The sequence below is a fragment of the Podarcis vaucheri genome (assembly GCF_965113315.1).
Source record: "Podarcis vaucheri genome assembly, chromosome: 1".
Lineage (NCBI taxonomy): Eukaryota > Metazoa > Chordata > Lepidosauria > Squamata > Lacertidae > Podarcis > Podarcis vaucheri.
This window is the reverse complement of record NC_138759.1, coordinates 25,623,862-25,758,684: the sequence shown is the minus strand read 5'-3', so window position 1 is coordinate 25,758,684 and position 134,823 is coordinate 25,623,862. Positions and strand designations below refer to the sequence as shown.

Below are 134,823 nucleotides of genomic sequence, written 5' to 3'. Positions count from 1 at the left end.
GATCAATCAGTAACTAAACTGGGTTCCACACAGTCACAAAAACAAATTAACCAAATAAGCCGCAAAAACAAAAACGCAAAATGAACAGCAAAAACAAAAGCGCCAAACTTAATCCGTTCCAGAAGTCCGTTTGACACCACACTGAGAGATACTATTGATATAAACTCAGCCACCCTCGCAGTTACTTCTGGGTTAATGCCAGACAGATAGAATCCAATATTTTCATTGTGCCATGATGTCAGATTATCCGAAAAAGGGGATAGCACGTGTTTGCGTAGCTGGTTGTACAATGAACAGCAGAAAAGAAGATGTTCTACAGTGTCGGGCACATTCAAAAAACATCCGCAATGTCTATTGTTTCTGGGGATGTTTAAATATCTGCCCTTGCCAAAACTGAGGGGGAAATGTTCAGCCGGGCTAGCATAAAGGCCCTGTGTTAGATTGGAATTATTAATTTTGAAATATAAGTGACCCTTTATCTGTTGCATTTAAACCATAGAACTTGGGGGAAACTTCTCCATAAAAGTAACAGAAATCTTTTGCTTTAGCATATGAACAGCAAAAAAAAAAGAAAGCGTAGTCCATCAAAAGCCTGGCAGGGAGAGGGTAAGTTTTTACTTGACATACACACAAAAAAAATACCAGTGAAGGCATGAGGCAGACCTCACTAGGGAGAGCACTCCACAAGCAAAGAGCTGGGAAATGAAAAGCTCTTCTTCCTTGTCCTCATCCTCTGAGCCTCCCTCAAAGGACCTACATGAAGAAGGACCTACAGTGGTGCCCCGCAAGACGAATGCCTCGCAATACAAAAAACTCGCTAGACGAAAGATTTTTCCGTTCCCGATTTGCCTCGCAAGACGAATTTCCCCTATGGGCTTGCTTCGCAAGACGAAAACGTCTCGCGACTTTTTTTCTTTGACTAAAAACAAAGACATGTTTTGTTTATAAAGTTAATTTATTTTCCCTTAAATTTTTGAACTGCTCTTTACAGTATGTGTGACTTTAAACAGCAGTTAATAAACTGTTGTTGTACCAAATTTGGCTTTGTTTGGACTTTTTTTGACCATAGGAACGTATTAATTGATTTTCAATGCATTCCTATGGGATTTCGTGCTTCGCAAGACGAAAAATTCGCTAGATGACAAAAATTGCGGAACGAATTAATTTCGTCTTGCGGGGCACCACTGTACATGATTTACATATGATCTTGTATGTGGAATTCATGAACTGTTACACAGACCTTTTCTGCCTTTTCATTGCCAAGGACTTTCTGTTGGTAAAATGTACACTAGTGAGTCCTGCCCATCCCTGTCTCTCTCTCTCATTGACTCATGTTCTCTCACAGACGTAGGTACACCCACAAACTGACACACTCACCCACAGTGAGAGAACAAATTTCATGAGGTAAACTGTGAGGTAACAATTTGCAGTCAACATGGTGCTGAAACTAGAAACCTAAATGAAATGATTTGCCTCTAGCAGGCAGGAGCTCAAGATCTATAAAAATGATGGGTAGGTAGATAAACACAATCCAATAATAGCAGCCATCCCAAAACCAAACAAGGCAAGCTCATTTTTGCTGTTCTGCTGCCTGAGGCAATAGCCACAGATCATTTACAACCATGCTTTTCTGTAGAGAATTTGAATATTTTATGCAGCACCATTTATTTATTTATTTTAAAAAAGAGCTGTATGTTGTCTAGATTACTTTCCCCCAGGCAGTAAAAATATTTATTTCCTATCTAGGTGACTCTCTCTTTCTTTCTTTCTTTCTTTCTTTCTTTCTTTCTTTCTTTCTTTCTTTCTTTCTTTCTTTCTCTCTCCCTTCCTTCCTTCCTTCCTTCCTTCCTTTCTTTCTTCCTTTCTTTCGTCTGGAAGTTTTTCATGACATCTAGAAAGCTTTTGCTGGTAGTTTCCACTGAAGAATAGTACTAGTATTCTCTTCGCTGCCTACATAGGCAGAGAATAGAGACAAATAATCAGGTTGTGTTTTTTTTGTTGTTGTTTGAGGGAGTAGAACACAGCAATATGTCTCCTGTTTGCATTCTGCTACAGCTAGGAAAGTGACGGGGAATGCAATGCAAAGTGTGGGATAAATGACTGATTGGCAGGAACCTTTCCAGGGATGAGCAAGGGATTCCAGGGATGGGTTTTTTTTATTTCACATGTTTCCAATCTTAAGTTCAGTTCTCCACATTGGTTTGCAGTGGGGGGGGATTAAAGTCCTCATGAAAATTCAGCAGGATTTTAGTGCTGATTCCTCCTAATAGACACATTTTCCCAAAACAATTTATCCTAATTTATGCACTTTTGTAAAGCCATATTGTAAGGCATGTTTTATGTCCTTTCCACTAATACATGCATTTATTTACCCTAGTAAAAATCTGTATATTTGTGCACATTATGTGGCTGGCAAACTGCATTGCAAAGTTCAGAGAAGTGTGTATTTTGAAGGATGGCCATGTTTCGGTTCAAATACTGTTCTAGAAAGTGCTAATTAGGTAAATTCACATTTAAATGCAAAATGAATCAAATTGCTTCTCCCATCCCAACCTCCATGCAAGCAACTCAGGTTGAATGCTCATTGGCGTATAACCTGCCCACAAAGACATCATAACACTTGCTTATTGAAGAGAAGAAATCACAAAACTGATACGTATGTCTTATGCAAGCAAATCAGAATGAATGCTCAAGAAACAGATAATTTGGAGAGGACCAGTTATGCTTCTAGCTTTCTTGTTTGCATCACTGAGTTGGAGTAACAAATTAGAAAGCAATACTGTGTGCCTATTGCTGCCACTCTGGCTCTGCCATGAACAAGAGAGGAGCACGAGGTGACTAAAGTGGACAGAAGGCTAGATGGTGGTCATTGAGCTACAATGAAGGCATAGGCAGCCTCAGATGTGGTTCATAGGGATGGTGAAGAAATTAGATTCAGTTCGTATTTAAAGGCAAATCTATCAAATTTGCACTTTTTGAAACAGTATGAGAACTGAAGCATAGGCATTCATCAAAATTTGCACGTATCTGAATTTTGCAATGCCCTTCTCCAACAAAAAATCATATATTAGGGAGAAGTATGGATAAAAATCAATATATTAATGAAATAAACTACAAAAATGCATTGTATTATACAAATGTGTTTGCAAAAATGTGCACATCATTAAAAACTGCATGATTATTTATAGGAGAAATCCACACTAAACTACTGAAGAATTTTCATGAGGATTTATTTTAAAGAAATTCGCAAATTGCTGAAGAAATGTGGAGACATGAATTTAAGATTGGGAAAATGAGAAACTGAAACAACTGAAATTGGCACATTCTTCCACCCCTTTTCCATCCCACAGCTCCATCCTTGAACACCTTGCTGCTGTCATCTCTGCCCACCTGTATCTGCCACCTAAGGCAACCATGCCACTCTGCCACTTATCAGACGCCATTCTATTAAGCCATGCTCCTTTACATAAACTTGGCTGGGTTCTTTGGTAGTAAGGCTCTCCTTGGGAGAATCTTCCAGAGATCTGGGAATTAAATATGATCAGGTTAAAACAAAGGCGCAATTGATAAGTCATGTGCATGCTTTCAATTTTCTTGTTTGTGTATCACTTTCTCTTTACTTTCTGCTGTCTGTACCTTTCTAGACTGCATCACCTTCAAGGTTAGAACATTATCTCCCTCAGCACATACGCAACCTTCTCCTTGTGAACTTTTACCGCTAAACAAATTGTTTTGTAACGACGATAGGCTGGGTCTTGTGATTTTGAGAAAACAGTATGGTTTAGGTGGTTTCTTCTTTTACATCAAATTTTGTTTTGAAATAGAGTTGAAAATACAGCTAACAAATATGAAGAAAAGAGTATAATAACACCACAAGCTTCTTAGCAGCTTAAGAAAAGGAATTCTTCCATTGCGTTGCAGTGACTCATACATTAGCAAGATTCTAAACACTCCCAGGCCTGCCTTGGATGGGGTCAGTCTAGTTGATTTCTTGCAAAGAGAAAATGAGGTCTATAAGCCCTTCTGTCCTGCTTGTGGGCTTCTGTTATCTGAGCTTGCTTGTCTTAGGGTATTTGCATGCTACCCCATAACATAAAGTGTACTAGCGTGGTTTACAATAAATAAGTATAAAAACAACTTGAATACAAAGGGTGATAAGCAACTACCTATTGAAGTTAAAGGATCTACCTTAGACATGTATGTTAATTTCAGTGGGTCTCCTCTGAGTAAAACTTAGGCCCCCATTTGCATTATGTATTTAAAATGCCACTTTGTCATGAATCTTAGGAACTGTAGTTTGTTAAGGGCACTGAGAGTTGTTGTTGTTGTTGTTTAGTCGTTTAGTCGTGTCCGACTCTTCATGACCCCATGGACCAGAGCACGCCAGGCACTCCTGTCTTCCACTGCCTCCCGCAGTTTGGTCAAACTCATGCTGGTAGCTTCAAGAACACTGTCCAACCATCTCGTCCTCTGTCGTCCATTTCTCCTTGTGCCCTCCATCATTCCCAACATCAGGGTCTTTTCCAGGGAGTCTTCTCTTCTCATGAGGTGGCCAACGTATTGGAGCCTCACCTTCAGGATCTGTCCTTCCAGTGAGCACTCAGGGCTGATTTCCTTAAGAATGGATAGGTTTGATCTTCTTGCAGTCCATGGGACTCTCAAGAGTCTCCTCCAGCACCATCATGCAAAAGCATCAGTTCTTCGGCAATCAGCCTTCTTTATGGTCCAGCTCTCACTCCCATACATCACTACTGGGAAAACCATAGCTTTTACTATATGGACCTTTGTTGGCAAGGTGATGTCTCTGCTTTTTAAGATGCTGTCTAGGTTTGTCATTGCTTTTCTCCCAAGAAGCAGGCGTCTTTTAATTTCGTGGCTGCTGTCACCATCTGCAGTGATCATGGAGCCCAAGAAAGTAAAATCTCTCACTGCCTCCATTTCTTCCCCATCTATTTTCCAGGAGGTGATGGGACTGAGAGTTGTTAGGCGACTCCAATTACTCTTGCAGAACTACAGTTCCCAAAAGTCCCTGGGAAGAGGCTTGATTGTTAAACTGCTCTGAGGGAGCAGGACTGGAGCAAACACGATCACACACAAATTAATACCAAGTGCCATTAAGCATATAGGTAAAACAAACGGGTTTTTATGTGGCAGCTGAAAGCTAGAAGAATGGATGCCCAATAAATAGGAATGTGGAGGCATTTCCATCGCTGTAATTCTACCATAGAAAAGAATGTCTTGTCAGTAGCCAGCCTCTGTTTCTTCCTCATAGTATATGCAGCAAGTGGCCAATACCATGGTAATATAAACCCCCTTGTCCAACATTCAGGTCTTTTATTGTTTTTGGCAGGCTGTCAGTTTTCCTGGACAAACAAGCACTCAGCAAAAACTGAACAGGGCAGATGGCTTTTACTTTGCTGGATGACAAAGGTATGAAATAAAAACAGCAGCGTTTTCTCAGAGCTTCTCATTAAAAGGTCACTCGTAACTGTTAAATGCTCGTTCAGGAAGCGAACGCAAATGTACCCAAGTGCCTGGCAGGAATGGCCAATTCTAACATTGCATTCACAAGAGTGCAATAGCAGGTCATTCCCATAATCAGAACCAATGAAAGCGGTGAACGTCCTATGTGGGCGTCTGGAGGCGGTTGGATGATGGATGGCAGTCAATGGATCGGGGTTGAATCCCAACAAGACAGAGTACATGGGGGTACAAGGGTTGGGCAGTTGTGGGGGACTCCTGAATGAGGTAACTGTGTCCCTAAAAGACCAGGTGTGCAGCCTCAGTGTCATCTTGGACTCATGGCTGTCCATGGAGGCACAGGTCAATTCTGTGTCCAGGGCAGCTGTCTACCAGTTCCATCCTGTACCCTTCACCAGCCGTGAGGGGAAGGAGGTGCCGCCACTGTCCCAGCCCTGAAGGCTCAGCCTGGGAGCGGTTTGGTGAGTGAAAGAACCTGTTGTGGGGGTGCCTGGTTGCACCCCCTCACACCCTTTCAAAAGTCTGCACCCGGGGCCACAGCCCCCCGGGGCCTCCCCACACTACATCCCTGAATGTCACTAAGGCATTTGGAGCCTGTTGCACAGGGTTCCTTGGGTACGCATGAGTGATAGTGCTGGCTCACGATTGTGAAGCACTGCCTATGTTTCCTTTGGGTTTGTGCCCCCTTTATTTGGAGATGGGGAGATGAGTTATCAGCAGCTCACTACATAGCTAGCCTGGACTTCCCTACTAACATCCCCACAGGAGATGCGGGTGGATGGAATTAGATCATAGCTGTCAATGTTTCCCTTTTTAAAAGGGAAATTCCCTTATTCCAAATAGGATTCCTCGCAAGAAAAGGGAAAAGTTGACAGCTATAAATTACAGTAGATTCTGTAGTGTAAAACAAAATGGCTTTGGCTGAGGGAATTTTGGTTCAACCAGAGCTTCTACAATACACCCAGTTCTCTGGCATTCAGTTGGATTCAAAATGATACCGTACTTAATGTGAACAGCGCTACTCATGAGCACATTGTGACTGATATATGTGCCATTAATCTTTATTATTCTGCCTGAATGTTGCACCAAAGTGTTTCCGCCACCCCCATAATGGTTCTGGAGTAATAATTTACATTATCAAGTGCAGACTTAATACATGTTTGATGTACACTTCAAAAAAATGGGTGAATCAGTGCTACTTCTGCCCTTGATTTCAGGAGTCAAGAGTGTTCCCCCCGCCCATACCTTGTCTCTGGAATTATATCATTTAGTTTTAAAGAAAAGTTGTAAAAGGAAGTCGATGAGGGCAGAGATGCATATCTTAGGAAGAATTTGCAAAAAAAAGTGGCAATCATTTGAATACTTTTGAGAATATCAGTCTGTTTCCCAGTTGCTTTGATGCAAACCCAGTTTCTCATTTTAGAGACTTTAAAAAAAAAGTCAAATGGTAGTTGGGAATGAACAGCTAGTTGCTATAGCAACTACCTTTACTTCTTTGAATGCTTTTAATTTTTAGCAACGGACAAAGAAAGCTCATCTTTCCTTTCAGGAAGTAATTTGATCCTGAGTATAGTATCAGATTCTTTAGATTAGATGTATTTCTAGTATAAATTGAGTTCTTCACAGTAAACCGGGGAAAATATTAACCATTTGCTTACTCCTTAGAGTCCTTGTAAAAATAGGCCTGGGGGAAGGGGGTTCAAATCTTGGCTCAGTAATACATTGACTGGTGACTTTCTTTCAGCCATTACCTCATAAAAGAGAGGGGCTTTAGAGCATCCACCTTGCATGCAAGGTCCCAGGTTCAATCCCTGGAATCTCCAGGATGGAAAGCTGCTGCCAGTCCGTGTAGACACTATTGAGCTAGATGGAGCAGTGGTCTGGCTCATGGTAAGGCAGCTTCCCACAATAATGTTTATTATTTATTTCATTGCATTTATGAATGTAAACTGATTAACAGGGGGAAAAATACCAACAAGAAAAACACCCACATAAAATCCATTTCTGATCCAATGGAGATGAAGGTGGAGATTTATTTTAAAAAAAAATTGTTGGAAGGTGGAGATTTATTTTTTTTTTAAAAAAAAAACTTTAAAGTCTTGTTGGAAGAGAAAGCAACTTATTCAGTTGTAAGTTTGTAGTGCCCAATGGGACTAGCTCTCTATTAGGTGGGTTTAGGAATGCAAATGAAAAAATGAGTTTGTACTTCATGGCCAAGTGTTTAAGAGTGGACACTTTGCCGTTGCAAACTGTTGCGTGCAGAGAAGGGAGGGCAAGCTAGGATATGATTTGGTGTGTCCCTGCTGCAGATATTAAATTGCACTCCCTGCTGAAAAGTTCTGATGTGTGCAGGGATAGCATTTTACAAGCTAGGCCAATAAATGCTTAATTCAAATGAATTAGCTGCAAATCACTGAGGGCTAGTTTGTTACATACTGCATCCAATCCAAAACTGCCTTTCATGTGAGTAGACTAGAACAGAAGGAGTCACATATTTACTCTAATCTTCATAATTAGATTGATTTAGGAGATCAAAAATTATCCCCTTGAGAAAGCCAAACAGTATAATGAAATTAAGAATATGGCAGTCTTTCCCAAATAACTCATAAAGAACAATTGCTAAAAAGCATACAACAAGCAACCTGTTCATTACCACTTCTTGGTTTTGCCATATTTGTATACAGGAGATGCTCAATATTTGTTTTCATTATCAGCTATACCACCCAAAGCATGTATTGTGCTGGCAGAGGGTCCTTGCACAATATCCAAACCTGTTGCATGTGCTTGCTTGATTTTCAATTGGACAAGTTTGATTTTTACAATGTCACTTACTCCACTCCAAAGCCCTCCATGATTGCCCCCCCTTACCTCTCTGGCCTAATACATCCCTGCTCCTGGTATTTGTTACTCCAGCCCCTCCAGCCTCCACCACCTGAAGGCCTCCTGCTCTCTCCAAAGGCACTGCACTTTCCTCTAGGCTAGCTTGTATGCTCAGACCTATCTCCCAGAACACGTCTATGATGCCACCTCCCTTACTTCCTTCATTTTTTCTATAATGATATTTATTGAAAAAAGATTTTTTAAAATTACAAAGAAAAAAAGACAAAATTACAGAGAAAAAAGACAAAAACATAAAAAATAAAAAATAAAACCATCATTTTCAAATTCTCCACTTTCATTACCTTCTTTCCATGACCACCTCCTCCTCCCATCTCTTGTATCTTGATTAATAATTGTCACAGCAAATCCTTTCCATAATTCATAATATTCTGTCATTACATTACCTTGCTCTATTTTCATCTTATCTTATAAAAAACCTTAAAACTTAAAACTTAAATCTTATTTTTACCAGCTTCTCATAACCATTACCTTTTTACCTAGTTCTTTAAACATTCTTACAAGAGCCAAGTAATTTCATTTCAACATTTTTGCAACGTTCATAAAACATTTCTGATGATAAAAAGAGAGAATAAAAATAATCCAATCTTCTTCCAGCGTCCCCTCCCCCCGGTCCCGGGATTGTCAGTCCTTTTTATCCCATTAGTCTGGCACATTAACCTGGTGATCTTATATCCGAGGCCTTCAAATCTCTTCCATGTCCCTTCCGCAGTTCTTCTTCATATTTTCCTTTCACTCGTGGGAACTCCAGCTTGGTAGTGTTTTTGACCCTTTTCAACAAATCAGCCCCTTTCTCATAGTCCAGACTAGACTCCATGTGGTATTTTAAAACATGTTTCAAATTCCCTCCAAAACTGGAAGTCCCAACAGCTCCAAACCTCTGATGGCCCATTGCCAGATTCGGAAAATCCAAACATCCCTGCATAGGGGGGGTCAGTCCAACCCCCCATTTCCAGCCAAACTTTGTCTTTCCAAATCTGGTTTTTTCCAAGTTCATTTGTCAAATCCAAAGGCTCATTTTCCAAAAGGGCCAAAAGTCCCTCCATCCCTGGTGCCCAAGATTCAGCAAGGTCCTCTTCTTTCAGTTGTTCTGTCATGGCACGCTCCTGTTTTGGTTCCTGGGTGGGCTCCATATAGTTTCCCACTACCTGTTCAAAGGTTCTGGCCGCATTAGTCATAAAATCCGTCTTCTGACTCAACTGATCCAATAGGGCATTTATTTTACAGAAAGCACCCAACAGTGCTTCTGAAGGCATTGTCCTACAAGGTCACAAATCCTTTCCCACAGTTGTAATTAGTAACAGCTGCAAGTTCCCAGGATTTAGTTACAATTTCACAGTTCCCCTCTAGGGGAAAAAACTTCTGGTTGTTCTTTTCCTTGAAAACAATAGCAACAAAGTTTCTTTTTTAAGATATTTTGCCCATATTTGTTCTTTTAAAAGATGAAAGGAAACAATGGAGTCACAATGTTTCTCTTCTTTTAACTATCTGTCAAAGCATTTATTTCTGGTCAATGAGCTTCAAACATCAAATCTGACACCCCGCTCCAGGGTCAGGACAGTGGAGAATTACTTTGCTTTAGCTTCACTTCTGCAGGTTTAAACGGCTCAGGAAAAAGTCCCCCTTCTTCTCCTGCTACCGAAGGGGGGTTCAGCGATTTTAAATGATGAAAGTCAATCCTTTAAAAGTGATTTTTAAGGCTCTAGTTTGTGTTGTCTTTCCTTTGTTCTGACTACAAGGAAACGGAAGGGTGACTTCCTGTTTAAACCTTCCCGTTTCAGTACCAAATTAGGGTTAATTTTAAAGTCCAAATTCCTTTTTATTTCGCCAGTTCTTATTTGAAGTCCAAATATTTAATGTTCCAGTACTCACGGTTGGTTATTTTAGATGCCAAATTGTCCCAGGAAAAAGGCAGCATTCTCCGGCAACGGCTATGCGGCTTCGCTCCACAGAAAAAGCAATTAACTCACAGCACCGTGCCACTTTCCCCTCTTCACTTCGGAGCCCGTTTATGGGTTCCTTTGTGGGTTGGGGGGGCGCTAAGGGTGCCCGCCGAGTCCCATGGTCACAGGCTTCATCCACCTGTGATTTCCAAAAGGGTCCCCGCTACGCCGCAGCGGAAAAGACCTGTTTCATGCGGAGCTAGTCCCTCCAGTTCAGAGGGAGTCCGCCATTGCCGGTGGCGCCACCCCGGAAGTCCCTTACTTCCTTCAAATCCTTCCTTAAATCCCTGCTTTTCCATGAATCCCTCCTTTGCCACAACCCCTAGATCCATGCAATGCTCTACCTAAGCCTACAATGAAGCAGCTGCCACTGCCAACTCAGTGCTGCCACCCTGCCCTGCTCCAACCCCACTGAGCAGCAATACCAACAGCGTCAAGAAGGTGATGGAGCAGCAGTGCCCCACACAGCCTCATACTATCTCAGTACATAGATGTGGTCCATGAGATGAAAAAGGTTCCCCTGCCCTGTTATAAATCATGGGGGGGGGGGGTCCGGTGGTCCTCCAGATGCTTTTGGGCTGCAACAACCATTAGCCTCAGTAAGCAGAGCTCAAGAACATCTAGAGCGACCCAGCTTTCCCACCTCATACCATTGATTCCCCACACCTCTCAGTCCTTCTGTGGCCCTTTTTTCCCCAGATAATTACAAAAAAGCCTGCCATTCTTTGTGGCCAAGGACTGTCTCTCAGCGGTGTTCCAAAGCTATACAAAAGCAATGACAAACCTAGACAGCATCTTAAAAAAGCAAGCAGAGACATCACCTTGCTGACAAAGGTCCGTATAGTTAAAGCTATGGTTTTCCCAGTAGTGATGAATGGAAGTGAGAGCTAGACCATAAAGAAGGCTGATCGCCGAATAATTGATGCTTTTAAATTATGGTGCTGGAGGAGATTCTTGAGAGTCCCATGGACTGCAAGAAGATCAGACCTATCCATGCTGAAGGAAATCAGCCCTAAGTGCTCACTGGAAGGACAGATCCTGAAGCTGAGGCTCCAGTACTTTGGCCACCTCATGAGAAGAGAAGACTCCCTGGAAAAGACCCTGATGATGGGAAAGATGGAGGGCACAAGGAGAAGGGGACGACAGAGGATGAGATGGCTGGACAGTGCTCTCGAAGCTACCAGCATGCATTTGACCAAACTGCGGGAGGCAGTGGAAGACAGGAGTGCCTGGCGTGCTCTGGTCCATGGGGTCACGAAGAGTCGGACACAACTAAATGACTAAACAACAACAGTTGTTTTCCTATACTGCCCTTCCTCAAAAAAGATCTCAGGGTTGTGCACAAGACAGAATAAAATATACACAAAATCAAACAACAATGCAGCTCTGAATTAAAACCAAAACCAGGACATCGTCCTCGACCAAATGCCTGCATGAAGAGCGGTTTTTTAGTTGTCTTTTGAAGATAATTAGTGAGGAGACTGTTGAGTCTCCAAAGGAATGGACTTCCACAACCAGAGTGTCAATGTCTCTTTACACCAAGCCATGCTCACCAATGGGCCCATTAGAAGGAAGCTTGAGCATCAACTAGTCCAGTGTTCTGATCAACAGTGCAGATTGCAACCACAGCATACCTAGCATCTGGCGACCTAGCTTCTACTTAAAGGCACCCTGCGAAAGAGAGTCCATGATCTTCTGAAGCAGTCTGCACTTTTCAAACAGCTCTTACCATTAGGACATTTCTCCCAGTATACAGCTGAAATCTGCTTCTTGCTACCCACTAGTTCTGGTCCCGCCCTCTTCAGCAACCATAGGGGCTCTATTTTTTGAAGGTAGCAACACACATTTCAGGTCCTCTACAGATGTTCTTACAACAAAGTCATTGACTAAAACAAACATTTGGTTTCTAGCCCTCCAGAATTTCAAATTCAAGCAGCATAGTTAGGGCATGGAGTTTTCAGAACTCAGCATGAATGCTCAGGTTGATCTCATATACAGCAGTGGTTGTTGCCACTGAATAATCATTTGCTGATCTTTAGCAATGTGCAGATTAGCGTCGGGCACTTCATCTTGCCATTGTGGCTACTTGCACCTCTGTCAAAATAACAGGAAGGTACATAAGTGGATGAATGTGCCCGTCATTGAATGCATATGTTTAATGTGTACAAGATGATGTGGCCTAGGATTAATTCATGAAAATCAATACATTCTCATTGATTTTACTGTGGGTGCCTGATTGCCTGGATCTAGGCATACTGTGTTTAAAGATGCTTGGTCTGTTAAGGTTTTAGAAGTTTTTGTACAGAAGTGCTATTCATGGGTTCTTAAGCTGTCATTAATTACCAGAATATTTCTTCCTTGTCTGCTTCAGAGAATTGTAAAGTGCAAGAAATCTCTTATTTGAAATTTGTTGGAAAGTGGTATCAAACGTTTGCCTGCAGATTCTCAAGTGGTTTCACTTAGATTATTACCCAGATCTGCGGGCAAAATGGTCTTTGAAAATCAGAGACAAGTAAAACCCACAATGTGTGTGCTTCTTCATAAATTGAATTTCATTATGTTGTTTAAAGCTAGTATGGGTAAGGTACCACGGACAGCTACAAGCTGTTTTCCTTGTTCACAGTAGCAAAAATAAAAATAAAATTAAGTTTCTGGACTGTGAGAGCCAGAGACACATTGTCTTCATATACAAACACAAAATATCTATCATGAAATTTTAACCATGCCATTAGCTTTCATTTCATATTAATCACCCACTTATAATGCTGCATTTTGTTCACGCAGCCACTCCAAAAGCATTTCCTGCATAATATGATATTTCTAACGGTTTTAACAGATGTATCAGTCCTGTGATGCCCATTAACATTTTCAGTGGCAAAGGATGTCACATTTGATGACAGGTGAAGACTATTTAAACAGCTGAGAAGAGAGCATTGGTGAAGCACTATTCGCGTATTCAAAGCAAGGACAAACACACAGGCATGTACAATCACACAGCCGCATATTAGCTCAGCAGCGTGGAATGGTGATTTACCTCAACAAGAGAACTTTTTTTCCTTTTGGTTTTTGAGTGTACTTGACATAATACTGCAATTTAATAATGCTTGACAAAAATAGTCAAAGCATTCCCAGACAGACTAAATGATATTTAGGTACGAGTTCAACCACAGGGGTTTTGTTCCGGTCCAAAGAGTGGTGTTTCTTTGCTGTGAGCTGCTGAAGACATTGTGTGGCCTTTAGACCGTTTGCAATACTTTCAGTCACCATTTCCCAGTAGTCTGCTCATGGGTCCAGTCTTAAGGCTCTTTATGCTGGTTTACCAAGAGCAACGTTGGGTGACTGTACACAAGAATGGGAAGCATGGGTTCCTCCTGCATCCTGTCAGCCTTTGCATTCCCCTGAACCTTACAACAACATGGCTTGTGCGCCTCCTAGATAGGAACAATGTGAAGGTTGTATTTCTAATGGGCAGAGGAACAGCACCATCCCCTTCCAAGTCACCATCGGAGAGAGGGGGCTATGCCTCAGCCCTTTCAAGAATAAAGAATGAGGTTGGAGAGATGGAGTCCTGGCAGCATGTCGCATGGCTGGCCATTGACATGGGAGGAGCTGAGAGCCATTTGAGAACGTTTTTTCACCTGAGGGGCCACATTCCCTTCTAAGCAACCTTCTGATGGCCACATGCATGTGGTGGATGGGACCAGAAGCATAAAACTCAGAGCAATGAATGCCAATTTCATATTTTCACAGTAGTTTCTACACACACAGCTCTATCTTCCATCTGGGAAGCATTATCAGAGTTCAATCAAGTAGGGTGCAGAGCAGGGCTGGTGTGGTGTGTTGCCTGGGGAGAGTCCTGTAAGCCATATAGAGAAGCTTAAGATTCCCTTCCATGCCTCAGTATGAAGCAAAGAAGCATCCCACTCATCCACCTTGGGTTTAGAGATATAAGCTAGTCTCCTCCAAGCAATAATCGTTTCATTCTTCCTGACTAAATCTTTAGGAAGAATGTCCTGAGCACATGACCTGTTGGGCTGTAGGCTGCCCTGGAAGATGGTGGACTCATTAGAGATTTTTAAGGAGTGGCTGCATGACCACCTTTCAGGGATGTTGCAGCAGATTGAACTAAGTAGATGACTTCTCAGATCCCTTCCAATTATTTGACATCTGAAATCAAGGTGGAGTTGGCAGGCAGTGAAGACAAAGGGGCTATGAATTCAGGGGGGCAAATTTATTTTTAGAAGCAACTTTTTCTCTTTTGCACTACAGTGGTACCTCTGGTTACAAACTTAATTTGTTCCGGAGGTCCATTCTTAACCGGAAACCGTTCTTAACCTGAGGTACCACTTTAACTAATGGGGGCCTCCCACTGCCGCCGCCGCGCAATTTCTGTTCTCATCCTGGGGCAAAGTTCTTAACCCAAGGTACTACTTCCAGGTTAGCGGAGTCTGTAACCTGAAATGTTTGTCACCTGAGGTGTTTGTAACCCAAGGTATGACTGTGTGTGATACAGCATGAAAAAGATAATACTCATGATGACTTTTCTTTCTAACAAGGAATGGCAGCCATTATTTATTGGAAGTTAACTCCTCAGTTGATACCTCAGAAAGACACTGGTTGAGATTTTGATGATATACATATTTATAGCTAATCAGTCATTTCTTTGGTTAAATTTACCAACCCACCCATCCACCCCAAATTTGCTTTTTATCGCCTCAATGGGAACAAATAATTTAAGGACCATTACACACACACGCAAGATAGCTTTTAAAAATCTGTTCCAACAATGTATTAGAGAAGCAGCATACTATTATCTCTTCTGTCACTTTAAAAGTATAATCTATTGATTACATATGTGAGTCTTTTAACTCAAAGATGGAATCCAGAAAATATCTCAGCTTCACTGTTCCCCTGTGCCCCCATCGGGCTATTCATTATCTGATAGCCTGTCTATACCAGCATGACACTCCATTAAAGCACTGCAGAGAAACGACATCATTATTGAAGGAATAATAGTGCCTGAAGAATAGCAGGAATTTAGGGCGGACATGGAGGCTGAAAAACTGCAGGACCACCAACTATCAATCATAGACAATTGATTGCTACACTGAGTAGTCTTCAGAATTATTGTGCAAGGAAACAGGGGTGGAAGGGTGGTTGTCTTGAGCAAGAAGGGTTCTTTAAAAACACTGGAAATCTGCACAGTTGCAACTTGGTTTGCTTTGGGTATTCTCTTTCTGATTAAGGCTTTGGAGCAAAATAGCCTAGGAAACGTATCTTAGCAATACCTAAAGATCAATAGCAATGATGGCTCAGGTATTGCATCTTCCAAAAATATATGGATGCCAGCTACTTCTTTTGACCACCTCTGATGTAAATGGTTGTTCAAAAGTCAGTGGATGCTGGAAGATTGTTGAGAAATCATTTCCAATGTTTATGGTTGGAAGACTGGCTCATTAAAATAAAAAGTCTCGGAAGTAAAATAACGAGAAGATGGAAGATCCACAACAGAAATTAGAAGTGAAATTGGCATGGCAAAAATGGCGTTCTATTAGATTAAATGCCTGCAGGCAGGAGGAAATAGTTTACAGCTGAAAAAAGACCCTTTTTGTGAAAACAGTGACTCTGAGTACAATTCTGTATAAATGGGAGCCATGAAAGACATGGAGGAAATGAATGGAAACTTTTGAAACATGGTGATGGAGAATAATGTGTAAAAGTGAACTGGATGAAAATATTAGGCAGGGTTGGGAAAGTGCTGCAAGGTATGGAAAAGGCATCATAAAATATATGGTGCAACATAGACACTTCTGCATAATCCATGAATGATGGAGAAGGGGTCTGAAGGAAGGGCAAACAAGAGCAAAGTCTAGGTCGACCATCCACTGCCTTGCAAATCCCCCTAAGTAGCAGATGGTGGGTTGGGGCAGTAGGACCTACCTGACCCCTGGCAGTGAAGCCACCGCTGCCTTGACCAGCAGAGAGAGTGGAATGGACTAAGCAGCCGGGAGGTTGATGTTGTGCAGGCACAGTGAGCCAGGAACCCCAGCCAGTAATCTGGCTGCTGCAATTTGGACCAATGGAAGTTTCCAAGTCATTTCCAAGGGCAGCCCCTCATAGTAATCCAATCTGAAAGTCATTAGAATGAAACGGAATGAGGCACAAGTGTTTCCCCACTTAGGTGCATGTTCAACTCGTGCACAACCACGCATATTGCCAGTGCCAGGAAATAATAAAATAAATCAATTTAAACCACAAGAAAGGCACGAAAAGGGCAAAAACATCCCAAAAAGAGCAGGAAAAGCCAGGTGCAGGCGCAAATGAATCTGACCCACAGCCAAGCACTTCAAGGTACCAGTCCACCCTCCTTGTCATTATTTCCACGTCATCCTCCGGTGATGAGGAAGAGTGAGAGCCCCAATTGCATCCATTTATGCCAGTCTGGTAATAGATGGTGTTTCCCACAATACGTGATTTCATGTATACCCATGGTACCTGAGAACCAGGGATGCCAGTTCCTGGGAGACAAGCCCTTTTGTGCTGCCTCCCAATATTTTGGGGCAAGGCCCTCCCATTGTTCAAAAAGCGCAGAAGCAAAGTGCGGAGCAGACCACGGCATGCCTCCAGTTGCCAGTCCCTTCTCCTTCTCCTACTGCTGCAGAGGGGAAGGAAGGTTGAAGCAGCCTCTCACCAGTGGTGACACCCAGAGGAGGCAGAGGAGGAGTCTCTGGCCATTGAAGCCACATAGCCTCCGCATTTGGCTCCACCCCAACTCCTCCCAATATCCTGACATCATGCGAACAACATTGGCCCCGCCAATTGCCCTCGCTAGCTGCCACCTCTGCTGGGAACATTTGTATAAACAGGCAGGGCTGTGCACCCTGGACCTCGGATGATAGGCTGCTGCCCTGTTGCCTAAAGTAAGAGTCAGCTTTTGTACATGAAATGGGAGGGTCACCATTTTGTCCTTCAACTCAGGCAACAAAAATTTTAGTTTGCATTACAAGTAAATGATTAAACATGAGCATCTGAGAATTCTAGTATTGGAACTAATCTGACAGCCCCTGGAAATTCAATTTTTCTCTCCCAGAAAATTTCCACAGAGCCACATTTTGCATAATGATTTCCAATGAACTCCAGTGTTCTACTAGGAAAAACCTTTTTTTAAAAAAAGTACAAGTTTAACCTCACAGAAAACTGGATTTCATTGAAGACCTCACACACATACATGTGACTGATCTGCAGGTCAAAATTAAGAAAACCTTAGTAAGAAAGAGCTGTGCATGGATAGGTTTTAATCAAATCTAACCTGGCAAAACCTTGGCTTTCTGGCACTATCCTTCAAGAAATATGGTGACATTAAAAAAAAAAAAAAGTTTAAGGAAATAAAAGATGCCTTTGATTTTACTTCAAGAGCACATCCTGCATGGAGCTTTGCCCTGGATAGAGTATTTTCATTCAGATCATTTGATCATAGCAAGCCAATTGGACAGGACAGGAAAGCAACCTTAGCTGGATACTAGGATGCGTGCTGAAAGTCTGAGATTAAATCCCTGGCATTGGTAGCAATGGGGGGCAGGACACTTTCTGAGGCCTTGGAGCACTAACACCAGCCAGTGTGCTGGACTAGATTGGTCAAACATTTTAGTATCATATAAGGCAGCTGCCCATGACTCCTAGATCTGACAACAAGAAGACCGCCTGTGATATTTGCAAGGGAAGCAGAGTGCCCAATCTAATTATATTTAATATACAGTTTGTTGTCTAACTAATGACCCAGACACAGTGCATTTCCGGGAGATTAATGATCAGCTCAGACTCCTTGATGACCCAAAGGAACATTAATCCCTAGTAAATATCCTACTCCTTGGTTATTATTAACGTACTAAACAGAGATTAAGTATTAAGGCCAATTGTCCTACTGACATGCCTTGATTTCTTTAAAAGATTTCTCCTCTTGAAACCAGGTATTTGGCTAGAGCTGGCTTCATTTAACCGCATTGGGCCATGGATGATATTTTATTCACAATGAGCCTCCAGATTGATGTATGCAAAAGCGTTACAGAACTGGTAAGAGCATGGTAAGAGCATGAAACTCTTAATCTCAAGAGTCATGGCTTAACCCAACAGTAGGAGGCGTGTTTGCCTGTTTTGCTTGCAGAAAGACAATGTTCCTAATAAAAGCAGACCACCAAATAGCTATTTATTATTTTGTTTCATTTAAAGTATATATAGCTTATCTTCAGGTGAACATCACAAGTGATGAATTTAAGATTATTACAGTAGTAAATAAATTGGAAAATTAGAATTTTCTCTAGAGGGATATTGGTAATAGATGATAATTTGTTGTATAATGCAGTAGAAAAGAGTTTGAAGAAAAGCACTGTGGAGGTGGGGTGGAAGAAACAATGTAACTATTTTTACAATGTAAAAGCTGATTTACAAAAAATAAAAAATTATATTGGAAAATTTGGATTTCGTGATGCTGTTCTCCAACCAAGCAAGGCGTGCAATGATGCATATAGCATGGGAAAGTGTGCATAAACTTAGTTTTTAAAAATAATTTTATTTTGCAAATTGCAGTACAAATAAAGAACACCCATAACAAAACAATTGCCTATCTCTCATGTGCTCTAAAAGTAAACGATTGAGGGGAAAGTGATAAGCATTAGACTCAGATAAGGATATGTCAGTGAAAATATATTATATAAAAAATTGCATACATTGGTGGAAATAGCAATAAAATGCATTGCATTAGAGGAAACCTCTTGCAAAATATGTTCATTATCAGCCAAAGCAGGATATAAAATTGTGTTTATTAGGAGAAACTCACCCTCCAAAGAAATTTTCATGAGGAGATACATAAATATAGATGTGAAGATAGAGATATCAAGCTGCTACAGAAATGTGGAGAACTGAATTTAAAGTGAGGAGAATGAAAACGTGAGGTAACTTAAATTGACAGATTCATCCATTCCCTAGCTGTGACTGCTTGTTCTTTTGCTCGGCTCAGGGGAAAATGATCGTGCAGAAGGCCCTATGGGGACCGTGGGGTGAGGGGGAAGGACCACCCCTGGGAGCTGGATGGTGGCAGCTCATTAAACTGTTTCTTTCTTCTCTGTTCAAGCAGTATTTCTAAAAGAATTGCAAGTAAATGTTGCCATGGGACATTCTGCAGAACCGAGGAGGATGACTGAAGCCAAACCGTTTAGGCACTTTGGGGGAAAGCAGTATACAAATCCATTAATACACCGATTATGCACTGATCCACAATTTAGGGGCTGCCACAGAGAATGCCCTCTCTCAGACTACCAGCACCACTCAACTTCCCTGAGCTTCTGAGGGCAGCCAAATAATCAAGAGGCCCTCTCTGCCATTCTTAGGACCCGAGAAATTTCCAGGCGGTCTTTCAGTCCAGAAACAACCAGCAACCAAGAAACACAAGTAATAAATATCTGGCCTTGTCAGTCTCCTCATTTTCTCTATGCAAATATTATACGTTGAATCTCAGCTTATTCTATACACAGAATATCTTTTTATTTATTTTTATTTTTTAATGTTTTCCGGTGACTAAGATACGTCACTGTAATTTTGGTTTAGAAGCTCTTCAGGCAAAAAGATTTTTTTAAAAAAAAAATCCAAACTCTACCCTCGAACACATTGCAGTGATGGATATGTTTGTGGTCTCAAATTATGGCTGCAATCCTAAATACTATGCTCTTTCACTGCCTGAGGTAATTGCCATGTATAGCAAACAGCAGGACCTTGCTATTTTTCAATTTGTACATGCCATGAATGCAGTACTGAGAAGATATATGTTGTGTGGAGTTGTTTGCCTCAGGAAGCACGGTGATTATAATATACATATTATTGTCCAGGCAGCTGTGCTCTCTTTAATCACTTTCCAGTTGTGGTTTGCCCCCGAGTATCCTGGGAACTGTAGTTTGTTAAGGGTGCCGAGCACTATTAAGAGACCATTTATTCACCTCACAGCTACATTTCCCAGAGTTCCCTAGGAATGGGGCTTGGTTGTTAAACCATTCTGACCACTATAGCTCTTTGTGGAGAAGGCGATTCTCTGAGTAACTCTCACCACTCTTAACGAACTTCAGTTCCAAGAATTCCTTTAGGGGAAGCCACAATTGTTTAATGTGGCATGATGCTGCTTTGCATGTATCGTGCAGATAGAATTTCCTCGTTTGAAGCTTTCCTCATTAAGGATAATATTTATTTATTTATTCATTCATTCATACATACATACATACATACCCCTCCAATCTGGCTGTGTTTCCCCAGCCACTCTGGGCAGCTTCGAATAAAATATTAAAAATACAATAAAACATCAGACATTAAAAACTTCCCTAAACAGGGAACAAATGGGCCTGAGAACAAAATGCTGCAGTCTGGAGTCCTGCTGTTATTTTCCATTCCATCCCCCTTCTCACCAACCTTCACCCTTCCACAAACAATCAGTCATCTATTGAGCACCTTCAGTCTTCATTGAACTGTTTTTGAAGTTGTCTCCCTCACTCCCTATTGGTTTTGTTCTTCTGCAGACCTTTGGGTCCTAGCCAAGCCTCTCCTCCTTTCCTTTCCTTTTTAAATCAATTTTACTTATTTTTCTTGATCGCTGATGGATTCTGGGGCCATGGCAGGTCCCTTGTCTGGTGCACAGGTATTGCATGCCTTTGGGCCTAGTCATGGTTTAGGGACCACATAAACCACGGTTTCCCAAACTTGGATCTCCAGCTGTTTTTGGACTACAGTTCCCACCATCCCTGACCACTAGTCCTGCTAGGTAGGGATGATGGGAGTTGTAGTCTAAAATCAGCTGGATACCTAAGTTTAGGAAACTCTGACTTTCCCAAAATGCTGCTGCAATCCTCAGGCATGAAGGGGCAGAGCTTTTCAGTGGCTGCACATAAGAGCAGTAGTGTTGACACAACCAATGCAGCTGGGAATTCAACCTGGGTAATCTCTTCTCCTTACACTTTCAGTTCCCCTAGAGAAAGAAGATTCGTGATGGTGTGGTTGAAACTGTCATAACCATGTGAGAAGCAAATTTGCACAAAAAGCTTCCCACATAGAATGGTGCCCACACAGTTACGTGTTTAAATGGCTTCCATGTCCCTATTCTAATTTGGAGTGTGTGTGTGTGTGTGTGTGTGTGTGAAGTGCTACTGAAAGGATAAATGGTTAAAATGCACCAATGCAGCAGTTTATTAATGGCTACCAAGAACAATAAAAGGATTCTGTTCTTCCTTCTTAAGTGTTTCCCCCACCCCACCCCACCCCCATTGGAAGATCTCACACATTATTACAAATGTAATTGTACTAACGTTCCTCTTCAGACAAAGGGGGGTAGGGAATCCATTTAAGATTTCCCAAATGGAGTTACTCTGTTCCTACTCCTAGGCATTTCCATATAGCAGCAGCAAGAAACAGGAAGCAGGAAGCCATTTGTGACTGCCTGGCAGACAGGAAGCCTTTGCTGTTCCATCTCCTTTCCCTGTGGAAGTCTTCTGTCTCTTCTTTTTCACCCAGGGGGAGCAGACAGCCCCTGGATATTCCAGACAGCTGGAAGGAGAAAAGCTGAGAGGAACTAATGTAATTGCTAATGAGGTTTTTGTGAGGAAGCTTTCTTGCTTCAGATACTAAAAGGGGAGAAGCTTCTTGTGTACTTTTGTTTTCTTTTATGATTTTTTTATATATCCAAAGGAAATGGTTAATTTATTTATCTTATACACAAGTGGCCAGTGTGAGGGATGAAGATCCAGCAGTCGGCTTGGGGGGGGGGGTCGGATAACTTTTCTCCAATGAAAATAGGGACACCCTAAGGAAAAGTGGGACATTCCAGGATCAAGTCAGAAACCGGGATGACTTCTCTAAATCAGGGATGTCCCTGGGAAGTAAGGGCACTGCTTTAGGTGCCAGATGAAAACGTTCATCTTCAACCAGGCCTTTGTCTGATTAATATCTTTTACCTCTTGTAAACGAGTTTTTTGGATTGTGGGGGAGGGGGTTTGGTGTTATGTTTTGTTCTTTTATTCATCATGTATTTTGTGCTTTTATATTGTATTTTTTATGTTGTGAACTGCCCTGCATCAGTGATGAAGGGCAGGATACAAATTTAAAGGATGATGATGGTGGTGGTGGTGATTGGATCAATCTTTATCCTCAGATTGCTTTACTTGAAGTTTCTGCAACTCTAAATTGTCACTATGGACTGAAAACCAATCTGGACACAGATGATGTAATGCACATTGAACTCAATATTTGGCCAGATCCTGTTTTCTTTCATGTGAACAATTGGCATTCACTACTGCTGGCATCACGCATGCAAAGCATGAAGTCAATCTGTCCTATGAATGGATAAAAAGAAGTTTCATTTATGGGGGGTAGAACAACATTATATTTGCACCCAAACTGTCAAGATGGCATTGTTTTCAAATGGATTCCGATCCATGGATCTATAGTGGCAACTGGTATTGTTTAATTCAAAAAAGGGAAGGGGAAGAGTGGTGTTAAGTAGCTCAAAAGAAAGGGCTGTCATGAGAAGACTTTCGCTCCTACATCTGCAGAGTGATTAATCATGATGCAGAAGGGCCAATGGAAAGTTTCTGATTTATGGCCCTGCTGCTCAGTTTCACATAGTCAATGTTCAGCTCAATTTCAAACTCAGGAAATAAACACAGTTTAATGTAATCTGAGGGCACAGCAATCGTATTAAAGGCAAACCGGGAGGGAATGTGTTGGTAAAACCCCAAATGATTTTGCTTTTTAACAGCATGTATTTGTAGAATGATGGTTGGAGAAGCATGTGAAAGTGGTGATGTGAAGATTTCACCCCTTCACTTCCAGTGAGAACGCTCCTGATTTAGTGCCACCATAAATTCTGAAGGAATAGAAGGAAGGTGCCTGCTTTCAAAGTCCCCTTTTATTTGTTGTTTCACAGAGGCTAATAATGGAACATGCTCAGGGCTGGGAACATCCATCAAAGGGGCTATAAATCTGTCAGGGGAAATGCACAGAAACTTCTCTCAAATGGGCATCTCTCAAAGCTGATTCAGTTGTGCTCAAACTTTCAAAGGAAAGGAAAGTCTGTGATGGCTAAAATCCAAGAGGAAATTTGTTTGGAAAAGGCCTGAATGGGAGCCATTGGAAGTGGCCATTCAGAGTTTGGGGGCAAAATGTCACCAGTACACTGATGATAGGTAGCTCTGTTTTTCCATTACAACTGAGTCAAAAGAGACTGACTGTGGTCTGGAACATTGTCTTGATTGCTGCAATGCACTCTGTGTGGAGCTACACTTGCACCTGGTTGGGTAGCTCCAGCTTGTTCAAAATGCTTCTAGACTACAGGTGGAGACAGGCTACCACCAGCACCCTAACACCTGTGCTTAAAAACTTTCACAGGTTGCCCATATGTTAATGGGCCTGGTTCAAGGTTATTGTGTTAATTTACAACATGGATACCATAAGAACCACCTGATCCCTTATAGCCCAGCCAAGTCACAGAGATTCAGAGGAGTCTCTGTTAGTGGTGCTCCATGGTTCAGATGCTTGTAACTACCAGAAGCCATGCATTCAGGCAAACAAGGCCATATTTGGAGTATTTAAAGTTGATTGATGTGGGGGCAGGCATTCATAAAAGGGATCTACTTTCCTCCCTGCAAACATTTGTTCATGAATTATGAGTACAATAGCAAAATAAATGCCCCAGCTAATATGCCAATTTACTTCAACATCCCTCCCCAAAATCACAAGGATTGGAGAGTCCTGCTAAATAATTCCTTCTGATTTCCAGCCTCACCTGTCAATAACAATGACATTCTCCTTCCCACTTCACCCTCTCCATTCTACTGTTTGCTCCCCCACAAACTTCACCCCCCCACACACACATATTCCTTAATAGAGTAAGCTAAGAGACATTAATTTTCTTAATAAATACCCTCCAACTATCCCAATAGGGATACCCCATTTTTTCCTATGAGAGCACAGCACCCAAAAACATGTGTTTTGGGGGTGCCATGATCTCTTTTGGAGCCGTGATCTCACACAGCACCCCCAAACACACATTTTTGGGTGCTGTGTGAGATCATGCCTTCCCCAAAAAAGCATGTCTTTTGAGGCCACAATTTCACAAGGCTCACATGACAAGTGCATCCCAGGTTTTCACCTCAACATGTAACTGCAGACAGGGGGTTGCAAGTATGTCTTTTTAAAAAGTTCCACATACATACCTGTTACATCCAATCTGCCCTATCAAAACCATCTTTGTTAGAAATTCCAGGAAAGACTTCTGCTTGACACCCGGAAGAGCTACTGGAATTCAAAATAGGCTGTGCTGAGCTGCATGGACCATTGTCCTGACTCACTATGGACACCTGATAGAATCAGTTTAAAATATATGCCCAATAATGCTGAGAAGACTGGAAGTAACCAGCAAGCTATTCTTAGTGTATTCTGGTCCAATTAAATCATCTAATTTAAGTAGTTAAATTGGCAGCATGAAAGTGTGGTGGTAGAAGGAGGGTCATTAATTTTCCAGAATAAAATTTCCTTCAGCAGTCTCAGCTACAGAGAGGAGGAATAATGATGTGTGTTTAGAGTAGCAAATCAGATCTGGTTATAAGCAATGCATGAAATCTGCTGCATTGCTAATGGCTCCTGCTTTCTGTCTGCCTCTCCCTAAGAAAGACGAATTATGTTGATCAAGACCTTGTAGAAGCAACAGGAAATAGGCTGGAGAAGTGTATTGCGAACTTCAGAGAAGTTTCAATTCACATTTAGCTTCAGAAAGTGCAAATAGGGTATAACTTTAAATGCAAACAGGATCAAATTTCTCCTCCCATGCCTCGGCCCAGTTCTCAGTGACTGTCAGTCAGTGGGTTGAGACAGATGAAAAGGGGGGAATTGCGGATTGACCCCTTGGGGAGCCAATACAGGGGCATGAACATGAACCCCTGGCATGTGTTTGTGGTAGTCACCCTTAACAAGAGAAGGCAGAGGTGGACCAGAACAAGAGTCTGGGTTCTGAGTAAAAGAGAGGACCTGGATGCAAGGGAATAACTCTGCTAAGTGGAATAACTACCATTTTATCTCTCCCATTGAAAGGGGCAGGAGAGATCTCAAACTTCTCTGTGGTGGGACAGAGCAGTGGCATTTGGGTGGCGGAAACAATAACAAAAGCATCATGTGCCTGGGTCAGAGGGGACAGGTAGAGGAAGTTTAGGGGGTTTGGGGAGGGAGAAATATGGAGTGGGGTGGAAAGTAATAATCAGCATAGGAGAAGGGAAGATACTTGATGTCTGTCACCCCTGCACAGTCATCCCTAAATGGAGATTTGGGTAACCATGCTGATGTGCCCTTCTATCTGGTGGTTAAATAATGCCAGCTCAATCCACAATAAAGCAAATCCCATCCATGATTTGATCATAGATTTCCCGACAGGGACAGAGACAGGGCCCCACAGCTTGTCCACCCAAGTTTGGGTCACGCACACAAGGTCAACCACCTCATCCATGCACATTCCTAAAACTTGGGTGGGCAAGCCAAGGGGCCTTGCCTTTATTCAACTTTGCCCATCTCAGCAGGTTGGCATGACAGGGAGGGATGTTACAGTCATCCAAAAAGTTCCATCACTCACACCAGGAAACTAAGCCTTTTGGGACTTTGGTGTGAGAGTTGGTATTTTATTTACAAAATTTATATTCCACCCTTCTTCCCAAAGTGTGTTGCAGAGACAGGACAGAGAGAGAGAAAGGAGAGAGAGAGAAAGAGAGCATGATGTAGCAGAGGTTCCTACTGTTTCTTCTACTTTCTGCTCACATTGCTCCTTTGCTTGGAGAAGGCAGGTGAACAAGAAGGAACTGAAAAAAGGGTGAGCCCTACAGAGCCAGGAGTCTCCAGGCCCTCTACTAAGAGTAGGTCTCAGCAGCTGCCCAACAATACCAACCCCTCCTGCTGGACCTGCTGGAAACACAGTCCTGGTGGCAAAACATAAGGCACTGCCTGGAGGCTGCCTGCAGGAGGTCTTGGCTTGCAGCATAAACATATGGTGCCATACAATGTGAAGGAATATGAGTCACCACTGAATAACCACAAGCAGCTCCAACTTGTATCAGAGGATTCTGACTTCAAAGAGAACTCCCACACCACCCTTTGGAGAAATTTTATGTAACTTGTGTCATTCAGGGATGACTACGCCTCTTTTATTGTTATTATTTCTATGGCTGCATTTTCACCCATAAGAACCTAAGAAGAGCCTGTTGGATCAGGACCAAGGCACAAGAGCAACTCTCCCCTCCTGCCATTTCTAGCAACCGGTATACTGCTGTCAACCATGGAGGCAGAGCATAGCCATAGCCATCATGACTGATAACCTTATTGTCCACATATTTGTCTAATCCCACCCTTCCTATGAGTTCTGGGTACCATAGTTTGCCCCAATAGCCTGTGATGTAGGTTAGGCCAAGGGTCAAGCTACATAGGATGGGCCACGGTATACAGGGTGGGGATGAGCCTTTCCTCTGATGCTACAATCCTGACAAAGATGAACAAAACATAAAACTTTTTCCTATGCCAACTAGAACCTTGGTGTAAGAACTCAGGATCTCATTCCCTGTCTTCAAAGGATGAGGTTGCTACCAGTCAATGTAGACAATATCAAACTAGATGGACCAATAGTCTGGTTCTGTATGAGGCAGCTTCTGATGTTCCTTCATATATTCCCATGAGACAGAATTTCCCGCAGAGTCAGCTGCAGATGCCCCGCACTTTGGCAGATGATGCAGATTGTGTGGCCCTCCTCTGGTTCCATGGACTCCAATCCCATGGAGCCCCCATGAAACCACGTTTCCCTTACACTCAGTAGCCACTGAAGCAAGTACACCACTTTAACTGAGGAAGCATCTCTCACCAGAAGTGGAGCAAGACTTTCAGACAGAAGTGCTGCTTTTATTTGTTTTGTTTTCTTTTAAGGCTCAGTCAAGAGATTGCCCATTGCTCAACATTTGAATCTTGTTCCAATGAATCCCCAGCTTGGGTGTCTTGCAGAGCTGTCCATGGTGCTACCTGCAGCCTGAGTTTGCTAAAGAGTGGCCTTTGCTCTGCTTAGCTTCTCTTGACTCTGCATCGATTAACCCTGAACTCTTGCCAGGACAACCACCTCCCTCCCTCTGCTTCGGTTCAAAGGCTCACACTGCTGTGGCCATTCCTGGAACAGAACTCCTGGCGGTGGGAAGTAATTTTCATTGAGACTGACGCCCAGGAGGAAAGGGGTTAAATCCTCCCTCCCCACATGACACAGTTCCAGTCCTGATAATGGGTCCCTGGTGCTGCAAACCACTGAATTTAAGACAGTCTCGCAAGTACAATGGGAGGCCTTTAGCAATGGAAGATAGTGGCTGTCCAGAGAGATGAATTTGAATCCTTCTGGGCCAGCATTCCCTCCACAACACTAGATCTCAAAACACAAGGAGACACGGGATAAAGAAATAAGCAGATAAGAAGAGCCTACTGGATCAGCCTAATGTCTCATCTAGTTCAGCATCCTGTTCTCACAGTGACCAGCCAGGTGTGTGGGGGAAATCAGGGAGCAGAATATGAGCACAATAGCACTCCCCTCCCACGGTTTCCAGCAGCTGGTATTTGGAAGTACTGCTGCCTCCAATTGTGGCCATAGAGCAGGCACGTCCAACAGGTAGATCGTGATCTACCAGTAGGTCACTGGACATCTGTGGTAGATCACTGGTAGATCACTGGCTCCCCCCAAAGAAGCTCAACAACTTTGGTTCCCCTAAAAAAAGCTCAGCAACTTTGACCTGAACCCCCCCAAAATGGGGTAGATCATTGCCAGTTTTTAACTCTGTGAGTAGATTGCAGTCTCTTGGGAGTTGGCCACCCCTGCCATAGAGCATATTCATCATGGCTGGTAGCCACTGATCACTCTCTTCTTCATGAAATATTAGCCACAACATGCTAACAGTGTTGACTGCAGAACTAATGCAAAAGATGAATGGAATATCCAACTACAAAAGATTTAGAAGAAGACTAAACAACAGGAAGAATGGTTGTAATCCTCCAGAAGGTCTTTGTTGCAGTTTTACTCATCTTTGGAAGACATTACATTATTCAAAACAAAACAAAACACAGTTGCAGCAGAACTTTTTGAGATGGCAAGAGGTGTATTTGGCTTATTACCCAGCTAATGATATTGATTAGAGAATCCTCATGTTCTAAAAATAGCTTTCTAGAGCACTGTGAAATTATATGGAAACCAGCAAGTCAAAATGGTATGAGAAGCTGTAGAAAGTTTTTCCGCAAGAGGACCGAGTTGTTGTTGTTATTATTATTATCAATTTAGAGAGGGAGCCACACTGAAAATATTGGCCCCCATATTGCTACTGAGAAAGCCAACCCCAGCCCTCACTCCAAATCCTCAATTTCATTCAGTCAAAACAGACTTCCAGTTCATGGCTTTGGGTTTTAAGAAATCTCAATATTTACCCAAGTCACAAACTTCACAGTAGTGAGAACCTTTATCTCCAACGAGTCCAAATGAGTTATTCAAAAATTCCAGCCCTTAAGCTGTTCTTGCCCACCTTTCAAACTGAAATTAATGTTCCCGATCCAACTGGAATTATGGACTAGTCATGTATAACACATAGTGGCTTCCAAGTATGGGTGCACATTCTTATTCTGCTCAGAAGGTACATTTAGCCATCTCAGTAGGATTTGGGTGGACATTATGTCAAAGGTAGTTTCCATGTCTGGATCTCCCTTGGCAGAGTGGGGCAGGGAGATTTTCTGCATGATCTTGGAAGCTGTGGGCCTGGCCTTGGAAGTTGTTAAGGCAGAGGTGAGTAAACAGTGGCCCCAGGCTAGAGATGGTCCTGGGACCTCCACATCTGGTCTGCAGGTTCCTGCCTCACCCTACCCCCAGCCACTACAATTAGACTTCAAAACGGTTTTCTATAGTTAACATGTGATTATTTTCCACCTTAATTTGCATTTGGGATCATCTAATGTGAATATCTTAAGCCTCAGAATCCATCTAAAGGACTACAATTATTTTTTGTCATTTACACAGTGGCATATCTACATATATCAATTAACAATTTTCTCAGATCCGCAGGGAAGAAACCAGATGTTTTTTGAACTAGAGAAAGGGAAATACTAACACCTTATCAAAGCCTGGCAATAAAAAAAGAGAAATGATGGGAAAGCATGAAACAAACATTTAAAACCACATCAATTCAAAAGTAATTAATTTCTTCCAAACATGACACCCATAATCATTCCTTAGAGATTTTGGTTGTTTAAACCTATGAGGCCATCCGACCCTTAAAAAGCGGGATGAGGGAACCTGTGGCTCTCCAGATATTGTTGGATTGCAACTCTCATCAGCCTCCATCAGCATGGCTAATGGCCAAGAATGGTGGGAGTTGTAACACAACAACATCTAGAGAGCCAGTTTCTCCAACACATTTGGTATTGCTATAGGACAGCTCATAAACATAAACAGCTCAGCTATTTTAGGAAGGATACCCTGTATACTTTGTAGCTCATTGAAACCACACAGAGGGTTGCACTTAATCCCTCAGGGTCTGAGCCAATTGCTAATTGACAGAGGTGTGTGCATCCTATCTCATCATCATCCATTGTTCCCTTGCAGTTGAAATAATAAACTACATCAATAATAATAATAATAACAGTCCCTTTAGTTAGATGTTACTTTCAGCCACTCCCATCATTCATGTAAGACATCAATCTGCACCAGCGGCATCATTTATGAGTGTGAAGCTGATGGGTCTCAGAGAAGTTCTAAGGCGCATCTTCCAGATTCTCAAGTTGATTGCTCTCATTGTTGTAGAAAGGGGCCAACTGTAACTTGAAAACTGTCATGAAGAGAAGTCAGCTTGCTCACCTGCCTTGACAATGCTGCTTTCAGTGTAGTTTAACCTAAGCAGATCTAAAAGGCTGAAATCCTAGGGACTTCACTTGCCATTTGAATTTAGAAAAGTAGGATGACTAAGCGTGTTGTAGAATCAGGCTTCACAAAACCAATACTGAGTTCAACAGTTGTTTATATTTCAGACAGCCCTGGGTTTGTTTTTACTTTTCGTGTCAGGCCCTGCACCAGGAGGAATAGAGTCTGAAGACTCATGCAGCTAAGCAGATGTGTAGGGCTGATCTGAAATTGTCCAGTTTGAGAGAACTGATAGAAGAGAGCATTTCGGTCCATTATCAGGAGGCCCAAAATTCAGGGTGAGTTGGAAACGCATCGCCTGCCTCTGGCAATCCTTTGGTAGCAGCCACTGTTTCTTCCCAAATCCCCCAGGAGTGACGCTACATAATTATGCAGTGTCACTCCCTTTCTTTGAAGATATTTTTTTATTTTTAAAAAATGGTCACCAACTCACAGCCACCATAAGGAACAGCCTAATTTTGTCACGCTGTCACTAAAATTTGCCACTGCCACACACAAAAAGAACTGAGCCAAAAGTTATATTAGCAGCACTAGTGGAAATGAAATCAATCAATAAACAGAGTCAGTGGGCAATTTCAATTTGCATTCTCATCCACTAGATAATGCATGTAAATAGGCAATGGCTGGGCATTCCCCACTCAGAAAGAAGTGGCAGGTTTCTGCGGGAGCAGGCCATTTTGTAGTCCCTCTGCTCCTGGGATGAATGGATTCTCCAATTATATTCAATGCAAAGAAGAAATACCTGCCTCCCAGCAGAGGCTGGCTGAAAGATGGCAAGGCCAGAGCAGCAGACACTTGGGGCATCCTTGATGATGAACATTTTGGGCTCACTAAAGCCTTTGATATTTAATTAATTCTCACCTAGCAGCACTAGCATCCCCCAGTGCACACTCTCCTTGTAAGAGAAAGCTAGTAGTGAAGTAACATTTAACAGCTGGCATTTTAAAGAGGGTGTTTTTGTTAAACTTTTTTTTTGCATATCTGATGTTCAAAGAATGAAAGTCTGAAGGATCAGGCCTTTAAAACATCAGATCTGTGCGATTAGAGCTCTTAAGTCTAGCCACTATTTCCCTCTCAAGGTTATCACAGAAACTGCATGTCTTAAGAGAATGTAATTCCCAGTATCTGATCATAAAGTGAAGGGCAACCGAATGAGCAAGCTTTCAGGGCTGTCTTGGTTCAACAAATCCATAGACTGCAAGGGTGGGAAGAGTTGTTTTTCTAGCCTTTTTTCAGTTTCTGAAGCAACATCTTTCATGATAAAGGTCACGCAAGGCTTTTAATCTATGAATTTATCCAGCATTGATCTTTGTCACTGCTTCAATAGCCTCCTAGACCAGCTGACTCCAGGGCAGCCTTTGAGAAAAATGTCAGCCACAGGTAAGTTTCTCACAGCCTCTCCTCATGCTCTGGACACTCCCACCCCAAGTTTTGCATCTGGTCCCAACTCCCCAGCACCTCTTTTCATTATGCACTTTAATCACATCCTTATGATCAAGCTACACAGCATTCAAGGTGTCTCTTAAAAAAAAGTCTCACAAGGGGAATCAGGTTTGGTATTGTGGGTGTACAAAGCTCCCCAATTGTCTCAGTGACCACCACCTCCCCACATTTGCTACAGGAGCAAATTCCCGGTAACAACTTCACTGGTGAGGGGTGTGTGTTCAAAAGCCCAGTGCACGGTCAATTAAGGTTACCAGATTTTTTTCAAAGAATCCGGGGACACTTTTTTTAAAAAAAGAGAAAAAAAAGGTTTTGTTGTTGATATTATTATTATTATTAAATTAAGAAATAATCTCTTCTGTGATCTACTCTGTCACATGGCCTTCCTCTGAGCCCTGGCCTGCTCTCTTGGGAGTGCTAGCGCCGGGGAGTAGATTTGGGTCGGGCCTGGGCTCAGCCACGTGTCCTTGCCCTCCTGGTGCTCCCCTACCTCTCCTTCTCAGCAATGGCGGCAGTGGCACAGCAAGGTCGGGGCTCCTCTTTTTTCCCTCCTTCCTCTTTCTCTCTTCCTTCTCCTTCTCCTCTCCTCCTTCTCCCTGCATCAGCTCCAGGGTTTTCCTGGCCCCGGAGTGTCGCTGGGCAGTCGGCCGGGCGCTCTCACTCCCAGCTCAATTTGGGTCACGGGGGGGGGTGTCCAGCAGTTTCCCCCAGTTGACGCGCCAGGCGTCCCTGGTTCCCCCTCAGCAGTGGCGGTGGCAGTCTCAGCAGCCTGGAGCCAGCCTGGTAGCGCGGTTGGCTCTGGCTGGCTTCAGGAGTTGCTCGCTGCCGTGGTGCCCGCCATTTTGCCTCACCAGAAGTCCCATATGATGTGTCTTGTGCCGTTGAACCAATCACACAACATTCTTTCCCTACTAATAAATCTACAACACTTTAACTATAAATCCGGGGACATTAAATGAAATCCGGGGACATTCCGGGGACGGATTTTGTCCGGGGACAAATTTGTAAATCCTGGGACTGTCCCTGGGAGACGGGGACATCCGGTAACCATATTGTAGATTGGGCCCACCCCGTGCTTTCCCTAGAATGTCAAGGCATGATTACAGAAACTATTCCTGGTTATATTATCTTCATAAACTAAGTTTGGGTGGATTGTACGGAAGGAGGGAGGTGTAGTGTGTTGCACTCGGCTTGGTGGGATTTGAAGAACCACAGCTGTTGGTGACAGTCTTTGAAGGCTATGCAAAAAATTCATAGATGATATGCAAGTTTGCACATGTAATCCAACCCACCTTTCATTTCAACGCCTTTCCCCTCACTCTATTTCTTATGCAAGCAAACACACCAAAATTGCATTAATTAATTTTCTCACATCCTCTTTCTTTGTTTTGAGGTCTGAAGCTATTTGTGCTCTCCATATGCAATCATCAAAGACATGGCAATGGGTATAAAATGTGTAGTAATAATTATCTTGTTTGTTGTTGGCTTTGAAACCAAAAGATGATTTGCTTAGGTTCTGAGGAAGGGAGGAAAAGAAACTAAAATGAATGAGAAAGAAAAGTAACACTTACAGGAGGATAGTCCACAAAGCATGTGATTTAACAGTTGCACAATATGATGTTATTAATGGCACTTAAAGCTATAAGCACTTAAAAATTTTGATCATATTTTTTATCATCGCCTTCATCATCCACATGGAATTTTGGGAAGTTGTCTGTCTCTCATACCTAAACCCTAACCACCAATAGGGACACAGAGCCCTGAGTTTTGAAATTTGCCCTGCCCCATGACTTTACATTGTATATGCACTTATGCCTACTGTTTTAAAAAATTCAACTTCTGCTACAGAGAAGAGCAAAATGTTTGACATCATGCAAAGGCTTCGCTCTCCGTCTTCATTGTATTACAGCATTACAACTGGAGCTCCGTCAGTAATACAAAGTGTGGATGCAAACATTTTAAAACAAGGGGCTCACTGTTTAACTGAACCAAGCGCTAGGTTATTCCTCGCTTAAACAATGCAGATCCTGAAATTTTGAAGGTTCTCCAGTGTATGATTATCAGTTTGTCACAGGGATTTCTTCCAAGGGCAGGGAAAAACACCCATACCCACCCACACCCCAATTTCCCGCTTTTAAAATTTCCATTTGTTATGTGCTGTTTTTGTGTGTTTTCTTTTCTTTTTTCGGGGGGGGGGGGGATATCCTGCTGTTATCTTCATCAGTGTTTCAGCAGTGTCCAGGCAACTTCCTTGTGCATGGGCATTTATTTATTTATTTATTTTTGGATTACTGAAGCTAATTCATCCATTTTTGTATGTGTGTGTGTATATATATATATATTTGAAATACAAAATGGGCGAACAATCATATTTGGATCCTATGCCAAATCATAAACTGCCTTATTTTAAAGTTATTTTGCCTTTCCATATATATAAAAAAAGGATTCAGCAGTGACAGAAGCAAGGAACTTGTCATCCATTGAAAAAGCAGAAGCCTTCTTTCCTCACTTCCCGAAATGCTCTTCTAAGCGGTCTGTCTTTGCTCCCAAACATTCCCGCTCTGTTATTTGCCTTTCCAGCTGTATTACCCTGGTGTTTGGATGTTCCTCCACGGCAAGCACATGTAGGCTGTCATTGTCCATATTCCAGCTGCGGACGCCATTTCCCAGTGTGATTTCTTTTGGCAGAGCAGACTTCGGTTGTTATGGCACAGTGAAATATCCCAGGATGTTATGGAACCAGACTGAATTAGAAGTCTGTATAAGGCACATGTCTTCTTGATACATATATCCCTCTGTATATATATCTTGTACGTATATAAAAGACTAACATTGGTTCGTGAGAGTCAAGGGTCATTGTTTTTGTTTGTTTTCACATTTAATTCCTGTCTTCAAGTAATGCTTTGTTTTCGTGTTCCCTTTCTTTGGTTTCTCTGGGGATCATCCCGTTCTCGAGGCCCATGTGCTGCTCAATGCAGTCGGTGAGAACAGCAGTGCTGGAATGTTCCGAGTGACACCCTTTCTCGGAATCTTCCTCCTTCTTCTCCTCGTCCAAGGAGTAGTTCCGGAAGGTCTCATAGATTTTGCGCACGTCTTCCGGGATGCTCTTCTTCAGGTCTTTGTTTTTCCTCTTGGTCAGCTTGGAGGAAGAGCCGAACTTGTTGATGATGTTGTCCTCGGAGGCCCCCTGCCCATGCTTGCTCAACTGTTCCGTCCCTTTAAGGCGCAGGTTGTTAGGCCTGTTGTTGATGCTTTCCTGAGATGAAGCCTTGAAGTGGCCACTGTCCAAGGCAGCAAAGACGCAGCGTTTCTCCGGAGAGAGCATATCCAGCGAGTGGGCTCTCTGGTCCAGCCCCAGCCGCCTGCGCTCCATGCTCCGAATCGTCGCTGCTCTCTGGAGCTTGTCGTGGATTTCCACGCTCAGACGCCGCCGCGTTTCCCTGAACTCCGCAGTCACGTTGGCTTTCCATTCAGCCGCGTGGGCTTTTATTTCACCAACCTGTGAAAAAAGACAAGAACAAAGAGCTGAAAAAAATCATAGTATTGTTTTTTTTAAGGGTGGGTTGTTGTTGTTGTTTGGTACTTAGAAACTCCTGCAAGTATAGATCAAATGGGGCAGGGAGGGGAAGCGACGCTAGTTAGAATTATTCACTTGGTTTCCAAATAGCTCTTGTCTACTTCCTACTATATTACATTCATGCCATTTAAAGCCACACGGGAGGCGATGCTGGCCAAATGTCTTCTTTCACACAAGCTATTCAAGGCATAAGAGCTCCCTTTGAGACCAGTTGTGGCAAAGCTGGAACATTCAACTTCCTACAAAATACACCATTTTGACATACAACGCCAAGCTTAAATAACAAATTGAGATCATTCACAAGGGGCCAGGCTTTTGTGTGTGGTTCCCACCCCCCACACCATGAGGTGGATTTCCAGGAAACCAGAAATTCTCTGCCTTGTGTTAATAAGTATGCACCCACCCTTCTGTTTCCCCCATGACGTTAGCTTTGATCATCAAAGTACTTTCAGATTCAATCAATCCCTGGTCCCGTTTCTTTCACCCTATAGGATCAATACCGCAGCTCTATAAAGTGCCACCAGAAAGAATGTTAAAAGGAATTTAAATAGAGGTGCTTCTTTTCTGTGTCCCAACCAGTGGCGGAGCAGCGAACATTTGGGGCGTGGCTCGCGTACATCCCAGGGGGCGTGGTGTGTGTCTCGGGGGGGTGCGCATCTCAGGGGGCATAGCACATGTCTCAGGGGGCATGGCGCACGCCAGGGTGCACAGCAAGCATCCCGGGCCATGCACGGTGAGCACTGAGCATCCTGGGGGTGGGGACAGCCATAATGTCACCCCCCCCAGATGGCACCCAGGGAACCACCCCCACACCACCCCTTTGTCCGCCAGTGGTTCCAACTATGACTGAGGCTAGACTAGGTGAGACCCTTCTATGAGATGACACCTAAACTTTGGGATTCTCTTCCAAGGAAGGCCTGGCAGGCTCCCTCTCTATTTGCCCTACCTTGTTTTGTCTTAGATAGACTTAGAATTTGCCTGCTTAGCAATTTCTAACACATAATCTGGTTGTTTTTAATGCATTCCATCTGTGCTATGAGTGTCTTTGTTTTATCAATGCTTTTGTTAAGATATTATATCTATCATCACAGGGCATGATCTGAAAGCACTACCACTTTGCTGAAGCTAAGGAGGCCTGGATCTGGTTGGTGCTTGAATGGGCATCCACCACATGTATGCCGACCTGGATTCGATGATGGAAGAAATGCAGGATATAAGAGCAACATCATGGAAGAGGTGTTTCTTTGACCAAGCTGAAACTGTCAAGCTCCCTTGTTATTTTTGCTCTTGCCAGGAGGTGTACGGTCGCTAATGCAATCTTGCTATATTTATAGCACTGAAATTGTTGTGGGTTTTGTGTATGTGGTTATATTTGCCATTATGCCATTTTTTTATTATGTTATTATGAAATTGTTCTAACAACGGTAGAGTTTGAGATGCCTTCCCACTTTCTTTGATGTAAGCCACTTTGAGCCTGATTCTTTTTGTGGAAAAGCAGCATACAAATAAAATTGTGATGGTGATAAGAGTATTGATGATGGCATCCATCTGTCTCAAGAGGCAATGGAGTGTGCCTCTAGAGGTGAACTCAAACCACTGCGTTTGCAGCACCAAAGCGACCTTCCGGGAGCACAAGCCTCAGTAGAGTGGATGAAGGTCCTGGGCTGCCCCAAACGATAAGACCTTCCTCTCAGTCTTGCTTATGCAGGCCAAAGGGAATGCCATCCAACCTTCCCCCCCCCCCCTTTATCCTGTAGCCAGTGTGGTGTAGTGGTTAAGAGCGGTAGTCTCGTAATCTGGGGAACCGGGTTCGCATCTCCGCTCCTCCGCATGCAGCTGCTGGGTGGCCTTGGGCCAGTCACACTTCTTTGAAGTCTCTCAGCCCCACTCACCTCACAGAGTGTTTGTTGGGAGGGAGGAAGGGAAAGGAGAATGTTAGCCGCTTTGAGACTCCTGAAGGGGAGTGAAAGGCGGGATATCAAATCCAAACTCTTCTTCTTCTTCTTCTTCTGTATCTGGCCTCCTTATTTACTTCTTATAAGCTGTTTCCTTTATGAATAATTATTAAGATTTTTCTAATTATAACTTAAATATCCACAAGGAAGTCTTTTATCTGGTTGTTTGTATTGCTGTATGCTATGCTTATTGTATGTTATGTTCACGTTTAATGAGGGTGGATTTCTGTATTGGGGGGTTTATGTTATGTTGTAAATAAAATTTCCAATAACAATTGAAAATTGAAAACAAGATGCCATCCAACCATCTTAGGGACTCTACTCCAGATTTGGGTAGGACTTACACTTCAGTCTTTTCTTCTCCGTGATAAAGGTAAAAACAAAACAAAAATGTTTTGTTTAATATTTTATACAAACCATTTAGAACACTTTTTTTTTAACAGTGGAAGGTGGGGTACAAGTCTTCTAAAACAGACTTAATGAACTCATAAGGGCAAATCAAAGCCAAACTGGCAAAGGAAAACCCGCCAGGGTCAATCATTTGCCTGTAGTTACCTCCTCTTTAGTCTTCTTCGAAATAACTCGCAACCAATCTCCAATCATACTGAGGACAGCAGCAAAGTATGCAAGGCCCACAAGGATCCAGAACCATACTAAGGGCTTATACCACTCCCGGTAAGGAATTTCGGCATTTCCACCTGAGGTGGGGGGAAAAAACAGACAAAAGCAAAGTGTTTGGTTTCACCCAGGAATTTAAATGCAGAAATATCAAAGGGTGAAACCATGTTTTGTCACTGTTAAGTTAACAGCCCACCTTTTATATATATTTTTGCAACGAGATTCCTGCATTGCAGGGGGTTGGACTAGATGCCCTTTGGGTCCCTTCTAACTCTAATATTCTATAAGCATTGCAAATGACTATTTACAAAGTAATAGCTTGTCACAGTGTGCAAATTGCTGCTTGATAAATTTACATTGTCCTGTGAAGGTTCGATGAGTTCTTAACCATACCTGATGCAGGATGGCAGACTTACAGTAATAATATCCAAAGTAGTCTTATTCAGAAATACACCCAGTTCAGTTCTGAAACTTTTGCTTTAGGAACGAAGCCTTCAATTGGTATGGTAGTGGCTCCTTTTTTGAGTCAACAGTGTTACTGAAACTGGACCTTCAACCACTCATTTCCTGAAACAATTTCCTCCATGCCAATGGCTTTAAAACAGCAGAACGAATCTGTCCTTTAAAATCAGGCTGTAATAACTTCTGTCCCAGCAGCCAGCACTCTGAGGGATTGGAATATCAAATTAAATTGTTGCAAATCCGTAACTAAAATTGGAACTTTCATTTGTTTATTTCCTCTTTTCTTGTTCATAACTTTTTAAAACAATAATGATCATATTAGAGCAAGCTCTGTTTCAAACTAATTGGGGTGGCAACTGGCAACCACATGCCAGGTCATTATGCAAGGGTTTTTTTCTCCTTCAAAGTTTAAAGTTCAGGAATGCAAATGTTGAATCCAAGTTTAGAGTTTGAAATGTTTTTGCTGTATTCCAAGGCAGATTTCAAACATAATCAACTTGCAGTGCTGAAGTGCAACTTTCTATGCCTATTCAGAAGCCCTACTAACATTATAGTGAATGTTTATTAGATCGCACCCTAAATTTCCCCTTTTCCATGTGGCTAAATATTGACAGATTGGCGAAGACCCACTTGAGATCAATGATGCAGTTAGGTAATTTTTAGGGACCACGGCTCAATGGTAGAGCATCTTCTCTGCATGCAGAAGGTCCCCAGTTCTATCCCTGGCATCTCCAGATAGATCTGAGTCAGATTCTTCAGACTCCTACCTGAAACCCTGGAGAGCTACTGCCAGTCAGTGTAGACAGTGTAGAGCTCAATGAGCCAATGGTCTGACTCAGTATAAGGCAGATTCCTATGTTCCTAAGCCTGGACTTAAATAGCCTTATGGAGCTCAGTCCTCACACCACAATATACAGTATACAATATATTTGTATTACCTTACTTCAAAACGAAGCAATTTCCTGCAGCCCCCCTGTTCATTCAGGGCCCTTGGCTTCTGCCTTGGCAGCACCACTGCCCAATAACATTTATGTATGTAGATGCGTCCCCCTCCCCTGTAATATGGTTCAGTCCATACCTCTCTCTCACCCCCCGCCCCCCGAGCATTTCCACTCTTGCAGGCTGTTAGCAATCTGATCCATTTCAATGAAGCCTTAAAGTGCATTCTGCCCAGCCTGTCTAGGAACGGGCTTGCAATGATTGAAGACTCATATAAAAACCAAAGCATACAATTGCTGGCAGGGATCCAAATATTGTTTTCTCTCAACGTACGCTATACGTGCTGCCATCGCTTTATGCCTTTCCCAGTATAACAAAGGGCAAGCGGTTGTGCTCTTCGTTGCTACGCGGCGGCGAGGTTATTCTGATCACATGTGCCCCGGTGGGGATTTGCCATAAAGCAAGATAACGGCCATCTAAGCACAGAGTTAAGGAGGGAGCGTGGCAGAGGTGCTGCTTCATCCTGTGCTATTTTCTTTGTCCATCAACCGGTGCCACCTCAATCTATCAACAGTTACAGTTCCAAACACAAACAAATTACCGTATTTTTCGCTCTATAGGATGCACATTTTCCCCTCCAAAAATTAAGGGGAAATGTGTGTGCGTCCTATACAGCGAATACAGGCTCCTTGGCTTCAGTGATAGCAACACGAAGCCTCCAAAGCGCAGAGGGAGCGCTCCCTCTGTGCTCCTTGGCTTCGCGTTGCTTTCGCTGAAGCCTTTGGAGTGCAGCGCGAGTTCCCGCTGCGCTCCGCAGGCTTCAGGTTCCTTTTGCTGAAGCCAGGAGAGCAAGACTCTCCTGGCTTCAGCAGAGAGGGAGAGCTGCGCAGTGCCCCTTCAGCCAAGCGGGAGGAGAAATGGAAGGGGCTCCGTTTCTCCTGCCGCTTCACTGAAGGGGCACTGAGCAGAGAGGGGGAGAATTTTTTTTCTTGTTGTCCCCCTCTAAAACAAGGTGCGTCCTATGGTTCGGTGCGTCCTATAGGGGGGGAAATACAGTGGTAAGCACAGAGAGAGCCATTTTGGTGTAAATCAATCAACGTCCACTAATCTGTGTCTCTGTGGTAATGTGTCATTTATATTTTACAAACAGCTCTTTCAAGATCAAAGGGGAGATAGCCTGACAGGCTGTCAATACAGAGCAATGGGAAGGTCCAGGCAACTGACGTGTTATTGGATGGCAATTGCTATTAGCACACAGTGGTGCATTGAAGGAACTTGTCACACGGCAATTCTTCTCAAGAGTTAGTTTCCTGAAAAAAAGCTGCCAACAGGAAGAAAGCTCCTAGCTGATAGCATTCAACATGTTATTGGATTGGTGATGGATGATCTGGATCTGCCCAGCGCCCTAAGATTCACTACTGGCTCCATCCTTACAAATTCCGTATTCTGTTCCATTCATAAATCTCAGAAGAAACCATCAAGACCGGCTACACTGATAATATAGGTAAACATGGATAAACTCAGTTCTATTCAAGTTTTTTGGGTAAACATTCCAGGGGCCAATAACTAGATCTCTGCTCTTATCACCTCTCCCTCAATCAGCTCCCCACCCCAGAGAGAGAGAGAGAGAGAGAGAGAGAGAGAGAGAGAGAGACTGCATGCACACACATTTCGCTTCTCCAAGGGATCTGAGTAAATAGCGTTGAATGAGGAAGTGGAGAAAGTATCATCCTCACTCAGTTCTATGGGTGTGGTATTCAACACTAGCTGTACTCAGAGAAGGCCCTCTGAAGTTAATGAGCAAGGTTAACTTAGGTTCATTAATTTTAATTGGTCTACTACTGTGAGTGGGGCTTGGTTGAATACAACCCTATGTGCTTTTCGGATATGAGAAAGCTAACCAATTTTATCACCTCATCACCAAGGGAGCAGCAAGGGGTGTGGGCCCAGAGGTTCTGTGGATACTGGAGCAGACCTACAGGGCATCACTGTCCCCTTGGGCACCATGTTGCCAATCCCTGGAATATAGGACTGCAACCTAATGTACCCAGAATTTAGTGCATTTCATAGAAGGCAAAATGATCAATTGCCTACATCCTTTCATTTTAACACAGGGCTTCATCTTCATTTCAAAGCACTTGTTAAACACTGATAATATTGATACAACTGAAACCAGCAACATTGGAAGAAGACGAGATAAAAAGAGCCATTTCACAATGATTCCCTGCTGTATATCCTTCATTCATTGCCTTCTTGAGAAAGCACACTGAAATGAATGGAATTTGTGGCAGCAATGACTGGTGGATTGCAACCAGAGATAGTAATATAATAAGAAGAGCTTGTCTGGATGAGATCAAATGCCCACCTTGTCCCTCGTTTGGCATCAAGTAATGGCCAACCAGAAGGCTGCAAGAAACCCACAATTAAGGCACGAAGGTAATACCTCCCCCTACTGTTGCCTCCTCCTGCCAACTGATATGAAGCACGTTATGTTAAGAGATTCTACAGAAAAACATGGAGTCAAAGCATCTTCTCTTCATCATGGCAACGGGGGGGGGGGACACAGACACATTCCCTCTTCTCTTTGACCTCCAGTCCAAAATGGTACATTTGCTTTTTGGTAATTGACAGGAACAGATATTTATGGCTCCGAATTGCAGTGTTCTCATCCCAGCAAGTACATAACATCTGCACTACACACCTCATTAGTCTTTCACTTCCAATGTCAGGTTTCTATAATGGAATGGATCCAGCGCCAAGAATTCTATTAAAGATAGAGAACATAATTCTGCAAGCTAGTGCTTAAGAAGCTGTTGTCCATTTGCTTTGATGTGTGTGTGTATCCCTTTTTTCAAAGACTGTAAAACAGCTTTTTGGACAGCTGTCATTTATACTTCTGATCTTACTTCCACTTTTGAATTTAAGTGTTTCTAAAAAATTGATGTCCTCAGGAAGGTTGTTTTTATTAGGAAGAAATATGTGTGAAATAGAAAAACTGCGTTCACTTTTATGCATGGTTTGGATGCTGCTGATTCCCAGCAGGGGATACCACACACACTACTGTTTTGTCAAATGACTTGCAGCTGTTCACTCATTTCTTCAGCAGGACATCTGCATTCTGGAAAGTTCCCTTTTCCAGATAATTTCCTTTCTTCCCCTACTAACCACTGCACCTCTTTTCTCTACCCCAAGACAAAACAAAGAAACAAAGAAATGATTCCCTTTCCCCTCCAGGTTCCAATCAAACTGAAGATGCACGGATGGGTTGGGCTATACATGCACCATCCTTTTAAAATGCTAAAATCCTACCAAACATGGGGAGACTTAATCTATTCCCTCTCCCTCTCCTCCTGGTGGGATTTAAGTTTAGACTTTTCTTTTGAAACTGGTTCTGTTTGTGCAGCCCTAACTACTGAATCAGGAAACAGAGCTATTGTTAGGCGCTTGGGAGATTTGCATCTGGGGCGCAGACTGAAGGGCCCAGGCATTGTACTCCTCGTGCCAAATAGGCAGCTTGTGGGCTGAAGGAGTTTGTCCTGGTGTTTTCTGTACTGAAACACCACCATTATAATGGCCAGAAAGGTTACTGGTAACCTGAGGAACCAATGAAGGCTAGGATTGCCATATTTCAAAAAGCGAAAATCCAGCTTTTTTTGCTCAGCCTTGGAATCTGCCCACTAGCCCATCCATGACCATATCACTTCCCTCTGGCCCTTGACTCTTGTTTGCGTGATCCAGCATATGACCTCCAACCTGATTACCCTCAATTGGATTGCATTACAGTTAAATTTAAGGGGAAGGAATCAATACAAAATCTGCAAAGTACTGTCTATTTCCAAACACCAGTGGCAGAGTAGAACTTCTTCCCCCAGAATGTACCACCAAGCCAAATTACATGCCTCACCTGCCACAAAATCACCAAAGCCAACTGTGGTCAGAGTGACAACCACAAAGTAAAAGGAGTCCAGAACTGACCAGTCTTCAATATATTTGAAACTGACTGCAGGAATAGTGACGAAGACGATGCAACCGGCCAGGATGAAGAGGATGGTTGAAATCACCCGGATCTTGGTCTGACTCACTTGTTTCTTCTGCAAAAGAAAACGAAATGGAATCAAAACTTTATTTGTGATTGTTAATGCACTGCTTCCTGAAACCAAGAGAAAATGAATAATTTGCCTGGGAGCACTTCAAAGCAGTCTACAGAAAGATAAGGCAATAAAAATCAAGTACTGGTAAATTTTATGGCATTGCAATTTAATGCCGAATGTACAAATGCAACACAGGCCTGTGGCCCAGAATACTCCTTTTTAAAATAAAATAAAAAATTATTAAAAGTTTAAAGATTACAGATAGAAGTAAAAAAAGATAAAAAGTAAACAATACAAATCAATACATTACAATACATAAAAAGCAAAAGAAAAAAGCAAAAGACACAATACATCAAAACAAAAACAAAAGCAAAAACAATTAAAAACACATCCAATATTTCCATATCTTTGTCTTTCATTAACTTGTTTCATCGACCTCCTCACACCTCCCTTTTTTGTATTCTAGTTATTAATTATTTCAGCAAATCCTTTCCATCTTTCACTGTTTTCTGTCATTTAATTGTCTTGATTTATTTTAACCTTATCTTACCATTAAAACCCTAAAACTTATTTGAACTTAACTCCTTATAACGTTTCTACTAAAGCCATGTAATTTCATTCCAACATTTTTCTAACACTCATTAATTTTACAATATTTCTCTAAATAAATTTTAAACTTTTTTCCAATCTTCTTTCATCGTCTCTTCTCCCTGGTCTCGGATTCTGTCAGTCCTTTCTATCAATTCCATATGGTCCATCAACCTGGTGATCTTCTGTCCGAGGCTCTTAACTCTTTTCCATGTCCCTTCTGCAGATCTTCTTCATATTTATACATGCACTTAACTTTATCTTCTGCTGGTCTTGTTCTTAATTTCCTTCCTTTGGCGCTGAGGAGTAGATCTTGGGGAAACTCCAACCTAACAATGTCTTTATTCCTTCTCGACAGGTCAGCCCATTCTCCATAGTCAAAACTAAAGTCCATAAGATATTTCAGAGCGTGTTTCAAAATCCCTCCGAAGCTACAAGCCCCCACAACTCCAATCTCCCCCTGACCCAAATCCAGATCCCAAAAGCCAGAGCATCCCTGCATAAGGGGATCTAACCAACTTTCCTTCTCCAATCCAAGCAGGACTCCATCCCTCCAAATCTGGCTTTCTCTAAATTCAATCGTAGAAGGCAACAGCTTATATTCATCAAATTGCCTCTGAACGGCTGAGGCTCTCTCCACTTGTATTACTTGAGGTTCAACAACAGCTTTCTCCCTCGTCTTCTCCACAACTTGCCATGTCAAAGTGGATTCCTGAATCGATTCCTGAGAAATTTCTGTATAGGTATTCACTTTTTGTCCCAAATTATCAATTTTAGTAGTCACCACATCCGTCTTCTCATGAAGCTGTACCAATAAAGCACTTATCTTGCAAAATGCAATCACTAAGGCTTCCTCTGTCGACATTCTTGTCCAAGGTCAATCTCTGATTCTCACGGTCTTTAATCTCTGCAGCTGGAAAATTCCCCAGCTCCACTCCTGCAACAGTTTCAAAAGCTCCCTCTAGAGGAAACAATTTCTATTTGTATCCATCCTTTTAAACGCAGATCCAGCAACAAAATTAGTTTCAATTTTCAGCTACTTTTGCTCCTTTTTAAGTTGAAAATGAAACAATTGAAACAATATATTTCTCTTATTTAACTGTCTGTCAACATACGTTTTATTCACAGTCAATGAACTTTCCCAAAACGTCGATCTTACTGGCAGCCCGTTCCCAGGTTCAAAACGGTGGTAATTTATCTTTCTTCACTCTCTCTCCTTCAGGCTTAGGCAATCTAAAATTTCCCCCCTCTTCTCCTGCTTCCAAGGGGGGTTTAGTAGTTTTAACCGATGGAAATTTAATCCTTTAGAAGAGGCTTTCCAAGACTTTAGCTTGCAGCGCCTTTGCTTCAATCTATTTACCAAAAAGGAAGGCAGACTTCCTGTTTGAAACCTTCCCGTTTCGGTGCCAAATTAAGATGTTTAAAGATCCAATTTTCCGTTCTACTCACGGGTAGTTGTTTAAAGTCCAATTGTCCACAGGAAAAAGTCAGCGCTCTCCGGCAAAGCAATGCGGCTTCACTCCGTGAAAGAAGCAGTCGATTCAAAGCACCGCGCCGCTCACCCCACGTCGCTCCGGATCCCTGAAACCGGGTTTCCCCGTGAGTAGGGGAGGCGCAAAAGGTGCCAGCCGAATCCCACGTCCACAGGCTTCTCCCGCCTGTGGTTTTTAGTGGGTCTCCGCCTCGCCGTGGCGGTCCAGACCCTGATTTCCACGGAGCGGATTCCTCTGGCCCAGAATACTCCTAACTGGTCCTGCTAGTGGAAGGCCATGCAAGGAATTCCACTAGTGCTATGTCAGTTTGCATTTCTTAGTGCATAAAGTATTGACTGATGTGTAAATATCTTTCCTATTCTGATTAATACAAGAAGATTCTAGACACTACAAGAAGGTTCTCTGAGTGAGAGAAGCAGGCAGAAGCTTCATGACTGTTTGGGTTAAAACTTCTGGGAAGCTGATTTGAACTAGTTCTCTTATCTCTTCCAATTAAGGTCATGCTGACTACAAATATAGGCCAAAAGGAGCCTGGGCCTTACTTTCTCTTTATATACATAGTATGCTTAGTGTTAAGTTTTAGTCTTGTTACAAGTTTTTGTAAGTGCTACAACTGGATTTTTTATGGACTGTGCCAATCATGAATGTATTTGGATTTGTAACCATTAAGCTCATTTGCCTTCAGCACAAGTAAAGCTCTGCTGGATGAAATACAATTGCCTCTGGTCTATTTTTGGGGATTCTGCTATACGTTGAAGGTTTTCCTCCACACGTATGCCGGTGCCATGGTGAGGTATAAAGGAGTGGGGAGAAAGATTACAGTATAGCTACCTTAATGGGAGAGATTTAACACATATTGTCAATTTTCTCATTGAAATCAAGAAGATATCAAAGTGCCTCACATTGGCTGGCTCATGGCCTAGTTCCCACTGAGGTGATGAAATAGTGCCTTGGCTGTACCACTTGTCTCCAGGGTGATGGATCATGAGATGGAATTGTCCAGAAATAAGAGAAATATTCTATACATAGACAACTAGAATGTGAGGTAGAGTTCCAGGCAAGAGCGGGGATGGAAGAACATTCAATTATATGAACCCATTAGGCAGTGATTTACCACATATTCTGAAGGCACATGAGGCCACCACCTTGCTGAAACTAAGCAAGTCTGGGTCCAGTCAGTGCCTGGATAGTAACTCCAAGAACTGCCTTGAGTTCCACAGAAGAAAGGTAGGTTACAAATGAAATTCAAAACAAAAACATACCACCTCAGTGAGAATTAGGCCTATTCCTCTCATGCTTCCCAACTGGTTTTTTTTTTTTTTTTCAAATCAGGAATGTGCTTTTATGCAGAGCTGTGATCTCATTTCAGATTAGATCACCTAGAAAGGAAATAGGGTTTCAGAAAACTCTCTCTACCTCATTCCCTATGGAAATGCCAGCTGCAAAATTGGCAGTTACCAATCCCACCTGCCAATGAGTATCTCCATTGCTCTGGACTGAAGAAGCTGAAACTGCATTTCCTCAGCTCTGAAAAGGTCACCTGAATGTGAAATGTTGCAGTCAATCGCCAGGTAGCAGCTTGGAAGGGGGGGCGGAATAATAATCCCAGAGGTCTCAGCAACACAATTTTGCTTCTAAGACAGCAAGTTATTATTCCCTCCTGTAATTTTCCTGGTTATATGTCTGCTCTGTGTCTATCTTTGAAGAAATCAAATGAACAAGGGAAACATAACCCAATAAAAAAACAGCCCATCAAATCCACGATGTGCAATATATCTGTATCTATAGTTCTCTCCAGCCTTTCCCTTAAAATATTAATTAACACATAGGGGAGGCATTGGGGGCAAATGCAATAATTCCACAAACCCCTCTGTCACGAAAGGAGACTGCAGTGGGCAGATTTTTGTACCCACTGCGGTTCCCTGTAGGGTTGTGCCTTGAATTCAGACAAATCCCAAATCAAGATCTTTGGACAGATCTGGGGCTCTTCCAAGCCAAAGAAGGATATCTCCAAAGCCCCCTCCAAGTGTTGCTGTTTATGAAACCTTGGTAGTTGGAAACCCAGACTGATCTATTGCAAATCATTTGGAAATCTACCAGTAGATCCCAATCTACCTTCTGCCTACCCTTCTTCCAAGCTCCCCTCCAAAGCAGACCCTCATTTTGGAGGTAGTCACTGTCTGCACAGTGCACCTAACCTGCTAAAAACATGAATAGCAAAGCATGCAAGAGGGAGCCTTAGTTTGACAGAGATCTTACTGCTGACAGGTATAGAAGTGCTCATGATTTGTTTTACCCCCTGCTGTGTCCAACTCTCGTTTCTGCTCATCCAAAGAAACACATAATGCAGTATAAGCACTAAAATATGAAGCAACTGCAATCCCATAAAATCGACCATGCTTCCAAAAGACTGCAGTTGCTAAATCCAAATATGTATTATTGATGGTTTGCATTCTTTACAAAAGCAACCTCTCAGCCCCCTTTTGTTTTTCTCCGAGAGATGCCAACGCCGTATGGGGTGCACAAATCTTCTGAGGTAATGGACTGCAGCTTTTCATTTTAGTTGCTGGCACAAACAATAGCAGGTGAGTCATAGACTCAACGAAACAACCACACCATTCTCAATTATTGCACACACACATGCATGTTAATAGTGGGCAGTCTCCTGTAGTTCAATGTTTAGAGAAGGGTCTAACTGAAAAGAACTACCATAGATTCCGGCGTATTAGGTGACTGGGCATATTAGACAACCCCCAAATTAGCAACTGCAATTTGGGGATTTGTCTTATAAGCCTAGTCGCCTAACACGCTGGGCAGCTCCATGCTGGGAGAAAGCTGCCCAGCGTGGAGCTGAGGCCACCGCCCATTGCTGCTGCTTCCAAGCCCCCACTGCAGCAGCGGTGGGGTGGGCTCCGCTCCGCACTACCCAGACCCAGCATATAAGGTGACCCCAGACTTTTAAACCTCTTTTCCAGGGTTAAAAAGTCACCTTATATGCCGGAATCTACGGTGCGTTTAACTCAAAGACTATCTGTCTTGTGTTTTCTACCCTTTTATTTACTTCAGGGGCTTAGCTACCTTCGTAAAAAAATAAAGCACTTTACATGCATAGCTGTCAATGTTTCCCTTTTTTAAAGGGAAATTCCATTATTCCGAATAGGATTCCTCACAAGAAAAGGGAAAAATTGACAGCTATGTTTACATGTGTTATAACACAGTGACACCAGATAGCGCTGTGGAGTCCCGTCTTTCACCACTGGGACTTCCCTGTATGAAGTTTATAACGCATTTCACTGAATCACTTTTATGATTCTGTTAAACGCGTTGATCCAGCCCAGATGAAAATCATTCAGCACCCAACATGAATACATTTTAATCTCCAGGTGGCCGCTTCATTTAAGGGAAAGCAAATGATGGGAAGGGGCTGAAACCTAACTTTGTGCATTGATCTTGATTAGAAATAACCAAGCTGGAAAAATGAATGAAGTCTTTATTCATTTCACCTTTACTAACGTTAGGCATTTTTAAAGTGCTGGTTTTTCAGCATTCTTTTGTTTCTACTCACCATGGTGATTTTTTGCAAAATGCAAGAATATAGCTCTGGTTTTTGGAAAATGTGAATAAATCTTTACCCTTGATCTGAGAGGTAGCCTCAATATCAAACTGTCCTTTTCACATAGAGCGGCCCAGATAACACAAGCAGTGCAGTAAACTCTTAATCATGCATTCAATACTTGCTTGTTTCCCAGCTCCATGTGATGGGAATAATTGGTTTGGACTCATAAAACCATTGCAGTGAGATTTAAAGTGGAGTGTTTAAACACCACATTTAGTGGGGAGCCATGCAGCTAAATCCCCATATCACACTGACTTTAAAAGCAAAACGTGTCTTTGAAACAGCAGCACCCTACCTTTCTAAAGCAACAAAAGCAGATTCTTAAGAGTTGAAGTCACAACAGTTTGCAACATCTCCATAGCTAATATTCTAGAGAAGCCTGCATAGTTTAATGCAGTTCACACTGCTAAAAAATATCAGGTAAGGAAATCACCAGGAAAGCAGAATGGAATGTTGTCTGAATGCAGCCGAAATGATGTGGTGGTCTCACCACTCATATAAGCATGAAATTACTATGCACAAGTGGTACTAATCATGATAGTATATGAAGTTGTATTTTACTAGTAATTGTGTCTAGTGAGCTGCACTTTTGGAGCATCTTCCAAAGCTTACATATTCAACCGTCAGCTCCCCACAGGAACAGAACAAGGCACAGGAATTCCTGACTCCACCCAGTGCAATCTAATGACTAAAATAAATAACAACTCTATCCACATACAGTGTTCAGCTTCTTACACTGTCATATGCCTGAGCCTTTTGCCCAGCCATGAAGCAGCTCATTAACCATAGTTTCCTTTTTCATCAAAAACATGAAGCTATAATAGTAATAGTAGTAGTAATAGTAGTAGTAGTAGTAGTAGTAGTAGTAATAATTTTTTATTATTATTTATTATTTATACCCCACCAATCTGGCTGGGTTTCCCCAGCCACGCTGGGCTACTCCCAACAGAATATTAAAAGCACAATAAAAGATCAAACATTAAAAACTTCTCTAAACAGGGCTGCCTTCAGATGTCTTCTAAAAGTCAGATACAGTGGTGCCCCGCAAGACGAATGCCTCGCAAGACGAAAAACTCGCTAGACGAAAGGGTTTTGCGGTTTTTGAGCTGCTTCGCAAGACGAATTTCCCTATGGGCTTGCTTCGCAAGACGAAAACGTCTTGCGTTTTTTGCAAGTTTGTTTCCTTTTTCTTAACACCATTAATACAGTTGCGACTTGACTTTGAGGAGCAACTCATAGAACGCGGTGTGGTAGCCTTTTTTGAGGTTTTTGGTGATTTTTGAAGCTTTTCCAAAACTTTTCCGACACTGTGCTTCGCAAGACGAAAAATTCGCTAGACGAAAAAACTCGTGGAACGAATTAATTTCGTCTTGCGAGGCACCACTGTAGTTCATTATTTCCTTGACATCTGCTGGGAGGGCGTTCCACAGGATAGGCGCCACTACCGAGAAGGCCCTCTGCTTGGTTCCCTGTAACCTCACTTGCCGCAGGGAGGGAACCACCAGAAGGCCCTTGGAGCTATGGTTACCAGCCATGGAAAAAGCCAGGATATTAATCCACAGTTTGAAATTGGTTCAGTGATCTCTTTTATTCTGAAGCTGGCAACCATAGTTTTCCTGGTTTTAACGAAAGAGGAAACCATGGTTAATTATATAGTTTCACTGTGGTTCAAACAAAGCGGCTCCGTGTATGGGCAAACATTTCATGGATATCACAGCTTAAGAAGCGCAATTCATTCCTGTTTGGATGAAACAGGAAACTATGGTTAAGTAGGTAGCACACAGGAAAGGAATGAAGGGTGTCCATGTTTGTTTGTACAAAAGGTTTGTGCACATTTTTTGTAACTGTAAGTTTCTACATTATTTTAATTTTAATTTTTTATTACTGTAACCTGCTCTGGGAACTTAGGGTAAACAGAAGAAGAAGAAGAAGAAGAAGAAGAAGAAGAAGAAGAAGAAGAAGAAGAAGAAGAATATCAGCTTAAACTGAAATTTGATAGCCAGAACTACCTCTCTGCCTCCAACTTGTTTCCATCCTTTGAAACCTGAACTGATCATTTTGGTAAACTAAGGAAGTTAAGAGGGAAATAACACATTCATACAGAGCAGTCAAACAAAGCACTGCTTTGAGGGCTATTTATACCCACAGCATAATGCTGTTGAAATTGGATTCAGTTTGATTTTAACCTGCAGCCGCGGTTTATATCCCACCCCACCCCCAAAAGGCCCTGAGGCTTAAGGCAGTTTTTGATTCAGTTGAGTTTCTAATAAGAATGTAAAGCCCAGGTTGGCCAGAATTCCCATCTGAAAATACAAACACCTCCCTTTGATTTTCCATTCCATTTTAACATTCCCATAAATCAGGCATGGCCAAACTTGGCCCTCCAGCTGTTTTGGGACTACAGTTCGCATCATCCCTGACCACTGGTCCTGTTAGCTAGGGATGATGGGAGTCGTAGTCCCAAAACAGCTGGAGGGCCAAGTTTGGCCATGCCTGCCACAAACGGTACGAGAGAGACGCAAACATAATTGAAACGTCATATATCAAAATGTTCACAGCACGAGAGCAGAATACCTCTGGACATCACCTTGAAGAGGTTAAATTATTATCTCAGCAGTTCTGAAGCCTGTGTGCAATTAGAACATTCGAAGGTGTTTGCAAAATGTGATGTAACCAAATTTAGCCCTTTCAAATTCAGTTCAGCTAAAGCTGAACTATATTTTTATTCCTGTGGGAGAAATTACCCTTCTCCTTTTCCCAGTTATGCTCCAGGAGAACTGCTAAAAGTACTGTTGCTGAGGCGAGCAACCGAATTGCTCACAGAAGAAATTGGTTGGGAAGAGTTCCAAGTTGTGGAGCACATCCCATCGGCACAGAAAGAACAACCCTTCTCACACGCACACATCATCAGCCAGCAGAGTTAGAGCAAGGTTTGTGCCCAAGTCAGTTCCACTGCATAGCGGTGGAACAAGTTAGAGGACATGGAAGCAGGAATGCAGTTTTTTGTGGTTTGAGTGCAAGAGAGAGACTTTGTGCAGGCCACTAGAATGAATGGAAGGTTGCCTGGATGTTAATGGCCCAGAGATGGAAAGAGGACAATGTCCTTACCAGAGAAGAATGGCAGATTAAGTTGATGGACTGTGCCGAAATGGCAAAAATGACCGGAAGAATCAGAAATCAGGAAGACCAAAATTTTAATAAGGAATGGGGAAAGTGCATACCTGTAATTTATCTTTAAAAACCATTGTAAACAGCTAAAATCATTAGTAGGATTGGAATAATACTTGCAGTTTTATATTGAATTTTGGATATAATGGAGATGAAAAAGGTTTGGATTATTATAAATGGTGCAGGAGGAAATGGTTAACAAAAGGAAGCACAAAGGGGAGGAGGGAAGCTCAGGAGATTCTTTGGAATCTTGTTTTCATGTTGGTTCTTGGATAATTGATTGTAAAATTTTAAACTGAAAAACTAATTTTTTTATTTTAAAAAACAAAATGAAAGAAAGGAAGAAAAAATCCTTTAGTACACTGATTTCCCTTAGGGTCAAACAGGAAACATCAAAAGCAGAAGACTATAAGCTACAGCTAGCACAAAAGCAATTTCTACATACTTAGAGCTTTACAGAAACACGGTTGATTTAGTTGGAGCTCAGTAGGGGAGATTCTTCAAGTCCCAGTCAAGATTAACTTCACAGAAACTAGAGTTTTGCTCTTTTCATGGGTCCTCTAGCTTAAGACAGGGGATGCTGCAGTTCATCCCAGTACCTGATCTGAAGAGTCACTTCCTCCCAGCCACCCCAACCCGCAGGCAAATTCCTTCTGCAGACTTAGAAAAATATCCTAATAGAGGATATGATTAATATTAATTTGCATATGGTTCTGGAGAGAGTCCCATGGGATCTGAGAGCTTCTGCCAAAAGGAGGAAAGAGGAAGTGTATTCATCCGCAGATCTCAAAGTATTGTAGGTTTTAAAAGCATTTATAAATTATCTATAGTGATAGCCTGGCAGACTGAAAAGCAGGCTGCCTTGGAGTCCAGCCGAGATAAGTGGAAGGGGTAGATATTGGCAATACATGGCACTGATACCCTGTTGTCACAGATACTCTTTCAATCCGAAAAGTCCAGCTTGGGTTGCATAAGAAAAATCACTCAAAGAAAAGCAGTTTTAACTCCTCACTCCTAAGAAGAAAAGAGCCTTGAGAGACCATGTTTCCTAGCGTTTCAACATCCTTTATCATGAGATGAGCATGGGGGAACATGGTTTGGATGCCTTCCACCATAAGTCCCCTTCCAAACCTGCAATCCTGTATCTGTGAGGGTAGAATGTATAAGGGGAAGCTCACAGAACCAGTTCCTTTGTCAAGGCAATGGCTTTGGCTGGCTACTTACAGTAAGTGCCTTGATTTAGCCTATCCGAAGAAGCTGCCCTGTGCCGACTTCCGGGGTTGACGCGATCTGGGAATGGCGGATTCCCTCCGAGCTCCGGAGGGAATCGGCTCAGCAGGGGACGGGTCTTTGCCGTGCCGGCGACACGGGGACCCTTAAAACCGCAGGCGCGGAATGCCTGCGGACTGAAGACTCGGCGGGTGCCTTAAGTGCCCCCCCTGATTCGCGAAGAGCCTTTTTAAAGGCTGCGGAGGGGATACGGGGGGTGGCGCGGCACTGAGAGTCCATCGCTACCTCTGCTGAGCGAAGCCGCGAGCCATGACCGGAGAGCGCTGACTTCCTTCCTTGAAATTCGGCTGAAAAAACAACCCGTGAGTAATTTGGACTTGGCTTTTAAGAAATTTATCCACTGAATTTGAGACGATCGGGGGATGTGCTAAAAGGAAGTCCGCACCCCCCACCTTGCAGACGATCTAGAGCAACGAAAAAAGAACTAAGCTGGAGTGCCTACCCTGTAAAGGGTGAGTTTTTAAAAAAAAAGACAGTAACTTCCAAGATTTGGAAATTTTGAACAGGAGAGAGGAGTGTTGGATGCTTTGTGTTCTGTTGTAAACAACCCCCCCTCCCGGGCCCGGGAGCGTCCTGCTTTGGAGCTGGTTTAAGAAGTGCAGAGTTTGACAGCTGTCAAAGCTGTCAAACGGACTGTTAATAGTGGAAAATTGCTACCTAAGTTACCTCTGGATTAAAAAGAGTTACAATTGATCTAAAATTGTTGGAAATAAAGAAACAATAACAAGACAGAGGACTGTTGGGGAAAAGAATACTAACTAACCAGATTCCCTCTAGAGGGAATTCTGTGGAACTACAATGGCTGTGGATGGAAAGATACTGGGAGAAATCGAAAGGATGTTCTATTTGGTCGGAATCTTACAAGAGCAGACTACGGCTATGAGTGAACAATTGATGACCTTGACTTCTGAAACAAGTAGTCCTGCTGAATGTAACGAGGATCTCAATGAGAAAGAATCCACAGCTGAACCAGAAATGATAATAAAAGAAGTGGAGAAGACAAAACAAGAAAGAGAAGAAGTGATGTGGGAAAATACTGAGCAGAAGCTGATGCCTGTGGAATACAAACAAGGAGATTATTGGAGCAAATCTATTATAAATCCACGAAAGATGCAGAAGACGAAAGTGGAGGCCCTGGGAGTCTATGAAATTAAGGAATTTAAAATAAAGAAATATAATCGGGGCCTCCACATAGACTCTGAGTTTGATTACCTTCAAGATTTACGCCTTGTGGAAACTCTTCAGCAGCTGTTTGCAAATATGGGAAGAGACTTTGGATTGATGGTGAAAGAGCTCTTTCGAGATGTGACGACTGGCATAAAGGATTACCAACAAGACCGGCGGAGAGGGACTGAAAGAGACTGGAGGGCCTCGGACGTGAGGAACCCGGGCTAAGAACTGTTATTTTGGACATGCTTTGGGAAGGGACGCAAACCGGGGATGGGAGGGAGGGAAAAATTAAGTTCTAACAACACTCATGATTATGGGATTTGGTTAAAAAGATCATTATTCAAGAAAAAATGGGAAATCGATGGAAGGGAATTGAGGTCCAACTTAGAAAAAATTAATTTTGTTTGCTTTTATAAAAGGCCTAATACTAAGACAGGGAAATGCCAATTTGCTGATATAAATTTGGAAATGGGGATGCAAGGGAGGGGGTAGGGGGAAGTCAATGACCAGGGTTAGGAAATAACATTTTCGGGAAAGTATATATGTTTGTTGTTGTTTTCTTTTTCTTTTTGTTTATGTGTTTATTTCTTTTTTGTGTTTTTGTTTTTGTTTATATAAAATGTGAAAACCCAATAAAAATTTTATAAAAAAAAAAAAAAGAAGCTGCCCTGTGCCATAGAAACAAATGGGTGGGCCTTCCCTCACTTTGCTGCTACACAGAACAAGAGTGATTTTTGTTGTTGTTTTGTTTTTGGTGTGTGTGTGCAGATATATGTCTTGCTGTCTGCTGGATTTCAGGGCTTCCCTGGAAACCAAATGGGGAAGCAAGATCCATTGGGGTGTTGATGCTACGAGTCCCTCCATTTACTGCTGAGGTTGTATATGTGTGTCAATAAAACCATATACAGTCATACCTTGGATCACGAATGCCTTGGTACTCGAACATTTTGGCTCCCGAACGCCGCAAACCCAGAAGTAAGTGTTCCGGTTTGTGAACACTCTTTGGAAGCTGAACATCCAACGGGGTTTATGGGGCTTCCTGCAGCCAATCAGAAGCCACACTTTGGTTTCCAAACATGTTGGAAGTCAAATGGACTTCTGGAACGGATTCCATTCGACTTCCAAGGTACAACTGTATCTTAAAGACACCACAGTCACCATTGACCTTCATTCCAAGGAAACCAAAATTGGGTAAGCACAGGAACCCTGGAGTCTCTCACTACTTGGAGACTCATGTGGTGCATAGAATAATCTTGCACCAGATCCCAGGTGCCACTCAGGATTAAAGCAAGCATTGTCTCTCTATTTTTTGTTCACGTGACTATTAAGAAACAATCATTTGCTGCATCCAGACATTTTGTCATATATTTGTAAATATCGAGGCCACAATCCTATACATGCCTAACTGGGAGTAAGTCCCACTGAACTAATTGGGGTTTATTTCCCAGTTGACATTATGGGGCTGAGCTGTTAGAAATCACATTTTGTTGTGTTTATGATTATTTTTAACAGTCAATGGCCTAGTTTGCACGTGATGCAAAGCTATGGTTTGTTTAACAAACCACAAGTTAATGAGAACTGAACCATGCATTTTTCTACAGGCAACCAAATCATGGCTTGTTTCTCCAAAGTTTTGTTTCTTTTCCAATTGTTCTTGCCTCATGCCTTTGTAGCTTGGTGAGCATCTGGGGTGGGACAGTCACACAACCCATGATTAAAGAAGAGTGCAAGTTTGCACGTACACACCAAGCCATAGTTAAAACAAACCAAGGCTTATAAGCCAAAAACAAACTATGTCTTCAGAGCTTGGTTTCTTGGTAGCATACAAGTCACTGGACAGAGTTTGGAGTAGCAAACAAGCCATAGTTCAATACACTGTATTTGAATAAACCATGGCTTAGCATTACGTGCAAACCAGGTCAATGCAAGGGTAGCTCATTATGTTATGTAAGTCACTCTTTAAAGCATGTACTTGTTTGCTTTCATGAGGTTTTTTTTCATGTAAGGTGGGCTTTTTCTTTTTTTAACAACCAAGTAGTATATCAGATTTGTTAAATAAATAAAATAAAATTAATATAAGACCAGTATTGGATCTTTCTACAGGTTTTATACCCAGGGCTCTATTTTATACAAGTTTTATATCAAGGGATTTTTCAATATAGGTTTTCTAACCAGATATTTTCACAGGGCCACCAGTTCTGATATGACCACTGTATCTATTTTCTCTTCTAGTCTACAAGCACTCCAAATTCATTCATATCCTGATATATATATATCAGTGATTATGAAAATGAATGAATTTGGAGAGGTATAAAATACCCATTTCCCCAAAATTTCAAGGCATATTTATGACGCAAGAAGTGTTTTTAATACCTAATTCTCACTGTGTCTTACCACCCAAAATCTTCTAGCCATATGTATGACCTGTCATTAGGGTTCAAGACTAAAAAGAGACAAAACCATTTCAATCTTACTCGAAAAACCTTTTCTACTCGTGCGATGCTCTTTCCAAAGATGGTCCCAAGCTGGTCACCAATGCCAGCGAGCAGAAAGCCAAAGAGTGGAATCCCAAAGATGGCATACAAAATACAGAAAATTTTTCCACCTTCTGTGCTTGGGGCAATGTTTCCATACCCTATTGAGAGAGAGAAAAAGAGAGAGAGAAAATCACCATCATCTCTCAGATCAGTATCTGAAGAGTCATTGAGGAAATGAAAAAGGGAGAAATGCTAAATAACAATGAAGGTATACAAAGAAAGAGGAATTTCCCATTTCCATTGCCCCATACCTCCTCATGAGGTTATATCCAGTTACACTGCACATGTGGAATGAGTTCCTCAAATGCAACAGAACCTCCCCTCCCTATCTTCCAACCATGCACCCCCAGATCTGCTCTAGGAATTCCTCCAAGCCTCTGGAGCACATTTGTGGGTGGTGCAAGAGCTGCAAAGGTGGAAGAACCTCTGTTGCGTTCACAAAAATCATTCTGCACATGCAATGGTTTACTTGGAGTTTTTAGTATCTCACTTGCTTTGTGTTGTCAGAAAGAGAATAAAAATGGGGTGTGGAGAGCATTGCATTCACCTTGCCTTAATTTATACACCCTGTGGGGCTGAACTTCCAGCATTATGTACATGTGCACAAGTGTTCAACTTGATGTGAATCCCATAAACAAAGCAAACTTGTTAGCACTCTATTTCTTTTGTTGCCATTGTTAACTTTATTGAAAAGCTTTTTCGAACCTAGTCAACATGTACCACATATCAAAATACTGAACGAAAACAAAAGGAGTGGTGGTTGAGTCCTCACTGACAAAGTAGAACTGAGATACGGATAAGAGTTCTTGGCAGGCAGATACTGGCATCTGATGTTGATGATCATGTGGAGGTTGTTCCAGCGTATTTTAAAGATGTCCGGGTGGAATTCAACAAAGTTTTACTCACAGCAGAAATTGAAATTAATGGATCTAACTTAGTTATGTTAATTAATTACACTGGAGTCTACTTCAATAAATGCCAGCTTATGTTAGCAACTCCTCAAAAGGAATAATGCCACTGAAACATCACAAAAAAAGCCCAATGGATCACGTCAATGGCCCATCGAGTCCAGCATCTTGTTCTGACAGTGGCTAACCAGGGACTCAGTTATACAGCTGCAAATGATATACAGCTGCAGGCATAGGCAAACTCAGTCCTCCAGATGTTTTGAGACAATTCCCATCATCCCTGACCACTGGTCCTGTTAGCTAGGGATGATGGGAGTTGTAGTCCCAAAACATCTAGAGAGCCGAGTTTGCCTATGCCTGGTTTTAGGTGTGTCTTAAGTGCAATATACAATGTGACACTAGATGGCAACGTGAGCCTTATGGAAAATTCGATGTATTTTTAAAAATGCTTTTCAGAACGGTTTTTATATGTGTGTAGATTCCACCCAGGTGCTTGTGGAAGACCCACAGGCAGGATTCGAGCAAAAGAGCGCTCTCCCCTCGTGTGGTTTCCAGCATCTGGAATTCAGAAGTATTATTGCCTCCAGCTATGGAGTCAGGACATAGCCATCATGCTAAGAAGCAGGATGACACAGTGCTGTCTTGCCATAAAATAAAAGTGAAGTGATACCCGATTACTGATTATCTGACTGCCTTTTCACACATTGCACACAAAAAACCCACTAGACACCAAGTGTACTCAACAGGGAGCCACAGCTAGTCCCAATTCTCTTATTGCCTGTCTACAAAGCACATTTTCAAACACAAATTTGTCAGGTTCAAACTTCCCATTTTTAGTTGTACTCTTTTTAACAATAATAATATAATAAAACCAACCCAGAAATAATTTTGCAGCCATTACCAACTGAACCTTTAACCATTCCCTGGGTAAGAAGAAATTGTAGCAAATTCTTTTTAAATAAGAGTAATGGAAATGAATACGAAGGGCTCCCAACTGATTTCTGCACAGAGATAGAAGCGGACCATTGACGCAAATAAAAGGAACCTTACCGTTGTTCCTTTCTCTTCCTCACTGAACTGCACATCCGCCAAAGCCCTTTTAGAAGCTATTAGCACTTTGCTCAAAGTGCATTATCCTCACCTGAATGGCACTGAAGTGTGTGGTAGTGCAGCATTTTGTGATTGTTTGAACTGTCAACATGCTGAAACATCCCTTTACTTAACCCACGTGTAAAGAAATCTCTGGTTAAATGAATGGGAGAAGCAGCATGGTTCACTCACAGGCCTTGGACATACTGCAGGTATTGGGTATGTTGACCCTGACTTGCAAACCTCTCTGATCTCATCTGAGGTTACATTGGGAGCTGCACAATACCCAAAAGCAAGAGTCCTGTTCCAAACATGAGGTGGTTATTCATAGGTACTTATTTACTAGATTTAATCCAGCCCTTTCCCTCGAAGGCAACCAGGGAAGCAAACAACAAAAGATGAAGATTTTTTAAAGCAATCAAATATATTCACAGCAGGGGGAAATCAAGGTGGCCAGGAATTAGGAACAGAGGACTCTACCTTCTATTGAGTTAGAAGGTAAAAGAAGGTAAAGGAACTCTGGACGGTTAAGTCCAGTCAAAGGTGACTATGGGGTTGCGGCGTTCATCTTGCTTTCAGGCCAAAGAAGCCGGTGTTTGTCCATAGACATTTTTCCAGATCATGTGGCCAGCATGACTAAGCTGCTTCTGCTGCAACAGGACACCATAATGGAAGCCAGAGTGCATGGAAATGCCGTTTACCTTCCTGCTGCAGCGGTACCTATTTATCTACTTGCACTGGCGTGCTTTCAGACTGCTTGGTTGGCAGGAGCTGGGAAAGAACACCGGGAGCTCACCCCATCGTGTGGATTCAAACCACTGACCTTCTGATCAGCAAGCCCAAGAAGCTCAGTGGTTTAGACCACAGGACCACCCGCGTCCCTATTACCTTTACATATTGAGTTAGACCACTGGTCCACCTAGCTCAGTGCCATCTACACTGACTGGCAATGGCTCTCTTGGGCTTCATAGAGGATACAATCCCAGCTAGAAGCAGCTTCCAGCTGGAGCTGAGCCAGTGTGGTAGCTTCCTGGTAGGTAGCACAAATGCACCAGCGGGGTGCAATCCAGCAAAGTGCAGTCCAGCATTCCTGCAGATGTAGAGGCACCGTGCCAACCTCCTGACTTCCCTACCCTCTCCCTTCCTGTAAGCAACAGCAACCGACCTGCCAGGAAACCAGCACAGCAGTTCCTTCCTAATGGACAAGCCACTTCCTTTCTCAGCCCTATGTAAAGATGCCTGTGGCGTTTGCCTCCTAGGTGGGTCATAAGGAAAGGGTTAAAATGGGTGTGATGTGATTGGCCAGTGAGAATGCAAGGGGGGAGTAAAAGTTAGAGTGGGAAGTTTTGAAAGTCAGTTGAGGTTTGGGAGTTGGAGAAGTAAGAGGGAGGAATAGGCAGCGGGTTGCCGAGTTGTATTGTGAGAGAGTGAGAGGAATTGTTAGGTTGAGTCGGATAGATAGTTTGGATAATCAGTTTGGAGTTGTTAGGAACTAAGATTAAGAAACTGACAAGAGGAAATTAAACTGAAACCATACACTTGTTCCTGCATTTAAAAATAAACTTGATTATTTGTTAATGTTAGCAACTGTCTGGACTCCGTGTGTCCCCGTGAGAAGCAGGGTGGCGGCAGCGAAGAAAGCAATCACAGTGGTGGCACAGGGTCAATAGACCGTCAAACGTCCGGGGGCCCTGTGTGATCGCCACAATGCCAGGGACTGAACATGGGACTTACTGCATGCTCTACCACTCAACTGTGGTCCTTCCCCAATTGCTGGATGAAAGAACTCCAGCCTCTCAAGTGAATCACGGTCCTCATTCACTGGCACTGGCAGATTCCCCGGGGTACTTGGAAATTTGCCTGATTGGGGTGAGTGGGGGAGCTCAGTTCTAAGAGACAGGGTCCTTTTCTGCTGGTTCAAGCACAGCCACCCCGACCGAGGAAACATGTAAGGATAGCATCTATGTGCCAATGAATGAGGGATCCATTTCAGGCAAGAGCCTGGAGCCCTCCCAGCCAGCAGATCTAATTTGAGATGTGAACTGCAATGCCTATTCAGACATCACACAAAACACACAGGACAAACATTTCCTCAACCAAGCCAAAATACAGTTCTGATTAATAATGCCCACCACAAACTGGTGCAATCAGAGGGAGCTATTGCCAGGATCTAGCCACAGGAGCGAGATTGTGTGAACCCATCTGTCAGAGCTGCTTCCAGATCCCAGCTCACAGAGGATCACGCTAGCCAGCGTTCACTTTATAAAAGTCTTTATTGAGTTACAGTTTCCATTTCCAAGCTGCAGCGTGCAGCTCTACGTCTTAGAAGCTAGACCGGCGAAGCTCCGTCTGAGTCCCCGCCTCCTGTACACCAACTTAATACCCTAGCCTTACTCCACCTTTTCCGCCTTTCCTTCCTTCTCTGGGTCCCTCTGCCCCCCGTGGTCTCTTCCTTCCTAGACTCTTCTGACGCTGACCCCCCGGACCCTTCTGTCTCCTTGCAGCAGGCTTTAGGACCTGGCTCCCTTTCCGGGCTGCTTACTGTGCCGCCTTCCTGTGCATTTGAACTTGGCGCGCGCGCCCAACCTTCCACTCTCCGCTTGACCGTTTCTTCGCTCCCCGATGGAGGTGTGGCCACTCCTGACTCATACCCTCCCGCCTGCGGCGAGCCGCTGGATCCCGATACCTGGCGCCCTTCCTCCCCACTGCGCTCTGTTGGGGACGCTGGCCCCGATTTCCAACTGCTGCTCTCTGAATCCCCTCTGGTCCCTTCTTCCTGGGGTGTCCCCCTAGGCTCCCCCCTTGCTCTGGCCACTGGCGCTCCTTTCTGTGAATCTTCCGATTCACTGGAAAGACTCGGAGATCTTGGGTCGTCGTCATCACTCATCTTTCCTTCGGACTCCTCCCCCTCGCTCTCTGTTTCCTCCCTTTCCCGCGCCTCCGCTCCTGAACCCCTGACACCATCTATACATTGTGCTCATCTCTATAAGACGTACTTTGGGATAGAAGGCCACTGCCTGGTCCTCCATTTAAATGGTATTCACAGCAGCTCAGGAGTTAATTGCCCTGAAAACCTACAGACCCCGCCATTTCCACCATTTCTTCATGGAACTGAGTTCCTAATGAAACCTATCATTCGATTAATCTGCAACGCGTTTTTGTCAGCACGGCAGGATACAAGACTTTTGCTAAAGGAAAGCCAAAGGAAAGCCATGCTTTGTCATGCTACTGCATACAGCCTTTGCAAATTGACTCCTGATGGGAGTGTGACTCAACAGGGTAATCACATTTTCAGGCTGGAGTTCTGAATTACGTCCGGTCTTTATCTCCTATTATACCTAGTGAAATGTCCAGTTCTTACACACACCCCTCTCCCCACATTTCCCAGTTTAGGTGAATCTTGAAGAGATTATCTGACATTCTTACACACACACACACTTTTTAAAGCACTTATTTTCATGCATTGTCCAAGGACTTTGACTTTCAAGATATGTCCCCTAACTTTTAGATTAAAGCAACATCAGTCCTGCCACGATAGAAACAACTGCAGGTTTTAAACTTGCCTATTGTCTCACAGATAACTCATGGAGTTTTTTCTTGAATGAAGTACACCCTTGTGCAAATTAATTGAAACAAATTAATTAATACAAACAATGAATGTAGTAGTACAAAATTCACATATACATGTACAATCTCACATATACATACATTAGTAACGGATATGACCTCCGCTATTTTTAAGCAGCATTTGAACACGGTTTGGCATGGAGTCTACTAGTTTCGAACAGTCACTGTTGTTTTTTGGATCCCTGTACCACACTTGAATCAGTGCCTGAATGAGCTTTTCCATAGTCATACAGTCTACAGCACGGAGGCGACTTTTGCGTGTAGCCCACAAATTCTCAATGCGATTTACGTCCGGGGAATTCCCTGGCCAATCAAGTACCTGTATTTGCTGCTCTGTCATGAATTTCTTCACCACTTTCGATGTGTGACAGGGGGCTAGATCTTGCTGCAATATCCCAGTACCGTCAGGATACCTCTTTTCCAGCTCTGGAATAACTCTCTTTCGTAGAACTTCAATATATTGTGGTGAGCACATCATTCCTTCTATTGGCTGCAGGCTTCCGACACCATAATGATCAACTGACTATTTGTGTTTGTTTTGAGTACAGGATTACAAGTAAGACACAAAACATGCTTTGTTTCAAATAATTTGCACAAGGGTGTATTTAATTTCCAAACTCTTGTTTACAACGAAGGCCAAGGAAAATATGATGCGATTTACATAATCAATTCTACACAAATGGTGGGCAAGTTTTAAGTAAACTGCAGGTATGGGCATTCTGATCTGCATCAGGAACCTGGAATGTGGGGAGGGGACTTTAATCATTTGCCATTTGCATCCCACTGCAGTCCTCGGACTCACCTACATTCGTAAAGATAAAGCGCTTTATATGCGTTATAATACTGCGACACCAGATGACACTGTGGAGTCTCGTTTTTCGCCAATGGGATTTCCCTGTATGAAGTTTACAACACATTTAACTGAATCACTTTTTTGATGTGTCTAGATCCAGCCCTCATCAGGATCACCACACACACACACACACACACACACACACACACTGTCTGCAGTGAATTGGAACTACTTCCCAATGCAAATAGCTTCCAAGATTTGCAGTTTACTTTTTAAAAGCCCAGGGCCTTCTCCAGTGCTTTCATTAACAGAGGTACATTTAACAACAACAAAAAGGAGCTTTTGTAGCAGTGGTTCTTCAGGTATGGAATGCCTTCCCTATAAATAGGTTCACCTGGTGACTACACTGCAATTCAGACAAATTTATTCACCCAGACATTTTAATTTCTTGCAATAAGGATTTGGAACAACATTGACTTGATAGTGCTATGCAAGGGGCTTCACAAGGTCTCTTTCAGAGTGCTTTTGCCAAGGGCTTCCTGAGCTCTGAAAATCAGTTGACTGTTGGGTTTTGCAAAGCACCATATCACATAGCACTTTGCAAGGGGCTTCACAAGACTTGGCACTCAGCTGACTGTTGGGGCTTGCAAAGGCTTTACTGGTGCTGCTGATCAGCTGACTGGCTGTGCCTGTAAACCCCCTTTTGGTTGTGTCAGATCTCTTCATCTGCCCCACATGTGACATCATATACGATAACAGGTGGGTGTCAGTTAGCCAGATGGCTTGTTGGGTCAAATGGGGAGGCCGAGGAGGCCTATTTAGATTTGCAGGTTGGAGGTTTCCCATTCTCTCTCTCTCTCTCTATATATATATATATATATATATATTCTAGTTACCCATAGATGCAGACAATCTAATCCAACAGACGTTCATTGATATCAATGTACTGCCACTTAGACAGACTTCATTGCTTCATTATCTGTTGTGCTGGGCTTCCTCAACTCACCCCTTTTCATTGAAACAAGAGGCAGAAATGAAAAGTATAGTTACAGCACCAAAGTTCAGACCATTTTACTGCCTACTCCATTAAAATCCATTTCATTTCAGCGGTTTGCAGCCTGGCAATAAAAATGCACTTTCATATTGGAAACATGCAGCCATGTACAGAGATCAGACCAAGAATGAATTATTCAGACCCAGAAACAAGCAAAACAAAGGATAAGCTTTTTAGATTAGATCTGTCATGCACCCTGCAAAAGCCTGTAGGATTCCTCTGTCCCTCCATCACTCTCTCCTCCCTCACACACACACTTCTTAAATGGATTAGTGCCAGCATTTCCCTTCAACACTACATCTGAAAGGATACTACATCATGGCGTAGTAGTAGCAGAGAGGCACTGTGGAGCAAAATTAGCCAATGATTGCTTTGATGTCTTCAGAAGTGTTCAGTCCAGGAAGCACAGCCCTAACTCTGAACAGGTGCTGCCCTCAGTGATGTCAGTAACCATCACAGCAACATCAGATTCCCTAGATTCTCTCTGATTGGATTGAACTGGATCACCCATGTGAGTAAAACAGGAAAGAGAAAGCAGCCCTAACAAGTGGTGGAGGGGTGGACTCTGGCAGAATATCAGCAGCTAGGAGAAATAATATGACCAGAACAGGGCCTGATCCATCAGGGCTCCTCTTATGTCCTTATCAGAGTAGAAACCTGATCATGTAGCATCCCAGCTCCTCAGAAGGTCTGTATGCATAGAGATCTACTTGCATAGGATTCCCCTTGTTGGGAATATTGCATGACTATACACAGCAAGATCAGCCATGGAGCTCTTTGCCCAATTAACAGGTGGACCCTATCCTCACATATAATGCTGCAGTACATTTGCATATTGATCCAGAAGCTGAGCTTCTTATGAACTTGATCTCTTATCATTTCATTATTAATCTTAATTGAGATACTATATTTTTATTTCACCCCCATTAAAGACCATCTCATAACCCAGAGCCAAAACAGAGAGCACCATCTGCGTTAACATCAATAGCACAATTGTAAGATGACAAGAGTTTGGATTACGATCTATGCTATTATTTTCTGTTTGTTCTCTCTCACACTTGTGTTGATGTCATTGTTAAGATCAGAATGCAGGATGAAGTTCAGCCCCTGGAGAAATGCACTCTGCTCATCCTTCCAAGAGCCAAGAACCCGCATTTGGCACTCTGGTTTTCAATCTCTGCAGCTACCTACAATTCAATAAACATATACCTACATATGTGTGAATTGTTAACTCAAACCTTGGCTTAGCTGTCATCCCGTGCTGACCTAGGAAGCCCAGGACGGGAGAAAAGCAGGTGCAAGCTCCTTACCAGGAAGAAGAAGAAGAGTTTGGATTTGATATCCCGCTTTATCACTACCCTAAGGAGTCTCAAAGCAGCTAACAATCTCCTTTCCCTTCCTCCCCCACAACACTCTGTGATGTGAGTGGGGCTAAGAGACTTCAAAGAAGTGTGACTGGCCCAAGGTCACCCAGCAGCTGCATGTGGAGGAGCGGGGATGCAAACCCAGTTCACCAGATTACAAGTCTACCACTCTTAACCACTTCACCACACTGGCTCTCAAGGAGCTAGTACATTCTCTTGGATGTGCAAACCAAGACATGGTTAGGGAGATTCCAATAATAAGACCGGAGGGGGGAAGAGCAGCTCTTTAGGACCCCAAGCGGTTCCTATTGCCATGTGTCCAAACAACTCCATTATCAATCATAGCTTTGCCTTCACTCATTAGCCAAGAGTAGCCAGCAAGCTCACATCACATAAATTGCTTAGAAAGCTACCTCCACATTTTGCTTCATAACTTTCTTTCTAGGAGGACTAGACTGCTGCTTTAAAAAAAGAAAGAAACCTAAGTATCTGGGGTACCTGCCTAGGGGGCACCAATGAAGACCTTTTATGGATGCCATGGTGCCCAGGGACACTGGATTGTTGATCTGTGTGGTGTGTGTGTGTGTGTGTGTGAGCAAAATCAAGACAGAAAGACAGCTTGTGGTGGGGCTGTGCTGCCTGCCCCTATTTTCCATGCAGAAACTGATCGGGATTGTTTGCCTACATGAACAGCCCTACAAAACCCCCACTCTTTTCCATCTCTGCCTCCATCTTAAATACTATATAAATGCATACCTATAGTTGTGATGACGGTTCCAGCAAAGAAAAAGGCACTTCCAAGGTCCCAGTGACTGCTGCTGTTAACGGGATCTCCAACAGGATTGACTCCAGCACTGGTAGCATTAATGAGCCTCTGAAAAAAATATCAACAGTAAAATTAACCCACAGAATACTTTATTGTGAAATATAGCACAGCTGGAACTGGACTTCAATGGAAGCTTAGGAACTAGGAAACTGCTTCTATCAGGTTGTCCATTCTACCTCTGCTTTAACTGACAGTGGCTCTTCATTAGAGGTATTTCCCATCACCCAGGACCTTCTCCCCATACTGCATGTGTACTGCCACTGAGCTATGCCTCTCTCACCTGTTATCCAAAGCTCACTGAGGAAATGTGCAGCATGGAGATCTGAACAGACACACTCAGAAAGCACCGTAATGCCTTCATCTCATTCATATCTATTTTTTTTTTTATAAAATTTTTATTAGTTTTACAAAAGTTTTTATAACAAACAAACATAAAAGAAAAACAAACAAACAAACAAATATAATTTCAAAATATCCTTTCATAGACTTCTTTCCTCGGACTTCCCCATACCTCCCCTTTCTGCATCCTCATGTCCAAATTTTCATCTCATTCATATCTAATCACCACCATCACCACAAACCATTTAAATCACCACAAAACATTTGTACAGCATTGCAGGCACTTGATGCCCATCATCTCAACGGCCCAGTAAAACAAGCCAGCATTACTACTGCAGATGGAGAAGAGAGGGTTGAACCAGACATGCTGAAGACCACAGGTAAAGTGCTTACCTGCCTAAGCATTCAATGTGTCTCCTGCCATGTTTAATTGCATTTATTGTGTTCATCTTCCTAGTTGCATAGAGCAGTGGTAGCCAATGTGGCAACCCTCCAAATATTGTGGAATACAACTCCCATCATCCCTGACCATTGATCATGTCATGAATGCAACCTGGGATCAGAGAGGGAAAGGACAGAGACCATGGCATTGGTACCAGTTGTCGAAATCTATTAAATTCATTTATTCAAGAGCTCTCAGTCACACAAGCTGCGTAGGGATAGAGTTACCAAAGGCAGTTGCTATGTCTAACTAGATGGCTGGTCTAGTAGAACAGGTGGGTGTATGAAGGGCACTTCATCCTGCTCTTTGGGGGTGCTACTCTCATATTTTAAGTCCTGCTTATTTAAGGTAGCCATTAGCAACCATTCCTCTTTGGTAATGTTGCATAGGGCATACATCCATCTTCATTCATACGAAATAGTAATATTACATGAGCAAATTCACAAAATCTTCAGGCTTGTTTTTAATATATATATATATATATATATGCAGGTTTTGGTGTCTTCGGGTGTCTTCCCGTGTAAGAGTCGGGGTGTCTGTGCGACGTTTCGACGAGGTCTCACTCGTCATCTTCAGGCTGGTGCTTTCGGCTTCTTGTTACTGGAACAGAGCCTCTGTTCCAGTAACAAGAAGCCGAAAGCACCAGCCTGAAGATGACGAGTGAGACCTCGTCGAAACGTCGCACAGACACCCCGACTCTTACACGGGAAGACACCCGAAGACACCAAAACCTGCATTCCTGTACCCGTGAAAATCTACGAAAGCATATATATATATATATATATATATATATATATATATATATATATATCTGAATTGTGATGGTGCATGAAAACCATGCTAGCTACGTCAAATGGAAGTTGTAATCCACAACATCTGGAAGGTATCACTTTGGCATTAAGAAACTATGATTCTCTGGCTCACAAAAGAAATGGCTATTTCCCCACAGCGAGTGCATTTGGGTGGGAGCGATTGGCAGAGGACTGTTTACATGGGAACGCCTTTTTCACCTGTCTCTAAGTTTTCACAGCCTCTTAGGTTTGGCCCTGAGGCTGAGGGAACGATGAGGGACACCGACCTGACCCTGCTAACCCCATTATTTATTTATTAAAAGCAGAAGTGAAATTAATGCCCAGGTTGCCTTGCAGCTTAAGCAACCCACGAAACCCGACCAACAATAAAGGGCAAAAAGAAAGCAACAGCAAAAGAAAGAAAGAGGCAGCATATCGTCTCAGGGCAAGCTTCAGGAAGATTAAGATGAGCAGCTCAGCAAAGAAATGTCTCTGCCCTCTGTTGAAAGACCATCAGAGAGAAGAGGCAAGGTGAACCTCCACTGGTAGGGCCTTCCAAAGCCTTGGCATAGAGACAAAGGAGGGTCTTCCCTCCATTCTAACCAAGTACAATGGTGCCTTGGGTTAAGAACTTAATTTGTTCAAGAGGTCTGTTCTTAACCTGAAACTGTTCTTAACCTGAGACACCACTTTAGCTAATGGGGCCTCCTGCTGCCACCGCTGCACGACTTCTGTTCTCATCCTGAAGCAAAGTTCGTAACCCGAGGTACTATTTCTTGGTTAGCGGAGTATGTAACCTGAAGTGTCTGTAACCTGAAGCGTCTGTAATCCGAGGTACCACTGTACAACTCTGGTGCTGAAACAATGTGGAGAACCAGGGGGAGGAGGGAGATCTCTGTGCAGCATGGCTCGTGTTGGTCAAAAGTATCCAAAGCCCCAAATCATTTAATTACCTCTGGTTATTTAATTATCTTTGAATGTTTAATTACCTTAAAATCTAGATACATAAACAGGGAAAAGAGAAGATGGGAAATGTTAACAGCATAGCTAAAATATAGAGGAAGAGGACTAGGATGTCTATCTACTAAGCTCCCAATGGTGTCAGGGGAAAATTTGTTTGCTACATAGCAGAATCTCAGAGTGCAGAGAGCATTCTGTTTATTTACCCAGAAGAGCATAAATCAGCTTAATTGACACCTCAACGTGACAGGCAGGCCACAGCACGTTGTCACCTCAACTGGTGTTACTTGTGCCAGAGGATGCGTCACCTTCTCCATTCCAGAGGCAGCACCATATGCGGCATGACCCAGAGTACGAGAACCACATCTGTGATTCGCCCAGCCTAACGTGTTTGCTTGGCCAAAGGTGTGCAGTGCACCTCCAGGAACGAGTTGCCTGACAGCAGCGCACCCCGGACAAAGGCTGCTTTGGCATTCTGCTTGCGACGTGACAGCGTTTTTCACTTCATGAATGTAGGGCGGTTTTAGTTCAATCTCTAAGGATGGCCTCCATCAAAGTATGGGGGGGTTCTGTCTTCCACAAATAAGAACGCAGAAGGGGGAAAGCTTTACAACCAAACGGACCAGTGTGCACTTGTTGAACAGGGAACCTTTTTCAGCCCACGGGCTGCATTTTCTCATGCACAACCTTCCCGGGGTGGGTGGAGTCAAAGACAAGAGTGTGTGGAGCCATAAAAGGTAAAGGTAAAGGGACCCTTGACCATTAGGTCCAGTCGTGGCCGACTCTGGGGTTGCGGCACTCTTCTCGCTTTATTGGCCGAGGGAGCCGGCGTACAGCTTCTGGGTCATGTGGCCAGCATGGCTAAGCCACTTCTGGCAAACCAGAGTAGCACACGGAAACACCCTTTACCTTCCCACTGGAGCGGTACCTATTTATCTACTTGCACTTTGACGTGCTTTCGAACTGCTAGGTTGGCAGGAGCTGGGACTGAGCAACAGGAGCTCACCCCGTCATGGGGATTTGAACGGCCAACCTTCTGATCGGTGAGTCCTAGGCTCTGTGGTTTAACCCAAAGTGCCACCCGCGTCCCGCGTAGAGCCATGGATGTGGCCTTTGCTTTTGCATGAAAGGCTACATTCCAGGCATCAGAGGTTTCTGTAACCCTACCCCCATCTTTCCATTTCCCAAGCAAGAGGCATTATCACAGTTCAAAGTCACATTCCAACCACAGTCAATTGGGGGGTTCAGAAAGTGTGCAGGAGAAACAGAGGGGGGCAGCCGCATTGCACATGCAGAAGTCCTTGTGCAGGGCTTCCACATATGGGGCTCCTGAGAAGAATCCTACCCTGAATACCAAGGGTGGCCTGGGGGGAGTCCCGAGGGATAGACAGTTTGAAGGGTTTCCAGCCTGAAGCTCCCATCTGTTGTCTGATTTGATCTTTTCTACAAAAGTACTGTGGGGTTGTTGTTGTTGTTTTTAATTATTCTTCTGAAACAGATTTTGTGTGTATTACTCACTGTGCAAATGGCTCTGTGAAGAAAACATGATGTAAGAAACAAGCTCACAAAGGCATCTGAATAGCTACAAACCTAGTGGTACAAAAAAAAGTGGGGTGCTACACCAGAAAAATCAACTGGTTTTAGGTGATAATTAAATGTTTCTTGTAAGCCACTTAGAGGTTTTATTACAAGGAGGAGGTATACAAATCTTTTTAAACGAAAACATATTAACACATCCAGGAAGGGAGGCAAGTCTCAAATTGATACTACACCAGAAAGCTGGTTCTTGAAGAATAAAAGAGAACCCTAACACATTTCTCTTCAAAAAATTTCCACAGGACAATACAGTGGTACCTCAGGTTACATATGCTTCAGGTTGCATACACTTCAGGTTACACACTCCGCTAACCCAGAAATAGTGCTTCAGGTTAAGAACTTTGCTTCAGGATGAGAACAGAAATCGGGCTCCGGCGGCCCGGCAGCAGCAGGAGGCCCCATTAGCTAAAGCGATGCTTCAGGTTAAGAACAGTTTCAGGTTAAGAACAGACCTCCGGAACGAATTAAGTTCTTAACCCGAGGCACCACTGTAGAGGGTTGTGTTCTTTATCTTTAAGGAGAACTAACTCCTATACAGAAAAAAGTCACACTGAGATAAACGTGACTTAGGTAATTTCATGTGGATGCAGGGCTGTCTTAAGCATATGCGGCGCCAGGGTGCAAAGATCTGCCCGGCGCACACACACCCCAGGTTGCCCAATCCCAGGTGCGCAGGAGGGCAGAGCAGACCAGCCACCTCAGCGTCTCACTGGCTTAGTCACCCCTGAATTCACGGCGCAGAGCAGCCGGCAGCAGAAGAGTCCGCCATGGTGCTCTGACCAACGGGCGGGCTCTTCCCTGACTCAACTCTCAGGCCCTGGACTCTTGGCCTGGAGCCCCTGAGAGCCCGGCGCCCGGGTGCCCCACACCCTTAGCGCCTATGGGTAAGACGGCCCTGTATGAATGTTTATTGTTGAATCAGTATCATGCATGCAAGTTTTTTTGTAGTGTCCACACAATATTGTTATCATCAAAATGTCAGCTCATATCCCCACTCCAAGAAAACCAACCCTTTTCTGGTATCTCAGTGACCCATTTACAATATTAAATCCCCATTTAGAAGCACCCTTACTCCTAAGAAAGTGTGTACAGGATTGCAAGATACTTTCTTTGAACTTTCTCTAATTTTGTGTAGGAGAAATGTTAGGAGGAAACTTAAATGGAGGAAGATGACAAAAGGAGCCTAATTGGCTATGATTACAGACAGTGACTGATTTGTAAGTTTAAATGAGACCCCAAATTGCCCATTTTTCTTGCTAATAGACTCCTGGCTAATCCATAAATATTCTGTCAAACACAGAACAGGTCACCAGCTTGAAGGTCTAAGAGAAGATGGAAAGGGGCTGAGGAATTACGATAATCAAGAAGCTTTTTAATAAAGTTATAGTCCTAGACACTGAGATTGAAAACATGTACAGAATAAGATCAGTGATCCATTTAGCTCAGCATTTTCTACACTGACTAGCACATGTTCTCAACGATTTCAGAAAGGAGTCCTTTCCAGCCCTGCCCAGAGATGCTAGGAATTGAACCTTTTGTGTGCAAAAGCATGCCTTCTTCTTTGGAAATCACTCATAGCCAAGTAAGATTGTCTTCCACAAACACAGTTTTAACAGTTGAGTCCATAAATGACTGTGGAGGCCAATTCTGGATCCACACATCCTTCCACAGTGGGGACATAGGCAAAGCATGTACCCTACCACTGAACTATGACTCTAGGCATGGGTCCACAATTCCCATCTACCTGCACGAACTTCCATTCCCTCAATGACCTTAGGCCCAATAGTTCAGGGGCAGGGGGCAGGGAATCAAAACAAAACATGAAAAGTACCTTTGGAATTTGCACTCCATTCATTAAACTTTGGTCCCTTTTTATGGATTCCACCCCGCCCAAGTCCAGAACATGCTGGGGAAAGGGTTGCCAACCTTCTTGGGTGCATGGCTGCATTTGCAAACCAGGAGGAAAGGCAGGGGGAAGGGACCCTGTGAGTACCAGGGGAGATCTCTTTAAGTGCATGCGCATCCACTGGTGACACTTTGGTAACCCTTGCTCTGGAGCAGCCTTCCTCAACCTTGGCCCTCCAGATGTTTTGAGACTACAGTTCCCATAATCCTTGACCACTTGTCCTGCTAGCTAGGGATCATGGGAGTTGTAGGCCAAAAACATCTGGAGGGCCAAGGCTGAGGAAGCCTGCTTTGGAGCATACATGGAAGATGAAAAAGACAAGCTCTCTTCATGTACAACCCCTGCCAAAAACAGGCAACAGAGAGCTCAAATGAATGGATTCCAAAATCCATTCTACCCTTTTGAATTATTTGGTAGATCACCACTTTTCCCCGCTTTTGGGAGACTGCATTGCAACAGACATGATTTAAGTTCCTATCTTGTTCTCTGGAATCATTTTCTTCATGAAAAATAAATTAGCTCCTAGCCACACTCTGTAAGAACATCTTTAAAAGAGTGAATGAAGTGTAAACAGCACTACGGGCCCGCAGAAGGCTTGGTCAATGGCTGTCAGGTGGCATATTCATCGCACAAAGTGATATTCCCTGGTGGCCAATTAATTGCCTGAGTTACTGCCATTGGTGAGGAGGGGGGAAGGAATAGGTCATGACCCATCTCAATCCTACATAATTTTGCCAGCTAATTTCACTGGACATCATAACTCTGTTAAACTGCGGTGTGTGTCTTTTTATTTATTTTGTGGTTGTTTTTAGTGCATACTTGTAACATAACTTACTGTTTTCCCAATTGCTCTTGCTTATTGTGTTTTATGGCCTACTGTAAAATAACCTGGAAAATTTTAATAGGAGGGCAGTATAAAAACACATTCAATAAAATGAAATAACGAAAGCATGAGTCTGTATGATGTGTGGTGGACAAAAAAAGTTATTTTATCTGTAAATTGCCTTCAATTGAGAAGACTCCAAATAGCCAACAGTAACCAAGAAAAGCACAGACAGGATAAAACCAAACAGAAACAAAACTATGAGAGTGACAGCACCTCACAGGAATGATCTACCCCAAAATGACATGTTAGAAGTTTTATATTACCTCTGCAAGAAGCTTGGACTTGGGGGACTTTCGTAACTGAGGAACAGACTGTACATGAATGCAAAGATGCAGTCCTCTTGGTGATCTTAAACCAGGTGGAGAAATATATTTCATCCAAGGCATTTGGGGCTTGACAAGTTAAAGCCCATGGCTTCAATTGCTATCATCAGAAAGTAACAAGAAGCCAGTGTTGATTATTGATCACTAGTACAATATGATGGCAGAATTCTACATTCTATTATTACGCAAATTTATGAGGAATCCTAAAAGGCAGCCCCAGAAAAATATATTACCATAGTCTACCAGGAAGTTACAAAGGCATGGATGATTAAACTGCACAAGATTAGTGTGATATTGTCCATTTCACAGCATGTACAATACTAGGTTATTTAAATATCTGAATCGAGAATTAATTCATCCTATTTTGATTCACTTACTTACTTATAATTCAATAATTATTCAGTCCAAAATAGCTTCTGAGAACAATCTAGCCTCTTGAAAAACCCTATTCTGCTTTGGTGAGCGAGTATCCCAACTGTAAGATGCAAGATGTAAGCGCGGGTGGCACTGTGGTCTAAACCACTGAGCCTCTTGAGCTTGTCAATGGGAAGATCAGCGGTTCAAATCCCTGCAATGCAGTGAGCTCCTGTTGCTCCGTCTCAGCTCCTGCCAACCTTGCAGTTCAAAAGCCCACCAATGCAAGTAGATAAATAGGTACTGCTGCAGCGGGAAGGTAAAGGGTGTTTCTGTGTGCTCTGGCTTCCATCAGTGTTCCATTGCGCTAGAAGTGGTTTAGTCATGCTGTCTGTGAACAAACGCCGGCTCCCTCGGCCTGAAAGCGAGATGAGCGCTGCAACCCCATAGTTGCCTTTGACTGGACTCAACCGTCCAGGGGTCCTTTACCTTTACCTTACCTGTAAGATGCCACTTTTAACTGAGGCAAAATATTTGTGGAAATAATAGGGGCAGGGGTCCCACTTTTCATGTAAGAAATGTGGGGGGGAAATGTGAGTCTTATCAATTATAATAGAACAGTTTTCTCTCCTCGCACCAATTGCCCTACCCAAATTCTAGCAAACTAGCAAGAAATCCTGTTATGGTAAATGTGCCGTTGATTATAATTTCCAAACATTTAGTCAATGTGTAACAGGCTCTAATGCTGAACACACACAAATTTGTAGAATATGTTCAAAGGCTGTGCCAGCAGCAGATGGTGGTGGGGCTGCTTTGCCCACCTGACCTCCATCCGGCTGAGTCACTGCAACACACTGAGATGGAGAGGAGGTTTGCAAAGTGCAAATGCGCCATCAGGAAAGCCAGATTGGCTCCACCAGTCAGTTTACACCGCGCAAACTTCACTATGCCATCCGCTGTTAAGCTATGGTCTTTCTCTACCCAACCTCTTATGAATGCAAGGCAGCCCTTTTGGTAGCGGTACCTTCTCTTTCAGATCACCTCTTCTCTGAATTAAAACAGACACTGATTGGCATTCTGACAACTGCTATTTATTTATCCTCTCCAGCCCTTGCTGGACGTGGATACCAGTTGTTCATAAGAACCTGATGTGGCTGTTTTGGCATAAAGTTGACTTCATTTATTCTGCATATAAATATTAGTGCCTTTTTGTACACCGCCTTTTGGTGTTTACATGGAAGGTACTATAGAAATAGTTTAAACATAATGAACTGCGTCCCTAAAATTTGCTCTTTCTGAAATATAATTTATTTCATGGGTTTTTCTGTTTTGCTCAAGTGATCCACACAAACTCATACTGGGAGCCAACAGCTGTCAGTTGACGCTCTGATTTTTCAGTTACTATTGTTACTTTTTTTTGCATTTCCTTCATTTCACAAATTGCTTTCCAGCAATGAAATCAGCAGTGTGTCCATGCAGTGATTACTGTGCCACGCAAGGACCAAATGACAGCACCATGCTCCCTGTGTCGCGCAGCACAGAGCCTCAGGTGTAATTACTTTAGAAAAGAGACACTGGCGATTTCATTAGGGAGGCTAGGATCAAACTGGCCCCACCAAAGCACAAACACTCCTGGCAGAATACATTAGCATTAGACAGCTCAATCTAAAAACCAAGAGTTACTGTGAGAAGCAAATAAAGGCAAAGGATTTATAAGAAGCTTTGCCCTGAACAAAGCAGTCCACTTACTCCCCCAAAGTCCACATTTCCTAATTGGTTTATACTAGAGATCTATATATAAACTGGCCAATCCACTCGAATTAATGTGTGAAAGTACTGCCACTATAGCACAGTTGATCTCACTGGTCTGGCGTTCCCTCAGCTTACAGAACTGCTATAATTTATGCATAAAGATGAAATTCATTTGGTTTGCTTTTTAATATGAACCTTCCAAATTCGCAGGGAGTTCTTAGTATGGGCCCTTCTCTGATGTCTTCAGTAGGCCGTTTAGACTTTTTTGGCCAGGTTTCTTAGGGAATTTTAGCCTTGTGTGAGTGGACCTATTATGTTGTTATTCTGGCTTCTTAGTATGTCCTGTTTTTTAAACTGCAAATTATTTTATTATGTTTATAACCCAACACGCTTCCCTCCTGGAACCCAAGATGTAGTTCCCATGCAGTCATCCGCCCAGCCTCAGTCACTGACCATACCTGGACATACTTAGCTTCAGCAAGATGGTGGCCTTGTGTGCCTTCAGACTGTACCCTGGGACTTATAATGAGGTTGGAATTGTAATCTGCCATGGCTGGGGCTGATGGGAGTAGTACTCTGGTTGTAAGTAAGGAGGCAAGCAAGTGGGGGCTGGCTGAGGGGTGCCCCATTCGCCCTAATGGAGCAGCCTCCGCTGACTGAAATCGTTCCTGCCACACACTGAATCTGTTCCATGGGAGCATTCATTTGCAGAATAAAAGGAACCAGGCACCGCCACTGGGAGAGTCGCGAACCAGGTATCCAACAGAAACAGGTCCTGCTCCTAGGGCCTTCTGGTGGTTCCCTCACTACAAGAAGTGAAGCTACAGGGAACCAGGCAGAGGGCCTTCTCAGTAGTGGCACCCCACTGTGGAATGCCCTCCTTCCAGATGTCAAGGAGATAAAGAACTACATAACTTTTAGAAGACATCTGAAGGCAGCCCTGTTTAGGGACGTTTTTAATGTTTGATGTTTTGTCACTTCTTCTTCTTATTATTATTATTATTATTATTATTACCATCATCATCATTATTATGCCACCCAGAGTGGCTGGGGCAACCCAGACAAATGGGCAGGGTATAAATAAATATATTATGATTATTATGATTATTATGATTATTATTATTATTATTATTATTATTACATTGCAAGTAAGTCTCACTTTAATTTGAATTGTTCTTGGCTATGTGCAGCTCTGAAGGCATCTAAGGCAGCCGTGTCCAAGGAAGATGCTCCACTGGCTTTCCATCATTCTGCACACAATTTCTTTTTTTACAGGCAGGTCAACACTTGCTGCAATGCAGTAAGATCCTGTGCCAGCTGTAGGGAAGCATCATTTTTTAAAATCCACATGGAGGTATGAGAGGATAGTGCTTTAACCCTTTAGCAACAGTACTCTTTAAAAAAAGCCACCCTTCACCTTCTGACCTTCTGACCTCTTTACTTACAACCAACACTTTGGGGGCAGTTTATGTTTAAAACATGTGCTTCTGTGAGATATGTTTACCCATTTCCCAGCACCTAAGCAAAAAAACCTAAGAGAAGATTTCCTTTACCGGCAAAAATCCATTCCAATACTGTGCACTTGCTGGCCGTAAGCCATTTGATACGATAAACAGCTAAACCTATTTAATTTACTTTTCAGAAACGATTCCCGTTTGAGCCAACAAAACGCCTAAGGACAAAAGTGAATTCCCCTGAGGAGAAGCTTGCTTAGAATACCTGGCTCGTACGCTGACAAAGCCGGCCCGCTCATTAGCTCCGCGATCATTCATTACCTCAACTGAGGTTAAAGGAGAGAAGAGAAAAGGAACAAAAATGCGCCACGGCTGGGCAAAAGCAGACCGACCACAGCACACAGCACAGGAGGAAACAATGCATGACGAAAGGGAGAGAGAAAACCCAGCTGCTTCTCAGGAGAAAAAGGGAAGGGTCGGGGCAAGAGTCTCCAGCCTTTGCAGGCCCAGAACTTACCTCTCACTTAACCTTCATTGTTTGTGCGTGTGAGTGTGTGTGTCTCCCTGCATGCACATTTTCATGACATCTCCCTAACTGTTAAGTTCCACATTATAGATGAGCTTTCAGAAGGCATAAAAGCCACTTCTGGAACTATAGTGGGATACAGTGCAAGCTTAGTACTCATTTCCAGAAATAATCCATAACATAGTGGCGCTGTGGGTTAAACCACAGAGCCTAGGACTTGCCGATCAGAAGGTCGGCGGTTCAAATCCCCGCGACGGGGTGAGCTCCCATTGCTCGGTCCCTGGACCTGCCAACCTAGCAGTTCGAAAGCACGTCAAAGTGCAAGTAGGTAAATAGATACCGCCCCGGCAGGAAGGTAAATGGCATTTCCGTGCACTGCTCTGGTTCTCCCTCGGCCAATAAAGCGAGATGAGCGTCGCAACCCCAGAGTCGGTCACGACTGGACCTAATGGTCAGGGGTCCCTTTACCTTTTAATGTGGAAACAGCTGGAGAAACATAATGAAAATGGAATGAAGTAACATGTGAATGCAGCCTGTGTCTTATGCCTTTCTCTTCCTCAATTGCTCCCCTCCCACCTCTTCTCTCTTTCTCTGTCTCGGTTTCTCTCTCCCCCTCCCCCTCCCCCCATCTTTCATTATTTCCACTCATATTTCTTGCTTTCTCTATTTCTGAACAATTGCGTTTGTGCAATTGATGGAGGTCAACTTAAAGTAAGGTGTTGTGCAGTTTGGACTTACAACCCACCAGCAGAACATCAGTGACAAACCCCTGGAACACACACTCCACTTCTGCATTAGCAGCATTTGCAGGTCATGGAAACCCACGGCTAATGGTTTAACACGAACCCGTAGGTGGCTTTTCTGCTTTGCTCTTCCCCTTGCACAAGAGGGGTGTCAATTTATATTTTATCAGGTAACTTCATTTCTTTCTTTATTACATTTCTAGCCTACCTTTTCTCCAAGGAGCTCCTCCCCATTTTATCCTCAAAACAACCCTCTATGGCAGGCTAGGCTGAGAGACTGTGACTGACCCAAGGAGAAACACAAATGGGAGAGATTCAAGCATGGGGGGGCATAAGAAAAGGATGGGGAGCCCACTAATGCTCAACTCCAAAACTGGCTCTTTTTATATATACAGTGGTACCTCAGGTTAAGAACTTAATTCGTTCTGGAGGTCCATTCTTAACCTGAAACTGTTCTTAACCTGAAGCACCACTTTAACTAATGGGTCCTCCTGCTGCTGCCATGCCGCTGGAGCACGATTTCTGTTCTCATCCTGAGGTAAAGTTGTACTATTTCTGGGTTAGCAGAGTCTGTAACCTGAAGTGTCTGTAACCCGAGGTACCACTGTATTCTACAGGCTTCTGGAACTCCCAAAATGCTCTAAAAATGGCCAGTTGGCAACCATAATGGTTTGATGACCTACTTTGCACAAGCAAAACCAGAACTGACCTTTCAGGGAATAAATATTTCACTGAGAATGGACAGAACTGCCGGGTTTCATGCCACTGACTTTTGGCAGAGCAGAATGTCTTCCCCCCTCTCCTACACAACTCTGGAATGGATTGGAATGGCCCTGATCCAGCGAGGGGAAGGTAATAAAAACACCACTGCATTAGAGACGTATGTGTGTGCGCGTGTGTGCTCACTGAGTTGTGAGGCATGGCACCTCAAACTTCCTCATAAGGAAGCTGTGCCTGGAGGAAGAACCGTGAGGGGAGAGACGCTCTCTTCCACCTGCCTTACTCCAACCTCTAGTCTCTGCTTCTCAATTTCTATTGCATTATTTTATGTACTGTGGCTTGCCGTTGTTTTATTGATTATAGTTTAGAAATTATTTATCGTAACTGTTAAGGGTGAATTTCTGTTTAACTTTTATATGCTGATATTATTCTTTTATACGATTCTAATGATTGTTGAGGGACGCGGGTGGCGCTGTGGGTTAAAGCCTCAGCGCCTAGGGCTTGCCGATCGAAAGGTCGGCAGTTCGAATCCCCGCGGCGGGGTGCGCTCCCGTCGTTCGGTCCCAGCGCCTGCCAACCTAGCAGTTCGAAAGCACCCCCGGGTGCAAGTAGATAAATAGGTACCGCTTACCAGCGGGAAGGTAAACGGCGTTCCGTGTGCTGCGCTGGCTCGCCAGATGCAGCTTTGTCACGCTGGCCACGTGACCCGGAAGTGTCTCCGGACAGCGCTGGCCCCCGGCCAATAGATGTGAGATGGGCGCACAAACCCCAGAGTCTGTCAAGACTGGCCCGTTCGGGCAGGGGTACCTTTACCTTTACCTTTAATGATTGTTGAATGTTACTTTTTTGATGTAGGTTGCTTATTTTAAAGTTAGGTTTTATGATCACATTTTTGTATTGCATTCGATTGTTATAAGATGTACATTATTTGTTTCTTCAGCTTATAAACCACCTTAAGTATTGTAAGATAGAAAGACAGTATACAAATTAAAAATGATGATGAAACTAAATCATTCCTTTCACTACAGTCAGGTTAAGTTAGGCTGAGAGGCAATGATTAGCACAAGGTCGTCCAGTGAGCTTCATAGTTGAGCAGAGACATAAACCCAGGTCCCTCTGGTCCAAGTGCAAGCCTCCATCCACTACTATGACACACTGTTGTGTGATAAAATGGGGAAGAAGAGAGCCCTGTGTGCTACCTTGAGCTCCTTGGAGGAAAGGTGGGGTAAAAATATAATAAATAAGTGCATAGTGGGGCACTGAACCCATCCATAGCCTACCTTACCTCAAAGTTTATTTTATTTGTACAAAGGTGTCTTACAATTAAAAGAGCTAAAGTTCCTAGAGTGTTGTAACAATCCCCCTTCACAGGGTTTTTTGGGAACTGAAGTCCTGTGAGGGGAATGGGAGCCTCCTAATAACTCTCAGCACTACGTAAATACAGCTCCCATAATTTTTTGGGAGTGGGGAAGCCATAGTGCTTTAAATGTTTTGTATGAATGTAGCCTGAACCAGAGATCATAGTCCACATGCTAGTAGGGAGAAGTAAAACAAACATAATCTGCTCATGCAGGATAAAGCATGCATACTGCAACATGCAAAAGAGGTCAGTGAATTTCCAAAATCTTCATTTTCTTTGAAATTCAACTAAAAGCCCCTCTAATTTCTAATTAACAAGCCCTTGTTTTGATCAAGCACGCTATCAAGAATGAGCAGTCCTGCAGCCAGTTCCTTGATGTTTGTAAAAAGAAATATCGCTATGAATGAAAGCGCCACATTAAAAGCAACAATACCAAGTCCTTTGTTTCCCCCACACACAACACAAACAGCATGAGCAGCAACAGAGCCTCCTCCCACCCCCCGCCTGCTCCACGTTTACTGACAGGAAAGAAAACCCATTAAACTGCACAGACAAGAATCAGGTCTCCAAGGCCACTCATATACTCTGGACCCCTGCTTAGTTTGACAAAGAAAGGCTCTGGAAATAAAGTCACCTTTCAACCGAGACCTGCAGCAAGATGAAATCTATTTCATACAGACCAACACACAGCTGTCGGGTGATAACAGTTTGTGATCGCTACCCCATGCATTGAATTCAGATGGAGGGATTAGACTGGAAACCTCCACCTATTTTCATTGGTTGGTCTCTGTGTGGGGTTTTAAATCCCTGTTTGAAGTCACCTTAAAGGCTGACTTCTGATGCAAGAATGCACGCTGTTTCAGGATCCTTGCAAATGAAGCCACATACAAAGTTGATAGGACAGCTGCTCCAAAGCTTATATATGGCAGAAGTGTGGTTTTTTTGCTTGGGATTTTATTAATAGCTGGCCATCCTGTCAACCCATTTCCTGCTCTCTTTGGCTTCAAACCTGCCGGCTTGCAAGACAGCCAACATGTACTGCCAAGAGGTTTATTGGTTTAAGTACAACTTCACACTTTATTGGTGTTGCGCTTTAATCTGTGCGCTTGCCAGTTCTAGCATGCTCTTCCTCAGCCAAGTGGATCTGGCCATGGATGCTCAGCCGATCAGCTGTTCAGCTGCTGTCTCCAACAACCTGCCCCACCTTTGCTGGCTTGCAAAACATCTGGCTGGGGGGTCCCTTCCCTTCCTAACCCAATAACATTCTTCCTTAACCGTGAGTAGTTAGAGACCATGGAGGTGGTGCCAGTGGCGTAGCGTGAGGGGTGCAGGGGGGGCCGGCCGCACTGGACACAACATCTGGGGGTCGCACTCGCACTCGCACTCGCAGCTCTCTGCCCCTACTGGGTTAGGGGGCGCAAATTACTTGCCTTGCCCTGGGTGCTGACAACCCACGCTACGCCACTGGGTGGTGCTGAATTCCTCCTACTAATAAAAACAGAGTCAAAACTGGATGTCATTGTTTTCCAGGTTCATATGCTGGCCTTCCTCCCAAACACACAATCAACAAAACGGCTAAAAGCAATGTCAATACAGATGCAAGCTAGGCAAGATCTCTGCATAAAAGGCTTATTGGAAGAGGAAGGTCTTCAGTAGACAAAAAAGACAGCAGAGACTAATTCCTGTCTAAGGAATTCCAAAGTGTAGCTGCCACAGCACTAAAGGCCATGTATTTTGCATTTCTTCTTTCTAATCCCATGTGTTCCCTAAAGCAAGGATGGGCCTGTGAGTCGTCAGTCTGGGGCCAGATGAGACCCATGGAGGACTCCTCTCCTTGCCTCTTCCCCCCACACGTCACTTGGCATGAATATAAGGGGAGGGCTGAAGCTGGGGAGGGAAAGGCAGTAGAAGCTGGTTCCTTCGGGCAAATGAAGCACTGCACCACCAACCTCAACCTGCTCCCAGCCAGGCCCTGGCTCCCTTCTTACTTACAACCAATCCAGAAGGTACCATGGCCTGTAAGCTTCCTTCTCCTTGGTCTCACTGTTGCCTTTGTGGAACTCAACAAGGAGGAGGATGGCGTCAAAACATGAACTAGTTGGCTCTGTCTGTTATCATCTCTGGCGCCACCTACTGTTGGCCTCCCTGCCCTAACAGGCTCACCACTGGGGGAATATAACTCCACTTCCTTATGTGCTAGACCACCCCAATGAAATCAGCTGCCTGAGCCACAATTAGGCTTGGGGGGAAAGGTTGTTTCAAGTGCACTTGCTGTGTGGTGGAGGGGTGATCTTTGTGGACACTACATCTGGGAAGGGCTGCTGGGAAAGGGGGGTGTGTGTGTGTGTGTGTGTATGAGAGAGAGTGAGAGAGCGCTCTTCTAAAAGGTCAATGAGCAATATATTACTGCCTTGTTACAACAGTACATTCAGAGAGCGAGTATGGTACAGTGCTCAGAGTGTTAGACTATGACTTGGGTTACCAGGGTTCGAATCCCCACTCAGCCATGAAGCTCACTGGGTGACTTTGGGCCTGTCACCGTCTCTCAGCCTAACCTACCTGACAGATTGTTGTGAAGATAAAAATGGGGGTGGGGAGCCATGTATACTATCTTGAACTCCTTGGAGGAAAAAAGTTGGCATATTAATGTAATAAAATAAAAACTGGGGTTTGTGGACTATACATGCCAGACCTGCTTCTGCCTGAACTTGGAAACATTCTGAGTGGAAACATCTCTTCAGATCTTTTCTTCTCAACTTCCTGTACATTTTAGATTCAGGTAGGTATATATATATATATATATATATAGATATATAGATATAGATATAGATATAGTCCAGTAGCACCTTAGAGACCAACTAAGTTTGTTCTTGATAGAAGCTTTCGTGTGCATGCACACTTCTTCAGATACATTTTAGGAAACAGTGGCTGAGATCCAAGGGATCCACTGCAGCCCCTTCAGGTCACCAGGAAAACCACTCCAGAACTTGTGCAAAAAGATGCTTTCAGATCACACCTCAAGTAAAACCACACTTTGAGCATGGCGCATTCTCATTAACCATAATTTTAACAAGCCACAGTTTTTTGCTTCAGGCATGACAGAAAGCTGCACTTCACTTAAAACCAAAGGCAGGTGGTCATAAAACTAAAGAAAATGGGGATGAGGAGCACCCAAGCCCAATGCTTGCCATGGTTCATTTACATAGCGGTGAACCATCATTTCCCATAGCTTCAAATCTAGACCGCAGTGTCACTGAGTTTCATTAGTATGTCCCTTCTAGTTTTCTCACCTTAATCAATTCCTCCAACTCCTGTTGAGATACGCATTTGTTCTCCAGAAGGAAATCTGCCTTGTCGTTGGCTGTTCTGTCCTTCTGCCTGCTTTCTTCTGGCTGCTCCAGGGCACGAAACACAAGTCCCCCGGTGACCAGGTAGGCCACAACCACAAAGAAGATGGCCACCACCGTTTTCCACTTCATGACCGTCTGCAAACCCTGTGATGGGGCTTCCATGCTGGCGATCACAGTTGTCCGGGGGGAGGAAATAGAGAGTCGTGGCCCCGGATTGTGTGCCTTGGCTTTATTGCTCTCAGGTTCACACGCCAAGGGAACAGCTGCTGGAACAGTCACTAAAACAAAACAAAAAAAGTAAATCAGGATGTTGAATTCTCTTCTTGATAACAAGAGTTTTGGTTTTCTTTTAGATTTACAGTTCTGAGGCCCTCCTGACTGCATTGCGACCTAGCAGTAATTCAACTGGCTCGGATTCAGAGGGGACCCTATCTGCTGCAGCACCCATTCATGGATTGAGCTCCCTATGGATATCAAGCAAGCACCAACAATGGGATGTTTTCACAGATTTAAAGATCTTTCTGTTTACCTTGGAATTTCCTTGCTGTTGATAATGAATCCTGGCTGCTGCAGTTGCTGGAATTTCGTGTTCTGGCCTGGATGTTGTCATTGTTGATATTTGTTTTAATGGCTTTTATGCCTACAGTGAACCATTTTTGGGATTCATAAATGAAAAGTGGTATATAAGTTTTTTAAACAAGCAAATAAATAAAATTATTATAACCAGGATATTGTGCAACCTGAAACGGAGAAACAAATGGCACCACTGTCTCCCACAACAAAGTCAAGGCACAAAGCACTTGTCCAATATTAGTCCTATTCAGAGCAGACCCATTAAAATTAATGGACATTACTAATTTGGCTCCATTAGTTTCAATGGGTTGATTACAATCTATAATACCTCAAACTGGTCAAGCCATTCTGGTACCCGAAGCAGAAAATCCCACAGGCATATCTCCTGCTCCCTGGCACAAAGAATACAGTAATGATTTCCATGATTTTTCCGTGTATAAGACGCCCCCATGTATTTTGGGGGATTCCAAATTAAGAAATCACCCCTCAGCACTACCCGTGTATGACGAGCCCCAATTTTAAACCTACCGTATTTTTTGCACCATAACACTCACTTTTTTCCTCCTAAAAATTAAGGGGAAACATCTGTGCGTGTTATGGAGGGAATGCCTACGGGTGGCATGCCTACGGATTTTCCTCCTCTAAAAACTACGGGCGTGTTATGGTCGGGTGCGTGTTATAGAACGAAAAATACGGTAATTTTTTGGTTAAAAAACCTAGTCTTGTTCAGAGGAAAAATATGGTAGTTTATTTGTTTATGTGTGTGTGTTTGGGAGCATTTATACCCTGCCTACTAACTGAAGTCTACAAATAATAACTTGCTGTCTTTTCATGACAACCAAAATCAGCTGCCTGAGGTGTCTGCCTCACTCTGCCTAATTATAGGGCCAGCCCTGGTGTTACTTGTCCGTTAACTGTATGGATGAAAACTCTGTAACAATGATCCTAGACTTTTGCCCAGTAACTGCTGTTTTTAAAAGTGGAACTTGGCATGAATTTTTATTATGCTTTTTATGAACTTAAGAAGACTTGCTGTTCTATATTCCTACAACACCAGATCTTGACATCAAGCATTCCCATCCCTTTCTGTCCCCTTGACACACATGGAGCTATCCAAGGTTCTGAACTGCATCCTAGACCTTGCCCTTGCCTTGCTGTGATTGCCTAAACTGGAATGCTGATCTTAGATCACGACTCTGCTACTGATGAGGCCGTCCCTTAAAACAGAATATAGCGGCATAAGTTTTTTGAGGCTCATTTCATCAGATGTACAAAGCGTTGTTCCAAGTTAGCAGGCAAATACATGCACATGGCGGGGGGTTGGGGGTCACAAGAAGCAAGGTCAGAGGGGAATGAAATGCTAAGGAAAAAAAAATGCCCTGTGACTAATATGATCAAATTTAAGGCTGCAATCCTGTACACACTTACCTAAGAGTAAGCCCTATTGAACTAAATGAGACTTACATCTGAGTAGACAAGTATAAGAATGCAGTGTGCTATTACAGTGACTGTTCACAAGTGTTAACAGGGGTCAGCAAACTTTTTCAGCAGGGGGCCAGTCCACTGTCCCTCAGACCTGGTGGGGGGCGGACTATTGTGCTTTTTTGGGGGGGTGAATGAATTCCTATGCCCCACAAATAACCCAGAGATGCATTTTAAATAAAAGGACAAATTCTACTCATGTAAAAACACACTGATTCCCAGACCATCAGGCGGATTGAAAAGGTGATTGGGCCGGATCCGGCCCCCAGGGCCTTAGTTTGCCTACCCATGGTTAACAATAACACAAACATCCTGGCATTAGCAAGCTCAATTATACAGGTAGATGGTTAAAATAAGGGTCAGCCCTGCTTGGAAGGTGGTAGGGATATAGATACCATGAGTCACATTGTCTTTCACACAGATTATGAGATTATTAACTCATTAATATTTAGCAGAATAATGATGCAGAGGGCCAGGAGGGCCATAATAAGTTTACTATCAGAGGCTTGGAATAAGAGATCTGGGGCCAAAACTTCCTAAGCAACTCTTGTTCCACCCTTGTAGTTTAATGGCGGGAAGTGAGGGAGCGGTGAATTAGTTCATGTATCTGTCCTAAACGCACTAAAGCCTCAGGCAAGCAGCTATTCTCTCAACCCTCAAAGCTAAAATACTTACCTACCGTATTTTTCGTCCTATAGGGCGCACCGGCCCATAGGACGCACCTCATTTTGGGGGGGGGAATGAATTTTAAAAAATTATTTCCCCCCCGCCGCGGCTGCCGCCCCAAGCCTTGCGCACACCTGCCCGAAGCATGGGGCACCCTCCGGAGGGCTCCGCATGCTTCGGGCTGCAGGCTGCCGCCCCAAGCCTCGCGCGCCCGGCGGGACCTCCTGCCGGGCACACAAGGCTTGCGGACACTCGCCGGGGCTGCAGGCTGCTGCCCGCAAGCCTTGTGAGCCCACAGGAACTCCCGCCGGGCTTGCAAGGCTTGTGGATAGCTTCCTGAAGCCTGGAGAGCGAGAGGGGTTGGTGCGCACTGATGCCTCTCGCTCTCCAGGCTTCAGCGAAAGCCTGCATTCGCCCCATAGGACGCACACACATTTCCCCTTCATTTTTGGAGGGGAAAAAGTGCGTCCTATGGGGCAAAAAATACGGTACCTTGCAGAAGTGTTATAAGAATTGCTGCGATAACACATGCAATAGTCTTTCTGTATTTGTATTAATATTTTAACAAAGTTTTCCTCAGAGTAGAGCCGTTGAACTTAATGGCTCTAACTTAGTCAGGTTCATTAATTTCAGTGAGGCTACTATGAGGAAGACATAGTTGAATTACACCCATTATTATTATTTCTCAATCGGTAAGCGGGAGAACTAAATAATTACTCAGTTTAGATGTATAAAGCCTAGCATCCTGCAAATGTTACCTCTGCCTATTTTTCTGATTTTCAAAACAATGCATAAAGATGTACAGTGTGTTCAAAAGGTAACTACACCTATGGACATTTACTTACAGTATAGTGTAGAGTGACTTTTTGAACACCCTGTACATAGGCTGATGCAACAGGAACGAAGGGTGCAGAACCAATCTCTTGGCGAACAGGAGTGGTGCCATTCACTTCAATGGGAGATGGGTTACCTCAAGAACACTCACAGGTGTTCTCATTCACATCAGTTATGTCGGGATCGAGGCGCCGACCTGAAGTCATTAGTAACTGTGTTTGATCATTTATAAATTGCACAGTCTCCAGAAGGATCATATTATTTCAAGCCTTTGAGAGAAATGGTGTCAGAAGTCAAAGGTTAATCTGCACATGTTAGACAATGTTTCCGATAAATGGTGTATTAGAATTCCCTGAAGTGTGACATCATCTTTCAGAGAACCTGCCTTAGTGCCTCCCAGGAAAGCAAAGGGGTTATTTTTGCCTTTGCATCTTATAAAAGGAGCAGTGTGGTCAGGTATTCTATTTATACAGTCCTGTCTCCTTTAAAAATACATTCCTATTCACCTCAAGTTTGGATGAACTATCATAACAAATATTGTATGTTATGTGCCCTAGCCCAACAGTGCCCAGGGTAGTGTTACAAGTTAGAATCATAGAATCATAGAATCATAGAATCATAGAGTTGGAAGAGACCACAAGGGCCATCGAGTCCAACCCCCTGCCAAGCAGGAAACGCCATCAGAGCACTCCTGACATATGGTTGTCAAGCCGCTGCTTAAAGACCTCCAAAGTAGGAGACTCCACCACACTCCTTGGCAGCAAATTCCACTGTCGAACAGCTCTTACTTTCAGGAAGTTCCTCCTAATGTTTAGGTGGAATCTTCTTTCTTGTAGTTTGGATCCATTGCTCCGTGTCCGCTTCTCTGGAGCAGCAGAAAACAACCTTTCTCCCTCCTCTATGTGACAAATTTTATATATTTGAACATGGCTATCATATCACCCCTTAACCTCCTCTTCTCCAGGCTAAACATGCCCAGCTCCCTTAGCCGTTCCTCATAAGGCATCGTTTCCAGGCCTTTGACCATTTTGGTTGCCCTCCTCTGGACACGTTCCAGTTTGTCAGTGTCCTTCTTGAATTGTGGTGCCCAGAACTGGACACAGTACTCCAGGTGAGGTCTGACCAGAGCAGAATACAGTGGCACTATTACTTCCCTTGATCTAGATGCTATACTCCTATTGATGCAGCCCAGAATTGCATTGGCTTTTTTAGCTGCTGCGTCACACTGTTGGCTCATGTCAAGTTTGTGGTCAACCAAGACTCCTAGATCCTTTTCACATGTACTGCTCTCAAGCCAGTTACATTAGCCCCAGCCAGCTTGGTCAGAGAAGATAGTCTAAAACTTTTGGAGGACATCATCATGTCAGCTCCCCATTGCCCTTTGCACCTTCTAACCAAGCACATTTTATTGTCAAATCTCTAGGGTGTGTGGGGTGGGTGTAGTGGTTAGAATGCTGTAGAAAATGCAGGAGACCAGGGTTCAAATCCTCACTTAGCCATGAAGCTGACAGGGTGACCTTGAGCCAGTCACAGTCTCACAGCCCAAAGTGCCTCACAAGGCTGTTTTGAGGATAAAATGAGGGGGGGGACTTCATGCTCCTTCAAGAAGAAGTGGGGTATAAATGCAGAACTTAAAGATATCAATCACCAAGTTTATAGGAAGCGAGGTGGAAAGATCCTGAAACCTTTCAGTGCACAATAAATAATGCAAAATGCAATCCATTCACAAAGGCTGTTAAACTCTGAAAAATGATTAAAAGCCTCAATAAATTTACTAAGCTATTCCCATAACCTGATCCTAATAGCAATCTACTTCACTGGCATTTGATAATTTTGGGTACAATCTAGCTACCAGCATCAGCAAAAATTGACATTTTGAGCACTACACCTACACTGATGCTAGCGAGAGTTTCAAATATGAACACACCATTTTTAGTCAGCTCTAGTCAAAGTGTGGGCCTAAATGGTAAATAGAATAGCTGAACAAATTGGAGGAGGGATTGTCCTGAGGCTTGTGAGGCTGCAGCAACGCCTCTTTTCCCTTAAAATATAATTATTTCTTTTGAACTTTCTTTTGAACCCTCAGCTGCATGGGGCTACTTGCTGCCATGCTTTGCTCTGGCTGCACGTACAGCAACTTGGACCCAGGAGTGATGATGACTTTCCATAGCTTTGGGGAGGAACTGAACAGAAACAGAAAAAAACATGGCTGCCACCAGGAAAGTTAGGAAGCTGACCAAGTTAGACCCTCTAGCACAGAACTGTCTACACCAGGCATGGCCAAACTTGGCCCTCCAGCTGTTTTGGGACTACAACTCCCATCATCCCTAGCTAACAGGACCAGTGGTCAGGGATGATGGGAATTGTAGTCCCAAAACATCTGGAGGGCCAAGTTTGGCCATGCCTGGTCTACACTGAGCAAAAGTGGCTTTCCAGGGTTTCAGGCTGGGTTCTCTCCCAGCCCCAACTAAATGTCAGATATATATGTCAGATAAGTGTCAGAAACTCAGATATATAAGCTAGGTGCCAACTGGCTCCTTAAAGGAAGGTTACAGTCACGAAAATGGAATGTCTAGTTGTCAGTTTGGGGCAAGACGGCTCTAATGACTTATCTTCAAACGATGGACTGACTGTGATTGATTCTTAGTTAAACATCTGGCTAGTTCAGATGACAACCCTGAGCTAGGTTAAGAGCTTTGAAAACTTAAAGAAGAAAAGTCACTTGATCCAGGGACAGTCCACATATATATTGGCCTATTCTGACCTCTTTTTCTTAACGGTGACTGCATTCTGATTGTACAGATAAAATATAACTGACAGAATTCTACAGGATGGAGTATCAGTGTGTGAAACCAGTCCAGATCCAATGATCCCCAGGCACGCACCTCTGGATGGTGGAGATGTCACGTGCCAGCCTGGTGCCCAGGCATCTTCACCTGGTCACAAGTGGTTGAAAGCCAGGTGCAAAATGCCCCTAGCGCCTGGCTAATTTCAAATACTGCTAGAGATACTAGAGATTGAACCTGCATGCATGCCAAGCAGATATGCTACAATGGCCCTTCCTACATCCACCAGCCGAAGCCAATTCCTCATCCCTGAATCAAAACATCTGAAAAGGGCTACCACAAATAGTATGCCTGCTTCCAACCTACATTCAACCTCTGAAATAAGTATCTGTCTAGAGCATGACTTCTTCAAGAGGCATCTTCAGAGTCTGCTTTCCCTAGCATGACACGTTTTCTTGTGCCTGTTTGTTAACTTGTCACGAAAGAGGTTTTAATCTCTCTCATTAAAAGCAATGACAAATCTCAGTTTATGCAACATGCACATTAAATTGGCAGATCCTTGTGCCTCATAGGGGACTTGCCAGTGTTGTGACACAGCCCTTTCCCCCACGAGATGGTGCCATTTGGGAAAGGTATGTTCCTGTTTGTTTGGAGAGGGCACAGTATAGAAACATTAAGGAACTATTAACAAGCTGCCTTAAATGTCAGCATTTGCTTCTTTATACGTCTAGCTCATTCTAGTTTTAATATTTACGAATGGATTCTCAGCACAAAGTCACCCAAGGCGATGAATAATAAAGAAGGTAAAATAATGCAGTCATAAAAGCAATCACATTTAAAAATGTACTTCACACACACATACAAGATGGTACTAAAGACACTACCACAGAAACTGCAATGTCTGCATCAATTAAAGACCACTAAATGCTGGAGTCAGTGAATGGTCAGAGAGCATCTGAAAGCTACACCATTACGGAAGAAGAGCAGTTCTGGATCTGTGGATTGGCAACATCTGGAAACTTCATATAAGGATAAGATGTTGGGTAAAAGTAAAGGTAAAGGTTAAAAGGGACCCCTGACCATTAGGTCCAGTCATGGCCAACTCTGGGGTTGCGGCGCTCATCTCGCTTTATTGGCCAAGGGAGCTGGCATACAGCTTCCAGGTCATGTGGCCAGCATGACTAAGCTGCTTCTGGCGAACCAGAGCAGCACACAGAAACGCCGTTTATCTTCCCGCTGGAGCGGTACCTATTTATCTGCTTGCACTCTGATGTGCTTTCGAACTGCTAGGTTGGCAGGAGCAGGGACCAAGCAATGGGAGCTCACCCCGTCATGGGGATTTGAACCGCCAACCTTCCGATCGGCAAGTCCTAGGCTCTGTGATTTAACCCACAGCGCCACCCACGTCCTTATGTTGGGTAGTGACCAACTAATGTGTCCTGTCAGCACAAGCATTTAAACATTTGCAATGGAAGTTTCTCCTCCTCTCCTCCCTGCACATGCCCCCTAAATCTGTACAAGAGGTTCTCCTAATATGCCAGAGCAGATTTGGGGAAGGCGCAGGGGGAGGAGAGTGAAGAAAAGTTAAGCTGTGCTAGCATAAATCCTTTCACTGATGGTATGTGTTGGCTGGATACTTACGTAATAAATATTATTTCAAAATCCCGAATTCTAGTAGTATATCCTAGTGGCACAACTGCAGCTTCCATGCCCACATGCAGAAATCACTTTACACCAGGAATCGAGAACTTGTTGTCCTCCAGACATTGCTGGACTCCAGCTCCCATCAGCCCCAGGCAGCTTGGCCAATGGTCCTGAAAGAGGAGAGCTGTATTCCAGGAACATCTGGAGAGTCAAAGGTTCCCCATCCCTGATTTACACCACAGTCCTCTTCAAGAGTTACAAGCAGCAACATTTGTAGAAAAGAATAAGCTGTACCAAAAGAATAAGTCTTCACTTCATTCCATCATTCAAATAAGTAGGGGGTGCATGTAAGTGGAACAACACCTTACTACTTCATCCAAAGGAAGGGGGAGATCATTTACTGTAACGTTGAATAATAAAAGCTGCATTTAATATTTTCAGCACCAAAATAAGTTCAAAGATAGTCATACAATAATAGAATTATAGAGTTGGAAGGCTTTGCACACTTGTAGTATGCCCCACTAAATACAGTGGGACTTACTTCTGAGCAGCAGACATCAGCAACCTTGCAAGCTATCTTTCCATTATCTGTGGGCTGCGGTGATTTCATAGGAATATGAATGTTTACATATAAAGATGATATACCTCTGACAAGTTAACAGCTATATTATGAAAATTGGGCACTAAAAATGTATCCGTTACGTATTATCTGAGGGGAATGGGTGAGAGGTGTCATAGAATTGGAAGAGGACCAGATGGTCTAAATGTCAGTCCAGCTCTAATTCAATTTCTGTCATCCTTTTAGGTACCTAATTTAATCTGAAGGTGACGTGAACTCCAGTTTTAACCTTCCATAGGAGCAGCTCCTAACAAGACCTAACCTCTTCCAAATTTCCTTTGTTATGAGTCTACAATTATGGATCAGTGCAGAGCTGTGGTAACCCACACTCTGCCTGCTGCTTTCATCCTACTCACCAGATGAGGCATGCAAAATATATCCAGGAATTCTTTTCTTTGAAATGCTCAATTGTTGATAGCGAAGAAAAAGGTGGTTTGCTACATTAATAAACACCGAAAGGTACTAATCTATTGAAATCTTTACTGTCAGTCAGTTAGGGCTAGCTACTTGCTCTTCAATTCACAGGGCATAGAATGACAACATGCAGGGCAATGCACTTTTCTTTTCTTTTCTTGCTCAATTTGCTTTATGTTGACAAATTGAACCTGCCGCATGCCACTTCAGCAGTGGCTTCCATATACGTGATCTGCAGTTGTGACACAGGATTCAGCAGAATTGTTCCTCATTAACCTAGCTTCTTTTTCTCTGGGAAAAAGAAAGAACAGCAGCAGAGTAGCCATGTGAAGCCCTGCTTAGTCAGTGGTAGCCAACACAATGCTTTCCAGATATTGTAGGACCACAAGGGCCAGGAGTCCCGGCCACCATGGTCAGTGGTCAGGCTGGATGGGAGTTGGCTACCCTTGCCCTTAGACAACAGCTGGGACTGCCAGGGTAAAAAACAACAGGAGCTCCTGGCTCTGTGCATAGCTGCCATGTGTGGTGAATATAAGGGGATCAAGTTGGAGCCTCATTGTTGATGAGGGGTAGCTCTTAGCTTGTTTTCAGGCTCTGCCCCACCAACTCCTTGCTCTCAGCTCCTGACTCTAACCTCACAGCTGCCTATGGCTCAGATCTGACAGTTTTTAAAAAAGGCAATTAATTACTCAAAGGAGTGGGTTCCCCTCTGTTCCCCCCATCCCCACAACACACACACCTTTCAACTTTAATAATAATAATTTATACCCCGCCCATCTGGCTGTGTTTCCCCAGCCACTCTGGGCGGCTTCCAACAGAATATTAAAATACAATAGTCTATTAAGCATTAAAAGCTAAACTAAACAGGACTGCCTTCAGATGTCTTCTAAAAGTCTGGTAGTTGTTTTTCTCTTTGACATCTGGTGGGAGGGCGTTCCACAGAGCGGGTGCCACTACCGAGAAGGGCCTCTGCCTGGTTCCCTTCTTGCAGGGAGGGAACCACCAGAAGGCCCTCGGCACTGGACCTCAGTGTCCGGGCAGAATGATGGGGGTGGAGACGCTCCTTCTGTTCACTTCTCCAGAGTCAAGAATTTCTCACAAGGAGCCTAATTTAGGGGTTGTGATCAATGTATTTCAGGCATCTCCAAGCTCAGCCGTCCACATGTTTTGGGACTACAATTCCCATCATCCATGACCACTGGTCCTGATAGCTAGGGATGGTTGGAATTGTAGTCCCAAAACATCTGGAGGGCCGAGTTTGGGGGTGCCTGATGTATCTTATGCACACTGGAACAAACCAGTATGACTTTTGTGAATATCCACTGAAGTCAACCCATTGAAGGAAACTACTGGCTTGACCATAGCCTATGGTTTGCTGTCTTCTGGCCCAAGTTGTGCTCTGTGCCAGCCTTTGCTAACCTGGTGCCCTCCAGTTGTTTTTGGACCACAAAAACTGGGGCTGATGGGAGTTGTAGTCCAAAATATATGGAGAGTACCAGGTTGGTGGAGGCTATTCTATGCAGGGCCTCCCTGATAGACCCAGACATAAAGAGGAAGCCAATGCCAGAACAGTAATGCCCATCCATGCCAACAGATGCTCCCTCCCAGGGGAAATTCATATGAGCCCGGTGGCATATTTATTGCTCACTGTGTTCCTGTAAATTGACACTGGGGCAACAGTGCCTGCTAGCATGGCGAACCCAAGAAGCAAATAGAGTATTTTAGAGCATCTGAACAGGACCTTGCTGTTCTAAGACGTAAAGAAAGAATGGCTTGCCAAACCAGATGAGGCGTCCACCAAAGGTCCAGGAATAGAAATTTATTCAAATGTGGAGATTAAGAAAGTGAGCAATGGCACATTCCAACAGAAAACAAAAAGACTGCTACCATATCGCCTTACTGCACAACCCTGATCCATAGTGACCCCAAGAGTCATCTAGCCCAACCCCCTGCAATGCAGGAATCTCAACTAAAGCATCCATGACAGATGGCCATCCAGCCAACCTCTGCTTAAAAACATCCTAGAAAGGAGAATCCACAACCTTCCAAGGGAGATCATTCCACTGTTGAACAGCTCTTACTGTTACTTACTGACCATGGCTACTCAGAAGTGCTACTGATTTCCATCAGGCTTACCTCAAGGTATGTGGGGTTAGGACTGCAGTCTTCATCACTAAATCAACACAGCCCTTAAGTGTTTAGGCAAGGGCTTAACAGACAGCACTTTACAAGACAGATGCTAGTATTCTAGTCATGCTAGCTTACCTAGAAGCCATTCCCCCACATTCCAGATTTCTGGAAGCTCCTTGTGGTTATTTATCGGTGAGATTAAAGGTACTTGATACAGAATCAAAGGTGTGCTTTCCTCTTTTTTAATCATTATTTCATACTTATCAGGCTGAACCTTGACAGCTGATGACAGAACAAGTCCCCGGAACAATTTCCTGCCTTTGGCGTAACTGCATTGCAGACTGAGCTACTGGAGGGGGGGGGCTTTATCTTCCACCATGGCAGAATTGCCATTATAGCAGTTGCAGAACACTGAAGAGAGGTTGTAAGAGAAACTGCTAAGGGAACAGCTGCATCCGTTTCCCTAAAGTGGATTCTCTAATGCAGTGCACAGAGTTGCTGACTTCAGCAACATTTCAGCAAGCTGCAGCAAACGCTGCTGGTGGTGTCAATGAATTTGGGGAGCGGGGATGGAGCAGTAGCAGAGGCAAGCAGGCCAGAATAAAGGCATAAACTATGGTTGACATCAAATGCTGTTGACCAGCAACAGGGAGAAATTTTGCTTCTTTGAGGCGACACTGGAATTGCTTTTCACTTTGATGCAACTTCAAAAGCAGCCCATGCCTTCAGCTTGGAGCTCAGAGTACCACAACTCAAAGTCCTGGTGTTGACCTTTAAGGTCTGGGAAACCTTTTTCAGCCCAAGGGCCATGTTCCCTTGTAAGCAGCCTTCCGAAGGCTGCGTCCCACTGGTGCATGGAGTCTGGGGCAAAAGTAGATGGAGTACAGTGGTACCTCAGGTTAAGTACTTAATTCATACCGGAGGTCCATTCTTAACCTGAAACTGTTCTTAACCTGAAGCACCACCTTAGCTAATGGGGCCTCCCGCTGCTGCCGTGCCGCCGGAGCACGATTTCTGTTCTCAACCTGAAGCATAGTTCTTAACCTGAAGCACTATTTCTGGGTTAGAGGAGTCTGTAACCTGAAGCGTATGTAACCCGAGGTACCACTGTACTGCATGCCAAGGGCCAAGCTTCACCTGCTTAACAGCAGCCTGAAGAGGGAAGTGGGGTGACTCCACCTGCAACTCCAGCCTGCGCAGAGAAGGCACTGATGAGAACCAGCTGGCTCTGGCCTTCTTCAACAGAGCTCTCAGGAGCAGTCAGATGCTGGAAACAACGCCTGTGGTCCCTGCCCAAACCTTGCTGCTTCCTGCTCTCCATCCAGACCATTGGCTCTGTGATCATCTGGATTCCCTGGCCTCCGGACTGCCTGACTTTGTATGCGAGTTCTGCTCTCAGGCAAGACTTCCTTGGAGACTCCAAGCCCCTGCTTGCTCAGCAATAGGTCTTGGATGGGGCTAACACACTGCATTGGTCAGTAGGATACATTTGAGCCACAGGAAGTCCACGGTTTCTACATCACAGCTCACAGCCACCCGACTCTCTCTACCCTCTGACCAAGCATGCAAGGAAGCATTATCAGGATATGGGGATACATTCCAGACATGCAAAAGCACTTGAGGAGGATACAGAGAAGGGCCAGTGAGGGGTGAGGAACAGAGCTATGGTCTAGGGAGAGGTTTAGCCTGGATGCTGGGCTTTAGTCTGATCCCACAGGGCTTTTATTATAACCTTGATGCTTCATTGAGGTTGAATCCTGACAAGACAGAAGTACTGTTTTTGGGGGACAGGGAGCGGGTTGGTGTGGGGGATTCCCTGGTCTTGAATGGGGTAATGGTGCCCCTGAAGGACCAGGTGTGCAGCCTGGGAGTCACAGCGCAGGTTAATTCTGTGTCCAGGGCAGCTGTCTACCAACTCCACCTGGTACGCAGGCTAAGACCCTACCTGCCCGCGGACTGCCTCGCCAGAGTGGTGCATGCTCTAGTTATCTCACGCTTGGACTACTGCAATGCGCTCTACGTGGGGCTACCTTTGAAGGTGACCCGGAAACTGCAATTAATCCAGAATGCGGCAGCTAGACTGGTGACTGGGAGTGGCCGCCGGGACCACATAACACCGGTTCTGAGAGATCTGCATTGGCTCTCAGTACGTTTCCGAGCATGATTCAAAGTGTTGGTGCTGACCTTTAAAACCCTAAACGGCCTCGGTCCTGTATACCTGAAGGAGCGTCTCCACCCCCATCGTTCAGCCCGGACACTGAGATCCAGCGCCGAGGGCCTTCTGGCGGTGCCCTCATTGCGAGAAGTGAGGCTACAGGGAACCAGACAGAGGGCCTTCTCAGTAGTGGTGCCCACCCTGTGGAACGCCCTCCCATCAGATGTCAAAGAGATAAATAATTACCTGACATTCAGAAGGCATCTTAAGGCAGCCCTGTTCAGGGAAGTTTTTAATATGTAACGCTGTACTGTTTTTAACACTGATTGGGAGCCGCCCAGAGTGGCTGGGGAAACTCAGCCAGATGGGCGGGGTATAAATAATAAATTATTATTATTATTATTATTATTATTATTATTATTATTATTATCATCATCATCATCATCATTCTTGTTATATATGGTCTCAGGAGATCTTATGATGCCACATACCATGAGGAATGAAGCTTGGTTGTCATCCTAGCAGATCTTTTCCCCCCCGAAAACCCCAACAACCCTTAAACTGTCACAATAAAGCAATTCTGAAGTGGCAATTGTCAGATATTACCAGCTAGAGTCTAATAACATGATTCCTGATAGTCTTTGAAAAATCAACATTGTTCTATTCCATCAACCTATAATTGGAATCCAAGTAATTAATAGCTCTTAGGCAGAAGCAACTCCTAATTAGTTTGGAATTTAGTATAAATAGTAAATTTTAAAAGCCTCTAATTTTGTAGATGTTTTGTCCGCTGCTTTTGTAGAAAACAGTCGTCCAGACAATGAAATAAAGCAGGGAGACCACACTTCACAGCCAGTCGTACAGATGGTTCACAAGTGGGAAATTGTGCATTAAAAAGCATGTTTGATATGATGGGGTAAGAGCCAATTGTATGTTTAAACGCCATCAATTTGTTGGTAGTCCTTTCAAATGATTATCATTAATACGGGCTAGTCTGGCTGGTGCTGAATAGAGTTGCAGTCCAACAAAATCTGAAGGGCATCAGTTTAGGGAAGGCTGACCCAGTTGATAAGGACCAATTTGGATGCTACAGCAGCCTACCTGTCACATCAAGCATCTTCCATGAATCTGACACAGGCAAAAATGCAACACTGAGCTATGAAAGACAGTCTGAACTTTCATTTGCCCCTACTGCAACCAAGGTCAGATTGCTCAGGGGCGGGAGTTTCACAAGTGCTCTGCAGTAATGAGAGCAGTGAAACTACAGGAAGGAGTCCCAAGGCTAGCTTTTCAGCACTGAACAAATTCCCACGCAAAATCTCAGGGCTGAGATAAACATCACAGGCATAAGCAGCTGTCCTTTCTCCCTTCCCTTACGCTGCACCTCTTTCCTGATTGGACAAGTTCTGCAAGTCTTGAAAAGGACTACGACACCCGGGAGAGCGCTCTGTGAAGACCTAAAATATTTTAGAGGGGGTTGGGGGAGATTTCCTTTTAACCTTCAGGAAATGATATCTGCTGTCATTACATGAAGTTATTGTGCCTCTGATTTCTCTTGCACCACACCTCATTCCATGCATAACTAAAGGCGAAATGGCACATCATGTTAAATGCACTGTCACATTTAACTATAGTTTTAAACTGGAGCCTGTGTGGGGTAGCGAGTAGAGTTTTGGACTAGGACCTGGGAGGCCATCATCATCATCATATTTAATTAATTAATTTGTATACCACCCTTCATCCGTTCATCACAGGGCAATTCACAACATAAAAAAACACAAGATAAAGAACGCAAAAAAATCCAATAACCTCACTCTCCTTCACCTGCTCCCACAAACATATTTATTTATTTTATTTTATTATTAATATTTTATTAGGTTTTATCAATAAAGTAATTCAGAAAAAAGTATGAAAACAAAAAAATACAAAATCACAAAATACAAAAATACAGACATTAAACACAAAAGAAAAAAGAAAAAAAGAAAAAAGAAAGCACATAAAAACAAAACTCCCTCTTTTTTAAATTCTCATCTTTAGTTAACTTATTCTCCTGACTTCCTCACGCCTCCCTTTTTTGTATCCCTTTTTAAAATTTGGTTCAGCAAATTCATGTCCAATTTAACTTATCTATTATCAATCCCATCTTACATTTTACCTTGTTGCTAGAACCCCTTCAGTTCATTTCAACGTCATCAGCATTCAAAAATTTTACAATGTTTCTGTAAATAAATTTTAAATTTCCTCCAATCTTCCTCCACGAGCTCTTCTCCCTGGTCTCGGATTCTGCCAGTCATTTCCGCCATTTCCATGTAGTCTATTACAGTGTTTCCCAACCGGTGTTCTGCAGCACACTTCTGTGCCGTGAGACATTGGCTGGTGTGCCGTGGGAGGGAGGCAGGCGAGTCGGGCGGTGAGAGGCGGCGGCGGCGAGGATCCGGGGGCGGCTCCGCGGTGGTGGTGCCGAGTGGCGGGGCAGCGCGTGCAAAAGGGAGGAGCGCGAGACAGCGGAGGAGGAGGAGGCCGGCATGTCCGGGCAGCAGCAACAACAACAGCAGCAGCAACTCCCGGCGACGGCTCCTCAAGCCCCGCCGCCGCCCCCTCCTCCGCCCGCTATCGCCGCCACCACCACAACAGCCGCCGCCGCCTCAGTTGCCACCGTCCCTCAGTCCCTCGCTCTGCTGCCTCTTCCCACCCCCAAAGCTTGGAGGTTCCCCGGCAAGGGGGAGGGAAAAAACTGTCACTTTCGTGCGTGCCTCCCGGCGTGACGCTGCGCGCTGACGTCACGGGGCTGTGCCGCGGTGGTGTGCCGCGAGATTTTTTTCATTAAACAGGTGTGCCGTTGCCCAAAAAAGTTTGGGAAACACTGGTCTATTAGTTGCATTTGCCATTCTTCCAGGGTGGGTAGATCTTGTGTCTTCCAGTGCTTTGCAATGAGAATTCTTGCTCCCACAAACATATTTAAAAGAGTGTTGGATGAAGCTCAGTGGGCCAGCAGCTCCCAGCCTAACCTAACAACAGGTTTGTTGTAGGGATTAAATGAGGAGTGATGGGAGAACCACCTTGAGAGAAAGGGGTGGAATATAAATTCAATAAATAAATAAATAGCAATTGCTGCCTGGTTGGGATGAAGGCTGATCATGAATCAGGACTCTGGATCCTGATCAAGACTCCCAACTCTAGCCTGATTCTAAGAAAAATCACACACACACACACACACATTAAATATCTGCAATCAGTTCCTTTAACTCAACCTGTAGTTTGGAACCTAATCCTGTCTGTGGTCCAATCAGCACCTGCAAGCTGCCAGTGTTTGGACAAGGCTGATGAGCAATATAGATTTCTGTCTGCTTGTCTTTATACTTGGCTCCTTCCAAATCTTCTCATTTGTTGCCTTCCTTCATTATATCTTTCTTAAGACCATGAGGGCGGCCTCGCTGGATCAAATCACCAGTCTATCAAACCCAGCAACCAGTTTCAAACCAATCACATGCCTAGTATGGGAAACCCAAGTACAGGACACAAATACAGTTGCCCTCTCCTACTGTTGGTCTCAGGCAACTGGCCCTCACTGTCATGCTGTCATCATGACTTATCCTCAGTGAATTTGTCTAACCGCCTTGAAGAGCTCTATATGGGACGCGGGTGGCGCTGTGGGTTAAACCACAGAGCCTAGGACTTGCTGATCAGAAGGTCGGCGGTTCGAATCCCCGCGACGGGGTGAGCTCCCATTGCTCGTTCCTTGCTCCTGCCAACCTAGCAGTTCGAAAGCACGTCAAAGTGCAAGTAGATAAATAGGTACTTCTCCGGCGTTTTGTGCGCTACTATGGTACGCCAGAAGCGGCTTCGTCATGCTGGCCACATGACCTGGAAGCTGGACGCCGGCTCCCTCGGCCAGTAAAGCGAGATGAGCAACGCAACCCCAGAGTCGGTCACGACTGGACCTAATGGTCAGGGGTCCCTTTACCTTTATATATATATTTATATATATTACATATATATATTATATATATACTACACCATCTAAAGTTTTAAAGCCTCTGGATGAATATTTGGAGACTATGCAGTTCATACAGCCTCTACTATTTGCAGATTCACATTCAGTGTGAATAATCGTCATGTGAGCCATCTAAAGCAACAGGCAATGAAGTAGCTTTGGCAACATCTGACACTGGTTGGAAATAAGTGAAAACACCAACTGGTCCATGACTGTCTGAATGAAGTACAGTGGTGCCTTGCAAGATGAAAAGAATCTGTTCTGTGATTCTTTTCGTCTAGCGGTTTTTTCGTCTTGCGAAACAAGTCCCTTAAAGGATTAGCGGATTAGTGCTATTAGCGCTATTAGCGGCTTTTAGCAGCTTATCTGCTGATCAGATCAGCTGATAAGCGGCTTAGCAGCTTAGAAAGGGGGGGGGACCAGCAGGAACTCGCAAGACATTGTTGTCTTGCGAAGCAAGCCCATAGGAAATTTGTTTTGCGAAGCACCTCCAAAACGGAAAACTCTTTCGTCTAGCGAGTTTTCCGTCTTGCGAGGCATTCGTCTTGCGGGGCACCACTGTAATGCCAGTTCAAATGACTGAACTAATAGTACAAACACAGCAAATGAGGCTATGGTTTTTTTTTAAAAAAAAGTTATATTATTCAAGCACATCTATGTGCACTTAACAGGATAAAGTCACACAACTATTTAATTATCATTTAATTAATTATTTATTTATTTATATCCCGCCCTCCCCCAGCTCATGGCAGCTAACACAAAATATAAATTACAATAAAATGTAATAGAAAAAAAACAACAGTTAATTAAAATATGGCTTAAAATACAGCTTAAAATGCAGCTTAAAATGCAGCCTCATTTTAGTAGTACCCCATAAATCAAGACCATAAAGGGACGAAACATCAGATATTCACCTGAGTCAGCCTTTCATGCTGGTCCTACATTGCTGGGCCAGCAAAAAAGCCAAGGGAAAATTTATATACCAAATCCCACATAAGGGGTCACAGTGAGTCTAATCCGAAGGCCAGGCAGGACAGCTTCATCTTGCAGGCCCTGTGGAAAGATGTCAAATCCCACAGGGTCCTTGTATCTTGTGACAGAGTATTCCATCACATCGGGGCCAGTGCTGAAAAGGCCCTGGCCCTAGTTGAAACCAATCTAACCTCTTTGAGACTCAGGACCTCCATAGTGTTGTTATTTATGGACCTTAAGGACCTTTATGGACCAGCAGAGGCGGTCCCGTAGGTATGAAGGTCCTAGGCCACATAGGGCTTAAAAGGCCAAAACCAGCACCTTAAACCTCGCTGTGGCATTCTGCACCCGCTGGAGTTTCTGGGTCAGCTTCAAGGGCAGTCCCACGTAAAGCGAGTTACAATAATCAAGCCTGGAAGTGACCGTCACATGGACCGTCACTGTGGCCAGATCAGGGCGAGAAAGGTAAGGGACCAACTACTTAATACGGCGGAGATGGAGAAACACCACCTTTGCTGTAGCTGCAACCTGCACCTCCATAGAAAGGGAGGCATCAAAGGTTACACCCAAACTCTTGACAGAAGGCGCCGACACTAATTGAGCCCCCGCAAGAGATGGGAATTGCCCCCCCAATCCCACGTCGTCCCAACCCAGCCAGAGGACCTCGGTCTTCGAAGATTTTAACTTCAACCGGTTCCCACGCAGCCATCCAGCCACAGCTTTCAAGCATCTGGTCAGTGTGTTCAGGGCCGAGTCAGGGCGGCCATCCATCAACAGATACAGCTGGGTGTCATCAGCATATTGATGACAACCCAGCCCAAAACTCCGGACAATCTGGGCAAGGAGCACATAAAGATATTGAAAAGCATCGGGGAAAGGATTGCACCCTGCAGCACTCCACACACCAAGGAGTGCCGCGACGACAACTCCTTCCCTAGTGCCACCCTAGTTTAGAAGAAACTGTTACCATAAAGCACCAATGCTGCAGCAAGCAAAGGCTCCAGCAGCTCAGTCAGCTGCTTGTGGCTGGAAAGCCAGACAGGATGTTTGTGACTGTTGCCATGGAAACAAAGGGGCAGTCCATTCTGTACTGAGCACCGGATGTTAGCTCAGTGTGTGTGTCATATGACCCGTACTGGAAGTACATGGGAGGAGTTTCTTCTTGCTGTTGTCGAGTGCAGACATGTTTCTCTGTACTGATATGAGAGACAGAAATAAAAGATGTAAATAGTTTTCTGTCTGCTTCTTTCCCCTCCTGGGGGACACCAAAGGGGAGAGAGGATGAACGGTGTGTTCCTCTCACATATCTGAGATGAATCGCCGGGACCTCGCCTGCTTATCAGCAGAGTGGAGACGCGGGGAGGTCGACAGGAATATCTGCCGGTGCCTACGCTGTGGCACATTCCTCTGACCCAGGCAGAATTCCAACAGTGGCAGCATTCGGATGGTTGCTGTCCATCGGACATCTGCATGAGAGGCTGGTGAATTGTCCTCCTCTGCTCCATGGAAGCCTGAAGTGAGAGGCTGATTCTCTGCAGCCAGAAGCTGACCAGAAGAAGCTGACAGCTAAGCCGATGCTCAAGGTATGAGACTTTAAGGGCTTAAAAGTGTGAATGCAGCTTGATTCATTCTCTGCTTCACGGAGGAGCGAGTGTGGGAAAGCAGCTCCAACTTAGAAGAGGCCTGCATACCAGGCATTTTTGTGGTTTCCTGTCCGAGGAAAGGAATGCACTGTTGCTAGGCAACGTCCTTCAGAAGGCTGTGCCTCAGAGAGGAGAAATGGAAAGTTACTTGAGAGGGCTGGAAGTCAGTTTGTGCTTCAGAGAAGCGAAAGCAAAGTTTTGTTATGACTAGGTCCTCACGAACTGGTGGAAGGGACTTTCCAACGCAGCCAGAGTCAGAGTTGCCAGGTGTAAAGAGAGTAAACAAGCCAGCTATTGGATTTTAGAGGCTTGTGTTTGTTTCAGAGTCAATGCAAGGACTCAAAATGGATGCTAAGAAGGGGGGAGGCTTGCCTTCTCCACCCCTCCTGACCAATGACAATTATTCATCTTGGTCTGTAAAGATGAAGGCCCTGCTGCAGAATCAGAGACTGTTTGGGGTGATTGAGAATCCCATCCCAGCAGCACCAACGCGTGCTTGGGAGTCACAGAATGTGAAGGCTAGGACTGCTATAATTCTGTGTGTGTCAGACTCGCAGCTTGTGCATATACAGCATTTGGAATTTGCGCAAGAGGTTTGGAACGCGCTGCGTACAACGCATCAGAGAGATGCTGGTTCTTCAGCGTTGCTGTATTTTGAGAAGTTGACAAATCTGAGATTAGCGCCTGATGGAGATGTTCAAGCGCACCTGACAGAGATGAAGTTTCTACGTCAACAGATGGTGGAACGCAATTTCCGTCTACAGGAGGAAGTGTTTTGCTTCATGATGATAAACAGCCTGAACCGCACCTACAAGGTTGTTGCCAGTCAGCTTGGTTCGCTACCTGCTCAGGATCTGACCGCGGAAAGAGTGTGTGCCGTCGTCCTGAACGAACACGACAGACTTGCTGCACTGGAAGTGAAAGACAGAGGGAGGCAAGAACAGAGTTCAAATCTTCCCACTGCTGGTGATGCTGTAGCATTGAGTGCCGTCCGATGCTATAATTGTGGACAGACTGGGCATCTACAGCGAAACTGTAAGAAGCCGCGCCAGTCAAAAGGAGCCATGAACAGCTCTACGAAGCCTGAGGCGTCAAGCAAAAGCCGTACCAACTGCCAGGTGAAACCTGCAAAGGCTATGATGGCGAAAGGAACCACGCCAGATGTTGGGAACGCATTCATAATCGACACGGGCGCCACGAAGCATCTCTGCCCACACAGAGAACTGTTTTCGACGTTGAAGAAGCAAAGCTTCACAGTGAAACAAGCCAACGGTCAAGAACTAGAAGCGACCGGAATTGGAACTGTGTATCTTGAGAGTCTGAAATTGACTATAAGCGATGTTTACCTGGTTCCAGAACTGAAATTTAGTCTGCTGAGTGCTTCCCAGATTGCAAAGAAGGGACTAAAACTGTACTATGATGCTAAAAGATGCAAGATCTACAAAGATGGAGAACTGTTTCTTACTGCCAAAGAGAAAGATGGACTGTATTTGTTGACTTTTGATCAAAGTGATTACATGAAATGTAATACTTCTGATTCTAACGAATTTTCTCTTACAGGTGTGACCAGTGTGAACACCAGGAAGGTGTCTAAGAAGGTCCACAGAGCTTTTCAGCGGGTGTATGCTGATGTGATTGGTCCTTTAGAACCATCTAGAGGCGGTGCAAAATATTACCTTGTGTGTGTTGATTGTTACACTAATTATTCTTGGGTTTATATGATGAAGAAACCGCAGGAAACTTTAGAAAAGTTTCAGGAGTTTTGTGACAAGGTTAAAAGTATGCATGATGCTAACATTGATTGTTTTTTCACAGATGACAAGCCAGTTTTTCTTTTACAGGATTTCCAGAGGTTCCTGGATGGAAAAGGGATAAGACACAAACTTGCTACTTCCCAAGAAGCATGGAAGAAATGTGTCTGTGTTAGGGTGAACAAAGAATTGCAAAAGGGGATGCATGCGCAATTGCTAAGTTCACATTTACCACATGATTATTGGGCCGAATCTTTAGCGTCCTATCTTCATGTGTGGTTGAGAAAAGTCTCAACAGAGTTGGGATGTTCTCCTTTTGAGAAGCTGTTTAATAGAAAACCTTCTGTTGCCTATTTCAAGGTTTTCGGGTCTCATGTGAGAACAGAAGCTCCAAGTGGGGTAAAGAATGCCAGAGGCATCTTTGTAGGTTATGAAAAAGGTCTCTACAGAGTAATTTTGTCTGAATCTGGTCAGGTGATTCTCACAAAATTTCTAGAGAGTGCTCCTGAACGAGAGAGAGTGATTGTTCAAACTTTTTCCACAGATGATTCTGATGTTGATGATGATGAGTTTGATCTTATTGAGTTCAGTGGTACTGATGATGATGACACTGATAGCTCAGACAGCTCAGTTGTCACAGTCATTGAGAGGAAATCTCAAATAATGACTAAACCCTCAGAAAAGGAGGATAAACCACAGATTAAGCTTAGTACTGGTTCTCCAGAGAGTTCAGAGGCTGAACCAGAAAGCAGAGAAGAGCAGCAGCTCTTAAGAAGGTCTGAGAGAGCAACGAAGGGTGTACCACCCAAGAGGTATTCAGAGGAGTTTGCTAACCTTGCATATGTTGCTGTTGTAAACGATCAAGGACAGATTGAAGCTGTGTCTGAGTCAGAGACAAAGGCACAACAGAGAGTTGTTAACCAGGGTAATGCGAAGTCACACAACCAGAGAGGTACATTGGTTAAACCAGTGGCAGGTAGTTCCAAGGGTGGAACTGAAACAACAGGGGAATGTTATAAGTATAACAACTGTTTGTTTTCTTCTCTGGATGACGCTTTGCTCGCAGCACGCATTGATACTTTAGGGGGAGTATGTTACCATAAAGCACCAATGCTGCAGCAAGCAAAGGCTCCAGCAGCTCAGTCAGCTGCTTGTGGCTGGAAAGCCAGACAGGATGTTTGTGACTGTTGCCATGGAAACAAAGGGGCAGTCCATTCTGTACTGAGCACCGGATGTTAGCTCAGTGTGTGTGTCATATGACCCGTACTGGAAGTACATGGGAGGAGTTTCTTCTTGCTGTTGTCGAGTGCAGACATGTTTCTCTGTACTGATATGAGAGACAGAAATAAAAGATGTAAATAGTTTTCTGTCTGCTTCTTTCCCCTCCTGGGGGACACCAAAGGGGAGAGAGGATGAACGGTGTGTTCCTCTCACATATCTGAGATGAATCGCCGGGACCTCGCCTGCTTATCAGCAGAGTGGAGACGCGGGGAGGTCGACAGGAATATCTGCCGGTGCCTACGCTGTGGCACATTCCTCTGACCCAGGCAGAATTCCAACAGAAACACCCCAGAGTTCTTATCGCCATGAGCTCACCCTGCTTACATGTTCATGAAGAGCTTCAAAATGATGACATTTCCCTTTTCTGATTGTTGAAATAGTCACCAGGTGTTCCAACCAAAACCCATGACATTTACCTTACCTTTCTGCCTATGTCCTGTGTCTATTTAGATCGCAAGCATGCGCAGAGTGCCTCTAACACTTGCTCTGCTAGTTTCACTGTCCATTAATTCCTTTCCCCACTTTCTTGCTCCAGCCTAATACACCAGTGTATCAGTACATTTCCACAAGACCCCGCATCCCTGATTTGTCTTTTTCCAATTTAGTTAGGTACAGTCAGTAATGTTTGCCACCTGTGAAAGTTTCACTTCCCTGTTTCTGCCAGCAGCTATGAATAGTAATAACTTTGAAATCATTCAGATATCAGACTCTGCTATCTTAAATCAATAATGGGGGTCTCAGGGTCCCCTTTTGTGGCCTAAACTAGTCTCGAAAAAAGGGTCACATTCCTGTTCTCTAAACATTCCTGTTCTTAACATTCCTGTTCTCTAAACCATGATTACACACACAGCCTTATGAATGCTTCGAGTCTTCTGAAACTTGATGAAACTTATTGAATTGTGGGCTTAGAATTCGCCTTCGTTTCTTCCTCATGCAAGTGCTCCACACATCATAATCTACATAGTAACCGTATTTTGAAATGTTTGGTCATAGACAAGTGACCCAAAAAAAGGATCAGCAAAAAAAGAAGAGGCTTTAGTAATGGGTGCAGAAACATACAGAATGAGTGTCTTACCAGGACTTCTGCACATCCATTACAAGGAATAATCAAAACACGTTTCTTGAGGCCAATTCCATGTGTTCCTCTACTGTTTTTGGAAAGCACAATATTCAAGCAGCTTTGTTTAAATAACACACTTCAATGTACTTTGCATCCCGAGATGTATGTTTATAGAATCATAGAATCATAGAGTTGGAAGAGACCACAAGGGCCATCGAGTCCAACCCCCTGCCAAGCAGGAAACACCATCAGAGCACTCCTGACATATGGTTGTCAAGCCTCTGCTTAAAGACCTCCAAAGTAGGAGACTCCACCACACTCCTTGGCAGCAAATTCCACTGTCGAACAGCTCTTACTGTCAGGAAGTTCTTCCTAATGTTTAGGTGGAATCTTCTTTCTTGTAGTTTGGATCCATTGCTCCGTGTCCGCTTCTCTGGAGCAGCAGAAAACAACCTTTCTCCCTCCTCTATATGACATCCTCTTATATATTTGAACATGGCTATCACATCACCCCTTAACTTCCTCTTCTCCAGGCTAAACATGCCCAGCTCCCTTAGCCATTCCTCATAAGGCATCGTTTCCAGACCTTTGACCATTTTGGTTGCCCTCCTCTGGACACGTTCCAGTTTGTCAGTGTCCTTCTTGAACTGTGGTGCCCAGAACTGGACACAGTACTCCAGGTTTAAAAGTATTTCTAAACAGCTTAATATTTTTTTTAAATCACCAAGCGCTATACAAAAAGACAACCTAAAAACATTAAAGCTGTATCATAAAAACCGAGATACATCTTGAAACACAGTTAAGAATGATAAAAACAGACAATAGCTGAAATTAAGTAATAACAGGGTTCAATTTTATGAGCCAGGGAAAGTCTGGGCAAAAAGATGTATTTACAAGTCATCCGAAGCAGCTAGTGCTTTCTGGAAATTTTAACTTTAAAACTGAGAATCATGTCATAAACATACTAAAATATCTCAGCGCTCAAGAGAGATAGTACATTATGTTTAGTTGCATATTTCCAACCTTCTGAAAACAGGTGTTCTAGCTGGTGTTCTAGCATGAAACGAAGGATTGGATCCAGAACTTAAGCACCACATTTCATTGCGATAGCCCAATGGCAGTGGCGTACGTGGGTTGTCAGCACCCGTGGCAAGGCAAGTAATTTGCACCCCCTAACCCGTGGATTTGTGCCCCCTAACCCTTGGATTTGCGCCCCCTAACCCCCAGATGTTGCGCCCGGTGCGGCCGGCCCTCCCTGCACCCCCCACGCTACGCCACTGCCCAATGGTCAAGGAAGTTATCAAGTTACAAACAAGTAGAGTCCAGCATTTCTCAAGACTCCTCTTTTGTGCCTTTCCACTTAGGCAAGTGGTTCTGCCTTCAAACATATTGGATCCATAAAACTAGCCTAATGCCAATTATATTTATCATAAACTGGATACAGTGGAGTAATGGTTAAGATTTTTCCTTCTGCCTTTTTGTGCGAACCTATGACCACACCCTGCCCTTCCCTGCCACTGCCCTCCCCAATCTCAATCCTGCCCTCTTGGTTTTTGCCCATTCAGAGCCACATCGGACACAAGAAGCCACAGCATCTTGACTTCTAAACAAAGGCGGCACCTACTGATCACACCTACAGAGAACATGTTTTACAGCAACACAATGAATCTGCCATATCATGAGTACACACAAACATCTACCCACACAGAGCAGTTTATATGTGGCTTGGGTTTCTTGGATGCCCTTTGAGCGGCTTCTTGTTTATGCTGCTTCCCACTCCCCATATTTTTTGGGGGGGAGGTGGGGTTTGAGTCACTGCAATCAGAATAAAATCATTCACAAGGTTAATTTGTTTTTTCACCCCAAGGGCATTTCAGAAGGTGCCTTCGATATAAAGACAATTGATGGCAGCCATTCTTACATCCACCGTGAAAAGGATGGCGAAAGCATGTCCAAATAACTCCAAAGTGTAACACCTGCAGCTTCCTGCTGACCCAAACATCAATTACATGACCTCTGAAGCTTTCTTTAAAAAAACGTTTTCATGTTCTGCGCATTTATGGTGCAACTGAATCCGTCTTGTATGCTCTCTTTAAGGCACAGATTTAAACCCCCTCCCAATGGGGAATATAATTAAATTTCCTTCCTCACATTACTCTTCAAGGAGCACACAGGAAAATAAAGCATACCCACTTTTTTTAAGGTCTTGTTCCAGAGATCTCCTTATAGCAAACTGCATAGCTTCCTATTTATCTTCCTAGGAAAGAGAAGGGCTGAGTCAGTTCTTCGGGGATATGAACTCTGCGGCTGCAGCAAATCTCATTGTTTTATACCTGTTGCGTGAAACAGCAAGCAGGTCCTGTGGGGTTGTGTTGCTATAGCAGTGCTAATTGTTGCTTCACCACAACAAAGCATCTTTATAAGATTTACCCAACCCATTTATTTTTTTAGGGACAGCTCCATGCTTTCAGCAGGAAATGTAGAAAAAGAAGGTGAGGGGTCACGTCTAGCCCCATGACTGTGAAGTACGGAAAATCATGGAATCAGTTCCCGATCCTTTCCCACTAATATAGATTTCAATCACTCTGTTGCTGCTCTACTAAAGGACAGTGAGGCATACATGGACTTTGTTAAAGGGCTCCACCAAAGTCCCAGCTTTCTGCTACTATCGTTATTCTTTTATTATTTATTTCATTAATGAATGACTTCCTGTGAAGCATTATCCTGGAAAAAAGTGATATGTGGGGTGTCACAGGCTTCTGTCCTGGGCCCATTATTGCTCAACGTCTTCATAAAAGACTTGTAGATGACACTATTTCTCAAGGACTGATTTGCTGAAGGGTGGGCATCTCTGACTGCATGGCAAGGAAGCTGTTGTTGTATTATGAGCTCCCCAAACTATAGAGAAGTCACCATGAATCTTGGAGGAAGTTAAAGTGGAAGCAGCTAACCATGATTTTTTCATTAGTCCCTCTGATAATGCCAGTGACCTGAGCATCTTTTCGGGCTTCCAGGTGAATGTGTGGACCCAACATTGCCTGTAACAAACTGCCAATTTAGTGGCTCAATTGTGACAGCCTGAATTGGTGGTTGCAATACTGAGGAACTACCAGCTGACTGGCTATTGATCATAATGAGACCAATGTGGTTTGAATAAAGGCTTCGTCAATGTTTAGTAATATGTAGCTGCTGTAAAAATAAATCAACAACAATATTATGCTAAATTATGACTGCAAGCATCATGCAGCAGTGTCGCCTTAGAACATTCTGTACATCTCTACAGGGAAATAGGTATATATGAGAGTATCTTCTAATTCATAGTAAATCAAGGCGTGTCCAATGGCATGTGATTTCTCACTCTCCCCTCCTTCTGTAGAAGAGACACAAAATTGGCAATGCATGGAAATGAGAGACTATTCAGGGAGTATCCATAAATCAATGAATGGACCTCTCTCATCCATATGTGACAACAGTATAAAGTGTGATATTTATCATTTAAACTGCAGCCCAGGATTAACACAGTTTAACCACCAACAGTTCCCAAGAGTCCTTCCCTGTCAACTAGCCTCAATATCACTCGTGAGTCTCTTTCTCTTTCTCTTTCTCTTTCTCTTTCTCTTTCTCACCCATACTTCTTATAATCAAGCTCTGGCTATTTTTTCTTTGTTTTAACTGACATTTTCATTTTTTAAATGAAAGCAAACAAACTATGCTTGATTGTAAACCCTCGCCAAGGCTTATTTATTTAAGTATATATTTTGTATTTAACAAATATTTTATATTTTGTATTTAACAAAATGTATATATATATTTTTAGGGACGCGGGTGGCGCTGTGGGTAAAAGCCTCAGCGCCTAGGGCTTGCCGATCGAAAGGTTGGCGGTTCGAATCCCCGCGGCGGGGTGCGCTCCCGCTGCTCGGTCCCAGCGCCTGCCAACCTAGCAGTTCGAAAGCACCCCCGGGTGCAAGTAGATAAATAGGTACCGCTTACCAGCGGGAAGGTAAACGGCGTTCCGTGTGCTGTGCTGGCTCGCCAGATGCAGCTTTGTCACGCTGGCCACGTGACCCGGAAGTGTCTCCGGACAGCGCTGGCCCCCGGCCTCTTGAGTGAGATGGGCGCACAAACCCCAGAGTCTGTCAAGACTGGCCCGTTCGGGCAGGGGTACCTTTACCTTTACCTTTATATATTATTTATTTATCTTAGGTCAACAATTTGCATTCCACTTAATCACAGTCATCTCTAAGCATTATACAGGAGATTTAATACAATAAGACTGAAAAAGTGTTAAAACTATAAAATCAGTTTTTCACGCCTGCCGGAATGTACTGCTTTCTCAAATGAAAGACCTCTAAACAGTTTACAACAGTTTGATACCATCAACCATAACATCCTTCTGGACCGTCTTGAGGGGCTGGGAGCTGGGGGCACTGTTATACAGTGGTTCCGCTCCTTCCTCCTGGGCCGTGTTCAGAAAGTGGTGGGGGGGTGAGTGTTCAGACCCCTGGGCCCTCACTTGTGGGGTGCCTCAGGGTTCTGTCCTCTCCCCCATGCTTTTCAACATCTACATGAAGCCGCTGGGAGAGATCATCAGGGGATTTGGGCTGGGTGTTCATCAGTATGCGGATGATACCCAGCTCTACCTCTCTTTCAAATCAGAACCAGTGAAGGCAGTGAAGGTCCTGTGTGAGTGCCTGGAGGCGGTTGGAGGTTGGATGGTGGCTAACAGATTGAGGTTGAATCCTGACAAGACAGAAGTACTGTTTTGGGGGGACAGGAGGCGGGCAGGTGTGGAGGATTCCCTGGTCCTGAATGGGGTAACTGTGCCCCTGAAGGACCAGGTGCGCAGCCTGGGAGTCATTTTGGACTCACAGCTGTCCATGGAGGCACAGGTCAAATCTGTATCCAGGGCAGCTGTTTACCAGCTCCATCTGGTACGCAGGCTGAGACCCTATCCGCCTGCGGACTGCCTCGCCAGAGTGGTGCATGCTCTGGTTATCTCCCGCTTGGATTACTGCAATGCGCTCTACGTGGGGCTACCTTTGAAGGTGACCCGGAAACTACAACTAATCCAGAACGCAGCAGCTAGACTGGTGACTGGGAGCGGCCGCAGAGACCACATAACACCGGTCTTGAAAGACCTACATTGGCTCCCAGTACGTTTCTGAGCACAATTCAAAGTGTTGGTGCTGACCTTTAAAGCCCTAAACGGCCTTGGTCCAGTATATCTGAAGGAGCGTCTCCAGCCCCATCGTTCTACCCGGACACTGAGGTCCAGCACCGAGGGCCTTCTGGCGGTTCCCTCACTGTGAGAAGCCAAGTTACAGGGAACCAGGCAGAGGGCCTTCTCGGTAGTGGCGCCTTCCCTGTGGAACACCCTCCCACCAGATGTCAAAGAGAACAACAACTACCAGGCTTTTAGAAGACATCTGAAGGCAGCCCTGTTTCGGGAAGCTTTTAATGTTTGATGTATTATAGTATTTTAATATTCTTTTGGAAGCCGCCCAGAGTGGCTGGGGAAGCCCAGCCAGATGGGCGGGGTATAAATAATAAATTATTATTATTATTATTACTATTATTATTATTATTACAAAAGACAATCTAAGATATTTCTTAAAAGCACCAATAAAAGTGAATATTAAAAACAAATTACATTAAAATTGTTAAAATAGAGAACAAAACCAGTCATTTAAAAGTTATTATACTTACTGAAATCACGTTAAAATTGTATGCTAAAATTACATGCCTCCTAAAATTACAAACCTAGGTAGGCAAGCGGGGGGGGGTTGTTTTTCCATCTTCTACATACAGCACTTGGCACTGATGTGGTTCAGAAGTGATAAATCTTGTCCAGGTTAAGGGCCACATTTCCTTCTGGGCAACGTTCCAGGGGCCACATGCTGGTGGCAGGCAGGGTCAGATTTCCTGCACACAATTACACATAACGGGGAAAGTGTTTTGGGTGAATATGGCAGGTCTCCACAATTCACTGGAATCCTGTTTTGTTTTTGTATGCTTGGTCATTTATGGTGTCTCTGCTGCCTCACTGCGCTCTCTTCTTTCTTAGGCCACAAATTCTCCTCAAACTCTTCACACAGTAGTTTCACTGGGTGGTTTTGTGTTTTGGGGGGGGTTGGGGTTTTTTTGAGAATCTGAACATTTCTACCCCTGCTAAAGAAATTTAAGGGTAGGTGGGTGGGTGTGTAGTTTCTCATAAGCTATAGACCTCTGTGGAGATGTGTCAGGTTCCATTTAAGGCTGTCTCTATCTTGTATCTCAAAAAGCCTGTCAAAAGCAAAAGGCAATACATCATAAAGATCCAAGCTCAGTTGGTGAGAAACTCTAGAGGTGTTCAGATCTCACAAAGTTCCCTTTTCAGGCTGAAGAGCTTGCGCACATTCTCCCCAACAAAGACAGGCCCAAATGACTACTGTTACCGTGGCAACTGTGGAGAGCTTGTGTGCTCTCTCAGGCTACACAACTATAACACTACAGAAGTTCAAAACACTGATAAGCACAGTAAAATTAGTCCCGCAAAGTTTGCTAATGATTCTCCAGCATCTCTGCCAATCTATCTAGTTTTTTCCTCATTACTTCATCGTCTTACGCTCCCGCTAATTCCATTCAAGTGAATTGAGAAGCTCTGCAATTACTATCAACGCTTGTCTTACACATGATGCTCTTGGGGCCATGTCACTTATCACTCAGAGCATGTGTGCTCAACAGGGGGCGCAACAGAACTTGCCACTTCTAAGTTTCGCAACTTCCAAACCTACGTAGTACATTGTTCACACTTGTGCAAAGAAAGCGGGAAACAAAGCTGTGTTTGGAACAGTCCATGAGAATGGTTGAGTTTGCCTTTGAGATTCAAGCCGTCAACATCTACTTTGCAGAGTGATGATTTGAACAAATGGGAGCTACTGTCTCAATGACAGCTACCAAGTGCAAGAGTTTGAAATATTGGCTATATCTGTGGATTAAAAACTTCAAGCAAACATCATTCATCACATTAAAAGCTAGGGTGATCGGAACTCACCCCAGGACTCAGGCGCACATTTAGTCACTTGCCAATCACAAGGCACACATCTTAGAGACATTTTACAACACATACACTCAGAAAAGTAATGTAGGTAGAAATCCAGAGAACTGGCAGACTTTTGAAGTTGTTTTTAGCACTGTAGTTACCTTGCAATGCATGCAATCCATGTCAGACGTGAAATCACCTAACAGTTGGCAATTATGTTTATCATTGCCCACCCCCCATTCTTCAGATAATGATTATTACCCCACAATTTATAGCCATGAACACTAAAATGCACATAAACCAACAAATAAGCAATTTGCCCGACCTCTTAGATTGGATTAAGGGTCAGGGTTACAATATTCAATTCTTCCAAATACTCATCCAATCTCTCACATATAAGTGATCCATGAAGTCTGAAATTCTAAGTGTGTATCTTGGTAATTGTGCAAGGTTACGGTACCAAGTGAAACCATCCTCTACATTTTGTCATATAATGTATTTATTTACCATATTTCTATACCGCGTTCTATGAACTATCCTGAGATTTCATGGTATTGGGTGGTATATAAATTCAATAAATAATAATATTAATGTTTCTCAAAGCAGTTCACATTTTTAAAAAACAACAGGCTGATAGGTGCATGATATTGCCAACCACAGATCCAGAATACCAGTTCCTTTCAATGGTATTAAGGAAACTATATTATATGACCCCTACCTCAATATAAGGCATTAAAATACATTGTGAATAAGTCATTCAGCAATTCAGGAGTTCCCCCCCACACACACACACCTTAAAAAAAAAGGATAAACCAATGGAGTTGTGTGTTGAAAGTTTCCTATTGGTTTCATTTCTTTATTTTATTAATTCTTTGAGTGAAATCCAGTATTTTCCTTCTGTTCACAGAAGGGACTGATATCTAGCAGCCTTCCACTTCTGGAGGAAGGAGAGCAGGGGTGTCTCAAGACATTTTGGCACTTGAGGCTGACCCCCAAATGGTGCTCCTGTCCGCACCAAAGAAGGGATCAGGGAAGCTCTTCATCAGAAACGAGGAGAGATCAACATTGAGATCTGTTGCCCCGGTGGAATCTGCCACCTGAGGTCACCTCACCTTGCCTCAAGAGAGGCCAGCCCTGAAGTGGACAGCAGCAATTTTCTCCAATTCACCTTTGCCTGTCACACTCTGTTCCAGAGGGTCACTCACTGCCTCACTCCAGCAGTTTTTTTAGTGGGCAGAGATGGCTACAAATGGAAGAAGGAACTGCCAAAAACTGCCTCCTCACCCACACCCTTCCTCCTTTGAGAGCATCTCATGAGCAGAGTTCTTCTCATGGGAACTCTGGATCCAACACTTTGTACATTGAATTATATTTGATGCACCCAAGGCAAATGTGTAATAGAGAGATAGGTCATCTGCATTGTTTTAATCAAGCTAGGAGCATTTGCAAAGAATGTGTTTGCTATGAGAGGAAACCTGCACATTGAAAACAAGCCACCAGAACCTTCTGACAGCAAATCGTCCAATAATGACATCTAAGGACCATGTGCTCAAGAGATCTCATATTCCCAGATCCTGCTATGCTCACAATCTGGGGAGAAGGGGTGCTCCCTGATGATTTGTCAGAAAAGAAGGATAGGTTACCAGTGGCAGCTTGGAACTTTCAGTCTGAATTGGCCCATGTTTCCAACTAGAGGAATCCCTAGTAGAGAAAACAGAGGGTATAATTCAAGATAATGTAGTTATTATTTTTATTTATTAATTACAATTATATTCTGCCTTTCCTTCATTGAGCTTAAAGAAATCTAAATGGTGCCTCCCATTTTATCCTCACAACAACACTGTGAGGAAGGTGACTGGCCCTCAATCACCCATTCATATTCAAGTGGGAATTTGAATCTGTGTCTCCCCAGTCTTAATTCAGCACTCTAAGCTCTATACCATGCTGACTCTCAAGAGTACTGAGATATATGAATACAATACCATATTATTACTATATGACCATATGTTGTTGTTGTTACTATTATTATTCATTTGCTACTAATATTTGCTAATAATGAAAATAACAACCTTAATATTTATAGCCTACCTTTTCTCCCATTGTGGAATCTGAGGTGGCAAACATGTCTCCCAGGCAGTCTCCCATCCAGCTACTGACCATACTCAGACCTGCTTAGCATCCGCAAAATGGCGCCATCATCTCCTTTCACATCATGCATGGTTTCAGGTCACAGAACCACTGCTCTAATGCCCTACAAATTCACTTCAGGCACATTGTGGTCACCATGGGTGAGACTGAGGGTGACAAGCAGGTGGTAAGGACCCAAGGCACAGGACTGGCTCAGGTGGCAGCAGACCTTTCAATCTCACAACAGCACTCTTGAGCAAACATATGGAAAAGTGGATCCCATGATGTTAAAAGTACAGCCAAAGTTGTTCTAGCCCTAGTGTCTGCAACATAGCTGAAGTTTAATCTGTCCTTCTACTTGCCGTTACTTTATGACTAATACATGATAGGTCAGCACAGTAGCACATCACACAGGAAAAACAAATCCCTGCATTTGAACTAACTGGCTGGCTGTCACTTGAAGATTTGAACATCTCAGGCCAATTGGTGAACTGGAGCCAGCCACCTGTTGGGAACGAAGAATCACGTCCTTCACAGCTGATTAAATATCTGGCTCTGGCCACATGTATAAGCATCACTGCCCATCCTCACCACAGTAATCATGCAATGCCCAATTTATTTATTTTTAGACTGGAGAAACATCAAACTTTTTTTAAAAAAAAATAATGAATCGCATGACAGCCATTCTCCCAGCTGTCACACAATAAAGATTTCAGAATCGTCATCATTTTCATGATGGCAATAAATCATTCTCTGAAAGGTAGAGGCAAGCACACTTCTTCTGCACGTATCCTTGGTGAAATCCAAGTGTCTGGGATATTTCCATAATTCAGTTGTCATGCTATTAAAGACATAGCCATGCATGAAGTCAGCACTGAATTGGATATTTCTCCCCAGTACATGCACATTTTAGAGCACAAAGAATAAGGTGAGCAGGGAAAGGAAGGAGCTGAACCAAGTCCTTTGGAAAACATGTAAATCTGACATGCATCACCAACACTGAACTGTTAGAATATTTCTATTCAAGTTTAAGGACATGCATTTTCAACTGGTTCCAAAACCTAAACGGATCCTTACACCCAGATAAATATGTACCACACTCCCAAGAAGAAGAATAAACCAAAAGGATGCTACCGGGCATTTATTTCACAATCAATACATGCTACAGATAACTGGAAGCAAGCATTTGTGTGTACCCCTGTGCTCTAAACAACTCCGACTGTTGTACAGAAAGCCACAGCAGTGACACGTACACGAGCCTTGTGTGCTATACCATCACCCACCCAAACAGTCTTCTCACAACACAGCCTCCGCTTAAACACAGAGTTAATCCACCCACCCACCAAGGCAGGAGTGCTAACTCAGTTGTTAACAGGGTGACGACCCAACAGCTGAAGGTCTTGTCAAGCTTTGTTGTTTACCATGCCTTTATGACTGCAATCCCAATAGGGGTCTTACCGCATTCACTTTTTATTCCACCCACCAAGCTGCTAAGAGACATTTGACATTGAGGGCACCAAAGTGGACAGCGGATGCTCTCAGCCTCCACCGCCCCTTTTACGGGAGACAATGATCCCCAGAAGCAACAAAGGAATATTGCAAACAAAATATAAGGATCTCCAGGACCTTATCAAACCAAGACAAGTTTTCATCCAGAAGACTAAAATAGTGTACGGGGGGGGGGGAGGGAGTGATAATTGGAGAGTGGGGGAGCGAGAAGCAATATCACGTTTGCTTTTCTGGTTCTTGGGTTTTGTTTTGTTTTTCAGTTGGACAAGTTTCTCTCCCTCCCACTCTGCACTCCAGAAAGATCACAGCAATGTTGACCATCTTCCAAGACGGGAGTCAGCAGGGAGAGGAGGGTCAATAACAAAGCCTCCAGTCCAAATCACAGCCCTAGCCATCTCCTTTCTCCCATTCATTAGGTATGAGGAATAACAATCCCAGTTAGGAAGATGGGCAATGAAGATAATTTAAAACACAAACAAAAAACGAGTGAGAAAGCAACACCAACCTTGAGGATTCCAGTTCACCTGTTTCCTTGGAGTCTCAATTGGAAATTTCATCGCTTCCTTTGCACCAGGATGGGGAAAAGGCTAAATGAAATCCTAACCTTTAGCTGGCTCGGTGCTGCAACCAAACAAACAAATTAATTTCAGATCAGGGGGAGTCTGCGCCGCTGGGAGTGTGTGTGTAAGGAGGGAGAGAGAACTAGTGGTTGCCAGGCAAAGATAAGCTACACGTGAAAACAAGGCAGAGTGGGCTTTGCACTGGAGAGCAAGTGGCAAAGGAAGCAGCCGTGGAATGAGCTTTGGTACAATTTGAGAGGGAGTCGAAATCGCCTGCTGGAGAAAGGAGGAAGTCAGATCCAAGGCGCTGCCTGGTTTTATACGCGCTCCAGCAGCAGTTGGCTGGTCTTCTCACCCGTCCCTTTTTTTTGCAGATGCTCCTTTGGGCGCTGCTGAGCGTGCCCACTGCAGCATTACACGCTGGGCTGGCGCACACGTGAATGCATCGTCCAGCCAGATGCAGATCTCAGGCTGCCAGGGAAGCTCGCCAGCCAGTCACTCAGTCAAGCCTCGCCTGAGAGCCAGACAGCCACTGCCGCTGCTTCCGCCCTGCGAATGCATTTGGAGAAGGCGTTCAAGCAACCCATCACCGTCCCTGCATCGCCACCAAACTCAGCAGCCACCGAGAGGCGAGCCCAGCTCGAGATGTGCGCGTGGCAGGGGGGGGGGGAGAGAAGACACCAGGAGAGAGCAGACGATGGAGAGAGGAGGGGGGGAAAGTCACCCACTGCTGGCTGGTGGGAGCTGCAGCCGCATGGCTGGTGGGAGGGTGGGGGAGATCATCCCATCTGAATGCAGCAACAGCAAGCGGCGGCGGCGGCAGGAGGCGCAAGCTAGACGGAGAAGGAAGCGCAGACTCTCCTCTAACAGCTGATCTCAAACTTCAGTGGGGGCACCTTGCCTTGGAAGAGGGGTGTGTGTGCTCCCACGGAGGGGTGGGGGAGAGAGGGGGGTCGGCTATACGCGGTAGGGAAAGGGGGCGGGGGTTGAGCTCCGGGTGGGGTGGGGGCGCGGGTGGGGGCTGGCTACTTACTGGCTCCCTTCCTCGCCTGGAGGAGGAGATTGCAATGCAGTGTTGTTAGGTGGAGTTTTGCAGCGGATGCGAGCTTGGCTGGGTAGTAGGAGCGGCGGAGGCGGCAGGAGCACATGGCTGGGGTGGGGAGGGGGGACGCGCCAACAAGAGCTGCAGAGAGAGCCCCTGCAAAAGGAAAAAAGGAAACATTGGAGCAGGGGCGAGAGAGGGAGAGCGAACTGGCGGGAGAAGTTTTGCCAGGCACCACGAGGGAGCCAGCGAGGCGGGTGCTTTTGGATCGCGCCAAGGACTTCCCCCGTTGGCGCAAAAAGGCGAGTCCAACGCTGAGCGCTGGCGAAGCAGCTGTGCGCGCGAAACGTCGCCGGGTTCAGCCTCCAAGCAGGCCTTGGAAGGACTCCCACCCTGAAACTCTGTAGAGCCGTGGTTACATACCCTCCAACATTTCTCTGATGCAAATAGAGACGTCCTAAGGAAAAGCGGGAGATTTCAGGATCAAATCAGAAACCAGGACGGCTTCTGTAAATCCCTTGTTGTCCCTGGAAAATAAGGAAACTTGGAGGTTCTGTGAAGCTTAGGGTCCTGGATTGCAGTCGAGGGACCCAGGAGTTTCAGCTCCGTGGATGCCCATGTTATAAATATGCATTTTGTTTTTAATTGTCTTTTTATTGCTTTTTTATTTCTCTGATGGCATTTTATTGCGTTACGACTTGAATCCCATAGAGTTCCATTAAAAAGCCTACAACATCTAGCACAGTGCATTACCATTGCTACGGCAAGCAGAAATATCATTAAGCGGTCGGCCAAGACCCACAGCAATTTTCTAGTGGTCCGTGGAGGGAAACGTTGGGGAGCCGTTGGGGTAGAGACAATACTGAGTTAGATGGAGCAGTTTGAGCATCATCAATGTCATGGTCTGGCTGGGTGCAGAGGAGTGGCGGGAGGTGCCAATTGGGGAACCCCTAGGGGAAGAAGGCTCAGAGCTAGGGGGTTGGTGGTGGGGCTACAGTGAGTGTTCAGAGGAAGCAAAGTTGGGGGAGGAAGTGTGGGAAGCTGACAAGGCAACTGGTTTTAGTGAGCGAGAAGAGGCTGTGGCAGAGGGCAGTCCAGACTCGGAGGCAGGAGAGGAGGGGGGCCAGGAGACAGAGTCCACCTGCTGCTGCAACCAACTACCCTTTTTCCTGGTGTCCCAGACACACAGAGAAATGAAGAGAATGGAGCAACAGAGACAAGAGGATGGAGCTTTAGGCTGTTGCAGGTGGGAAGCTGAGGACCTTTAGTCCTTGCCACTGCTGCATTGGGGTAAGACCTACTGGGAAGAGTTGCTGCGATCACTGTGCTGTTTCAGTTCCTTTTAATAAAGAGTTAACTTCGCTGACCCTGGGTGTTTTATTTCTGACCTGTCCCTGACTCCAGCTCCTAACAATCAGGCAGCTTCCTTCTTAGGAGGTGCAACTTCAGAGTTTGCCACTGACGGGGTGCATTAGGGTCCATTAGGGTGAAAGGAGGAGCAGAGGTGGAGCATGGTGTCATCCCAGGTGTCATCCCTGAGGGAGGGGTGACAAAATCCCCCCTGGGCAGATCGACGCGCCAATCGCACGCACACACCCCAGGCAGATCCATGCCGATTGTGCATCCCCAGGGCAGACTGATGCTGCGTCGATCACACACACACCCGGCAGATCTACGCCGCACCAATCGAGCACCCCCTGGGCAGATCAACGCCATGCCAATCGCACACACCCCAGATGCATGGCATGTGGCCGCTCCAGGTGCCCGAGCGGCTAGCTCCGCTGCTGAGGAGGAGCACTGCCCCTCATACCTCAGCCAGCCCCTGCTCACCTGCCTTCTTTCTTACAGTAAGTCAGTGGTGGCTCTGTCTGTCATTGGCTCAGGCTCCACCTATCAGGACCGGACTTTGGTCATCTTTTGTAATAGCGCACCCTGTGCAAGGCCAAAATCTGGCGCTCTCAAATGGATCTTCTCAGTTATAGACCTTATCAATTTTGCGTCCCCTTAGCTCAGTGCTTTCTGTGGGGGAATCACCCACACTGCCCTAAATCCAGCTCTGCACTGTAGTTCCACCCTTCCTTCCATCCTGTCATTGCCAATGGGCAGCCACCGCCTCTGTATTTAATGGGAAATGTGCATAGAATTGCAACCTCTGTGGTTGCAGACCACCTGTGTTTGATTATTTCCCCTCCACGTGGCATAAGAAGAATGTTCCTTTCTGAAACAAAAGCCATGTGCAGTTATATTAAGGCCATTGGAACAAGTTTTCTGCATTCAAAACCACGAAATGGCCGGTGCAAGACTCATCGCAGATAAACAGCAAATTAACCAACACACTTGCCCATGGTTTGCTGGCACAAGTCCAATGTGAGGTAAATACTATCCAAGCAAGGCATGCATTGTGACTAGATCCGGAAATGGGGAATTTACGGCCTTCCATATTTTGTTGGACTACAACTCCCTTGACCTTTGGCACCAGCTGACTGGGGCTGACGGGAGTTGGGGTTCAACGCCATCTGAAGGGCCAAAGTTTTTCCATTCCTGGACTAGAGGATGGTAGCTTTTACTATGTTTTGAAGCGACTGTGTTCATGGAGGAAGACAAAGAACGACACTTTGGTATTCCTTTCTGCAACTGAAAAGAAGTATGGAAATTTTGTAACATATGAATGAATAATTTAAAAAAAGCTCCTTTGAAAGTAGGCAGGTACCAGTTCACCCTTTTCCTGATAAATGTCCTTCTATTATAATTATTTTTAAGGGGGAAATTCCTTCATCAGATTTTTCTTTATGCTGAAAGGAAATTTCCCTCCACTTCGGAGCACTGGATTCTTTGCTGTTCATACACACGCACACAGCTTGCATTGCTACAGCTGTTGTTTGCTAGTTCTGCCCTGTTCCTCCCACTCCAGGGTTGACTTCTGGTCAAAGACAGGTTGGCACCAGAGGAACCCCCAGGGAGGATCGGCTGGTTCTGGAGACGGCGGAATCACAGCAGCCTTGCACACTTGACTACACTCACCCAGACAGAAAAACGAGACAATCTTCAACTCTGTTGAGACTTGGAATTAGCAGTGTGGCTGCTTAGCCCAGTCAGTGATTTGGGTGTTGCTTTTAGACTTTGTATATGAGGTTTATTTTTTCCTTCCGCATAGTGAATATGCACATTGTCATTGTTTAGATGCTTTTTGTTCTAGACAAGGGTACAAATGCCCACCAATATTTTATATAAATGAGCAGATACAGCTCAACCCCGCCACACTAAAAAACAAGCAGAAAATTAAGGTCCAAAGCGTGGGTGAATAAAAATGGGGTTTTTTTGCCAGGTGCCTAAAAACAGATAGTGATGGCACCAGATGTGCCTCCCTGCGGGGACCATTCCATAAATGGGGAGCCACCACTGAGAAGGTCAGGTCTCATGTCACCACCCTCTGTACCTCCCTCTGTGGAAACACACAGAGTAGAGTCTCAGATGCAGGGACGCCAGCTCCTGGGGGTTGAGCCCTTTTGGTGGCCCCTATATTTTGGGGGTAGGGGCTTGAAATATACTCAGAGTCGCAAAGTGATTTCATGCTCTTTATTCAGCTCATAGTGGTGAGGAGGAATTAATGAAAGTCCCCTCAAAGTATCTGCTTTATATACATTATTTACACAATGGGCTGCACATGATTGGTTAATTATTGAATTCTACTGTAAGCCAATCAGGTTGTGGATTCACTTATATTCTGGAGCATGATTGGGTGGTTCCTGCCAACCAATCATACTGCTGCATTGTTCTTGGACCAATCAGACTGCTGCATTCTGAATCCTATTGTTCTAGGACCAATCAGATTGCTGCAATTTGGATCCTATTGTTCTAGGACCAATCAGACTGCTGCAATTTGTATCCTATTGTTCTAGGACCAATCAGACTGCTGCAATTTGGATCCTATTGTTCTAGGACCAATCAGACTGCTGCAGTTTGGATCCTATTCAACTCAGCACATAACAGGGCTGCTCCCCCAATGTCCCAAAACCACAGAGCCAAAGCACAGAGCTGAGTGTGGCATCCCTCCACTGGCTAGCTCCTCCTCTTTCTGCCATGGAGGGGAAGGAGCGTTGGAGCAGCCTTCCACTGGTGGCATCACAAGAGGAGGCAGAGGAGAAGCCACCAGCCTTTGAGCTGTATGGCCCCCATGTTTGGTTCCACCCCTGGCTCCTCCTTATGTCCTTATGTCTCACATGCAAAGTTGGGACGTCAGCCCTCACAAGCGGGCGCCTCTTCTCGGATGATGAACACTGGGTCAAGGTTGGCTCATGGGGGGGGGCGGGGGTTTGAACCACCCACAGGCCCAAGTCACTTGAGCGATCAAAGTATCTGGAATGCTGTTTTGCCACATACCTGCCTTAAGGGCCAGATCACCACACCCAGTCCATTCAATTTATGCAGTAGATGATGAAAAAAATGATTACACACACTGAAATAAGTCCAGAAGGTGATCATTAAAATGGGCTCCTTCTCAAAACACACTGCATAAGGAGCTATGCAGGGCAGCAGTGCTTTTGAAGCTCAGGTTGTACCATGTCAGTGGCAAATTGATTGAATTGTTCATCATGAGCTCAGATCACTTTCAAGCATGCCACTGCTCAGTCCATATAAACCATGATTTATGTTTGCCATGAATTGTCCCTCACATCATTGTTTGTGTTTTAATAGTTGAGCAACAGCATTTCATACTGGTCTCTTTTTGTGCTGTTCTGACAATGTTTTATGCTGTGTTTTTTATGACATTTCTGTCAAGATTGTTTTATTGACTTGTTTTGTATTTGATTTGATGCTATAAGCCACTCAGAAGACTTTGGCCTATGAGCAGTCCAGAAAATGTATAATATTGGGGGAATCACTGAGTTGTGCACTGCACAGAGTTCTACATCTGCAATGTAACATCAGAGTGCAGGAGGGAGAGAGTCCCACTGTACAAGCAAACGTCTCTTGCATGAGCAGAACATCATTGGAAACATTCCATTACGTTTCCTCCAAAGTGTTCCTTAAAAAAACTGTCAGTACATCTTGTCCAGGAGCCTTTGGAATCATCCCAAAGTTTGTACATTGCTATTGGAACAGGAAGAGGGGAAAATAATGGTGGCACCATTTAATTTGGCGTCATTTTGGCATGTGCAAGGAAGAGAGTTTCCATGAATGACAGTTAAGTTATGGCAAGAAGCACATAACAAGTTTGCATGAAGTTTTGTCAGTTTGCATTCCATCTTTCTCCCTAATTTTGACACCCCCATAGAGCTCAGTTGCTGTCGATATAGTAGGGAAAGGAGTTGCCAGGAGGCACACAGACATGGCAGGAATGATAATGAGCCTGTTCTGTCAGACTTGGATTTAACGTGATTGTTGCTGCTATGGGACCAGGACAAAGACTTGATTTCCTCTGAATGGAAGAAAATCCCATTGAAGTCTGAAGAGGCTTTGGGATTCCAAGTGACACAAGTTCAGCAACCCTGAATGGAAAACAGAATGAGATTAGGCTGTGCTTTACAGTCATGTTAACAATAACACTGATTGTAATCGGGGGAGCTTAGATTGTTCGAGGTTATCTTTTCCTAAACCCACATTGGGGGAGGTACATTCCAAACCCGGACCTTCTCCAGATATCAGTGAGGCCTAGAAAGTGTTCTTGTAAAATCACCTTTGACACACACACACCCAATGCTTGTAGAAAGTGCCTTACTGGTCTTTCTGGTAAAGAAAACTCTCTCCTTCCTGACAACATGGCTGCTTAAGAAGTAGAGCAGTCTTGGCCTGTATATTCTATTATTATTATTATTATTATTATTATTATTATTATTATTATTATTATTATTACTACTACTACTACTACTACTACCCAACCATCACCAGCAGGTCCCAGTTACAGTAATTTTAAATTTTAAAAACAGTTAAAACAAATTACAATCACGGGAATATATCCTGATGTTTTGGTGTTTCCCACCAAACCAGTTGTGATCCGAATTGAGAAAAAACAATGGCCTTGCTGCATTTTAAGCCAACCATGTGTACACAGCCTTGGTTTCACTGAAAACAAGTCCCAGTAGCTTCAAGCACATTGCTTTAGTTGCAGCACTAACAGCAAAGTACATCAGACCTATTGACCTTGGGGGACCCAAAGAGAATCATAGAAAGCTGCCTTACATACCAAGCCAAACCAGTGGTCAATCTCGCTCAGTACTGTCTACACCTCGGAATTGTGGAACCTTTTTCCAGCCTGAGGATTGCATTATTTCTTGGCCTTCCATCTCGGGGTGTTGCACGTCAGTGGTGGGCGGGACCAAAAGAAGAGTAGGCGGGGCCACCATTTTCTCCCTCCCCCACTGGTCAGCTTCACTCTTAACAAAGATCTCTCCCACTCTTGTCAATTAGGCTTGAAAACAGCCTTCAACGGAAGGATTTAATTGCAGCACATGGATGTTTTCCACTTTGGGGTCATAGTGCATGGAGAAGGGGAGATTAATGCTTCCTCCCCCAGCTGTGATTCCCTCTGAAAATGCCACCCCCTTGCGCTACAGTTAGAATGCACTGTTGCACTGCAGCAACAGAAGGCTGTTTTCAAACCAAATTGTGTGGCATGGGGGAGGGTCACAGCACAAAAGGGCGGTGGGATGAACCTCTCTCCAGCTGTGACAGCCCATGCCAGTTAACTCTTGAATAAAACCACCTATTGGTTGCAATAGGAGGTTTTTTACAAGCTGAAAACCCAAGGGAGGTGTAATGCAGGCCAGATGGAGAGGTCCTAGCCTAATGCACTGGCCTGGATTGTGTGTTTTCAGACTTCTATTTATTGGTGGAATGGGACAGGGGAGGTGCGACACCAGCCCCTGCAATTGGGTAGTATCAAACGTCTGGATTGACAAGCCCTGGAAGCCTGACTTTATGTTGCTGCCTGGTCAACAGAGCAATGCCTTTTTCCTTCAGACAGATTAACTCAATGGTAGAGAGCATATGCTTTGCATGGAAAAAGTCCAATGTTCAGTCCCTGGCAATACCATCTAAAATTACTGAGTAGGAGGTGTGGGTGAAATACACTCTACCTAGTTCCCTAGACAGCCTCTTCCAGTCAGTGTTGTGGACCTCCCAGCTCTGTCAGGTTTGGCAGCCTCAGGCAGATCGGGAAGTGGAGAAAGAAAAAGGGGCAGATGTGGGGCTAGAAGGCTGGCCCCTGGGGATGGAGGATTCTAGGAACCCCTTGTGATTCTAGATGTCAGGGAGAAACTGCCAGCTTCCTCCTCTGCCCCTCTGGCAGAGCACTGAGCCTCTTCAGGGAGGCAGGAGGACTTTGACCAGCTGAACAGGTGGAACAGATGGCAGAGGAGCTGGAGACAGAGGGGCAGGGCATAGTCTGGTTGCCAAGAACTAGATGGCACCTTCATGGGTGGGATTAGATGCACCATCCAGATGGAGGACATGGACATGTGCACAGCAGACTCATGGGACTCTCTCACCCTATGAGTGTGCTCTCCTTGGCTCATCTTTAAAGGCTTGTCACCTGTTGGGACATCTTTGTAGTGCCTGTTCAGTTATGAACCTCTTGCCTTGCTTTGGAATCTGGACTTCTGGACTTCTTGCTTGCTGCTGAACCTGAACAGTGGTACCTCAGGTTACAGACGCTTCAGGTTACAGTCGCTTCGGGTTACATATGCTTCAGGTTACAGACTCCGCTAACCCAGAAATAGTACCTCGGGTTAAGAACTTTGCTTCAGGATGAGAACAGAAATCGCACTGCGGCGGGGGAGCAGCAGCGGGAGGCTCCCATTAGCTAAAGTGGTACCTCAGGTTAAGAACAGTTTCAGGTTAAGAACGGACCTCTGGGACAAATTACGTTCTAAACCTGAGGTACCACTGTACTGCTATCAGCCTGAATAAAGACCTTCCCCTTACTTTCCGGTAAAAGTCACTGCTGTCATGTTTTGAGACAGGAGTCTGGCAGTCAAGGTAGACTTTGATGGGTTAGATGGACAAATAATTTAACTTGGTGTGAAGCAGCTCTCTATATTCCTGCCAATTCCAGCTCCCGTTTCTCAGACTTTCAGATCCAGCCACTGACCTCAGCAGAAGAAAACATCATTCAGATGCAGATTTGGATAAGATTACAAGAAGTGCTACAAAGACACCTAATGAAATCACACATTGCCGGTAATTAACATGGATGTTTTTATTGCTGCACTGTAAATTTGTAATCCGTGGTGACGTGTTTCATGTAGTTAAAAGTTATACATGCTATCCCAAGCCCACATTCCCAGCATGTTTGCATTCCTGTCTCAGTGACGGCTATGCTGGCTTGGTCATGTACACAGAATGGAAGATGGCAGGATCCTCAAGGACGTTCTCTATGGGGAGTAGGCTTCCGGCACCAGGCCAATTGGCAGACCAACTCTGCATTACAAAGATTTCTGCAAATGTGACACAAAGGCTGGCAACATCAACACTGCTATGTAGGAATCCCTTGCAGATGACCACAGTGTTTGGAGACAGATGGTCAAGTTGTGTATCCATAGCAGTGACCAGAGGAGGAATGGCCGCCTGCAGAAGCACAGAGAGAAGAAACACCATGGTGCATCTGCAGCAGCACAACTGGATGCCTGCACCTGCCCACAGTTGCAACAAAACATGTCTCTCCCACATTGGTCTCTACAGCCACAGCAGGTTGCTGCAACAGCTTGACGTCAACTCCAAAGGCGCACTCCTCCATTGTCTCCCAAGACAGATGAATGCCAGCAGTATTACTATAGTTCTTTAAAATCATGGATAATTCAATGGTTCTACTCTGAGTATGCCTAGCAATGGATATCACCCCAGTGACGCTTTGATTACATCCTTAAAAGAAAATGTAATCTTTTTCCTAGAATTGAGTGTGGCCATCCTTGGTCTCTTTTGGTTCTACTCCTTTCAGGTTTTCCAGTTCCACCTCTGTCTGCCAAAACTAGTCTCATGTCATAAATTATAAATCAATAACAATATAGAAACAACACATTATTCTAGTATAAAGCTGCAGTGATAGGTAATATTTGGCATTGTAATCAATTAAATCTGATCCCTTTCTTTTTTAAAGTTGCAAATATAAGAAAAACAACATTACATGTTTAAATTTAACCTGATGTGAATGAACAGATCTCAAACTCTAAACTGTAATGGTTGTCACTCTTCTGTTCCATTTGGAATGCTTTTGCATGCTTTCAAATTCTAATGGTTTCATCCATTTTTATAATTGTATATTCTACAGTTGTAACCTGCCCTGGGACCTTAGACTGATGGGAAGGGAAGAAGTCTTATAAATAAATAAAATAAATGTCATGGATATTATTATTCACATAATCACATTAGGTCATTGCTAATCTTATGAGTTGTCCAGACCTTTGTTTTATACTGGAACTAAAAAAATACTTCAGTGCTGCCGTGGCTGCAGTGGTGCCTACGGTGTTTTCAAGGCTAGTTTTCTAAGTGCTAAGGGTTTCGTCTCCCATATTAATGGGACTACTCACAATTCATTATTTATGAACAGAGCATTATGTCAAGAGTGCCAAAAAAAAGTTGTCCTGACATCCTCCAAATGGCTTAAGCAGCTCATGACAAGCCAGTAGTATTCCCTTTGCATGTTGAAGCTACCCAGGGTCAGAAAAGTGCAATGCAGCTGATAAATGCTATCAGCAAATCTTGCTGAATTATTTCTACACCTTTAAACTGTAATTACCACCCAGTTTAATTGTGTGGTGGTGTTACTTCTGAAATATAAAAATATTCCACCAAGTAATAATTCATGTTCCGCTTTGTACCTGTCATTGCGGTGTTTGATGGAGGAGGCTCAAATTAGACTGAAAGCACCAATTGGTGTTGTATTGATTAACTGATGGTAGGTTTCAATGTGGGTTCTTCTTTATGGTTGTCCGACTGCTGACTTTACTGTGAATACTTAAAGGGCAGAGCTACATTAAGGACTTAAACAGGTTGGCGTAGCATCCCCTCTCCACATGGTACCTTCAGAACTACTTGGGGTTGAGGAAGAACTGTAATTCATTAAGGGTGTCGGGAATGGTAGCTTTGTAAGGGGTAAACTACAGCGTACAGATCCTTCTGGCAACTCCTGCAACTAAGATGGCGCCAAATATATTGTTCTGCTTTGGACCACATCAGTGAGGCCGAGAGGGTATATTTTTGTCTAGGCAGCCCAGGACCTCCATACACACTACCCAGGCTCGCACCCTGGAGAGGTCACTAACGCAGCAAGAACAATGTGGGAGACAGCAGTTACGAGTTACCAGTCTCTGCAGCCACAGCAGGCTCTGTGATGGGTGTCAACCACAACAGTTCCCAAGATTCTTTGGAGGAAGTCATGTGCTTTATATGTGTGGCCTATGAGAACGTCATGCTGGACTAGATAAACCATTGTCTTGATCCAGCAGACTCTTCTCATGTTCTTATGCCTGCCTTGCACACCCATAAGTACCCTACGACCCCCAGGTGTCATGGAGGACTCTATGCTATTGTAGGTATTAAAATCCAGGTGCCAGTTCAGTTGACCTGTACATTGAATGAGTTATCCTTTGCCTTGGGCAGCGGAGAATATTGGGCCTGCAGTGCTGCCCTCTGCTTCTAACTGAGCATCCCAAGTCTAATGGTCATTCTAACCATAGTGGCAAGAACGAAATCAAACTGGCAGTCTAAAAGACACATTCTTTACAATATTCAACTTTGAAGGTCATCATATTGCATTATTACTAATAAATGCTATTTACAGTAGTATTATATGATTGTGTGTGTGTGTGTGTGTGTGTTAATGTGTATGCCCTATGCTGGTGTAACGTTTCAGTTATTTACCATGAAATTGCTGCAGTAATGATCTGGACACAAAAACCTGATCTGTAGATGTTGTACAGATGTTAGCTGTCCCTGGAGAATCAAGAGATAACGTTTTTTGGAAGTGCAAAACTTGTTCCTTGGCCTGTGAATCCCTTTGTGTTCTTTCCTTAAAAAGTTCATCCAGCCCGCCTACAAATTTCAGAGCAGCTTAGTAAATGGAGGAGGTAGCTTCTAACTCAGTGTTTCAGCTTCTCCTTCCAGTTCATTAATTCCATGAGCATTATGAAAGAAATCCAATATAGGTAAATCAAATTGACAAGCAATATAGTGAGATGTATTTCAGGACCTTGGACAGCTATTTGCATAATTCTCCTTTGTGGCGATCCCTGTATCCAAAATAATTGTTAATATGAATAAGCAATTTCATATTAATACCAGTAATAATATAATGGCATCAGTAATAATGTTCAGAATCTTGCCTATAATAACCACACTGGTGACAGCCTCTGAAATTACATAGAGATGTCAAATTTGCTAGTTAGTCAGGTGAATGGTCTCAAGAATGAATCTCATGTCTGAACAACCAGTGAAAATATGTAGATGCCAGAACTTGCTTCTTTTAGCAACTAGAATCAGATTTCAGAAATGTGGATGATTCAAAGATACACAAATTAGACTTGATTAATGTACAACATGGATTGACAGCTGAATGTCTGAATTCACTGCATTAAAAAGCTTGGCCTGATGTGACACAATGGGACAGAGAGAGATTCATATTTGTGCACATATGGCATTGTCAGTATTGGCATTGATTAACTTGCATTTGTGTGGAACAAGCCCTTAGAGTATGCAAGGTGTGTGTATCACACAATTTCACAATGAATTTTCATTATCTTTGGGAAAATGCAAAGCTTGAAAGGCTTGTGCATCTTGCCACTTGACTGAGAAGAACCTTTATGGATAAAATTAAAAGTCTATCTAGTCTAGGATCCTGCCTCCCATCGGTGACCAACCAGGTGCCTCTGGGTAGTATACAAGTAGAACTTGAAGACTATATTCTTTCCTCATGGCTTCCTCCCAGCAGCTGGTATTTAATTGGATACTAACTCTGAACCCACATATCCATCATGGCAAATAATCACTGGATTTGTCTAATTTCCTTTAAGAAACATGTGATCTATTGGCCATCACCACATCTGGTGGAAATGAATTCCACAGAGTAATTATGCAATGTGAAAAGAAGTTCGCAGAAGGATAGCTGCACTCAGAAGTTCTCAGAAGGATAGCTGCACTCAGCATTGTTCTTTTGCCTATTGGGATTCACTGAGTGGCAAAATGTCCCCCCCCCAAAAAAAAGAATGACCTCTTTACCACAAGCAGAAGGTGCAGTTTTGCATTCCACCTCAAGCGTCAATATGGGTTGAATGCTGGACTGCAAGGTTTTGCATGACCAGACTCCATGCAGAATGTCTATTAGTATAATAATAAAAGTATCATTTAAAATCCATCGGAAGGATTATCTCTTCCCATATGTACCTACAAGAGCCCAGAGACCATCAATGGAAGTCCTTCTCCTAATGCCTTTGCAAGTTGAGATGTAGTAGCTGGACACAGAGAAAAGACTTTCTGAGCAGTGGTTCCTCAATTATGGAATGCCCTCCTCAGAACAGCTCAACAGGAACACACTTTAATGTCCTTTTGGCACCAGGCAAAGAGTTTCTTTTACTTTCATGGGCCATTGCTTCTATTTTCTGCTATTATGCTGTGTTTCAACACTGTGGAACATGCTATACCGGGGTGAGGAACCTGTGGTCCTTCAGATGTTTCTGGGCTGCATCATCCCCAGTCGGAGATGATGGAAATCCAACAATATCTGGAGTTCCATGGATTCCCTATCCCTTTGTTAGGCTTTGTATTAATTTCTACTAGTCATATGATCCTTAGACTTCTTGGATTTAAAATTATTCTTTTTAGTGTTAGTGTTGCTATATAGAATTTGATGGGTGTGGATTTTTGTGGTTTTAAGCTGTATTATTCTTTGTGAATCACCCTGAGAAGAATTATTGTTGGGCAACTGATACATTGGATGGATTATGGATGGATGGATGGATGGATGGATGGATGGATGGATAATAGGATAGATATCAGGAGCCAACTTGCATTTTTACATTTCCAGGCACATAGCAAATACATCCTGGCACTGGTTTCTTCACAACTTTCATATACAGAAAATTGGAAAGCTAGTTAGCTAGATTTGTGTGTTTCTCTTCTGCCATCAGGCAGGAGAGAGAAAACATAGCACTAAGTATATTAAGCTGCCCCCCCCAAATATAAAAACTGGCACCTATGACAAAAGCAGTACCAATGGTATTTGCCATCTTAATAAGTTTAACTTTCTGGGTGAGAACATAATGAGAAAGCAATTGCTTCTGTGGAATGAACAAGGGGATGCAGCACTTTGTCACTCATGGTGAGGCTGTCACTGCAAACTAAATCAGCTGTCAGGCTCTGGGGTGTGTGTTGCAGCCATGAACAACAGCTGGTGTTTCAAGGCATTCTATAGATTCCCAATGCATACCGCTGGGAAAGGTGTAGCATAACACAATTTACAGGTGAATTTTACACGATATTTCATATTATTTCATAACCTGATCTACCTCGCCATGATCCAACTGCCTAGAACAGATTTCTGTAGGGTGGATATTATAATTAAGTGATGGAGATGGGCATAAAGTAACATATTTTTTCTAGGAACTGAGATGGCAGAGGATAGCAAAAAAAGGAGGTTTGTGAGTCAGGATGCAACCAGGAGCAGGGTGATAGGACTTAGCTGCTATGAACAAGGCATGTGCAGCATATTGGGGTTTTATCATGCATGCTTTCCATTGGAATTGCTCGCAAAACCCAGTTGGATCTTGAACTTGCAGAAGGTGCTACCAGCATGTGGTCCCCCCATCATAATATCTAGAAATTTGGGGTTAGAAATGGAAATTGCATTTGTTTAAAGATAAAAGACTCTCAATTAAATTTGGCACCAGATTCCTGAATCTACAGCATGTAAACAGAAGTACAGAAATTGGTTTGCTTTAATAATACTCCAGTTATAGACAGATTTTTAAAAATTATATAAGATGGGTAAACAAGACCATGATGTGGATAATTTTCTATCATTTTGCATTATGAGCAGCCTTGTGAAACCATTTAGGAATGATGACTAAAGTTGGGTGCTTCCTTCCTGTAGTTGTTTAATTGATAAAGTCTTGAGAAGGAACTGACTTTCATGAAATACTGAACAT

General features: G+C 43.9%; 1 protein-coding gene and 1 long non-coding RNA gene across 3 annotated transcripts; both read right to left on the bottom strand.

Moving 5' to 3' along the window:
- Positions 1 to 32,105: 32,105 nt before the first annotated feature.
- Positions 32,106 to 120,772, bottom strand: KCNK10 (potassium two pore domain channel subfamily K member 10). 2 transcript variants are annotated; one of them, XM_082233313.1, is made up of 8 exons: positions 120,680 to 120,772; positions 119,592 to 119,707; positions 84,366 to 84,703; positions 66,854 to 66,971; positions 57,200 to 57,360; positions 43,214 to 43,400; positions 37,846 to 37,988; positions 32,106 to 35,257 (listed from the first exon to the last, which is right to left on the bottom strand). In XM_082233313.1, exons 2-8 carry the CDS (start codon positions 119,641 to 119,643, stop codon positions 34,637 to 34,639), a joined length of 1,620 nt encoding a protein of 539 aa, XP_082089439.1. In that variant the 5' UTR covers positions 119,644 to 119,707; positions 120,680 to 120,772; the 3' UTR covers positions 32,106 to 34,636. The 2 variants fall into 2 exon arrangements, with proteins under 2 accessions (XP_082089439.1, XP_082089438.1); XM_082233312.1 differs by lacking the exon at positions 120,680 to 120,772 and having other exon boundaries at positions 119,592 to 120,582.
- On the bottom strand, positions 116,993 to 117,903 carry LOC309538789. Its single transcript, XR_014222338.1, has 2 exons — positions 117,539 to 117,903; positions 116,993 to 117,151 (listed from the first exon to the last, which is right to left on the bottom strand). It is a non-coding gene; the product is annotated as an uncharacterized lncRNA (long non-coding RNA).
- Positions 120,773 to 134,823: the final 14,051 nt, after the last annotated feature.

Coding starts and splice junctions, on each gene's coding strand:
- KCNK10 (XM_082233313.1), bottom strand. CDS start 119,643: ATGAAATTTCCAATTGAGACTCCAAGGAAACAGGTGAACTGGAATCCT. Junction 57,361..66,853: donor AACCGTCATCACAACTATAG/GTATGCATTTAT, acceptor CTCTCTCAATAG/GGTATGGAAACATTGCCCCA. Junction 37,989..43,213: donor CTTTGGTGATTTTGTGGCAG/GTGAGGCATGTA, acceptor CCCCCACCTCAG/GTGGAAATGCCGAAATTCCT.